General features: G+C 40.7%; 2 protein-coding genes across 2 annotated transcripts; one reads left to right on the forward strand and one right to left on the reverse strand.

Moving 5' to 3' along the window:
• Positions 1-1343: 1343 nt before the first annotated feature.
• Positions 1344-83967, forward strand: LOC306882194 (neuroendocrine convertase 2-like). Its single transcript, XM_079436672.1, has 12 exons — positions 1344-1693; positions 4933-5037; positions 15291-15404; positions 15788-15896; positions 16010-16047; positions 39783-39859; positions 47162-47250; positions 49256-49431; positions 54824-55039; positions 57605-57705; positions 66979-67206; positions 82666-83967. Exons 1-12 carry the CDS (start codon positions 1511-1513, stop codon positions 83153-83155), a joined length of 1926 nt encoding a protein of 641 aa, XP_079292798.1. The 5' UTR covers positions 1344-1510; the 3' UTR covers positions 83156-83967.
• Positions 83968-86939: 2972 nt separating this feature from the next.
• LOC306882903 (filensin-like) lies at positions 86940-105376 on the reverse strand (the record flags this gene model as incomplete). The annotated part of the gene is made up of 8 exons (XM_079437897.1): positions 86940-87871; positions 93621-93712; positions 94192-94412; positions 95248-95361; positions 98359-98445; positions 102059-102154; positions 103474-103534; positions 104988-105376. The coding sequence occupies 8 exons, from the start codon at positions 105374-105376 to the stop codon at positions 86940-86942; spliced, it is 1992 nt and encodes a 663-aa protein (XP_079294023.1).
• Positions 105377-144160: the final 38784 nt, after the last annotated feature.

Here is a 144160-nt window from a genome sequence, read left to right on the forward strand (position 1 = left end):
ATATCCCACTCTGCATAAAGGATTTCCAGGAGATTAAATGTAGTGTAGTGTGATGAAATAATAGGAAATCTGAAATCTTAGTTAATAGGTTAACTTACATTTAACCATTTAACAGGTTTGTACTGTTGCATTTTTACAGTCTTTTACCATTAAATTCATGGTCATTTTTTTACAGTGTGGGATTTCTGGGAGAGGTGGGATGTCTGTTACCCTCAGATCAAATATAGCACATTATCAGGGTACACATGAGATCCAGTGACATTTGATGTCCTTGCTGCAACATAAGCAATCTAGGCTACAAAGGCTAATTGATCTGAGTGCTTAAGTGGTGGGAATGATTAACGAAATCACGTGGCTTCAGAGTATTTTAAAGGAGTCATTCATTGATCTTTTGACAAATAACAGGTGAATTTGCTATAAAAAACATCATGTAAGTTTCAGAACTCAAAACGTTCTGGTGAGTTCAAAAACAGCTTTTATTGAAACCTTATGACGTCATAGTGCGACGAAAGACTGCCTCTGCTGAAGAAGATCAACGCCTACTTCTACAGCGCTGCCACTTTAGCCCCAATAATAAAGCCAATAATAATAATAATTATTATTATTATAAAAATGCAGTTCATGACACCTTTAAAATGTATTATTATTTTTATTTTATTTTATTTAATTATTTTATTTTATTTTATTATAATTATTTTTATTTTTGCAGCTTACAAATATGTCCCCATTCATTTAATACATGGGAAACAGATGCTGGGTCTCAGCTAACAGGGAATGTGCTCATAACGTTCTGGCAAATGTTTCTCAAAGCTATGGTCTTTAATAAAGTTATCAAAATGTTAGCCCAAAATCATTAATTATACACTGTTCTTGGATTTTTTTTTTTTTTTTCTGAAACATTTTAGTTGGATGTAAGCCCAATGCTTCTCAAATTTTATGTATGGTTTCAAATGGTTCTGTTTCATTAGTCTGGAATCACACCCCTAAATGGTCGATTTACAGCTCAAAAACACACTTTTGTACTGTGAAATTAGCTAATAAGCGCTTCAACAAAATTACGAGCTGCATTTATTTTAAAGCCCTGTTAACAAACTGAGGAACGAGTCGAAATTATCGAGCGCATTTGAACTGGTCTGGATTCCCTGCGAATCCGAGCCGGGTAAACTATAGCCGGAGCGGATGGAGGAATTCTCCAGGGTGCTGAAGTGCACTACTTCATGCACACTACCGAGGGAGGGAGAGAGGCGATCAGCCACACCCGCGTCAGCTTATTGGGCATCTTTCCGTGGAACGTCACATGCAAAAGAGCCACACGTTTATGCCGATGAATTATAGATTAAAGGGAGGCAGAACATGCAGATTGGGTCCCACACACAAACACGGTCCGGCTGCCCTCGCCTCATCCACCGATGACTGAGGAGATGCGCCCTGACGAGCCCTGCTGAAGAGCTCCAGCGTTCCTCTGCGTTTGACAGCGTTCACTCACTAACAGCACGGCGAAGACAGCACGATGCTGGGATTCTGTCGAGATGGGACAGCGCTGGCTCTCATCCTGCTCAATGCTCTGGTGTTCATAGCTGCAGCGGACGAGGAGCTCATCTTTAGTGATCATTTTCTGGTCCAGCTGCACGAGGGGACGAACGAAGATGCTCATCAACTTGCCTTGGAGCACGGCTTCGGGAGCGCAAGGAAGGTAAGTAGCAGTATGCGCACCAGAACGCCTTCCAAACTGCCACTTTGATGCATGCATGTTTGTTTTTAGACATTTATAATTATGCAATCACATATAGCTATCAATCATGAAAATCTGAGTACAAGGTGTTCTCTTGTGGACAACACAAACAAAGCAACTGGAATGAAGTGCTACATTCTTTCAGCAGAAGTTGAAAGGCTGGTGAATAAAATTGCTCTAATGTTAATCAATTTACAAGCCATGCCTAATTTATTGTTGTTTAATGGTCATATGGTTTAGGCTTTCCTACAGAAATTTTAAAGGAGAGTGTACAGGATTCCTACTGGAGCGGCCAAATCCTAATAAGAACACTTAAAAATAAAATCCTCCTTATTATAATAATAAATCTGAAAACAGGAGTGTCAGTTTATCCAGTGGGAATTTTTGCACATTTTGATCTCATAAGAGTCCATAGGATTGGTTCCAAATTATGATTTCATTAAAAATCCTGTAAAAATCCCATTGTTGTAAAATCATTTGACTATAGTGTGGAACTAGGAGATTGGAGATCTACAGATATTCTGGTAATTATGAAAACAGCATCATTAGGATGTGGATTTTTAAAATTCAACACAAATGAATGACAGTTTCTTGTTTGGAGTACAATAGAAATATAAAAACAAAACATTAACCCTTCAGACCTGCAGAAAATAGCATGGTTTATGCTAATATTATTCTTTTCGGTTGCATATTATGAGCAGTAAGAAAATGACTGAGTGTAAATAGTAAACAAGTTTTCATCTGACATCGCAGTGTTTATTTATTCCATCTCATGAAGGGCCGTTTATCACCGAACAGAGGACTTGATTAGCCTGACAAATCAGCCTTGTCAAATGTCAAAGCATGTCTGCTGCAGATCTCACTGGAGTGGAACAGAGCTTCACGTGTGGCCGAGCTTAGGAATAACACCTGACCCGTTATCATGTGTATGGCTTATTGTTTTTGACCTGGTTTTGTTTGTTTGTTTGTTTTTGAGACGGATTTTGTCCTCCTAATTCACACTCGCTCTGTCTGAGCCAGTAGAAGCTCCCCTTGAATTATATAATTCTCTGCTTTCTTTGCTCAAGAAAGATGCACCTTAATAAACACTGAGCTCTGTTAACTTTGCTGGAGGAGAGTCTGCAGCTTTTCACTCACATTATTTGACTTCACTTCCTCAATCAGAATTCACTTTCAGTGCCTTTTTTTCATGGATTCTTCTTTTCTTTAACATTGCAAGACTCAGATAGAACAGGAGTTTAATTTACAAGGACAGCCTGGTGGTGAAATGACTTTGAAGTAGAGGAACGATTAGGACTACATAAAAATAAATAAAATCAATTGCACCAAAAGGTAAATAAAATAAGAGCTAATATTTCATAGAAACTACAAAATTATAGTTTAATCTACAGCATGACAGCAGAGTTAAAATGAAAAAATATAATACAGCTGCCAAAATATAGTTTATATGTAATGTTTTCAGTCATTCAGAAGGATGTAACTGGATGATTTGTGGCCGAGTGACATTTTGGTATATTCTGCACTCAAACTGCACTATATTTCTACTTCAATATTTCAAGTTAACTGTAATGAATATAGTGTAGTACAATATCTGCCATCTTAATCTTGGAGTATAACATGACCTATTTTTTTTTTAATTTGAATACCATGTATTGTATTTAGTTGGTGTCAGACTAGATTTTGTAGAGCCAATGAAGTTCTTGTCTAATATTCAAACAGTGTCAGTAATATAATGCACATCAAAACGATCATTTCTGGGGAATATTAGTGGCAAATTTTGACACCATAAATACTTTAATCTTAATCTAAAAACTTTAATTTTATATTACACTTTAAGATTTGCACACCAGTATTAATTTTGGCAGGCATTTTTGATTTAGTCTTAGTCTTTATCTTGAGACGAAAATGCTTAATAGTCTTAGTCACATTTTAGTCATTTGAGTCTTTCATAGTTTTAGTCTAGTTTTAGTCGACGAAAAGTCATTGCATTTTTGTCAACTTTTAGTCATTACTTTTAGTCAAACTGCAGTTACCAACATTTATTTTGGAAGCTATTTTATATGTAGTATTCAAACAAAAATAGTCATCAATTCTTCTCTCTTTAGACCAAATCAATTAAGCTTAGTTATGAGAAATTTGAATCAAGGATTGAATTTGGAAAAAATTTTAGTAGAGATACAGATTAAACTAATTTTTCAGATACAGCAGGTTTACTTAACAAGTATACATTTATTTAACATCTTTTGTTGTTTAACGTTGATGACACAGATAATTAGGACGGAAAGTATTCATGTAATACTGACACATTCAGTTCTCACTCACTTAAGCCATACCCGACTGTATTTACGTGAGATACTCTGACTCTACACGAGAGACATTTGGACAGCTGTGTGTGTATTTGAGCACTGAGAACTGATCGCGCGCTGAGACTGAAGAAGTGGAGCATGCGTAAGAGAGAGCACTTCTATCGGCCGATTCCACCTATAGCACCTTCACTAACTTTAAGTTAATCGACAATGAATTGTGACTCCCGGGAAAAACGGGACATCTGGTCACCCACTCCCTAACCCTTCGGGTGCTGAGGCCATTGTTTCAGATCGCTAGTTCGCGTTTTGGTAGGCTATCCGTCCACTGCGGCTGCCATACTGAGACTAGATATGCAAACGCACCTTATCCAATGACAGAGACGCATATTTTGAAAGACAAGACAGTTAATATAGCCTATATGATGTATTTTAAATGTCAGGTAGTCCTCAAATAACATTTTAGTCCCGTCTTGACTTATTAACGAAGACGCGGCATAAATTTCACCATAGTTTTTATCAACAGATAGTAGTTTTAGCTCGTCAACGTCTCATCTTAGTCACAGAAAAAAGGTTGATGAATATTTTTTGTCATCGTCTTCGTCGACAAAATTAACATTGTTGCACACTGCAAATGCTGCACGCACAAATAATTTCAGCATGTTTTTTAGGCACATTTCACATTTTTATGCTGAGAGTTTCCTTAAGTTTATGAATTCACAGTGGGATAAAATATTTACATATAGCCAGACACTCTGGATTTTCACCTTTAAAAACATTATCAGTCATACTTGGGGAAAACATGCATCTGTTGGGTTTCCATAATCATATTCCACACTTCTTAAGAGGCCAAACTCTCTCTTTCAGCTCTTCTAATACAGGTGTGTTTAATTGCAGCTTCCTTTTGGCGAGGGACTATTTCATTTCTACCCGCGGGAAATCCCTAAAACCCGGAGGAAACGCAGCCTGCAGCAGCACCGGCGCCTGGCGAAGGATCACCGGGTAAGACCAGAACCCCATCGTGTGTTCGTTCCCATAGAAACTAACCCAGGCGCATCTGATGCCAGAGCCGTTGCTTGTAAAAGTTAAAGGCTAACATGTCAATCACCGAATCACTCTGTTTTGGCTCGTATCTTGGCTGGACGTCTGAGTGGTATTTTATCAGGTGTTATGACACTATGCAGTTTGAATGAGGCTGCATTATTATTTTTGAAAATGCTTAGTTGCTGATGGTGCCCTAATTGTGTGAAAATATACAATATAGTAACAGCTATGATGCAAAACAGCTGTTACATTATTGTGCAGCACTCTTTGAGGCCAACTATTGATATTAGTACACATGACAAGGACAATATCTTCATGCAGAAGGTGAAAAGAACATATTCATTGCCATTAAAGTGAAATTACTGAACCTACACATAGGAGCCTGATAAAAATATCATTTTAGAATTTTTTTTTTTCAAATGACACTTAGAGGCTTTTGCATCTGAATTATTCATGTATATATATATCACATACAGCATGGCCTCTTTTACATTATTAAATGTACAACATAAGATTTGCTAAATGTATGTATTCACATCAGATGAATAGGACTCAAAAGTTTTTAATTTTGGGATATAAAATCAGGTCCTGCATATTCTGACTAACAGTCTCTGACAGGAGGAGATGTGTTTGCCTTGTTTTCATGTTATGATGTGAACAAACTGAAAAAAAAAAAATGTGTGGAGACTCAATCCAATAAGTGCTGGTTATTTCACAGACACAAAAAGTGAAATATTTTTGCTCCTGGAAGTCACCCACTACAGTTAAAGCGGTTATATGATGCTGATTTTAAAGATCATTATTTTGTGTATTTGGTATAACAGAATATGTTGACATGCTCTAATAGGTCCTCTATGCCCCGCCTCTCTCAAACGCCTCATTTTCTACAAAGCCCCTCCTTCCGACAAGCACAGTCTGCTCTGATTGGCCAGTTGGCACAGTGCATTGTGATTGGTCGAACACCACAAGCTCTGGTCGGAAATGTAACGCCCCTTTCCATAATCGTGAGCTTCAGCTTTCAAAATGAAAGTAAAGACAGTTAATCATGTCCTTAGTTTAACCATCAGTTCAAGCCCGAGAGGGGAACAGAGTCGCGTGACAGACACAGTGATGATGCTCGTATGTATTTGCAAACAAGCCGCGGTTAAGATATGACCCTCTCTCTCTCTCTCTCTCTCTCACACACACACATTCGCCCACACACACACACACGCACGTGCAAAACTCCGCATTTGAACAGTCAATAGCAAATACTTAAACTAATAACAAAACATACAGTCGCTGATTCAGAAGCGCCAGATTGTCAGAGCAAAGTCAGAATTACCTCCTCTCTCCAAGGTTCACAAAACTGTCGTCCATAAAATGTGTTGCTGTTCTGTTGTAAGTAATCTTAATGATTCCTAAATGCATCTGCTTTCAGAAGGCCAAATAAAGTGCTTTCGCATAGAAACACACAGCGTCTCCCTGTCCCTGGCTGCATCAACACTACTGCGGTTACTGAAACCACGCCTTCTTTCTTTGCGTGAACATTTGGGCGGCATAACGCAAATATTTCCACATCGTGACGTAGACATGTGGGGGTGTGTTTGAATGAGCCGTTTTAGGGGGTGTGGCAGAGTCTTAACTTTGATAAAGAATATCTCTTTGGTTTTGAGACTTTAGTCTTTGCAACTTCAGGGATCTTATCTATGCAAAATCAGCTTGTAACACTCCAAAGAGAAAGGAAAAGTTGAAATCGCATCATATGACTCCTTTAAACACAGTTTTGGTTTCCAATCTGTCTGGAGCTCAGACTACTTGTTCATAAAAATAAATGAACCGTAGATGGATTTTTGAGACTGAAAATGGGAAGATTTCAGTCTGTAAGATTTAAGCCTATAATCAACCTCCAGAATCCTGTGAGTGGCTACAACAGCGATTTGCACTCACATGAGAGGATCTGTTCACTTTCTGCACTTTTATTAACGAAACAGCTATTAATGTTCAATTGTGGTCTTCAGTCTGGCTTGAAAAGCTGAATTATTTATTAGTCCGTTCATCAGGGCCGAGTGTGTTAATTCATCCAGTGGCACAGAATGTTTCCAAACCATCAAAGCACTCTTTCATCGACATATTGAGCATCATTTGCACAAAACATCAGGATGCATTAAATTTGTTGTGATGGCCACTCTGGCTAGTTAACTGATTCACATAAACGTAGTCATTTTAAAACAAGTCCGTCAGAGGGCCCAATGTAATGTGTTGATATGAAGGAATTTTCTTACATGTGTTTTACTTGTATTATGAATTATGCATTGCATTATGTTGTGTTTTAGAATTAAAGGAAATTTCTGTAAACTTTACAGATTGAAAATTACCAGAACCTTTTACAATGTGTATACGGCCTCCAGCCACCTGACTAATGCCCACTCTTCAATATCTGCTAATTTCCTGATGGATAAAATCAAGTCCGGCCCTGCATTATCATCTCCCAAAATACATCACATGACAGGAGCGGAATGTCATAAAATCAGTGTTCACCAAGAAAGAAAATGGTCTCCAATAGCTAATGCCCCTGAAATTTTACAAGAAATTTTAAAAATCTCATTATTCCATCTATTGTACGGATGATGTCTGATAACTTCCCCGATCTGAGTTTGGATTCAATTAAAGGCTGGTCCAGCGACCAGGGTAATAAATTCAGAAGTGTCAGATCTATCACATTCAATTCATTCATCATCTTGACAAACGACACGAGCGTCTCATTAACAGACAGTGATGTGCTTCAGCTCGGCAGTTCTCACTGACAGCCCAAAACCTTAAAATGGACATCAGATCATGGACAACAGCGAAAAACCACTGCAAATGCAAATAATAGTAAAGTATAACTCACCGTGTGTCCATTCACACAGAAATTTGACTCAAAAACTTTGCCAAAAAGACAGACTCGTACTCATCTGTACTCAGCCATGAACAAAACCACACAAAGAACAGGAAAATATGACCCAAACTATTCAGTACAGGTTCAAATACAAAGGAAGAAAACACTTGTGTAGGTTTGTACGTGGAATGTGATTTGCTTTAAATGCAAGAGATGCTTAGAAAGTCAAATGGACCGCTTTGTTGCATCAATTTTTAAGCCTATGCATTTCAATGTAATTCCAGTGTTTGACTTTAAGGACATTTTTGTTTCACTTTGAGCAAAGTTGGGTTGCCACTTATTGTCCTGGAGAAGTGGAAGCAGTGCTTTAGCCGTCTGTGATGGATTTATCTCATCAGCTTTAGACGCTCGTTCCTATTCACACAAACAGCCTTCGGTTTGTCCCTGGAAGACCCTTCAGAATCAGTGCTTATGGGGAGGTTTCTCCATCGCCACAATCATCTCAGCTCAAGTGTTGTCACAGAGCGTGGTGTATTGATTGGTTTCTTGTTTTTGTGCTCTGCTCATTCACACGCTCCTCTCTGGCTGTTTACACTGAGGCTCTGCTAATGTTTGCTTTGCTCTTCATTTGGACAGTCTCTCCCTTTCTGTCTCGTTCAGATGTTGCGTAAGAGCGTTCTTCATTATGCTGCTGAACATCTCCCTGAAGTCAACAGGACTGTCCACGATCCGTTTTACTCACGATCCGTATTTCTGAATCAAGTTATCACATTTTAATGAAGGACTACGCAGATGATGCACTACTGAACTGTGCACAATAAGAGCAGAAATGTGTGTTGAGGGTCATTTTTAATGTCATAACATATTCTTCAATCTCATTTAGAAGTAAGCCATTTGCTCTTCACTTTGCTCAGTATTTTGGTTCAATACACAAGTATTACACAAATCATCTTTAAAGGCACTTTAAATAACACTTAAGAATGTGCTTTATTTCCTTTATGCAATGTAAATCTGGTACTTAATTTCTTCAACTTTTATTGTCACACACATAATTTATAGTAAATACTATAGTGCTTTTGAACCATGCTATAATAAAGTGTATTATTCTGTATATATTATAGTATTTACAACACTGTTAATGAATGCTACAGCATACTGTAGTATAAACTATTGTGAACTGATAAACTGTAATAAATACTGTAGCATACTTTAGTTATTACTACAGTAAACTGTAGTATATTGGAGTAGTATATACCCTGTAGTTGTAGAAAACAGTATTGGGTAAAGTAATTTGTTTATATTACTATAGTTGTTATATTATCACAGCAACTATAGAATTACCACAACAAATTAATTCAAGTACTTTACTATAGTATGGTTCAAAAACACTATAGTATTTACTATAAATTACTATAGTATTTTTTTCATGTGGGTATTCTCATTTGAAACTTTGGATAAAAAAAAATGACACAATGAAGATCTGGCTGCAAAGCAAAAGGAAAGAACTCATGCTGATGCACGCATGAAGTGTGCGGTGCCATTTTGAGCATCATCTGAGTCATGAGAGGGCTGCTCTGAAACACCAGATCTTGAGTATACAGGGTAAACCAGCATATGTCTGCTCTCTCAATCAGGAAACATCAGAAATCAATGTAAAATTTGATGTTTTTTGGGCTCACCGTTGGTAAAACACAATGCGACTGACTGCTAAATGATAGGTAATGTGTCCTTCAGTACTGATATATGGTAGTGTAGAAATGGTTCTGCAAATGATGTGAATCTTTGCAATAGACATAACCGACCCATAAACCCACGAAGCCAATTTAATCCAGGGAACAGCACTTGTACCTGTCACTTTCCCTCCTTTCAGCTCAAATTCTTACAACTCAATTATCATGTCCTTGAACCCAGTGCTTGGCAGAGCTGGATTTCCCTCTTTTGCAGAAAGAAGCACATGCTCTGATTCAGATAGACGTTTGCACAATGACCAGAATCTCATATCACATGTGAGTCATTTTTTATCACAGCAATATATATCAGGATATATGCAGTGCCCTCCATAAGTATTGGAACAGTAAAAACAAAATCGCTCTGTTGGCTGTGGAGTCAAGACATTTGCAAATATGATTAAAAGATGAATATGAGACACAACTACAGAATGTCACATTTTATTATTGGGTGATTCAACACATACATGTTTTATCAAATAAAAAGAACAGCACTTTTAGAGTTCATCCACTCATTGATGTGAGCATAAGTATTGGGACAGTTGAACATAAGGCAGATATATAAGATTAAAAGCTATTATTTAGTTGCAGATCCACAATCACAGCAGTGAATCTGTGACCCATAGACATCACCAGACTCTTGCTCTCATCCTTTGAAATGCTTTTCTTAGCCTTTAATGCAGCCAATTCCAATTGTTGCTTGTTTTGGGGAGTTTCAGCCTTTACTCTCCTCTTCAGCTGGTGAAATTCATGTTCAATCTGATTTAAATCTGCAGATTGACTTGGGCAATCTAAGACTTTCCATTTCTTTGCCCTTATAAACTCCTTGAGTGAACTGGCAGGGTGTTTTGGGTCATTGTCCTGATGCAATATGAAGCACTTCCCAATGAATCTGGTGGCATTTTCTTGAATATTGGTAGGCAAGATGGTTTTGTACCCTTCCAAATTCATTCTGCTACTGTCATCATACATTAAGTCATCAGTAAAGTTGAGAGGGCCTGTTCCAGAGACAGCCATGCATGCCCATGCCATGACACCACCTCCACCATGCTTTACAGATGAGGCTGTATGCTTGGGATCATTGCAGTTCCCTTTTTTTCTCCACATTTTTCCTTTCCCATCACTTAGATAAAGTTTCATCTTTGTCTCATCGGTCCATAAACACAGTTCCAAAACTCTTCTGGCTCACCTTTGTGCTTTTTTGCAAATTCTAATCTTGTCTTTCTCTAATCTTATTTCTGGTGCTGGTCAGAGGTTTGCATCTTGCTGTGTAGCATCTGTAATTCTGTGTCAAAGTCTCCTGAGGACAGTAGATTGTCAGAGCATCACCCCAGCTTTCTGGAAGTTGTTGGTGATTTTACAGACACGTCTTTTAGGGTTCATTTTCACAGCTTTTATGATTTGTCTGTCATCAACTACTGTTGTTTTCTCAGCCGATCAGGTCGTTGTTGGTTGCTGGTGTCTCTGGTGGTTTCCAAACTCTTGATTTCTCCATGCCCTTTGTTTTTGCTAGAGCTCTAACTGACTTCCTCTTTTTTTTTAGCATCCAAATCACTTGGTTTTCTCTCAAAGTCAGCTCCCTCATCTTCATCCTGGTTTGTGTGTCATCATCGAATGCAAGATTCAGAATGCAGAAGTAATGGATATAACTGATACGACACATTCCCTGCTTTTAATATCTGAAGAATTAATGCAACAGGACACAGCTGATCACTTAGAAAGACCTGTGAGGCAACTGCTCCAATACTTATGCTCACATCAGATAGAGGGATGAAACTCTAAAAGTGCTGAACTTCTTAGCTGGTAAAACATCTATGAGTTGAATCACCCATTAATAAAATGTGACATTCTGTAGTTTTGTCTCATATTCATCTTTTAATCATATTTGTAAATGTCTGGACTCCACAGCCAACAAAGCAATTTTGTCTTTACTGTTCCAATACTTATGGAGGGCACTGTATATATAGATTGAAGAAAACTGTTTTATGCCAGGGTTATTAAAACCTACAAAACTAAAACTATTAAAAACTGTTTTGTTACTCAAAATAAATGTTAGCTGAAATATAATATAAAATACTTATTTCAGCTAGTTTCCAAGGCAACCTTTCTCATTTTTATGTATAGTTTAACTTGATGTGCTAAAATTTTAGGTTTTACAAACTTTCACAGAAAAAACGGTACTTCATTAACTAATATAATGTTAATATTACAATCTATTAAAGTACTAATATATGTTTAATTCACTGAAAACCATCAAAATCAGGTGGTAATGAGAAAGTCTGATGAATCAACGCTCATCACAAACAGCTCTTCCACAGGCTGAGAAAGTAATTACTAATATATAAAAGGTCATGGTGACACACATGATACTGAAATAATGCAATAAACATTAATTTAACAACATTAGATGTAAAATAAAACCCTCATGTACACAACTGTACACACAACTCAAATTTTCTGAAACTTGAAGGGCAGTTTTTTTTTCTAGGCTTGATTGTGTTTATGGGGTGCAGTCTAACATGTGTTCATGCTTGTTTTTTTGTTTGTTTTTTAAATCACATTATTTTTTACATAATTTACCTTTATTCTACAGTGCTCTGTCCCTTCTCATATAAACGCTCCGATGATTTCCTGGTTTTATGAAGCCCCTCCCTCAGAAATATGTGATGGGCTCTGATTGGTTAGCTGGCCCAGTGTGCTGTGATTCGCTAAACCGCCAGTGCACATTCAGAAACATCCCTCCCCTCACCTCAGTGGCATGTGCTCCGGTTGTATTGTAAACAATGGCGTTGTCAATATTGCTTATCAATTTGAGCCCAATTGAGATGCAGAGGATATTAATGATTTTTTTCCCCCCCTGTTAAAACATAACTGTGGTTGATCACACCTGAGTTCAGTTTCTCTAGCCACACCCAGGCCTGATTACTGCCACACCTGTTCGCAATCAAGAAATCACTTAAATAGGACCTGCCTGACAAAGTGAAGTAGACCAAAAGATCCTCAAAAGCTACACATCATGTTGAGATCCAAAGAAATTCAGGAACAAATGAGAAAGAAAGTAATTGAGATCTATCAGTCTGGAAAGGTTATAAAGCCATTTCTAAAGCTTTGGGACTCCAGCGAACCACAGTGAGAGCCATTATCCACAAATGGCAAAAACATGGAACAGTGGTGAACCTTCCCAGGAGTGGCCGGCCGACCAAAATTACCCCAAGAGCGCAGCGACGACTCATCCAAGAGGTCACAAAAGACCCCACAACAACATCTAAAGAACTGCAGGCCTCACTTGCCTCAGTTAAGGTCAGTGTTCATGACTCCACCATAAGAGTCATGAACACTGTTAACAAAAGAACATAAAGGCTCGTCTCAGTTTTGCCAGAAAACAGTTTTGCCTTGATGATCCCCAAGACTTTTGGGAAAATACTCTGTGGATTGACGAGACAAAAGTTTAACTTTTTGGAAGGTGTGTTACCCATTACATCTGGTGTAAAAGTAACACAGCATTTCAGAAAAAGAACATCATACCAACAGTAAAATATGGTGGTGGTAGTGTGATGGTCTGGGGCTGTTTTGCTGCTTCAGGACCTGGAAGACTTGCTGTGATAAATGAACCATGAATTCAGCTGTCTACCAAAAAATCCTGAAGGACAATGTCCGGCCATCTGTTCGTGATCTCAAGCTGAAGCGAACTTGGGTTCTGCAGCAGGACAATGATCCAAAACACACCAGCAAATCCACCTCTGAATGGCTGAAGGAAAACAAAATGAAGACTTCGGAGTGGCCTAGTCAAAGTCCTGACCTGAATCCTATTGAGATGCTGTGGCATGACCTTAAAAAGGCGGTTCATGCTAGAAAACCCTCCAATGTGGCTGAATTACAACAATTCTGCCAAGATGAGTGGGCCAAAATTCCTCCACAGCGCTGTAACGGACTCATTGCAAGTTATCGTAAACGCTTGATTGCAGTTGTTGCTGCTAAGGGTGGCCCAACCAGTTATTAGGTTTAGGGGGCAAACACTTGTTCACACAGGGCCATGTGGGTTTGGATTTTGTTTTCCCTTCATAATAAAAAACCTCATTCAAAAACTGCATGTTATGTTTGCTTGTGTTGTCTTTGATTAATATTTAAATTTGTTTGATCTGAAACATTAAAGTGTGACAAACATGCAAAAAAAAAAAAAAATCAGGAAGGGGGCCAACACCTTTTTCACACCACTGTATAAATTTGAACACACCTGGAATGCTGTATTGACCACTCAGAATGCAGGACCAGAACTATATGTTTCACAATAGACTCTCATCTAATGTCGGGAATCCCATCTGCTCACAGAAATAATCAAAGCCTCATCGGCTATCAGTGTTTTGAGCTATAAAATGTTCTCTAATCTGTTTACACTTGGCGATGCAACCAAGATCAAAATGTAAATGAACAATCAAAATGGCTGTGAAACTGAAAATGCTCATTTGATGGCAGTATTTTGGTTTGTGCCGCCATCAAAGCGCTCTTTGAATGCAGACTTTGATCTGTTATCTGCAGCGAGCGCACATGCTAATGTGAGAGCGTCATTGTCTGTGAGGAATGGCTAACGTCATGGTTACAGTGATGGGCTTCAGGGGCTTCTGCTGCTGCTGAAGTCAAAGGTCATGCTGTAAAGCTGCTTTAAAGGACAGCCATCCAGCCATGAGTAACCTGCACTCTGTGCTGTGCTCGGCTGATGAGACGTCATGGCTGATCACCAGCAGATGTTGTGTTTTGAATGCTGGTGTTCCCAGCAGGCTTTTCCACTAGACTGGGGTCTATAGGTCCTACTTAATGAATTTGCTAAAAAAAAAAAATTTTAATGCAAGAAAATACAGGTAAAAACATTGTTTTTTCATGCACTGGTCAGTTTTTAGAGTTTGGGCTGTTTAACGTGTTGTTCCAGTCTGGTGGAAAGAAAACATCCAGCTTTTAAGTGTTTATTTTATTGCACTTCTATTTGTGTGTGTAGATTTCAGTTACAATACATATCTTTAAAGGCTGTAAGTTTTTACCTTTCCTCCATTTCAGCAACACTTTCATACACCAAATTATACAGTTTTATTCATATCTATATTCCAAAGGTTTTTACAGAGTGGTTTGTTCAGATACCTTTCATCTAATTATATATATAACATTTTATTTATTCCCAAAAATATGGTGAACTTGTATCTTTTTTTGTCTCTTGACAGTATTTTCAGAATTATGTAGTGATGAAAAGAGAAATCCAAAATCCCCTGTGTAAAAACTTTTAATATGTCAACAAAATCAAACAAGAGTTATGAATCTGGCTTTGTCAAATGTTCAGATTTCTGTAATGCATGCAAATTAATGCATATTTAATTGGATAATGCTATATTTGGAATTCGTAATGTAAACAATCAACTGGAGAAGTATGATGACATTCATTAGTTTCAACTGCCTTAAACAAAATAGTGAAAAACCAATGAAAAAAGCCAGATGTGCACATATTTGTGCTATCTTCCAACTGTACTTTGCTGCATGCTTAGTACGGTATTTGTTGACTGAAATGTGGTATTAAAGCACATAAGTGTGGGTGTGCAAGGCTGAAATCCAATGAAAGTTGCCTTTACTTTGTTTTTCAGGTGAAAAATGTGTTTCCTCAGGAAGCTTTTGGCCGTCAAAAGAGGGGCTACAGAGAAATCAGTAACATTGACGTCAACACGAGTGACCCGCTTTTCACCAAGCAGTGGTATCTTGTAAGTAATTACAGCTGGTAATGTCTTCATTTGATTTGACCTTCAGCATTGGAAGCGATTAGCCGGGATCACTGATACTTTTCATTTAAACCATTTTCCTCATTAGCCGTCACTGTCAACACTGGTGTGTTAGCCAGCGTCAAAACACGCTGATATCTTCCTTATTTCTCCAGGGCTTATCGTGACAGGCATCCCTGTCTGTTTTGCCAGGGAGAACAGTCTTTAATTTAGTTTGTCAGTTATAAACACCGCACAGCAGGGCTTCAGCGAAGTGTAATATCTGCGTGACATTTATTTTCTCTCCCGCGCCACCTCCCTCATAACATCTCATTTTCCACGCGGTGGATGCTCAGCTCGAGTGACGTTTGGTGTTGTTTGATTAGATAAATACAGGCCAAGCGGACGGGACCCCAGGCTTGGATCTCAATGTGGCAGAAGCGTGGAGCATGGGCTTCACCGGCAAAGGTGTGACCATCGGCATCATGGACGATGGTGCGTGAAATCTGGCCGCGAGAGAGCAGTTATTAACACTTAAAGGCTTGATAATGTGCAATAATGTAAACATTAAACATCCAGTAATGTGTCCTTTTGCCATCACCTTGCAGGTATTGATTACCTACATCCAGACCTTGCCTCAAATTACGTAAGTGCTTTTTTTCTCCCTCATTTAATCCACATGTTTAATATGATTTGAAGTAACCTTGTTGGATGGATGTACAGATATCCAGTGCTAGAGCAGGAAGGTATAATGTCAATGCAGTGAATTACTTTTCAATCTGTGAATTATCCAAAAAATAGGCATTAACACATGGTTATGTTAGATAAACCATTTTATTGAATGTTCGGCAAAAATATCTGATTTTAATTGAATTAGAAGTTATTTGGGAATGTAGAAGTATGGTGGAATGTCTGGTTTGAAAATGGGACAAACACCAGTCCTTTGCTCTCTTTGATGCATCTTTTGGAAAGGATTCAAAGATTGGGTGTGAATTCAATTCAATTAAAAACAAGGAATGAAGCAGTGGTGTATTGTAACAAAGTAATAATATTTAAGTTTTTTCTGGGAGTCTGTACTTTACTTGAGTTTTTATATTTCAGCCAACTTTTACTTTTACTCCACTACATTTCCTAATTAAAATGTATTCTTTTTCTCTGATACATTTCCCTGAAGCATATTCATTACTTAGTGTTTGGAATAACGCATTACAAATGTAATGTATTACAGTAACGGATTACTTTTTGCTGTAACGCAGTATTGTAAGGTATTACTAATCAATTTTCAGTAACATTTTACTTGGTACATGTTCAGTAACACTTGCGTTACAACACACTTTTAGCCCAAAATATAATTGTTCAAAAAATAAAATAAAATACTTGCAAGACCACGAGACATTAAAGAATAAAAAATGCCGCAAGTAAGTTCTATTTCCTGTTCGTGGACAGTCAGTAGCCACATGTAGTGTCCAAGTTTGTAAATAAAGACTAAACAACGACAGCTTCTGATAGCCCACAGTTATTATGCTACACCATATCACCCTCTACTGGATGTAAAATGCTCTGCAGTACATTTTGACATTTTAGAATGATAAGTTCTACTTCTGTAGTTATTTTGGTGAAAGTAACTCAAAAGTAATACAGGAGTAATGTAACGCATTACAATTCTGAGACAGTAATATTGTAAGGAATTACTTTTAAATAACAGTAACAAGTAATCTATAATGTATTACAGTTTGGAAGTAACTTGCACAACACTGGTTACTTACTACAAAATAGTCAGAAGTCAGAAGAACACAGACTGCAGTAAAGCAGGTTTGATGAATCAGTGGTCTGGCGCTTGAAAGTTAGACTCCTAAAAACACCTTTGCTCATGTGCAAAGAAGTGCGCGCTGAACTGCGGATGATTCATTTTCCACTCAAGTTGAGTCTGGGGTGTGCGATATACAGTACGTCTTCTGCGATAATATGGTAAGTGTTGTTGTAATGATGTGCGATCTGACATTATCAAGTAGGCTATATCGCCAAATCACACACAGAGTGCACGCACGTTGATTTATTAGTCTATTAAAACTCAACATTCAAGGCATTCTAAATTGTAGACGGCAAAAATGCTTTTTATATTTATATAATTTAATATAGTTAACAATCTATATCACACAAAGAGTACCGTTTTTCTGCAGAAATCAGCATGATAACACATTTAATTATCATTTATACAAGTTCAGTAAAGCAATAAGTGGATCATTGTGGGAAGATGATCATCTCGGTGTTGCGGGCCAGGCTCCGTTACCTCGACAAAGGGGCGGAGCTCTGTTGCCTCTGCCTCGATCTGATTCTCGGTTTGGCTGCAGATAGACGAGGACTACTTCAGGCGGTGGCACGGGTGGTCTGAAGTTTACAGTGGTGGCAAACCATCCAGGGAACCAAACCTCGAGAGACCATCACTCCTCGTGCGCTCCCAAACCAGTTGAGCTGCCAGTGGAATATGCTGGGCCCTCTACAAGGGGCATACCAGCAGTATCCTTTGCGCTCCTCCCGACGACCAGATGTCGATCACTGCATCGGAGGGTGAGCCGGAACTTTTTGGGGAAGAAGATTCTGCTGCGCTGCTGCTCCGGCAGTAGCAATGCCTGAGTCGGATCCAGAAATGATGGCTATGCTTTTCCGGGCCGCTGAGACTGTAGGGCTCGAGTGGAGACCTCCACCGTGCCCCGGGCTCTCAAGGTTGGATGACTGGTTTCTCGGGGTAGCTTGCGCTAGTTCTCAGCACCCTGCCCTGGTGCCTCCTTCCCGGAGGTGCATGGGGAGCTTACCAGGTCGTGGATGGCACCTTTTACTGCCAGAAACCGACCTGCTAGCTCCTCCTCCCTCACCACCCTCAATGGTGGTGAAGCTAGGGGGTATACAGGGGTCCCACCGGTGGAGCGGTCAGTTGCGATGCAGTTGTGTCCTATTACTGCCTCCACCCGGCAGGGCAAACCGCGCCTCCTCTTCCGGGCCTGTAGGTACTCGTCTGGTCTGTCCGGCAATGCTTATGTGGCCTGTGGAGAAGCTGCCTCCACCTTACGCTAAGGCGTTATTGCAGGTTCTTCAGGCTAAAAGCACTGAGGGACATGCACGAGGGTGGTCACGATCCGAAAGTTCTGAAAGAGCTTCGTACCGCTACAGACCTTGCGCTACGAGCGACGAAGGTCACTGCGCGGTATAACGCAGGAACGTGCTTAGTCGGTGCTGAACTGCTTGAATACGTTCAAGAGCAGGACGGCGGTCCCACTGAAAAATTTCAGAGGCTCTTGGGGCATATGGCAGCTGCATCGGCAGTCACGCCGCTGGGGCTGCTTCATATGAGACCGCTTCAACACTGGCTCCATGGCCGAGTACCGAGGTGGGCATGGCAACGCGGCCCTCATCGGGTCCGAGTCACACCGCCCTGCCAGATGCATCTGAGGTCGCTTCGTGCCATTCACATTCCGGGCTTGCTCAACCGGGCGACCGATGAGCTGTCACGAGCTGCGCTCCCCGGAGAGTAGAGACTCCATCCCCAGACGGTCCAGCTGATTGGAGATGTTTCGGAACTAGACCTGTTTGCTTCTGTAGAGACCTCTCATTGCCAGTTGTTTTACTCCCCGCCCGAAAGAACACTCGGCACGGATGCATTGGCTCACAGCTGGCTGCGGGGCTTTCGCAAGTATGCGTTTCCCCCAGTGAGCCTTCTCGCACTGACTCTGTACAAGATCAGGGAGGACGAGGAGCAGGTCCTGCTCGTGGCACGGTACTGGCCCACTCGGACTTGGTTCCCAGAACTAATGCTCCTCGTAACAGCCCCTCCTTGGCAGATTCCTCTGAGGAAGGCTCTACTGACTCAGAGACGGGGTACCTTATGGTACCCGCGTCCAGACCTCTGGAAACTTCATGTCTGGTCCCTGGATGGGACGCGGAGGTTCTAGGTGACCTACCCCAAGAGGTAGTTGACACCATCACTTCGGTGAGAGCACCGTCTACGAGACATGCTTACGCCTTGAAGTGGAACCTGTTCGTCGAATGGTGCTCTTCTCACCGAAAAGACCCCCGGAAGTACCCGATCAGAGTCTTGCTGTCCTTTTTGCAGCAAGGGTTGGAGCGAAGGCTGTCTCCCTCCACCCTTAAAGTCTATGTTGGCTGCGATTGCTGCCAACCACGACCTCGTGGATGCTTTAATGTTCAAAAAATTATTTTTCAAAAACTGTACATTATTGTAGTTCCTCTCTGCCCCGCCTCTCTCAAACTGTCGTTTTCTACAAAGCCCCTCCTTCCAGCAAGTGCAGTCTGCTCTGATTGGCCAACTGACACAGTGCATTGTGACTGGCTGGACACCACAAGCACGTGTTGGAAATGTAACGTACATTAGCATAATCGCGAGCTTCAGCTTTCAAGTTAGTTTTACCATCAGTTCAAGCCCAAGATGGGAACAGAGTCACGTGACAGACACAGTGTGATGATGCTCCTATGTATTTGCAGTACACAAGCCGTGGTTAAGACGATTTCTGATGGACTTTACACTCCGCTGTGATGTGACCCTGTTCCCCTCACACACACATACACACGACGCGTTACTCACAAAACTCCGCATTTGAACAGTCAATAGCAAATGCTTGAACTAATAACAAAACATACTTACAGTCGCTGATTCAGAAGCATCAGATTGTCATAGCAAAGTCGTAATTTACCCTTTTTTTAATAAATAGCCTTCGTGCATAGCCAGCCTTGTACTCTGCTATGTTCACGAAACTGTCGTCCATAAAATGCGTTGCACAAATTCGAACATTTAGGTTGTGCTGTTGTGTTGTAAACAAATCTTAACCAATGATTCCTAATTGCATCTACTTTCAGAAGGCCAAATAAAGTGCTTTTGCTTTCGCATAGAAACACACAGCGTCTCCCTGTCCCTGGCTGCATCAACACTACTGCGGTTACTGAAACCACGCCTTCTTTCTTTGCGTGAACATTTGGGCGGCATTACGCAAATATTTCCACATCGTGACGTAGACATGTGGGGGCGTGTTTGAATGAGCCATTTTAGGGGGGTGTGGACGAGTCTTAACTTTTATAAATAATATCTTTTTGGGTTTGAAACTTTAGTCTTTGCAACTTTAGGGATCTCATCTATGCACGAACAGCTTGTAACACTCTAAAGAGAAAGGAAAATTTGAAATTGCCACATATGACCCCTTTAACTCATATGGGTCTTGAGTTGTCCTCTCACACATCTAGACTTGGCTAGTGGCAGATTTCCCAACTGGCTTTTTAATGTTGAGCACTAAGCAAGAGCAAAAGAAAGCACCATTTTGCGATTCACAACCTAATTAATGTTTAATGTTCATGTGGCTTATGAAGCAGTACAGCATGTACACAGTGGACTAAATCCAGAGTATGGCACTGATCCCAGTTCAAACAGGTCGCAAAGACAGGCTTTCTTTTGCTCAAACAGATTTGCATGCTGTGTGCGATTAAAAATGCAGCTAATGGTGGAGTTATCTTCTCCTCTTAGCCTCGGCAATCAAGAGATGCTGCCACACATCAAACCATACATACAGCAGATCTCTATTAATCTTTACTTCACCCTTTCTCTGAAAACATGCTTGTGTCAGTCAGCCCTGACTTTTTATTGATGTGGACATGCTAAAATACTCTTACAGCATTTCCTGCACTTATTTTGAGGGCAGTGTCATGGCAAAAGCAGCAATGTTTTAGTTATGATGTTTTGAGTTGTGAGCTTGTTAGTCTGAATTGACTGAGATGAGAAAGAGTGATTCTGTGCCACAAAGTCTATGAATAAATAATGCATGTTTCTTTTGTGTTGCCCTCAATGGTTGCACGCAACAACAAACATAGCACGACCAGTGTAGTCCAATTCATGAGCCACTAACTATTATGAAGTGGCTTTTTTTAAATTAATCCTAAAAAAACCTCTAAAATTATGCATGAGTTATCAGTTAATAGATACCCAAAAGTTCAGTCATAATTTACTCGCCCTCATATCATCCCAAGCCAATAAAACTTTTAAACATGAAACACAAATTAAGGTATTTTTAATGAAACCCAACAGATTTCTGTTCTTCCATTGAAAGTCCATGCAATCATGCTTTGATGTTTCAAAAAGTTAATAAAGAGATCTGAAAAAAGTAATCTATATGAATCAAGCGGTTTAATCTAAGCCTTCTGAAGAGATGTGTGTTGACAGATTGGGTTGGCGATTTCCAGCCCCAAAGCTCTCCAAAACCTGGTCAAAAAATTCACAACCAACAGCATCTGATATAAATCTAATGCCATATGAACCAAGGCCGACACTGACAAAATAAAGTCATAAAAATGAATCAGTTCCCTCTCGAGCTTTCACGGGACATCACGGAGAATTCTCCGTTATGGGAACTCCTTCCCTTCAACCCTTCCTGAAGTCTTATTGGCTCACGCCAGTCAAATGACTGGCCAATTGTCGCGAATCAAGCAACCGCGTGAACATACTGACGAGCTCGAGAGGCAGTATAAAAGCGGCGCCCACGACAATTACGTCAGAATCTTCTACTTCACCTGTCGAATTCATCATGGCTAAAGTTTGCAAGATCTGCGCGGGACCAATAGAACCGCCAGATCAACACGATCACTGCGTCGCCTGCCTGGGCCTGGCCCACGCTGAGGCGGCGCTGGACGAGTCCACCTGCGGACATTGCGCGGACCTGCCAGCCCGAGTGCTCCGGACCCGCCGCGATATGGCTCGCGGTCTATTCGGGGTCAGGCCGCTGGTGGGCCCCCCCTCTCCTGGTGGCGGGAGCATCATCTTGCTGCTCCGCCAGACCCAGCGGTCGCCCCATTCCCCGGTTTCCTTCCCCAAGGACTGCTTCCGCCCTCCTTCCAACATCGAGGAGTTTGTGTCCTTTGGCCAGGAGGAGGTGGACGACTCGATGTCCATTTCGGCCTCGGAGAGGGAGGACTGGGCGGGATCGGAGCCCGATCAGACGGACAGCATGGGGCCCCCAGACCTCCAAGTGGAGCTCATGAGGGTTCTGTCGAAGGCTGTCCAGGAGTTGGAGCTTACCTGGAGTCCTCCGGAAGAGCCTACCAGGAGTAAGCTCGACTCCTGGTATTTCAGGTCCACAAGGAAGGCTGACTCGAGGGCGTCCGTCCTCTTCTTCCCCGACGTTCACGAGCAGCTGGTGAAAACATGGTCTGCGCCCCAATCGGCGCGCGTCCACTCTGCCACACAGGCCATTTTTTCCCACGTGGATGGGGCGGAGGCCCACGGGTACGTGCGCTCTCCCCCCGTCGAGGAGACCGTCGCTGCGCATCTGTGTCCTGCAGCAGCCAAGACCCTAGGCTCGGACATCAGCCTTCCCTCGAAGCCATGCAGGAGCAATGCCCACCTCGCTAATAAAGCGTATGCCTCGGATGGCGAGGCGGCTTCCGCGCTGCATGCCATGGCGGTGCTGCAGGTTTTTCAGGCGAAGCTCCTGCAGGCGGCGGAGGGCGGAGCTCTTACTGCAGAGGCTGTAAAGGATCTGCGCGCAGCGACGGACTTCGCGCTGATGGCGACGAAGCGAGCGGCCCAGGCCGTGGGTAAGGCCATGGGTTTTATGGTCGTCCTTCAGAGGCACCTATGGCTAAACCTGGCTGACCTCAAGGATGCGGACCGTAAGGCGCTGCTGAACGCTCCTGTGACTCCCTCCGGTCTCTTTGGTGACGCCGTGGAGTCCATTATTGAGCGCTTCGCGGAGGCTCAAAAGCGCGCCAAAGCCATGAGTCACGTCATGCCTAGGCGTGCTTTCCAACAGCAGACAGCGAGATCCAGGTCCTCGTCAGCACCTGGCTCTTCCCAACGGAGGGATAACCCCAGACCACCGGCAGCGGCGGCGACTGCTACTGTCCCTCGCCAGGAGCCGGATGTCCGGAGGAAGGCGTGGGGTCCTGGGAGGAAGCGTCATGGCCAGCGGAGGAGCCCGCGACGTGACTCTCGTCCGCCGCCGGCTGCTAAGCCATCGTCCTGACGGTCTGAAGAGAAGAGGAGAGTGCGCGAGCGGCCCAGGTCCCAAGCGCCAAAAGTTCATGTGTCCAAATGTTTGTGGGTTGGTTGTTCATTCAATAAAAATACAAACATTCTCACAAACAGAGCTCTTTCCTCCTCACTCAGTCAGAGCAATACGGCTCGCCCCGCCTCAGAGCAGTGCGGAGCCACCACCCACACAGGTTATAGTCGCGCATCACTCGCCGACGCATCCATCGACCAAGCTGTTAAAACCGCTATGTCAGTTTCTAGACGCGTGGGAAGTTATTCCGGGGATCTCGCGCTGGCTACTCGGCGTGATAAAGTGCGGGTATACCCTTCAATTCAGACGCAGACCACCCCGTTTCAATGGCGTGCTGCAGTCTCTAACATTGCCTCGAAACGCGCTAGTTCTGAGACAAGAGGTAAGCAGTCTGCTCGTAAAAGGAGCGATAGAGAAAGTCCCTACGAGTGAGCTGGAGTGCGGGTTTTACAGCCGCTATTTCGTGGTACCCAAGAGAGACGGGGGGATCCGCCCGATTCTAGATCTCAGACCCATCAACAGAGCGCTTTGCAAGCGTCCGTTCAGGATGTTAACGCTGAAACAGATCCTGGCGCAAATTCGCCCCGGGGACTGGTTTGCGTCCGTGGATTTAAAGGACGCGTACTTTCACATTCAGATAGCACCGCATCACAGACGCTTTCTGAGGTTTGCTTTCGAGGGCACGGCGTACCAATACTCTGTTCTCCCGTTCGGGCTGGCTTGGGCCCCACGCACCTTTTCGAAGTGCATGGATGCAGCGCTTTCCCCCCTCAGAGTGAGCGGGATGCGCGTTCTCAACTATCTGGACGATTGGCTGATTTTGGCTCAGTCCCGGGACACGCTAATCAGCCATATAGACGCGCTGCTTCATCACTTAGAGTCTCTAGGGCTATGTGTCAACATGCAGAAGAGCATTCTCGTCCCGAATCAGTCTATAACATATCTGGGAGTGTGCTTCAACTCAGTGGAGATGCGAGCTTGCCTCTCTCGGGAGCGCTCGGCGGCCATTTTGTCTTCCCTACGCCATTTCAGACTAGGCAGCTCTGTTCACTTGAAGGAATTTCAGAGGCTGCTGGGACTCATGGCTTCGGCGGTATGTCATCTGGGCTTACTACACATGCGCCCGCTGCAGCTATGGCTGAAATCTCGAGTCCCATGGACGGCGTGGACTTCGGGCCGTCTGAGCATCACGGTCTCCCGCGACTGCATCGAAGCTCTGAGGCCGTGGCACAACCCAGATCTCTTCAGCCGGGGAGTTCCCCTGGGCTTAGTAACATCGCGCGTTGTGGTCACAACGGACGCATCGACTCGCGGCTGGGGAGCAGTGTGCGAGGGCATGTTGGCTTCGGGGCTGTGGTCCGAACCTCAGAGCCGTTGGCACATAAACCGCTTGGAGCTGGAAGCAGTGTTCTTGGCTCTAAAGGATTTTCGGCAGCAGCATGTACTGATTCGCACCGACAACACGTTTGTGGTCTCGTACATAAATCACTAAGGCGGCGTACGCTCCAGGGATCTGTGCAAGCAGGCAGCGAATCTTCTGCTATGGGCGGACTGTCACTTTCTCTCCATCAGAGCAGCGCACATCCCCGGTCTCCTAAACCGCGGGGTGGACATGCTTTCGAGGAAGGGGATTCCTCAAGGAGAGTGGAGGTTGCACCCCGAGTCGGTTCAGATGATTTGGACCCGCTTCGGGAGAGCGGAGGTGGATCTGTTCGCCACGAGCGAGAATGCGCACTGCCCGCTTTTCTTCTCCCTGTCTCACTCCCCGCTGGAAGGGGACGCACTGACATCGTGCTGGCCAGCAGCCAAGCTGTATGCGTTTCCCCCGATCAAGATATTGCCACTGCTGTTATGCAAGATCAGGGAGGAGCGAGCTTTGGTGATACTCATCGCCCCGAACTGGCCGAACCAGCCTTGGTTCCCGGACCTGACGGAACTGCTGGTAGCACCGCCCTGGCAGATCCCCATCAGGAAGGTGGACGGCTCGGTGTGGCACCTGAGCCCGGAGTTGTGGAGCCTTCATGTGTGGATGCTTCGGGGATATCGGAGGAGCTGAGCGCCTTAGATTCTCGTTTGCGGGACACGCTCTCGGAGGCGCGGGCACCCTCTACGAGGCGTTTGTATGCCTTTAAATGGGGAGTGTTTGTGAAATGGTGCTGTCATGTTAATATTGACCTGACTATTTGCACCGTGTCGGATGTTCTACGTTATCTCTGTGCAGCTCCTTACAGTACTGTTGTCGCTCCTGTTCTGCCCTGTTCTCAGTGCAGGCCACGTTATTACTGACCAGATATGCAAATTTCGTATACCTGGGGTTTAGACGCTCATTGGCTTATCTCCACCTATCAGCTGTGAGCCCGCCTAACGAGGGTCGCTATTGGTGGGAATTTTGCGTGTGTTCTATCTTCACTGAGGGTGTAACTTGTACAGGCTGCTTGTAGCCTTTTCACGGCGGGATTGAATATCGTTCCCATAACGGAGAATTCTCCGTGATGTCTCGTGAAAGCTCGAGAGGGAACGTCTCCGGTTACTATCGTAACCTCGGTTCCCTGAGAGCGGGAACGAGACATCACGGAGGTCGCCGTGATGTCTCGTTCCCGCTCTCAGGGAACCGAGGTTACGATAGTAACCGGAGACGTTTTCCAGACAGGAGAACAATACCACGGTAAAACAGATCAAACATATTAAATACAGTAAAAGAAAATTAGCAGTTATATATAAAAAAAATCTACCCATATGGGTATAAACTTAAAGTATGTCAAAGAGTATGGGAAAACTAGGTTGCTGTTGGAAGAGGTGTTAGTGAGACCAGCAGGGGGTGCTCACCCTGCAGTCTGTGTGGGTCCTAACGCCCCAGTGTAGTGAGGGGGACACTATACTGTAAAAAAACACTGTCCTTCGGATGAGACGTTAAACCGAGGTCCTGACTCTCTGTGGTCATTAAAAATCCCATGTCCTTCAAAAAAGAGTAGGGGTGTAACCCTGGCATCCTGGCCAAATTTCCCCATTGGCCTCTGACCATCATGGCCTCCTAATCATCCCCATACACTGATTGGCTTCATCACTCTATCTCCTCTCCTCCAATAAGCTGGTGTGTGGTGGGCATTCTGGCGCAGTATGGCTGCCGTCACATCATCCAGGTGGATGCTGCACATTGGTGGTGGTTGAGGAGGTCCCCCCCTTCTATGTAAAGCGCTTTGAGTGCCCAGAAAAGTGCTATATAAATGGAACAAATTATTAATTATTATTATTCAACAAGCTAACTTTTTGGGTTGACACTGAAACACTCATGCACACACCATAACAACCAAAAATGTGTCATTTGTGTTTAAAAATTAATAACAATAATGTGCTTAGCTTTGTGCTGAGCTCTAACCTCAGAACAATTCATGGTTTGATTCACTCTCCCGCTCTTTACTGCAGCTACATCTTATATTTATGATACTTTGGCGTAGCAATCACTGGAATATACAACTACGAGTTTAAAAATGGATCCCTTATTGTGCTAAAATATGTCACTCATAAAGTATCAAGTCTGTGTTTTATTGCTCTTGATTGACTAAAAGTGCGGCTCGTTTAACCAACACCAGCTGCACATGATGGCTGACTAGATGGAGTACAGTACATGCAACTTTGCCAAACTGCTCCTAAACCAGCCCAAACTTTGTCCACCCGCACAAACCCATTTTGAACCGCACAATCAAATTCAAACCCGGCAACACTGACTCAGCCAACAGTGTGAGATTGGCTGCGACTATGTGTTTGCCTGACCAGTGAAAGATAGGGAGAGTGTTTAAAAACATTACTTTTGCAGTTTTATTTATGTAACAATAAGCATGTTGTTTCTGTGTCGATTTCTTGTATATACAGTATTTGCTGAGGAGGGCCTTCCAAACCACTGATAGAAATCACGATGGAATCGAAAAAAGAGTCGGAAGCAGAATTGCATCCTTACAGAATATTTCACAAATGAAATGCGCTAGATATCTGCCAGTGAAATAGAGCCATTATTGTTTTGAGACCCGCTGAGCTCTTTGAGCCGCAGGAGCACCACAGATGAGTTTTAACCCAAAAATAACCTGGCTTCGGCTGGGGTGGGGGATGAGGCTGACGTCTCCAGCCGGGCCCAGAAGAGGCAGTAACTCAGCATGTCCTCCCCTGTTTTATTTAGCACCAATTCCTCCCAGACTTTCCTCGCCAGAACCGCTGTTTTTTTAGCAAAACTGTGCTCGCCGAAAGATGGCATGTAAACGTTTGTTTTTAGCGTTTGCATGTGGCTGAAGTGTGTGGGGTTAAAAATAGATTCAGGATAATTTGCCTAATAAGGACTAATGTGGGATGAGGAGTGAATTAGCATAATCGTTTGAAGGATTTTTTTGACAGGGGACTGGATTTAATTCATCGCTTGCTAACTGCAGTCTCCAGGCAGCAGCCAAATGGAGACTTGCCAAAGAACAGAGTGCTACTTCTTTCAACATACGACTGCTTTCCTCGATGGTTTCCAGTTTCCATGGTGATTAAAATGCTGTCATACACACATGAGGTCCTCAGAGCGGTTTAAACTTTGACCCCACAGATATTTACCATGCTACAGGAGGTTTTAGGCCCTCCACTTCCCTTTAACGGTTAATAAACTTCTTGAGAGTGATATAAGAATCAATTTATTGGGTATAATTTTGCAGTAATGACTGGCTGAGTGCAGATGATATTTTTCAGCCAAATAACCGCTGAAGATACATGTATGTAAACATTGCAGATTCAGAATATCGGTATCTTTGATGGCGTTTGGAGGCATTGGTGCGGTTTCATGTTTTGGTCTTGCTCTCCATTAATGAACTCTCTTAGTTCTCTTAGCAATAGAGAACAGATGAACGGCTGGATGTGAATGTCGTGATTGCATTGGGATGGATTATGGAGAAAGACGCGCTGCTGTAAAGCGCAGCAAACCGATGTGTCATTAGTTCCTGTGCTCTGGCTGTGTACAAGGGCTCCGGGGGCCGTTCGCTCAGGGACCGCTGGCCATTATCATGCTCTACTTTCTCTCAGCGCAGACTCACAGAAGGAATTGGCTTCTCTTTTTTTGGATTCTGTGGCAGTGGCATTGCTGGCAGAGCTCTAAAGTCTTGTGTTTTTCATTGAACAGGTCTCACGAACATAACAATTCATATTTTAAACCTATTCAGCATTCTTTTTTCTATGGAACACTGAAGCAGAAACACTGGAAAAAAATCTGAAAATTAAAATAAATAATATTAATAAAAAGCACGATTAGCATCCCAATGAAATGGAAGTGGTGACAGATCTCTTCTTCTGTATTGTGACCTACATCCGAGCAAAACTGATTATTAAAAAAAATGTAGGGTGGGACTTGATTCTGTATATCAGTCGTTGATCGGATGGAGGCAGATCTGAAAACGAGCTTGCATTGGACTGTAAGAGAGCGGCGAAGTTTAAACAGACTAAATTATAGGAGAAATCTGGCTAGGTGTGCGAAATGTATCATAATTGCTGTTTTACTGATGTGAAAGCTAACATTTTCAAGCATGTTGCTCACTTTGTAAAACAACAACAAAAAACATGCCTTGACTTGATTTGACCCTGTAGAACATAGTTAGAATTAAATTCAATGTATGGGGCCCCAAAAAAAAATCCCTATTTGAGTTTTTGTCTTATTTTTATATATATGGAAGGCTATTCCGGACTATTTTCAAAATGAATTGTAAAATTTTATTTTCAAATTGTATTTTAAATTGCTTTTTCCATATGTGGACACATAAATTGTGACATAATCCAATTGTAAATCTTGCGTTTTTGCAATATGAAATACCACGTCTGCTATTTCACTCGTCACATCCCAATACAAACACACCCCATAGTATAGTCCAACCCCTGACACTGATTGACAGGTTTCTGTGTAAGGCATCAGACATTCAAATGCTAAAGGAATTGTAATTCCATTTGAGAGAGTGAAAAAGCAGACATGGTAATATTGCTATGCTATTGACTTTGTTTTTCTGTTTGAAATTTGGCAGTCACTGTGCATTCGCAAAAGCAAAAATGCAAACTCAAACAGTAATGCAAGATTTGCAATTGCTAATTTTACGTTTACTAGGATGAGAGTTGCTGAAATCGCGTTTGGTCTCGTACTGTATCGTGTATCTTGTCAGTGTGTGCACTTGCTTGGCCATTTGTAGTTGATAAACAGGAAAGTGGGTCCAGCTGAATTGAAATGATCATTTGTTAGATTGGTATAATGAAGGTTATTATACCGCGGCAGCGGTCGCGGCAGTCGTCGTGTGAAGCCCTCTTAGTGTGAAGACCAAAGAGTGTAAAGACCATCGACTCTACCGTGCGACTCCACCGGGCAGGGACACCGGCAAGGGATAGTAGTAGCTTTTTATTTAATTTTTTCATTGATATGTTTATTATTGAAATGTTGTTGTTATATGCATGTGTTAATTTTATTTAATTTCTTTATTTTCTTAAATATGTGGGTAGATAGTATTTATAGAGTTGTAACTTTTTAGTTTTAGTTACTTTTTCTTATTTGTAAGTCGCTTTGGACAAAAGCGTCTGCTAAATGACAAAAGTAAAAGTAAAAGTAAGTAAATTGCGTGTCCACATAGGGAAACCACAATTGAAAATACAATTTGAAATTCCTTTTGAAAATTGTGCAGAATATTCTTCCATATGATAGAGCAATGATGAGCAAGGGTTTTTTTGTGAAATGTCAGCACAATTACAAATGTGATGGATTATACAACACATGAATAAACAAGAAGTTATTATTGTGAATTACATTTTAAATGCAATATTGTCTGGTTTTGCCATCAAAAAATAGTACCAAACAAATCCACGGTTTTTGATCGACCACTTCAAACATTCTAGTTACTTTAAGTAACTTTTCAACTATATGTCAATTAGCAGCCATTAGAGCAGGGGTGTCAGACTCAGTTCCTGGAGGGCCGCAGCCCTGCAGAGTTTAGCTCCAACCCTGCTCCAACACACAAACCATGTAGTTCCTCTTCAGGAACTCGAGCTGCATCAGGAGACGCTTTGGGAAACGCCTACAGCGTAACCGGCTCTGAATACCAATGAAATCTGTCCAATTGATGGGAGGGACGTCACGGGCGAGGTGACGTAATGACCAGCTGGTATAAAAGCATGTGCGGTGAAACCGGCGTCAGCTTTCTGTCATTTAGCAAGCGCTCTGTGTTTCTGTCAGTCTTCTTTACTGTTGTCTGTCTTTAGCTATGGCTAAGAAAAGCCAATTTAAAGCTTGTAATATGGGAGAAGCGCAATACGAGCTGTGTGTTCCTCCCTGCAGATGTTTTTTTGTGTATGCGGGGGATACACACAGCTTGTGTGTGTTGGCGTTCCCCGCGGCGCTGCCCCGCTTCCGCTGAGGCGGAGCGGAGGCGGCACTCGTGGGGTTCGCTGCGGGGTCTGATGGAGGGATCGGAGACGAGCGAGTCTCTATTTCCATCCTCACCTGTCAGATCCCATGACCGCTCCTCGAGTTCGGAAGCCCGCCTCGCGGTTACTTCTCCTCGGGCAGCGGCGTCGGCGTTGGCGTTTCTCATGTCTTCCTCCGAGGAGGTTGACATGGGAAGCGTCGAGCATGTTGCACCCACTCTGTCACCCCAATATGAGGAGCTTGTGGAGTGGCAGGTCGGGTTGGCTTATGTCTGCACGCCATGGTGGTGTTGCGGGCATGCCAGGCTGACCTGCTCAAGGAGTTGGATGAGGGCGGGGGTCTCTCCCTCGCCGCTCTCTAGCTCACGGGGCTGCTGGGCGAGAGCAGCCCCTGCCGCGTGCTGGCTCCTTGTATAGGCAAGCTCGCCCCCGCTGGAGCGGGTCGGGCGGTAAGAAGGGCGCGCGGTCAAGGACCTCCCAGCCAAGCAAAAAGGCGAAGAGGGCTTCGGCCAAGAAGCCCTGATGTGAGTGGGATCAGGGCTTATGAGGGTAGCCCCGCTGGGGTAGAGCACGATTCACCACAGTGTACGGTGCTCGTATTCCCCCAGTGCCCTCAGGAGATCGTTCTGCCAACCCTACCACCTATGGTGCTTCAGGGCGCAGCGGTCTCCAGCGAGCGCACATCTCAGTCTCTTCCACCCGGTACCGTAGCGGAGCTGAGATGCTCGCCACCCATTCGGGGGTCTCTAGAGCAGCTAGTCCGGTCGTTCCCTGCCGGTGCGCCTCTTCAGGGCACCGAACTAGCCGCTCCGGTTACACCAGAGGCCAGTCTCGAGAGACTGGTTCCCTTAGTAGACTATTTCGCAGCGTGGAAACTACTGCCAAATGTGTCTCGATGGGTTCTGCGCACTGTAGAGAGAGGCTACAGAATCCAGTTCGATTCTCGTAAGCCTCAATTCAACGGGGTGAATTCCACGTTAGTGGGCCCCGAGCAGGCTCTGGTAATGGAACAAGAGGTAGATACTCTCTTAAGGAAGGAAGCCATCAAGGTGGGTCCTCCTTACGAAGAGAGTCCGGGTTCTACAGCCGGTACTTCATAGTTTCAAGGAGGATGGAGGATTGCGTCCCATTTTAGATCTGCATCATTTGAACCGCTCAGTCTGCAAGACTGAAGATCAAGATGCTCAGGTAAGTATCTCAGATCAAGTCCGAGGACTGGTTTGATACGTAGATCTAAAGGACGCATACTTCCATGTCTCCATCCTTCCCCCTCACAGGAAGTTCCTGAGGTTTGCTTTCAGGGGCAAAGCTTACCAATATCGGGTACTTCCCTTCGGCCTAGCAGTCTCACCCCGCACTTTTACGAGTGTGTGGGCGCCGCGTTAGCTCCGCTGAGGCTACGGGGCATCCGCATACTCAATTACATCGAATATTGGTTGATTCTCGCTCAATCAGAGCGGAGGGCGGCTCAACATTGAGATGTTGTTCTTGCTCGCTTAAAAGTGTTGGGGTTAAGACTGAACCCCAAGAAAAGTGTGCTTTCTCCATTACAGAGAACCACTTATCTGGGGGTGGTGGGGATTCGACCACGGTGCAGGCACGTATGTCTCCTGCTCGGATCGAGTCAATCCTCACGAGAGTAAGGAGGGTGAAAGAAGGCCAGTCACTCACTGTCAAGCAGTTTCAGAGACTGCTGGGTCTGGTGGCAGCTGCGTCCAACGTGTTACCTATTGGCCTGCTGTACATGAGACCCCTACAGTGGTGGCGCAAGACCAAGGGGTTCTCCCCGAGGGGGAACCCACTTCGCATGATCAAGGTCACACGGCGGTGCCTACGTGCCTTGGACATGTGGAGACAACCTTGGTTCTTGTCCCTGGGCCTGGTGTTGGGAGCTCCGTGTCGCCGCATATGCTAGCGACGGACGCATCCTTCACCGGTCGGGGAGCGGTCATGAGTGGCCACCCTGCCCACGGTCTGTGGAGGGGTCATCATCTCGCTTGGTTAAACAGGTTCGAGATGCTGGCCGTGTTTCAGGCTCTGAAATACTTTCTCCCAGACCGAAGAGGTTGCCATGTGTTAGTTCGCACCGACAACATATCGGTGGTCTCTTATAGCAACCACCAAGGAGGTCATGAGGTTTGCGCCCCCTGTACAGGCTGGCGCACCAGATCCCTGTGTGGGCTATGAGGCTGAGCTCTCCTGGTTGGTTGAGCTGGCATTGTTCCCCTCAACTTAGAGGGTCACCTTGAGCATGCCGCTCCCTTCTGAGCGTCTGGGTTAGCAATGTGGGAGCAGACACCCTGTCGAGGCAGGGGCTGTTATCCGCAGCTCGTAGCTTCCGGCCCCTCAACCGAGGTTGTTGAGACCATTCTCCAATCCAGAGCTCCCTCTACGAGGAGACTGTACGCCCTGAAGTGGAGACTCTTCACTTCATGGTGCGGAGATCGCCAGCTCGACCCAGTTAACTGCCCGGTTGGTACAGTGCTGGAGTTCCTGCAGGCTCGACTTTCCGCAGGGTTAGTCTACTCCACCATGAAGGTCTATGTGGCGGCAATCTCGGCTTACCACACCCCTCTTGGTGGACTGACAGTGGGCAGACAACCCCTAGTTATACGTTTCCTCCGTGGTGCACTGAGGCAGTCGGTTCGTGGATGCCACTCAGATGGCCTATGAGTCTTCTGACCTCCTCTCGCCATGGGAGTCAGAGCTCATTCCATGAGGAGTGTGGCAGCCTCCAAGGCCTTTTTCGCAGGTGTCCCTTTCCAGGACATCTGCAACGCTGCGGGATGGTCTACGCCCCTGACCTTGTCAGGTGTTATGGCCTAGACATACGAGCCACTCCAGGTTTTTCCGTTCTCTCACCCTAGCTGTGCTCCGTTGGATACACACAGGGCAGGGACTTGGAAGTCTGGTGCCGTGGGTATCTCGTTCCCCAAAGCGTCTCTTGACGCAGCTCGAGTTCCTGAAGAGGAACGTCTTAGGTTAAGTATGTAACGGCAGTTCCTCAAAGGAACGAGACGGTGCGTCGCGAGGCCACACTTCCGGCACCCCTGCCAGCGCTTGCTTCATTCTAGAAGCTGACGCCGGTTTCACCACACATGCTTTTATACCAGCTGGTCATTACGTCACCTCGCCCGTGACGTCCCTCCCATCCATTGGACAGATTTCATTGGTATTCAGAGCCGGTTACGCTGTAGGCGTTCCCCAAAGCGTCTCCTGACGCAGCGTCTCGTTCCATCGAGGAACTGGGGTTACAGACGTTTTCAATTGAGCCTGAACGACTTGATAAGCTGGATCAGGTGTGTTTAATTAGGGTTGGAGCTAAACTCTGCAGGGCTGTGGCCCTCCAGGAATTGAGTTCGACACCCTTGCATTAGAGTATTAGTGGACTGTTAGGTTTTAGGGTTACAAAAACACACTGAGCAGCCCCCTTAACTGGCTAACTGATTTGAAGAAAATCACAGAAAATATTATAGATAGTTTGTCATTATCGCACACTCCTAAGTCTGACATGTCAACAGAGAGAAGCATGACCCGACAGTTCTGAAGATGCTTCATGTTCTTGGCAGCCAGTGATTAAAAGCACTGAACATTTGTGGCTGGATACTGTAGGTCATCATCACCTACCAGATTGTTCATTGCATACATTTAGCTTTTCCTAATAGTTAACATTGAGCTGATGCTCAGAACAATAACTCCTTGAAGAAATTCTTGTCACCTTGTCATAAACACATTACTCATCAATGGCTCTACTGGAAGACTGATTTTGGAGCAGTGGATCTCATTTTTGAGGGTCCAGCATTCATGATCGGTATCGTCTGTAGACCGGTGGTATGAAATTCTCCCCTGAGCCATTCTGTCCTCCCAGTTACCTGTTCCAAACTTGTCATTAAGCCAGGCCTCGGGAGCGAAAGGCCTTCCTTTTGTCTCCCACTGAGTCATCGTGGTAAATGCCAGACTGCATCCTCATCAGCCTGGAGCCACTGACTACCAGACTGCCATCTTTTCAACTCTGGCCTAACGAAAGCCACGCTCGGGTCTCTCCGGGTAATGAATGCTCCAGATAATGAAAGAGCATATGGTGGCCCGGACCGTGCTGAGAAAAGCTGTTAAGACCAGAGCGACAGAGTGAGCGGCCACTGATGAGTGAGAGTGGGGAAGGTTCTCCGGAGGTTTCTGCTGGATCCGCTCTTAAGATGATTTCACTGGCTGAGTTTATGAGAGATGTTTACGGCTCCTGCGTCTTTCCTCGATTTAGGACTAGGTTTTATATTCTGTGTGACAGTAGATAGAGAGATTTCAGATCTTTTATACGGTGGTAAATATATCTAAACAGCCATCAGGACATATACATTTTCACACAAATGTGATGAAGAAACAGAAATGCTAAGTTTTTGCACTGATGCCATACTTAAAGGCCATATATGCTGTTCAAAAATGCTGTTGAAAAGTTTGGGATCAGTAAGATTTTTTATGTATTTTAAATAGGTTTCTTATGTTAAAAAACAGTCATATTTTGAAATGTAAAAATAACGCAATGTGTATATATACTTTGAAATATAATTAATTTCTTTGATGCAAAGCTGAATTTTCAGCTTCATTTCTCCAGCCTTCAGTGTCACATGCTCCTTCAGAAATCATTCTGATTGCTGATTTATTATCAGTGTTGGAAACAGTTGTGCTACTTCATTTTTTTAGGAAGCTGTGATGCACTTATTTTCCAGCGATATCATCAACTTGATTTTCATAATATTAAGTCTAAAATGTGATTTAATGTCACTTTTGATGAGGATTGTATGATCTTTGAATAATATCAGACTTTAAATGCAAAATAATTTGTGTACCTGAAGTATACTTGCAATAGTTCCACTTTAGCACAATAAAATCTACTAAGTATGTCTTTAATTGGCCTTTAGCCATGTACATGACAATGTTAATATGTTTGGTCTTGGCGGAATAGACCTGCAACGCTGCTGATGCTGCGGCAGAGCAAGTCCGAGAATTGCTACTGACAATACATCCACAACATGCTGCTATAACCCCATATAGCATACATGAATCACCTCGTAGCAGATCTGTACAGGTGGAGCTGGGGAAGGTAGAGGGTTTCTGAAGTGCGCTGCCAAACTGCAACAGCAAACGAAAGCCAGGTATTTGAATACTGAGCAGTGAGCTCATTGGCTACTGATACAGGAGAAAACCAATCAGCTGAGCCATATTATAATGATGTCATTAGGTCAGCTTGAGTAGGACCTATCGGACGGTGCCAACTTAGAGTTTCATGCCAGAACTCTGTATTTGTTCCAATTTAGCAGACTAAGTATACCAGTTTAGTATACTAAAAGTACAATTGCAGGATATTTTATTATAAGTACATAAATATAAAAATGTATTTAGAATACTTTGCATGAAATAAATGTATTTCAAATACATTTGAGTATATTTATTTTAAACTAGGGTTAATAATTTTCCTATTTAACACTGTGAAACTGCTTTGACGCAATCTGTATTGTTAAAAGTGTTATATAAATATAGGTGACTTGACTTGACTTGATACTTTTTTCATTATTCTTTGATGAACAGAAAGTTAAAAAGAACAGCATTTATTCACAATAGATATATTTTGTAACAATACTACCGTTCTAAAGTTTGGAGTGAGTAATTTTTTCTTTTCTTTTTCGAAACAAATACTTTTAAATTGATAGAAAGTGATAGTAGAGATTCTTATATATATATTAGGGGTGGCACGGTACACAGATGTCACGGTTCGGTACGTACCTCGGTTCGGGAGTCACGGTTTGATACGATTTCGGTACAGCAGGAAAAAAACAACAAATCTACTATGCTTGGTTTCTTTTAATTTGTTTTGAACAGAGAGTAGTAGTACAGTAGTAATACTAAATATTATATTACATTATATATATATAATCTGCAGTACATATATACATACAAGGAATAAATTCTTGAAATATATTTGATTTAGTTAACAGATAAACAAGGGGAAAAACTGTGCGAAGCGTAACGTAGCCTATATATGCTGAGTTTCAGTTCATTTTTGTGACAGGCTTAATTTGTTCACAGAAAGGAAACTCAAATGGTTTTGTTTTCATTGTGAGTGTACACAAATAAAAGCAGTCCTTTATACAGTGATGCATTATTAAGACGATAAGTGTTTAAAGTTGATTCTGCTGTTATAGGGAAACAATTGAAGTGATCGCGTCACACACACACATACACAAAACACATCAGTTCCAGCATTGCTAAAGTTGGTACTTTAGCACAATAAAATACAAAAATCAGTGCACCCGCTTCTGTGTCCCCGTTGGAACATGACTGAAGTACAAAGCCTATAATTTACATAAATAATAGTTTAGCATTCAGATACGTTACATTGCAAATATGGAAATATTATGGAATATTTGGATTGTGCCGAATGAGAGAGGTAGGATACACGAGCACAAAGCTCCATTTCGCAAACAGTTGAGTGCACAAGCCTTTAAAGTATACTCCTTTATCAGTCTATGTGAGAGACGCGTTCAGAATCAGCACACGGTCACTGTTTAGTGGGCTTTTTTTTCAAGGACGCAACTCACGGCATTCGCTGTGCTTTTTGCTGGCGGTTATCAAACAGCGTTGCATTACTGAGGGCACCCCCTTCTGGATTGGGGTTGAATTGCCTGTATTCGTTGTAAGGCCTCATGCACCGAACCAAGATGCCCATACAGTGACGGTTCGGTACGAATACATGTACCGTGCCACCCCAAATATATATATATATATATACATATACAGTATCTCACAGAAGGGAGTACACCCCTCACATTTTTGTAAATATTTTATTATATCTTTTCATGTGACAACACTGAAGAAATGACACTTTGCTACAATGTAAAGTAGTGAGTGTACAGCTTGTATAATAGTGTAAATTTGCAGTCCCCTCAAAATAACTCAACACACAGCCATTGATGTATAAACCGCTGGCCACAAAAGTGAGTACACCCCTAAGTGAAAATGTCCAAATTGGGCCCAATTAGCCATTTTCTCTCCCTGGTGTCATGTGACTCATTAGTGTTACAAGGTCTCAGGTGTGAATGGGGGAGCAGGTGTGTTAAATTTGGTGTTATCGCTTTCACTCTCTCATACTGGTCACTGGAAGTTCAACATGGCACCTCATGGCAAAGAACTGAAAAAAATAATTGTTGCTCTACAAAAAAATGGCGTAGGCTATAAGAAGATTGCTAAGACCCTTAAAATGAGCTGCAGCACAGTGGCCAAGACCATACAGCGGTTTAATAGGACAGGTTCCACTCAGAACAGGCCTCGCCATGGTCGAGCAAAGAAGTTGAGTGCACAAGCTCAGCGTCATATCCAGAGGTTGTGTTTGGGAAATAGACGTATGAGTGGTGCCAGTATTGCTGCAGAAGTTGAAGGGGTGGGGGGGTCAGCCTGTCAGTGCTCAGGCCATACGCCGCACACACTGCATCAAATTGGTTTGCATGGCTGTCATCCCAGAAGAAAGCCTTTTCTAAAAATGATGCACACAAAAGCCCACAAACAGTTTGCTGAAGACAAGCAGACTAAGGACATGGATTACTGGAAGCATGTCCTGTGGTCTGATGAGACCAAGATAAACTTATTTGGTTCAGAAGGTGTCAAGCGTGTGTGGCGGCAATCAGGTGAGGAGTACAAAGACAAGTGTGTCTTGCCTACAGTGAAGCATAGTGGTGGGGGTGTCATGGTCTGGGGCTGCATGAGTGCAGCCGGCACTGGGGAGCTAAAGTTCATTGAGGGAACCATGAATGCCAACATGTACTGTGACATACTTAAGTAGAGACTTGGCCGCAGGGCAGTATTCCAACATGATAACGACCTCAAACACGCCTCCAAGATGACCACTGCTTTGCTAAAGAAGCTGAGGGTAAAGGTGATGAACTGGCCAAGCATGTCTCCATACCTAAACCCTATTGAGCATCTGTGGGGCATCCTCAAATGGAAGGTGGAGGAGCACAAGGTCTCTAACATCCACCAGCTCCGTGATGTTGTCATGGAGGAGTGGGAGAGGACTCCAGTGGCAACCTGTGAATCTCTGGTGAACTTCATGCCCAAGAGGGTTAAGGCATTGCTGGAAAATAATGGTGGCCACACAAAATATTGACACTTTGGGCCCAATTTGGACATTTTCACTTAGGGGTGTACTCACATTTGTGGCCAGCGGTTTAGACATTAATGGCGAGTTAATTCAGAGTTATTTTGAGGGGACAGCAAATTTACACTATTATACAAGCTGTACACTCACTACTTTACATTGTAGCAAAGTGTCATTTCTTCAGTGTTGTCACATGAAATATAATAAAATATTTACAAAAATGTGAGGGGTGTACTCAGTTCTGTGAGATACTGTATATACTATACATGAACAATATGGTCTTGTAGTATACTTAAAATAGGATTAAACATTTTTTATTTACTGGATTACATACAAATAAGCCTTAATATGTATTCATTGAATTTTCATGCACATCTTTATACACACCATTACTGTGACACAATGACTCATACAGTGTCATTAGATTTTGTCATCACCTTTTTTTGTATCTCACCTCTCTGCCAGACCAGAATAAAGTTCCTCAGATAATTTAGGTCTCAGTGTGTGTTTCCCCGCCGTGCTCAAATATATTACCTCTGAGAGTGGCTGGATGGTTAATTAAGGAATAGCTAGACGAATGCTTAATGAGCGGCAATGGAAACACACAGGGGTGTGAGCACAGTGGAAATTCCAGAGTTGGTTTCAAAATAATGAATGACTAATTATTGAAATGGGCTCATTGTTTGTTTTGACATAATTGGCACTAATTCGTAAGTCTGCGACGTGTGATGACGGATGCTGTATTTCTTGTTGATGTTTCAGAACGCAGAAGCCAGCTTTGACTTCAGTAGCAACGACCCGTACCCATACCCACGCTACACAGACGACTGGTTCAACAGGTGAGGAGCTCAGCTCTGGAGCTGGACTGTGTGACTGAATTCTGATGTGCCGCATGTGTTTGACTGATATCAGTGGCCACGACTTTGTGATCTTCATGTGAAAGTAGCAAGACACATGTAGTCATTTAAACAAATATGGAGTGGGCACAAAGCAAAGCTTCTGCAATTGTTTGTATATTTACTATTTTACAGCTTTGAATATGACCCATCCAGCTGGAATTTAAAATCAAAATTAGTCTCTTTTAAAGTTGTGTCGCATATTGTGAAGCCTTTTTTAACGCTTTCAACTTCCAAATGAAAAATATAAACTAATCAACACATGACTTTCTATATTCATTATATTCACAATATCCTTATTTATTATTTATTGCACACTAGCATTGAATTTTGGGTCAGTAAGATTTTTAAATGATTTTGAAAAAGTATTTTACAAGTCCCTACGTGTTCACACTTGGCGTCTTTTTTGAAAAGAAAAAGTTGACGAGTGCTTTTTTAGTAAAAAAAAAAAAAAAAAAGAAAGCTGGCAGCGTTTTGGTTACAAATAGCAGACGAGGGCGTCTTTTGTTGCTATAACAACAGCTGCAACAGGAGCCTTGTGTGTGCTGCAGAAATGTCGAAAAATTGGTTCTTGTGTTGGCTTTTGAAGTTAATGGGGAGGAGAATGTACAAAACTACCAAATTTTGCTATACGTTTTATCGCAACGTATAATCATTGCTGTTAATAGTGTTCACTGTGTGTTTGATTACATGACATTAACTAACTGCTTGATTTATACCGTACATTTCTGCCATATGGACATCAACTTGAGAGCCACCACTGATAAGCTATTACTAAATATAATGTAGAAACTTGAATTTTCTGTAAAGCTGATTTGCAACAATTTGCATCGTGAAAAGCACTATACAAATGAACTTAAATTGAATAAACTTGAATTGAATGTCAGTTCACAATGACATTTATGGGTGCGCAACATTATACAGGGAAGGAAACAGTATGGTGCTTATAACAATTTAGTCCAGGAGCTCCAGTTGGATGATGCACCGTTTGCAGCATATTATAGACTAGATAGAGTTTTGTGCTCTTATCATACAACTCCTTGTGCTCCGAAACTAGTACGATCTGTCTACCGGCTATCTTCTCTATTTTTTCTTGTTGTTTTTTTTGTCATGGAAACGACTCGCTTGTCATTGGTCAGCTGTCAAAAAAGCGCTTGACGTAACTTGAAAAGACACTCTGAGCTACAGATGAAAAAGCGCTCAGGACTTTTTTTTAAAACAGTTTACTCCATATGATTATAATGTAAAACAAATGCTGGCAGTTTGAAAAAAGACGCCAAGTGTGAACATAGCCTAAGGCTGTTTTATCTGATCAAAACTACAGTAAAAACAGTAATTGTGTGAAAAAAATTACAATTTAAAATGACAATTTTCTATGTGAATATCTGTTAAAATGTGATATATATATATATTGAGCATTGCTGTGATCCAAGCTGAATTTTCAGCATCGTTACTCCAGCCTTCAGAGTCACCTGATACTTCAGAAATCATTCTGATATTCTGATTAGCTGCTCAAGAAACATTTCTGATTATTATCAAAGTTGAAAACAGTTGTGCTGCCCAATATGTTGTGGAAACCTTGATAAATTGATTTTTTCAGGATTCACAGATGAACAGAACGTTCAAAAGAGCAGCATTTATTTGAAATAGAAATGTTTTGTAAGATTTTAAATGTCTTTAGTTACTTTTGATCAAAATAATTTTAGTACTTTTATTACTATATATTTTAAAGTATAAAAAGAGAGAGAATCTTACTGAGCCCAAACATTGAAATACTAGTGTACACTACATGTCTCATAAGATGTAAGATTACTCAGAGCGAGCTGAAGGATATAGCCGGGAGTGGGCAGGCAGTTCATTGACCTGCAACTGTGTTTCTCAGTTGTGGTTGGTTGAAGGACTCCTTGCCTCTCTGTATTGATTTTCCTTACACGTAGCCCCATTAAGTCATCTCTGACTGGCTCTCAGCCCAGCTGCATTAAGACAGTGCACCGAGCCTTTCCTTCTGCGCTCTTATCAGAGCAGCCTGACCAAAACCCTTCACCCAGAGGTGAAGATTAAGACCAAAACTGTGCCATCATTTCATGTCGCGTTTCTAAACCAGAACCACTGCTAACTCTGATGAAGGACTCAGTAATCAGGAGATTCTGATTCACAATAAACCTTAATCAATGCTCTGTGTGATGCAAATAATTTTAATAGTTAAATCAATGCTTTCCTCCACTTCTCTGAATAAATCATTTGATCGTCCGCTCTGCTGCACATGCTGAAACTGAACAAATCAGAGATGTTTATGTGAGTGAGGGAGTGTGGACAAGAAAGAAACAAAAATCTCACCATAAAATATGGCCCAGTTGAACATACTCTGGCCCTCGCTGCTCAAGAGTGGGATAGATTCTCTTTAAATGTCTGAGCCAAGCTGGATGTGTTATTATTCAGGTAGCTAAGCATAAACATGTCGACAGTTTAAAGAAATAGTTCACCCCAAAAATAAAATTCAGCTGAAAATGTGCTCAACCATTAGATCAGCCAAAATGTAGATGAGTTTGTCTCTTCATCAGATTTGGAGAAATGTGTCACTGCATGAATGTAACAGCAATGGATGCTCTGCAGTGAATGGGTGCCGTCAGAATGAGAGTCCAAACAGCTGATAAAAACATCACAATAATCCACACCACTCCAGTCCATCAGTTAACATCTGGAGAAGACCAAAACTGTGTGTTTGTAAGAAACAAATGCATCATTAAGATTAAAAACATTATTGTGATGTTTTTATCAGCAGTTTGCAGAGCATCCATTGCTGAGACAGTGATGCATTGCTACATTTCTCCAAATCTGAGGAAGAAACAAACTCATCTACATCTTGGATGGCATTAATTGGACACATATATAGTACCACCCCAAATTCATGCCATTGCTTGATCCAGTGTTTCTGATACTCAACAATAATACTTATGTAGTGATGCAGAGCCAAAACAGTTATACTTTTGGATGGTTTGTAGTTCTCTCTCTATATTAAGAAATTAGAAATGAGACTGGAAAATGTCATTGAACCAATTTAAATTCACATCACCTGAGCACAATCTCTCCTGCTCCTGTAAAATCATATATCGTGCTATATTCACCACACTAGCCTGATTAAACCTAATTAAAAAGCAATATTCACTCGAGAGAGACAGAATTCCCAGTTATGAACCTGTTAAAAAAACTGAAATATATCCAAAAGCACAGGGTAGATGTTTTCTTGGCTTGGCTGCAGAGCTATTTATTGTGGAGGTTTGTGCAGCAGGCAGATATTTCTTCTGTGTATGCACAGTATGTATGTTGGGCAGAAGGTGCCCTACGGGAGGAAGGTCAATGAAAATTGGCAAGCCTTCTGTCAGCATGCCGCACTGCTCAAACAGCATGCCATCACACCTTCAGAGATGCTCCCTGTGCCAAACACACATGGACACAAATGCTAAGAGTTGCTCTGCTTTTATGGGGAATTCTTACAGTAGTAGTTAAATGACAGTACATGTTTTGTTTTGTGATGCAAGACAAAAAAAGAAAAGGAAAGTGAGATTGAAGTCAGGTGATCAGCCTTTTTATACAAGGCTTTCTTAGTAGATTGTGAAAATAGCAGCACGCATCCCTATTTACCACAAAAATGACGCAAACCGCATTGATTTCCGAGGACAAATCTGAATACAGTATTTTGAAGAAAGATACTACAGATAACCCTTGGCATAATTGATATTTTGAACACTACACATCAAGGACAGACAGAATCTAATAGAAGGAAGACAAGTGGCTCTTGTGTTTTTCCAGCCTCGGTTGCGGGTGTGAAGCATGCTGGGGCGTGTGCTGAGAGCAGCAGTAATATCATCTGAGCTGCAGACTCACAGCATAATCAGACGCTTATATATAAATAGAAACGCTGTCTGTCTGAGTGCAGGGGAGGAGGATGCGTTGATGTGGCTCTTCTTGAGGAGTCTCTTTTCTTCAGCAGCTCGTCTTGTGCATTTGAGGCTTGTTATCTAAGTAGGGCAAGAGTCAGAATCAATAACTTCATTTATATACAAATGAATTCAGATTAATATCAGAATATAGTCAAGTGTCGTGAATGTATTTACCCCATTACTATTCCCCAGTTAAGCCAATATTCCAGTTTCATTTAGAAATCTAAAAGGTAAACATCTTATTGCCATTGTAATGGAATATTCAATTAGATGTCCATGCAAAAGCCTTTTTTGGATGCTACATGATACAGACAATTTCTGATGGACAGATTCTGAATATTAAGTAAATATATTTTGCAATGGGGCAAGTAAGCAAAATTATCCGAATAATGGCCTTAATTAACCTTAATATACATTTTGTTTTGATGAGGAACAGAATGAAGTGAAGTGAAGTACTGCCAAGTATGGTGACCCATACTCGGAATTCGTTCTCTGCATTTAACCCATCCAACGTGCACACACACAGCAGTGAACACACACACACACACACACACAGCAGTGAACACACACACACTGTGAACACACACCCGGAGCAGTGGGAAGCTATTTATGCTGTGGCGCCCGGGGAGCAGTTGTGGGTTCGGTGCCTTGCTCAAGGGCACCTCAGTCGTGGTATTGAGGGTGGAGAGAGCGCTGGACATTCACTCCCCCCACCTACAATCCCTGCCGGCCGGGGACTCGAACCTGCAACCTTTGGATTACGAGTCCGACTCTCTAACCATTAGGCCACGACTTCCCCATCGTGGCCTAATGGATGAAACTGGTTATTTGCTGAAAGTGAATAACCAGTTTCTGGTTGAATTTAAACTGGTTATTTGCTGAAAGTTTTGCCTTCAATTGTAGTTTTCAGTTCTCATACATAGATTCCCAGATAGTAAGAGAGCAGGTGAAAACCATAGAATCAATGTTAAAAATAGTTGATTTGTCAAGGTTAATGGCATTGAATTAATATCACTTTTACACCCGCAAGTAACGTTGAAAAAATGCTGAAATTTCAACAAGTGTAAACAAAAAAAAGCCTCTTACCATTTCCAGTTTTAGTTCTTTCGGCATCCCTCCTCCTCCCCATCTCCCCCATTATCCTTCTGTCTATTGAGTTTTCAGTCCCGTGACCGGCTCGAAGACTTGGAGGGCAAAACATCCATAGAACTGCTGCACAAGCGTGCCAGTTTTTCATCTGTTTCCCAGCTGCAAATATTTAGATCACCTCTCAAAAGAATAAACAAAGGTATTTCTGAACAAAATGCAAGTTTTGGCCAAGTTTTGCAATCCATATTAAGCACCCGGGAGAATATTTAAATCATAAACAGTGTGACAAAATGTTGTAAAAACACTTAAAGTGCCTTAATATATTTAAAATGGTAATATTAAAAGATCAAATTCAGTAATCACCACATTAATGATGTATAATTTACACAGGCAAGCAGATGAGGCCGGGAACATGAACGCAATCCGCTTAACGGTTCAGTGTTTTCTTTCTAATGGTTTTCTATGGAAAGCCATTTAATGTGAAACTTTGCACATTGCATTTATATTCTGGCTTCATCTTCTTGCCTGTACAAAATATACATCATCAATAAGGTGTCCACTGAATCTCGCCTTTTAATATCTGCATTTTACTACATTATTACTTGATGCAATCTGCGTAAAAATAGCTGGCGGTCAGTGGAGCAAAGCTTCGTTTCGCCTGCCAGGTGGGCGTTCCTGACGTCATGTGAAAACTCAATTGGGGGGCTATCGGAGCTAGAGTAGAATAGTCTCTCTGAGCCTTCCACTGCAGACATCAAACCAAATCCATTTACCACTATTGCTAAGATTATATGGGCACACAAACTCGTGAAACCACCATTATTGTGATCAGTGTTTGCTTTAGTTGACACTTGTTTTTCAATAACTTAATTCTCTTTCAGTGTTTACAATAGTGTTTCAATGTAAATACTTATGCATTAATAAAGAAATAGATGTTTTAAAGTTAAGTTGGAGTATAGATTACTTTTTGTGATGGGCATCAAGATGTAAAAAAGTTGAGAAATTGTACAAAAAATCTTTGAAGTTGATCTTTCATTATTCATGTAAATGTTCTGTTGCACAAATGCAAAGATGCCGTGGCAAAATATACAGAAAGATTTAGACATCAACTCCTCAATAATCATACAAACCTCAACACTGGTGACAATCATCAAACTAATTCAGAAAAACAGATCAACTGCAATGCATTTCAGCATAAAATGTTCTATTGTTGATTGTCACCATTGTTGAGTTTCATACAGATTCAGCAGTTTGAGTTTTCTTTTGTGGAAGTATTTCCATAGAAGTATGATAGCCATACCACTGCTTCGATCTCTGTAGTTTCACACATAAATGACACAACATACCTGTGAGCAGTTATTTAAATAACCTCACAGTGATTACAGTCACCACCACCTGAGCCCAATGGATCTTAGTTTTCATTGCCTCAACAAATGCATTTTAACACATTCGTTAAATTTGTTAGCCTAGCCTATTTGTTATGTAGTTGATTTAAAAATCCTCATAACACATTTGAAGAAGTTAAAAGTTAAGAAAAAATGGAATTAGTCTGTAGTCTATAGATAGGCCTATAGGCTTATATATATAGGCTAATTCCATTTTTTAACTTTTATTAGACTGCAGATTGAAATAAAAGTATTCTTGATAATCTTTAAAATGAGAGAAATTACTGAAATAATTTAGGCTATACTTTCTTCGACTGCAGGAAAAAACAAACACCCCCCCCCCCCCCCCTGAAAACGTTTAATTTGCAGTGTTAACTTGTGAAATAAAAGAAAGACAAGAAATAAATCACAACAAGAACAATCAAGATTTTTCTTGTAATCAAGAAAATGAATACAAAATGATTGCTGAATGATGTTTTGCAATGAATGCATCTTACAGTGAATGCATACAATTGCTGGCGTCAGTTGCAAATATTAAACATGTTTAAAAAACTCTTTGTGGAAATTGCTGGCAACGACTGATTCTTAAATTCAAAGACTATAATCTTTAGACATCACAAACTATGTGACTGCAAACAGCGACTGAGGCCGTGTCCAACTGGGCACAATACGTCCTCAAGACCAAACACCATTCATAATCGGCCTGACAGTCTGTAGTGTGTTCTCGGCTTTCGGGATGTTTATATTTAGCTTGTTCTATATTTCTATTTACATCAATTGTGAAATGTGAAATAATGGTGAAATATGTGATGTGTTACTGGTGTTTTCAGTCATGGCACCAGGTGTGCTGGAGAGGTGTCTGCGGTTTCAAACAACAACATCTGTGGGGTGGGCGTGGCCTACAACTCCAAGGTAGCAGGTACGTCTCTGATAGGCTCTGACAGTGATGATCTCATAATAACATTAACATCTCAGATGAGATGTCAAGCGAATCATCTTGAAAGTAGAGGAGAGTAGGCGTCGCTATCAGGAAAGGAACCAGAAAAGAGCTGTCAAGCCAGACAATAGGCACTTTCCATAGTATACCAGCTTAGAAGTTTTCAGTGGATGCAACTGAAATACTGCTGCTTTTAAGCGAAGATGAATTTAGAAGTAATCCAGTGTCCTTTTTATTTAATTTCCCCCCAAAAATAATCTGTTTCCTCCATTTTTAGATATATATCCTACACTGAGTGTTCACATATATTATTCACTCATATATATTACTGATATTAAGTGTTTTACTTTCTGGCTATTGGATTGTGAGGCTTGCTGGTGTCATCACATCACAACAACTGCTTCTGAGCAAAAGCTGCTTCTCAAACAACCCTAATAATACCAAGAACATACATTTGGTTGCAGAGAAATGTCCAAATTCAGCATGCAATTAAATTTGATTATTTGTACAGCGCTTTTTAAATGCAGTTTTACAGAAAATGCATGTTTCAAATGTTACAACCAAGAAGCAGAAACAATATTCACATTAACGTGTTTGAATGCTATCAAGACAGTGTTCTGTGCAGTCAATAATGATGAGCGACTTGTCTCCGTTTGAGACATTGCTTTGTTTCTTAGCCTAATGGAATATCAGCTCAATTGATAATTTCTACCCTTCCCCTCTTTCACAACATCCAGCAGCCAGCACCAACAGCAGCATCAATAAAAACATCATTTACGCTCTGCGGCACATTGATTTTTTTTCTTTTCAAAAGGCCACAAAAGAAAAGGCGAGTAACTAATAGCCAGTGAAGGTCTTTTGTCCCTCACAAAGGGACACATGCATGACTCTAGGCTTCAGCTCTTCAGTTTACAGAAGGTTTTCCTCCAGGAAGAGGTCAGTATGAGGACTCTCAGTCAGTCTGACAGCCGCTGATGTTCCTGTAGTGCCTTCATACATGGATTTAAGCTTTAACATGTGCAGTATACTGATAGATGTATATAGAACACTGTATACAGATTTGAAGTATATTTAGTACAGTCCTTTGTTCAGGAGTACAATTATACTCGCAGTTTAAAAACTATTCAACTTATATTAGAGTTTTCTTCACAGTGTACATTCATAGACAAAAAAAGAAATAAATAAAATAAAAAATGGGTTAGAAGTACAGTATATATATATATATATATATATATATTGTTAATTAACTAGTTAATTAACAGTGTACCAATAAGTTTACTTAAACTTTCAGGAGTGAAGAAAAAGTTAGATGTTAACTAGTTACTCAAAGTTTACTACTGTTACACTTAAAATGATACTTTTATAAACTTTATAATGGGCCAATTTATTTATAAGAAATATTGAAATAGTACACATACACTTATACTACTTATGAACTGATATTAGTATGCCTACTACTACTATAATGTGCTTAGTGTATTTTAGTGTTTATACGTTTCTAGTGTATAAGTGCATAGTAGTGTATCATTTGGGATGCGGCTTTGAACTTTGTTTTTTAAATAAAAGTATACTTAAAATACTTAATTATACTTTTCTTAAGTATATCTCAATCAAAAGATTAAGTATAGGCCAAGTGTGCTTAGACTGTATACTTGCTAGAATTAAGGCAAGTATACTTTGAAGAGTATACTTTTATAAACTAAAAAGTAAGCCAGTTGAGTCCCATGTATTGACATATACATACAAGTATCCTCAATGATATTAGTACATTTACTAAATAAAGTTTACTTGGAAGACTTGAACTTTACTTAAGTTTAGTAATATGATGAACTTGCAGTATACACTTTTGTTCACCTAAGAACCTAAGCCATTATCTTCTGTGAATCTCAATCCCTCTCACACCTGCACTCATCACCGCAGAGCATCAATAGAGTAACATCAAGGGTTTTCCTGCTGTTCCCATGTTCTCAATCCTGCCGTTTCGCAGGCATTCGTATGCTGGACCAGCCCTTCATGACGGACATCATCGAGGCCTCGTCCATCAGCCACATGCCACAGGTCATTGACATCTACAGCGCCAGCTGGGGTCCCACCGACGATGGCAAGACGGTGGACGGCCCGCGAGAGCTCACCCTGCAGGCCATGGCCGATGGAGTCAACAAGGTACCTCACGCTTAAAAACCACAGAGCTTTCTCACAGGATAAGCGTAGCTAAATTAATTCCCTTGTGAATCACCTGAGAGAAAAAGAATTGTAACATCTGGTCCAGTCAGAGTCTTCCTGGTCTCTCTGCCACTTTAGATCAACTTTAACACCAGACACCTGGACAAATAATGCTGTACTGAATGAGTGTATTTAGAGATTCAAATTCAAAATAAAACCAGTTTTACTCATATAACTAGAATTAGCATTTCTCAAAATAAATGTCTCTATATATTCTCAATATCCCACAGGAAAATCACAGTTTAGTATGCAGATAATATGATAATGTTATCATTATTGGCTATCTTTTGAATTGCAAATAGCAGTGTAATCAGTGTAGATGAGAATTTCTCTAATTTTAATCTTTGTAAATATAAGTAATTGTCTAAAGCAAAAGCTGCAAATTCATTAATTTCAAATGCTACGTTGATTAATGTCCTACTCCACATTTCCAAACCATTTTCATGATGCTAAAGTGCTCCTGTAATATGAAACAGTCCTGAACAAATAGTCCTACACTATTTAAAAAAAAAGTAAGAAAAAAAGACAGCATTAACCAAGCAACCACCTTAAAAACATGTAGTGACTAGAAAGCCACATGTTGAATCAAACCTTAACACAAGTTGAGGTGAATATTAATATACTGAAGGTGCACATAATAATGTACATAATCCTAATGTACATAATAAAAACAAAAATAATCTTATTGCTCGCCACTGATATATAGGGAACATACCATTAGCTAATTAACAGATTTTTACAATGTAATTTTTTACAGTCTTGTACTAATACAGTTTTATATAATTTTTTATTCAGACCACAAGCATTTAAAGGCATCTATGTGTTGCATCCATGTAGCGTTATTACAAAATAGCTCTGACTCCTGAAGACTCTCTAGGAGTTCTCCCACATATGTCAACCTTGCAAAGTCTCCTCGCGTCACACTAAACATGTCATTTAGATGCACATTCCCTGTGCGTGACTGCTGCCTTCACAAATTGCCTCAGCTAATGGGTATAAATGGCGCCGAGCGCTCCTTTGCTGAGCAGGATTTATGAGAACGCTCTACTTCAAGGCATCGCACAAAGTAATCACTGTGTGTTTTGAGCAGCCCTTTGCAATTGAAATCAGATTGGACAAGAATAGCAGTGATGGGTGAAGACCGTCTGTCCCTCAGGCTTCCTCACTGCAGTTGGATAGGACTGAGATCAGTGGCGGCGGGGAGGGGGGTGTTTAATAATTAAAAACTGCGTCATCAGAGTTTGTATGTGGCTTTATTAGACACTTGCATTTAACATTTTATGAAAATCAAGCTCAAATGGAGTTTTTTGAGCAGCAAATGACGGAGATCTGTGTTTTGTCTGTCAACAGCCACATCTGAGGCAGCAAATGCATCGCATTACATGCTAACGTTACGCTTTCATCAACATACTGGTTATAACTTTTATTGTTGCTGTATGGGCACTTAGTTTTTCTTGTCATTTAATACACTTGCCCAAAATCTCATGATATAAACGATGAAGCACTAAATGCACAGCATATATAAAATGTAGTAATTTATAGCCTATACAAGTCTGCAAAAGCTAAGACTCTTCTCCACTCTTCAAACACACAAAAAACATTAGCCTTTATAGACATAGTGTTTGAGTAAAGAAAACGCTGTACTTGTTACCCTTGCATTGCGAACAAGCGGAGCTCTGTGTCCAGGCTGTGTGCGCTGCGCGGCGCTTCATTCTGAGTGGAGGCGGGGTGAAGTTACAAGTTTTTGCTGACAGTTTGAGGATCCAATAGCGTTACAAAGTTTAGTGACAAGCTCTTTTGAATGCTTTTCATATAACGAAGACCAATAGCAGTGATTTAAAATAATAATAACTAAATATAATAGAGAGTTCGGATAATTTTCCACAGCACACCTGACAGAGCTAGGATATGGCGACTGCCATACTCTGCCATACGGAAACGCCACCCCTGACTGAGATTGAGCCTGGGAGGAATACTGAGCGCTGTTTAATCATTACGAGGGTCAGATAGCAAACATTTCTCGTACGCTTCATTTATTTATTTCTAGGATGCCACACAGAGTGCTAATGAAACGCCAGATACAGTTGAGCATTGCGGTTTGGCTGCTGGTGACAGCATGTTTGGCATAATGTCAGTTACCACAAAAAATCATCTCGACTTGTCAGTCAAAATTTGTGGTCACTGTACAGCAATGGAAACACATGGGGCATTACAGCAGACATATAAAGATATCTCCAATCTTTCAACCTCACTGTGATATCCTTGTAACACTGTATGATTATGCGCAAAATACACACAATGATAAAAGAAAGAGGAGAAAACTCTAGAATTGATTTTAGTGGACCTAACCATAGTGCAGTCTTCACATTTCTGCTTCAAACCCTGTGGAACGATGGCTTTGTGGAAGAAATCTGGGATCAGTCCCAATGATTTTCTGGTAATAAAATTGCCACAAATGCTGTTAATAGACTAAATAAAGCAAGAACGTTCCTTTAACCAGCTAACTTTTGAGCTTTTTCTGTTTTGCTGTTGGACTGGTCCACCAGCTAGACAAGCAAAAATATCAAATAATAAAATATACAACCAGAAATACACATTTTGTGTCTATTTTATTTAATTCCAACAAGAAAGGAGATATAGGTAATCCAAGTGTGCAAGACAGAGTGCGATGCACAAACAATACCGGAGTTACAGAGTAAATTAAACACAGGAAAAACGAGGGAAATATTGACAAAACACCTGTGCTTATTAAATGAATCACCATGACATCTAATATGTGGCGGGAAACTAAACAAAAGAAGACAGGAACTAATGAATACAAACTAAAAGTCCATGAAAACAGAAACTAAGATAAAATAGCTGAAAGTCAGAACTTTTCAGACTTTTGACCGACCTCAAATCATGCATGTGACTGAGGAGAAGTGTGCTTTTACTGTTCCTAGCAATCAGGCCTGGCAGTTGGAAAAAAAGTTGGTGAATAATCCCACAAACTTGTGTTGAAGGAGGACCCTGAGTCATTCTTGGGAACAGATTATCACAGGGACTTTGGGCACTATAAGAAATCATGTGTACTGTAGCAAACTACTCATTATCCATACTGAAGTCAATGTCATGACACTGCATTGTGTGAATAGCTACACAGACGCTTCTGTTCCTGCTCTTTGACCAATTGTTCCTTCAGTCGTCTGGAAGATATTTTCTGCCTCCCACACTAAACAAAGCTTGTTACAAAACCAGCAGTGCTTAAAGTGCAACCGTTTGTTTTAGCTAATTGTTCCAGAGTTCAGCTGATGGGTCTCCATTCATTAACAGCAAGAGAGAAAGAAAACAAGGGAGAGATATGACACCAGTTGAAGTTGTTTCTGTAATATTGGATCTTTTCTTTTACAGAAACCAGAATATTAATTTAATCAGTCAAGCGAAATGTAAAAAGGGTTGGATCATGGTCTAGGCTAATGGGGCCAGTACCCTGAGAGGTCTGACACTCAGAAACAAGGCAGTACAAATGAAAAAAATTATATTGATAGACAAAAACACTCGAATAGGTACCTCTAAATGTGGGCACAATGTGAAATAAACTAAGAAATGCAACATAGGTTCATCTGAAAACACACTTCTACCTTCATTTTTGCAAAACTTAAAAAACATACCTATATATACAATTCACAGAAATTTCCAGCAGAAATGGAAAGTAAAATACTTGATGATTTTACAAAAATGACCAGCCTACAAAAAAAAATAGCTCATAGATTTCTTGTTATGCCTTACTTGAAAGAAAACAAGTTGATGAAAATATTGACTCTAATATTTGGTGATAAAACAGCATAACAAGAAACTAATAAGCATTTTTTTTATATATAGGCTGGTCATTTTGACTGGGAACACCAAAAAACATTCCCAAAAAAGTGTAACTCAGTAAGTTAACATTAACACTTTCGGGAAAAATACATTTCTTTCCGGGTCAAAATGAGGGTTAAAAACCTGCAATCTCAAAACACTTACTGAAGTGCATAATTTGTTAACTAATATTGATGTTTGCATCATATAATCAGCTCCATATATATGGCTTTTCCTATGAAGTAAACTTGCTTGGTAGCTCACCCGGTAGAGCACTGCTCTTGCATTGTGGATTCCCGTAAATCACAAGTCACGACTCTCGATAACCGAGATCAAAGACTAGTCAAAGCAAGATAAAATTTTGTGGTTGCTTCAGCAAATGTGTTTTTTAATCTAACAATTGCTTTTGTTAACACTATCACTTAGGTTTATTGTAGCTGGTACAAATGCAATAAAGCTTTAACTTCTTAGTGGATCTGAACTGCTGCGATACGTACAAATACCAATGTAATAAAACTTTGCCAGATTAACATTCATCTGTTTCTGATAAACTCTATACACTTTTAGCACCACTCACTGGAGATCAAAATGTGTTGCAAAACTCACAAGAAACAACGTCGTATCATTTTGCAGAAATGACGCTACAGGCATGTTTTTCCAGTGAGACAGGGTTGAAGAAATGAGATGTGTTTTTGGTCTCTAGCACTTCCCCGGCTCTAATAATGCCTTCTGAACACCTTAGCATAGCTTCGAGGTCGATGAAGTCCAAATTTAAATGTATTAACCACGTGGTGTGTAATTGTGTCTCTATTGTATTACACCGTTGAGATTTTATTTCTCATATTAGCAAACAAGTTTTATTAGCCCCCCGACAAGTCACATTTGCTAAACATAAGATTGGTGTTATTAGATGCTGAATGAGTCATTTTGATATAAAATCTAAATTATGAGAAGTCATAAGGTTTCTGTAGCGATTGCAGAATGTGAAGACACTATCTTATTTTCTTATTTGTTTACTCCAAAGAGGCTGATGCCCAGGGGTCTGGAAGCACCGTAATCGCTCCTCAATGTGTTAGCATGGTAAATCACCACGTACTTTTCAAATATCAATAATCAAGCACCCTTTTAAGATCACAATTGCACTGTACAAATTTCCTCTTGTCAGGTGCCTGCCACTGTAAAGCACAAAGCCTAAAGAAAAGAGAGCTCTTGCATTCAGCTAAAAGCATCAAAATTATATGTTCAGACGAGAACCTTAAACACAATGCCTGTGCCTGAATCATCGACACTCAGAGGAGAGTTGTAGTCTTTAAAAGGTCTCGAAACGCCTCTCTGATGTCTTGTTGAATTACTATGCAAGTGTAATTTGTATAATAAATGGAGTAAATCTGGAAGGCTCTTGAAGAGAAATATCAAAGAGTTTGGACTGCTCCTTATTGAGCTGTTGCAGGCGTGAGTGCTGCTTGTAATCGTGCCGTTCTTGTGTGTCCGACAGGGCCGAGGTGGGAGAGGCAGCATCTATGTGTGGGCCTCCGGAGACGGTGGTAGCTATGACGACTGTAATTGCGACGGATACGCCTCCAGCATGTGGACCATCTCTATTAACTCAGCCATCAATGACGGACGCACTGCACTCTACGATGAAAGCTGCTCCTCCACCCTCGCCTCCACCTTCAGCAACGGCCGTAAACGAAACCCTGAAGCAGGCGTGGTGAGTGAGTGTGTGTGTGTGTGTGTGTGTATGTGTATGTGTATCGGTGTTTCCTACAGATTTTGTTTGTTTGAAGTGGGGGTCACTGACAAAAAATCAATTACTTGCAAAACACAAACAAAGCCATGTTCCATCCAAAATTATGTTTTAATAATTACTATTTTTAAAAGCACAATGTTGTATATATAATTTTTATTATAGCATCTATTACAACATTATTACAATGGTAATACCATTTATTACTGCTATTACTACTTTTATACATTGTTTTTATATAATGTTTGTATATATATTTTTTATAATGTATTGATAGAGATAGATTTATTATTAATATTCCACTATAATTTCACACATATTATTATGAAATTTATTTAATTTAATTATAATGCCCTTTATACAACATTGTTACAACATCACCATTTATTATTTTATTCTTATTATTTTATTAGACATTATTATTTTAATATTATTTCTTATATCCACTTTTATATTTTAAATCATCATCTTATATTTTACTCTTCTTATTTTTATCACAAAAATAAATGATAAGGATGTTGTGAAAGGCAATCATCTGTGGGATATATCTTTCTGAGGTGAAATCAGGTTCAGGACGGTTCCAGTTGTGTGCTATTGAGTGTGGAAATTTGTACACCAATATTCAATTTGGAACGCCAAAGTCATAGGTGCTTTAAAAAATGCTTTTGAAACACAATCCCTTTTTCCGCAGCATGACAATACAGAGTATGACAGTGATAAAATGACAGGGAGTTAATCGTTTCTTCCATTTTGTGTCTGAACAATGATTCTCAGATGGAGTCGGAGGGATGCATTCAGCTAGGAACTTAATCAGAGCGTATCTCCAGACTCAAAGAAAGCGTCTGAGATGAAGACTGTGGTTAGTCTGTCAGAGATCGTCCTGTCAGAGGAAAGGCAGGAATTGCCTCGTGTCAGTCCGGATTCTCTTAGGGTGATCAGGGCTGCTTCGGTCTGGTGTTGTGAGCCGCGAGTTTATCGCTTTTCTCTGATTGAGCACTGAACAGTAGAAATGAAACTAAAAGAAATGGCAAATGATTACATTATTTTTTTTTCTTTTTAATTAGAAAGGGGAAGATTATCAGTGAATAATAAACTTCATCACACAACAGTTCATCACACAAAACTTTAGAAGACACAGTTAAAAGAAATGTAAAAATTAACTGTTTTTATGTTAATCCCATGGTGTCTATTTGGGACTTGAGAGAATTTTAATAATTTCCATAATATCTATAATACAAAATATAGAAGACAGGTTTGGAACAACATGAAAGTGAATAAATTATGAAAGCATTTTCATTTTTGGATGAACGATTTCTTTAAAGACAGAAAATAAGATAAAATGTCTTGCTGTTAATGTTTAGTGTTAAGGTCATTGCACATTGAGTTCGAAATTTTCGCCTGCTTTTCCCGGGTTTTTTTTTCGTATTCCTCATCCTTTCCTATCAAAATGCATGCTACGGATGCGAAAACCAAAAAATCAAACCTGATCCGAATTTTTTTTATGACGGACAAAAGTTTTGGAGGCAGTGTGTAAACATGATTGACACAACGTGAGGTCGTATTTTATTTTTTTTAACATGCGAAAATTTCTGATGATTCAGTGTGCAATGACCTTTAGTGTTTTACTCAGGTGATTTTTCATACTTGTGTGGATTCGGTGAATACATTTTGAGGCAAATAAATTGATACACTGCATCTGGATTTTTTATTTTATAATATCAGCTTTTGGAAAAATATACACAAGATTTATTGTGCAACCGAACCAGTGCTTCATTACAAATTCTGTTAATGATCAACATAGTTCATCATTTAAGAATTGACTTCCATTCCACTGATGAACTGGAATGTGAATGGGCCACAACAAACAGGACAGGAAGGGACAAATCCAACACAGTCACACAACAGCAGAATTTCTTTGGTCCAACACAACAACAAAATGAGCAAGAACAAATCATTTTTATTTAGCTGTTTCCGCCTTGTACTCTAGGTGAAACAATTTTCACTCAGAAATTTCTAGTAAATTTAACAATTACAAAGATAAAGCAAGAAGCACAATGAATTAAATGAAAAGTAGTGTTTTTAAATTGTATTTAATATTTTGAAAAATCACTTTTTACAGTGTATGGTTGCTTCATGTTGGTTTGACTCCTTGAGGTTATTTCACTATAGTCAAAAAAATATTAATTTATTACAATTAAATAAATTTGAGATTGCTCACAAATTTCTATATATTTCATACATTGATCTAATGTTTTTGGAAATACCCCATATGCTGTGTGTATGATAAAATGGTCATGGACAATTCATCTAATCTAATTAAACTTTCTTAGAACAGCAACTAATCTCTGAATTTCATATATTCTTACATTTTAAATTTAACCTAGATTTCTGTGTCCTGTTTGCTCCCTCTTAAGTCAGTTCAAAACAGAATTAGACAGCATTTTTGACCTGTTGTTTACTGAAGTTTAATCAGGATATCATTGCACTAATGTTTAATTAGGCTTTCTCTTTGTCTGCATCTGTCTCCAGGCCACCACGGATCTGTATGGAAACTGCACACTGCGTCATTCAGGCACATCTGCTGCCGCCCCTGAGGCCGCTGGCGTGTTTGCCCTGGCGTTGGAGGCCAAGTATGTACACTTTTGCTTTCAAGCGCACAGCTCTGATGAGTAGCGAGCCTCTATCAAAGATTTATGAAACAATAGGGCAGCGTTGCTGGCAGACGGCAGCTGAAATCGTAGCACCGCAAGCACAACTTCTGCTCTCAAACCTCCCTCATGTATGATTGATACCCTTTAACATGGAAACCGTGCTGATGCCAGAGCCGAAGCTGCGTTCCCGGTGATTAGAGAGTTGAATGATGATGTTACCGCATGCCATGCCAACAAATAAACACGCTCCTTTACTTATAATTCAAGCATTGTCATTCAAGATTCAAGATTTTTATTCGTCACATACACAAATAAAAATCTTGAATCTTGAATGCTGCTCCAGCTACTTTTTCTGTCTCGGTACTTATTTACTGACTGTGATAGACTGGCCATCTGTTCAGGGAGTTTAGAGAATGAATGGATGGCTGAATGTTGCAACAAAAGCTGCTTATTAAGGAATGAAGATGCAAAATTAAATGACACTTTGGGTGGAATATAAGTGTTCAAATCGAGTAGTAAGACTTATAAGTAAAGGAGCGTGTTTATTTGTTGGCATGTCATGCGGTAACATCATCATTCAACTAAACTCCCTGAACAGATGGCCAGTCTATCACAGTCAATAAATAAGTACCGGGACAGAAAAAGTAGCTGGAGCAGCATGATAAATGTGTGAATCAGGGCTGAGATTGTGCTCAGGACAGCAGCAGCGTTACCCTGCTGGAGGAAAGGAGGGTATCACTGTTCATTTCTGAGACCCTGGGGTGAGACGCTTCATATCCACTTACTTTCAGCCATTCATGAGGAATCAAATTGTTGCTGATCCCCTCATGAAAAGGAAATTGAAAGTCACTTTTGGTTCAAGCCAACAATTACCCATGTTTCTCTGAATGCCAGAAAACAAATCATATTTGGCTGCATCTGGCAATTTAGACTCATTAGAAGAGTGTGAAGCTCAAGACTCAATATTTCATGTCAAGAGGAACCACACTGACTGAAATCAACTACAAAGGGTTATGACTAGTGCTGTCAATTGGTTAAAAAACAAACAAACTAATCACACATTTTTTCTGAAATTAATTGAGATTAATCCCACCTAACATTCAAGTTTTTAAATACACTTTTATATTGAATTAATTTCACATTCAATCTCCAAATTAATGTAGATGCAACACAAAGACAGTATTTTAATATTTGTTCAATGGCATCTTTTTTATTACTGAAACCGAGTATCGCTAATACTAATACTACTGATGTTTCTAGGATTTTTTTCCTAATATTTAACCATTGATTATAGCCATTCAACATAACAGTATAATTGAGAGCTATCAATTTGAACAATTATTAGACTTTAAAAAATAACAATCTTCACATAATCCCATTATAATAAATGTCATATTTATCTGTGCCCTTTCAGCAAGTAGGAAGTATACAGACATTTAATAAAGTTATGAAACACTAAAGTCTAAATTAAATATAGATGAATCCCAAAATTTACAAAAAATATTGATTTCCTCTTTTTTTTGTTGAAAAAAGAACAGACATCACAGCAGCTAATTATTAGAGTATTTGACTGCTATTACTTTAAGAGCTGCCGCTACTGAACATGACGCAGATCTGACATGCATCGCATTTTCTCACAGCATGCACGGCCGTATTTTTGTGTACAATTGAAGAGCACATGCTATGAGCACAGTATAATGGCTGACAGGTGTAATGGATAATCTGATCCGGATACATGAGAGGGATGAATGGAAGACGGCGTTTGTGACACCTACCGGCCATTATGAGCATTTGGTCATGCGCTATGGACTCGTAAACGCCCCCTCCGAATTCCAGGACTTTATGCACGAGGTGCTCCTGGAGTTTCTCCATCGTTCAGTGATCATCTACATTGATGACATCCTGATTTACTCCCGGAGCCTGGCCGAACATCACCGTCACATTGCGGAGGTCCTACAACGACTCAGGGAGTATCATCTCTACCTCAAGGCTGAGAAATGCACCTTTCACCAATCCTCCGTGCAATTCCTGGGATATAACATCGATCACGAAGGTATCAGGATGGACGAGGGGAAGGTAGCAGCTATCACTTCCTGGCCAGAACCCACCACTATGTTCACATGTTCTACCAACATGTGAACTTTGCAACAAGGGGAAACAACACACTGGACTTTGTTTACACAACAGTAAAAAACCCTTACAAGGCTGTACCCAGCCCCCACCTCGTGTACTCGGACCATATCACTGTTATGCTAATCCCAGCATACAGACCACTTCTCAAACTCGCCAAACCGGTTCAAAAGCAGATCACAGTATGGCCAGACAATGCTACCTCAACACTACAGGACTGCTTTCAGTGCACAGACTGGTCATGTTTAAAGAGGCAGCCACCTACAACAACCACACAGATCTGCATGAGTACACTGAAACTGTGACTGCTTACATCAAAAAGTTCACTGATGATGTGACAGTCACCAAGACCATCACCACACGTGCAAACCAGAAGCCATGGATGACAGCAGAGGTTCGTGGGCTGCTAAAGACCAGAGATGAAGCATTCAGATCAGGAGATAAAGCAGCCCTCAAAACAGCAAGAGCCAATCTGTCCTGTGGCATTAAAAATGCAAAACGGTCATATGCTCAGAAAATCAACAATTACTTCACAGACAGCAGAGACACACGGAGCCTGTGGCAAGCCATTCAGACCATCACTGACTACAAGCCCCCGCCACAGGCCTGTGATGATGACGCATCCGTCCCCGATGCACCCAACCACTTTTATTCACGGTTTGAAATGCAGAATGACACATCAGCACAAAAACTGCCCACACCTCCCGACGACCGGGCACTCTGTCTGTCTCCAGCTGACGTAAGGAACACCCTATCTAGGATTAACCCACGCAAGGCTGTGGGTCCTGACAACATACCTGGCCGTGTTCTGAGAGACTGTGCTGCACAGCTGACAGATGTGCTTACAGATGTCTTCAACACCTCGCTGAGCCAGGCAGTCGTCCCCACATGTCTCAAATCTACAACAATCATACCGTTACCAAAGAAATCACCTGTGTCCTGTCTAAATGACTACCGTCCCATAGCACTGACTCCAATCATGATGAAGTGCTTTGAGAGGTTAGTCATGCACAACATTAAAATCAGCCTCCCAAACACACTCGATCCGCTCCAGTTTGCATTCCGTCCAAACCGCTCTACGGACGATGCAATTTTCCTCCACCTGGCTCTTACCAACCTAGAAAATAAAGACTCCTATGTTAGAATGCTGTTCATTGATTTCAGCTCGGCATTCAACACAATAATCCCACAACAGCTCATAAATAAACTAAACCTGCTGGGCCTTAACAATTCCCTGTGTAATTGGATCCTGGACTTCCTCAGTCAGTCTGTGTCGACCACAACACCTCGAGCACCACCACACTGAGCACAGGTGCCCCACAAGGCTGTGTGCTCAGCCTGCTGCTCTTCACGCTGCTGACCCACGACTGCACTGCCAAGTTCAGCTCCAACCACATCATCAAGTTTGCTGATGACACAACAGTGGTAGGTCTCATTAGCAACAATGATGAAACGCACTACAGAGAGGAAGTGGCACAGCTGGCTGAATGGTGTGGCACTAACAATCTGTCCCTCAATGTGGGGAAGACAAAGGAGGTTGTGATGGACTTCAGGAGAAACTCTGTTGACCACCCCCCACTGACCATCGACAGCTCAACTGTGGAGAGAGTCAGCAGCACTAAATTCCTGTGGGTGCACATCACAGAGGATCTTACCTGGACCACCAACACGACATTTCGTTCCACTGTATGTCCCCACATGTAGCGGAATGACAATAAAGCTCAACTTGTACTTGAACTTGAACTATCAAAGAGCTCCATAGATTCCTCGGATTTGCCAACTTCTATCGCCGCTTCATCCAAGATTACAGCAAGATTGTCAGCACATTAACCAACCTTCTACGTAATAAGCCCAAGTCTCTGTCCTGGTATCCATCAGCCTCTACCGCCTTTGATATGCTAAAGAAAGCCTTCACGAGCGCACCGCTCCTCATTCACCCTGACCCAGATCTGCCCTTCATAGTCGATTTCGATGCGTCTACCACTGGAGTTGGAGCGGTTTCGTCTCAGCAGCAGGGGAAACCAGCTCGTCTTCATCCATGTGCCTTCTATTCTCGGAAGGAGCCATTCACCCATTCACTGTGCTAACCGACCATAAGAACTTGCAATATCTTCGAGATGCCAAACGCCTCAACCCCAGACAAGCTAGATGGGCGCTCTTCTTCACCAGGTATAACTTCTCCATCTCTTATCATCCAGGCTCCAAGAATGTGAAGGCAGATGCTTTATCTTGTATTTTTAATCCATCTGAAAAGCAAGAGGAACCCGAAAGTTTCATTCCCTCCAAAATGATCCTCAGTCCCATCCAATAGACCACTCCTCCAGTTGCCACTGATGCAGCTCACAATAATCTGCCGGGCTGTCCACCAGGTCGTCAATATATACCACGGTCACAACGCACTCCTTTCATCCACTCCTCTCACACCTCTGTGGGCACTGGCCACCCAGGGGCCAACAACACCCTCTCGCTGCTACGAGAACGCTTCTGGTGGCCAAACATGGCAAGGGATGTGAGAAGGTTTGTCCAAGGATGTCCAGACTGCGCCATGTCCAAAAGCCCCCGCCATTTACCAACTGGCAAGCTTCTTCCATTACCCGTACCCGATCGCCCATGGTCACACCTAGGAGTGGACTTCATAACACCCTCTGGAGGTAACACATGCATTCTAGTGATTATAGAACGTTTTTCGAAGTTCTGTCGACTTCTACCCCTCAAGGGTCTGCCCACAGCACTGGAGACTGCTGAACTCTCTTCAATAATGGGTTCAGAATTTATGGCATCCCTGAGGACATTGTGTCAGATCGAGGTCCGCAGTTAATTTCTCGAGTCTGGCATGCATTCTTCAATCTCCTAGGTGTGACTGTAAGCCTCACCTCTGGTTACCATCCGCAGTCTAATGGGCAAACGGAGAGGAAGGTGCAGGAAGTAGGGCGCTTTCTACGAATCTTCTGCCATGGCCACCAGGATTCCTGGAACCAGTTCCTAGGCTGGGCTGAGTCCGCCCAGAATTCCCTGCGACATCCATCTACTGGTCTCACTCCCTTCCAGTGTGTGCTCGGTTACCAGCCTCCCCTGTTTCCCTGATCAGGGGAACCCTCCGATGTTCCTGCTGTCGATGACTGGTTCTGGGAAAGTGAGAGGGTCTGGGACGCAGCGCACCATAAGCTTCAACGGGTAGTGCGCAGGCAAAAGATGGCCGCAGACCTTCGACGAGCTGAAACAGCCACTTACCAGCCAGGCCAGAGGGTCTGGTTGTCCACCAGGGACACGAGGCTGTGCCTGCCCAGCAAAAAGCTCAGTCCCAGATTTGTTGGCCCTTCACCATCCTGGAACAGGTCAACCCGGTCACATTCCTCCTCAATATAAAATTCATCCCACGTCTCACTATTGAAGCCTCACCATGACCCTGTTTCCATTCCCACAGAGCCTGGCCAGACGGAGGAGCCCCTTCTTCCTCTGATCCTTGAAGAGGACACCGTCTACAAGGTCAAAGAGATCCTGGAATCTCGATGCCGTGGTGGTCAACTGGAATATCTGGTGGACTGGGAAGGTTATGGACCAGAGGAACATTCATGGGTACCTATAAATGACATCCTAGACCCTTCCCTAATGGAAGAATTCCACGCTGCTCATCCTGATCGTCCCGCACCCCGTGGCAGAGGTAGACCACCATGGCGTCGGGGGAATTCGGCCCTCAGGAGCGGGCCGTGGGGGGGGGTGTACTGTATCGGATCAGCCAGGCTCCACCACCACCCAATCACAGAGATCACTCTCACCTGAGTTCTGAGCACCTGCACCTGCCACACATCCAATTACCCAATCACGAGCCCAGTACATAGGCACACACCTCAGTCACCATCATTGTCTGGTCTCGTACCTACGAAGAGGACTCTCTGACTTAGTTCAGCATTCTATATCACTTACCTGTTTGACTTACCTCCTGTGTTCCCTCCTAGTGTTCTGTGCCTCCACGCTCTCTCCAGTCTCCGTGCTCCTGAGGTGTGTGCTCCGTCTCTGTGTCTCTTGTGATTTCAAGTTACTCTCTACACCAATCTCCAAGGAAGAATTCTAAGGACTGTAATACTCACCAGTGCATCACCCCACTACCCGTCATGACTCCTCTGTGCAAAATAAAGTATTTGTTTTTACTTACCATCCGTGTCATGCCACTTCTGTTACAACAGGACAGGAAAATTAATTTTTACTGACATAAAGCCTGACACCATCTCATCTGACCGCAGTTCACTGTTGTTCTACCGAAGCTCCTCGTCACCTGTGTCATTTCCGCGCTCGTTTGACTCGCTATGGAAAAAAAAAAAAAAAAAGCGCGTCTGAAAAGTATCTTGTTTGATGTGCTCTTAAAGATGCTCTGCATCTAAATAAACAATTCTTATCAAGAAAAAAAAATAAGCAGCAGTTGTGAGTGGGTTGGCCAATGCTAGTTCCACTCCTTTTAACTGCATAAAATATTTTAACGCTGATAAACTAGAAAAAAGAATCGCCTGCATTAACATGCTAATTTTGACATCACTAGCTATGACTGTTTCTTTCAAAGGGGTCATATTGTATTGTTTTCTTCTTATTACGTTATTATAAAATGTGCCACTTAAACACACACCAACATTAGCACCTTGTTGTAAATAATCTTGCCATGTGGTTTCCTAAGAAGCCTATGCAGGGATACAGTTTTCTGAAGCTGGGAGTAGTGCATTGATTGGCAAAATTATCTGACTTTCATTGATTTGTATTGTTATTTAAATACAAGCATGACAGGAAATGCAAGTCACAGAAATTTCCCTACAAACTCTCCATTATATTATCAGTTTTATAAATACATATAAGTTTGAACCTAAAATGTTGATGGAAAAGTCCATGTACATGTTATGTATCACTACCAAGTCAATACACTTAATGTAATAATGTAATACCAGTTTCAACTGAAAGTGACCATAAGATCAAACAAAAGAAAATACTTTTTTACTCTAGGCAAAATGCCAAAAAAAAAAAAAAAAAAAATTGATAGAAGCCCTAAATGAGGGCTTGAGCAAAACACAGACTGAGATTAGGAACAATTTACAAGTACAAATGAAGAAGGACAGTCACATAGTCAGAACAACCGTGTTCATTACACTTGATTGAGAAAGCTTTGTAAGGAGCAACTGGTGGGAAAAAGGTTGTTTTGCTACATCATTTCTGCCTTTGTTCACACATTTCAGTAGGACGTTACAGTGTCAGGACTGGTGTTAATAACTGTTGAGACGGCCTTCCCTGTGTAAAGTCTTTGTGTTTGCTCAGTGCTAAATAATGTTGTAGGTGGCAAGAGAACAGGCCTCTTTGTTCAGCCAAATGTAAATACACATTGTAAATGGCAGCTTATTTGCACGTGTTTGTATATTTCAGCAGTACTCAGAGGAGTGTAGTGCAGTATGGCTTAGGGCTGGACTGGAACAAAAAAACAGCCCTGTCATTTTCGGTCCAAGCGGCCCACTACGATCAGAAGTGGTCCAGTCATATTTATATGTGTGTATACAAGAGCAATTCTGATACCATCTGACATTTTTTTTTCTTTGATCAAAAGAGAAGAAAGACTGAAAGAGTACATGAACAAGATTTGCAGCCATTAGAAATTAGAGGCCACCACTGCATTTTAATCACAATCCAAACAAAGATGCATAAGCAGTTACTTTTTAGTTAAGTGATATTGTATCATTTCAAAATGGTCAAAGTATGCTAAAAATGGCAATTCACCCTCTGCCAGTAGGTGGCGCTTATGCAACAGTCACAAAACAGCGTTTCCTTGGTCATCGCTGTAAACAAAGCAGAGGTACGCTTATTAGCACTACATTAATATGTATTATATGGAGGTGAGATGAAAAGAAAACGCCATCAAAAAGACATTCTGCTGAAGACAGTCAATTCCCTTCAGAGATACATTCATATAAACTCCCACCCCCAATTTAGTATTTTCTTTGAATATTTCAAGCATCATGATAAGTAAGCTTGCTGTGCTTTCTCTGCTAGCGTGTCTATTCTCGTGCCCTGCCTCTGTCCTGTTTATAGACTTTGCAATACTTCCCAAAATTTCCAGGGTTGAAGCAATATAATACAACCCAAAGGGCAGCTGTCCCTGCATGATTGCCAGATTACCTGTCCAGCCCTGGTATGGCTGAGTTTAAAGTACACTGTAAGTACACAGTTAGTTACCAACAAATAATCCATTACCACACAGAAATCACTTAACCCAACAACTAGATGAAAACTGCAACAATAACACAACATTGAGTTAAATTAAGTCCATTGATGCTTGGTCAATTTTTTTTTTCATATCAAAATGTCATAACTGGATCTTCCAGAAATGACAGACTTCTCTTTAATGACACAACTTCAAGACTTCTCCAGTCATTTAGTGCTCTTAAACGCCGCCTCTGTTGTTGAGAGCCACACCCACATCTCAACATCCAATCAACAACCGATGCACAGAATCAAGTCCCCGCCTTGCATTTTTTAAAATCTTTTTTGATCATCTGTTACTCTCAGACTCTATGAAAGAAAAGAGCTGTCTCTGCTTCCGCGGCTTGATCCAGCTCTTCTCACTCTTCGTTTTAGTTGTCTTGATGTAACTGGAGACTTCTGTGATACTGTCTATGTGTCAGAGTTCACCATAAAAGCAATACTGAAGACCTCCAAGCCATTTTCCTACAATCGCTAAGGGTTCCAGTATTCCAGAGAGCTGTGTATTAATAAAACATAAACCTCATGCCTCATATGTGCTTAGTCTTACTGTCTTATCTCTAGGATTAATGGTCAGAGTATGGTCAAAAAAGACGTTATATAGTCAGCATCCGCTTCCTCTAGCGATCTGTGCAAATTGCTCTTCATCTTGAGTCAAGCACTCTTGAGAAACCATATGCAACTGTAAGGGTTCTGTTGTTATATTGCAATGTGCTCTTTGCAGGAAGTCATTCACTCAATAGAGCACATTTTATATTGAATAAATATGATAACTATTAGGATTGGGAGTTTGAAGGAGGCTTGAATGATTCAAGTTTATGAAACAGCAGTCCTGCTAGTGATTTTCTTTCCTGGGCTTGACTTTATTTTCTTTGTTGTGTTTGCCTGCAGTCCGAACCTGACATGGAGGGACCTGCAGCACCTGACGGTCCTCACCTCTAAGAGGAACAAGCTGCATGACGAGGTGCACCAGTGGAGGAGGAACGGTGTGGGCCTGGAGTTCAACCATCTGTTCGGATACGGCGTGCTGGATGCCGGAGGAATGGTCAAACTGGCCCGGGAGTGGAAGACTGTCCCAGAACGATTCCACTGTGTGGCTGGATTCGTGCAGGAGATACAGTGAGTACAGAAAACACGCCGGAAAAACAACCACTGCGACTGTACGGTAACGCTGCTGCAACCATTTCACTGCAGCAGTCCGACAGTAATATTTCCAAGTGAACAGGATGTTGGAGACAAATGTAGAGCGTGCTTTAATGGATCGTTAGATCCATCAGAAATTGACTCGTTTTTGCATTGGCTTAAGTGGCCACCGCAACTTCCAGTGCAGCGCAGTGTATAGAAATTGTAAGAATATAAAGTACAAAATTAAATCTTGAGGAAGTTTTACACAACGGGATAAAGCAATATGATCCACTTTCACATTAAGGGTATTTAAAGCTTCTGGAACTACTGAAAGTTTATGGTTTAAATATGACATGCTAAAATGTTAAGTTTACTGTGGCTAATGAAGTATACACTGTATTATATTTTGATTTAATTGAATTATTTTTGACAAACAGTTACATGACAGGGACAGTTTTTATTTTTTGCAGAAACACAAATGCAGTTGCGGTTCATAGAGTCAAGAATGAAGTCAAATGGTTGAAAAATAAAAGGTACTTGTGACGTCAACTGAAAAGAAAAACCATCGCAAGGTCACAAATTTAGAGCAAGTAATTACAATTAAAAAAGCGCTTATGGAGACAAACATTTTAAGAACACAATGTTATTCAGTTTAGTGAATTCTGACCTGTAAACCCTTGAAGCACAAAGATGTTTGATCAATCAAGGGTTGAGCTAAAATGAACATAAACTCCAAAAATGGTGCCTGATGGTTTGTAGGTTCTTAAACCTACACTTCCGGGGGAAGTCGTGGCCTAATGGTTAGAGAGTCGGACTAGTAATCGAAAGGTTGCGAGTTCGAGCCCCCGGCCGGCAGGAATTGTAGGTGGGGGGAGTGAGTGTCCAGCGCTCTCTCCACCCTCAATACCACGACTGAGGTGCCCTTGAGCAAGGCACCGAACCCCCAATTGCTCCCCGGGCGCTGCAGCATGGCTGCCCACTGCTCCGGGTGTGTGTTCACGGTGTGTGTGTGTGTGGATTTGTTCACTACTCACTGCTGTGTGTGTGCACTTGGATGGGTTAAACGCAGAGCACCAATTTCGAGTATGGGTCACCATACTTGACAATACGTCACAACTTAACTTAAATAAGAAAATAATTATTCAAAAAATAAGAACTGTGACATCATATAGTGTTGGCCATATTCATCGTGAGGTCATAATTGTACATTTTAGATACTATTGGTGGCATTGCCTGGTAATCATTATTATCCTACACTGTACATAGATGATTTTTGGAAGTTTTAAAGAACACAACTAAAAACTATTGTCGGAATACGTTTTACAAGAAAATACCATTTCAGTCTTTCTATTTCAGCAATTTCGTGTTTAGTTTGATGAAATAATCTAAACTTATTTCTAATTTTCTAAATTATTGTTGAATGATGTTTCTAATATAGTAACATACATTATAATATAATACTTTTCATCTGTGTTTACTCTTGTTTTGAAAACTGCTTTCTGTGCTAAAGCACCACCAATCTCGCTCATTTGTGCAACAGCAAAGTGATCTAAAGTTCAAATCGGTCCCACTTTATATTAAGTGGCCTTAACTACCATGTACTTGCATAAAAAATAAGTACAATGTACTTATTGTGTTCATATTGTATTACAAAGCACTTCTGCTGCTATTGAGGTTGGATTCGGGTAAGGTTAGGGACAGGGTTGGTGGCATGGGTCGGTTTAAAGGTGGGTTAAGGTGTAAAGGATGGCTCAACAGTGTAATTACAAATGTAATTATATAAATTAATTACCTGATGTAAATACATGCAGGTATTTTTTAAATAAGTACAATGTGCATTGTACCAAATGATTCATTTAAATGTAAGTACATAGTAGTTAAGGCCACTTAATTTAAAGTGGGACCATAACTGACATGCTGGTGAAAAAAAAAAAATCTTGCTTTGTTGCGCGGCGATTGATTGCTCCCGGTGTGAATGGCTCCATAGGGATCTATAGTTTTGATGCAAGAACGTCATTGCATCGTACATGCACATCACTAAACCTCACTCAGTGTGAAAGGCCCTGGAGTGCCTAAAACACAAGATACAGCCATCATACATACATGATGCATATCAAAACAGAGGGGAAACGTAATACAGCTTTGATTTCAGAATTCACCGTGGTGTTAAATATTATTTTCCCTCTGTTTTGATATGCATTACCTGTGTGTGATTGTGGTGTTATCCGTCCCCTCTGACCCCCTCTGTGCTCTGTGTGAAAGCATATTGCATGTGTCGCCCTCCTGACTCTCCACATTCTGCTGCTCTCGGCCGCTCGTTCTCACATCTGCTATAATTAGTGCTCTCCCACTCACTGCTGGGCACTGCATGCTATGGCAACAGCTGCAATTACATCGAGTGTGTGTGCACGTTCTTGTTTGTGTAGGTGTCTTTGTCAAAACCTCCATCGACAGTGTCAGTCCTCGTATCATACCTCACAGAGGATTGGTGGGAGTTCTGGCGAGGCACAATTCAAGAACTGCAATTAAGCAGTGGCACAGGAGAGATGTGAGTGAAGTGTAATGAGTGGAAGCTGTGAGATGAGACTCCTATCCACATTGACTAATGAATGCTTCCACACGCACATGAAACTAATTGCAGAACACATCGCAAGTGTCGCTATCGCCAGGAAACATCAGGGTTTAATTGATTTCAGAGGAATTCCCTGAATCTGTGACTGTCTGAGCCATTACAGGATTCAGCCCACCTTCTCACCTACATGTGATAACGATTCCACTATGTGGCTGGATCCGTGCAGGAGACACGGTGAGTACAGAAAACACGCCGGAAAAACAACCACTGCGACCGTACAGTCAAGTCAAGTCAAGTCATTATTATTTGTATAGCGCATTTAACAATGCAAATATAAGCCAATAGCGGTCTGCCTTTGACCATTGGCCAGTAGAAAGGATTGTCCTTCACTGGGTTGGTACTGCTCTTGGGGCCACAACTTGTTCCAAAAGGATCGCTGGATCAACGAGAAAGTGCTACCTGTGTCAACCATGGCAATGGCATACCTGCCCTGTAGAACTATGGGCAGGGTGATATTTCTATAGTCATGTTGCACGGATTTCTGGAGGGATTGCACTACTCGATTGCTTGCATGTGGTGATTTTCGTTGAGGTTCTTGAACTGTGGGGGCTTTCCTCTTCTGTTCTTCCACATTAGCCTGACTCCAATATCTTTTAGATTCATCAAAATCTCTTTCTATCTGGGTTCCCACCCGGACTAATTCTCTCACGTCTTTGATGGTCCCACGTAGCAAACTAGCAAGTCGTGGATTACAGTTTCTAAAGATTGCTTGAACCATTTCCTTCTCAAACATTTCTTTCCTCCACCGCAGGCACAAAGCTCGATAGTGAAATGCAAAATCTCTAATGCTTTCTTTGGCACCTTGTTTCCTCTCTAACAGTTTCTTTGCTGCAACATCATCATAGTCCTCACTTAGAAAAGAGTGCAGAAAACTCTCTTTAAACTGTCTCCAGTTGTACACATTCCTTTGTTCTGCCATCCACCAATCCTTCGCGGTGCCCTTGAGGACAGCAGTGAGTGAAGCGAGGATTTCCCCATCGCTAAGAGGTCGAACAGCAAAATATTCTTCGCAATGTTCAATAAATACCACAGGATCATCCTCTTGGGTACTACTAAAGGTTGGGAAATCTAATTTCACTGGGGGGTTATACTGTACTACAGATTGGCTACTCTGAGTTGGTAAGTGACTGGTCTGTACACTATAAGTTGCATTTCTTTGTTTAGAATGGGAAAAGGAAACTGTAGAATTAGGGACTGGGGCAATCGGGGTAGACGTAGATGGCAACAAAGACTGAAATCTGTGCTCCAGTTGATGATCTCTTCTCTTCAAGCAGTCTACAACAGATTGGCCCAGCTCCTGGACCAGCAATTCCACTTGATTCTTTACCTTTTCACACTCACGTTGTATCTGATATGACATTCTTTCCTCTCTTTTTGCATCGTTTTTCAAATTCATCATAGGGAACGTTTGTATTCACCCTCTGGCCAAAATCAGCTAGTTGGTCTTCGATAGCAGTGAACCGATCTGTCAGACGTTCAATCAAAGATGTAACTGAAGTGGACGGGTCGTTGATTGATTCATGATCAATCTCCAGTGGTGGTGGAGGAGGTGGAAAATAGGAGTCATCTGGAATCTCTGGTACCTTGTCCTCATTGTCCACACTTTCATCATCTGAATCAATATACAGCTCACTAAAAGTGTGGATTAAGTCTCTTAAAAGTTCCCTCCGTGTGGTGAACGGAGCAGATGCAAAGTCCCCATCAGGCATGGCCTCAGCCCCATCCAAAGCAGTCTGACTGACCCTACTGTATGACATGGATACCGGTAAAGGTAACAAATATATAGGCTTCAGGTCCCTGTTCGGGCGCCAATTATGTAACTGCTCCCCCTCTCCTTTCCAGAAAGAGCTGCTACAAAATATTTTGAGGGAGGGGCCTACCAACCTTTCTTAATATTACTACCTTAAATAAGAATTATCACGTTGACACAATATCCAAATTAACACACAGAACGAGATTTACTAAATCATTATTGTATGGTAGAAGTTAACATACACCAATACCACAGAAAAAAACAAGAAAATCAGCATGTCTCACATACTTTTATGAAATGTAAGTATTTGAGCTTACAAACAAACAAACAGCACCAGGAGTGGAATTCTGGATAAAAGGATAAATCTGAGCATTGTCCAATGATGAACACGAATGTCAATAAATGTCTATAGTACTTATCGTTGATGATATTGTAGATGAGATAATAATGATGTTAAAGAAGAAGTTCATTAGCATGATGAAGATGACAAAGTTCAAATGTGCATCCCATGGATCACCAAACAATCTCTACCATGTGCTCCCAAAACCACTTCAGTCCTTGAATGAGGAATTCCAAACTGACTGTAGGATCAGTAGTTGGACGCTCATTTTAGGAATATTTCCCAGATTTCAGATGAAGTGGTTATTAGTAGTAAGAAGAACTACCAATACAAAAGAGTCCTTATTGATTGAGCTTAAAACACAAACGTTTCTCAATCGGGATCCTAAGCGTTGAAGGTAGCATGAGAAGCCATGCTTCCTCCCAACCAAACAATGCCTCTCCCTCTACTACTACACCTGGGCTTAATATAGAGGAGGGGAACGGGTTAGAGCCCCTAGAGGGCTGTAGTAGTACTGCACTCTAATAAATCCATAGTATCAGCACTATGGGCTGTTACACAGTATTTAGAAGGGGAAATAGTTTGTAGAAATAGTGTCATTCTCCTCTGGCCAGACAAAATCAGCAGTTTAAATCTAGACTAAAGCAGAATCAGATCGTGCAAAGGACTCATCTGGTTCCTGTGGTCTTGTCCCGATGGCCGTCTTGGAGACAGAGTCTTCACTGGGGATGAGTCTCTGGGGCTCATCTAGGTGTCCTGGCTGTAGAGGCCATCTCTAGGTGCTGATCCACCATCTGATCTGGATACAGTCTGGATCTGAGTGGCTACGGTGATCTCGGAATAAGAATGAAACAGACTAATATTAGCGTAGATGCCATTCTTCTAACAATGTAACAAGTACATCAGGTGTTTTGGGACGTGTTCCCGGTTCCGTTTAACCTAATTAATGCAGCCTAACAATCCTTTAACGGATTTGAATTATAGAAATGAGATAGTGTATTATGTGTAAGCCAGGTTAAAGAGATGGGTTTTTAATCTTGATTTAAACTGTGTGTCTGCTTCCCGAACAGTGTTAGGTAGATTGTTCCAGAGTTTGGGCGCTAAATAGGAAAACGATCACCCGCCCGCTGTTGATTTTGATATTCTAGGTATTATCAAATGGCCAGAGTTTTGAGATCGCAGTGGATGTGAAGGACTATAATGCAATAAGAGCTCACTCAAATACTGAGGTGCCAAACCATTCAGGGCTTTATATGTAATTAGCAAGATCTTAAAATGTATACAATGTTTAATAGGGAGCCAGTGCAGTGTTGACAGAACCGGGTTAATGTGGTCATACTTCCTGATTCTAGTGAGAACTCTAGCTGCTGTATTTTGAACCAGCTGGAGATTGTTTATTAAGGAGCTATAACGTAGTAATACTGCTGCAGTCCGACAGTAATATTTCCAAGTGAACAGGATGTTGGAGACAAATGTAGAGCGTGCTTTAATGGATCGTTAGATCCATCAGAAATTTACTCGTTTTTGCATTCGCTTAAGTGGCCACCGCAACTTCCAGTGCAGCGCAGTGTATAGAAATTGTAAGAATATAAAGCACAAAATTAAATCTTGAGGAAGTTTTACACAACGGGATAAAGCAATATGATCCACTTTCACATTAAAGGTTTTTAAAGCTTCTGGAACTACTGAAAGTTTATGGTTTAAATATGACATGCTAAAATGTTAAGTTTACTGTGGCTAATGAAGTATACACTGTATTATATTTTGATTTAATTGAATTAGTTTTGACAAACAGTTACATGACAGGGACAGTTTTTATTTTTATTTTTAGCAGAAACACAAATGCAGTTGCCGTTCATAGAGTCAAGAATGAAGTCAAATGGTTGAAAAATAAAAGGTACTTGTGACGTCAACTGAAAAGAAAAACCATCGCAAGGTCACAAAGTCAGAGCAAGTAATTACAATTAAAAAAGCGCTTATGGAGACAAACATTATAAGAACACACAATGTTATTCAGTTTAGTGAATTCTGACCTGTAAACCCTTGAAGCACAAAGATGTTTGATCAATCAAGGGTTGAGCTAAAATGAACACAAACTCCAAAAATGGTTCAATGTTTTTCCATCGTGCTTTCTGTACTCACTGTATCTCCTGCACGGATCCAGCCACATAGTGGAATCGTTATCACATGTAGCTGAAAAGGTTGGCTCAGACAGTCACAGATTCAGGGAATTCCTGTTACATCAATTAAACCCTGATGTTTCCTGGAGTAACGTAATAAAAAAACAATATTAATATGTAATTTAAAGCAAATAGTTTAATTTAGCTCAAAGGGAATCATTTATGATTTTATAAGGAATTTGAACAGAATCACTGTTTCACGGATGATCACTGAGGCGGCAGCGATTCACTGACCAAGCCATATAACATCAACTCTGAAAACACTATTTAATAGCACAGTAACAAGATCGGCAGTTCAAGACATTAACTTGTGAGCACAAAACACAAGATACTTCTCTTTTCAATATAAATAATACTTTATTTATATAAGCCTAAGACATAAACTAATCTAACACATGAACACAAGCATTCACACGTTGCAGAAAGAGAAAGTGAGGAAAGGATGAGTTTAAGAGAATGGAAATGTGAAATCCCAAGTTTACAGCAATATGTGCTATTGCATAGACCTGAACAACCATCAATCACTTATTTAACCCTTGCTTTGAGTTTCTCAATGAGGCTAAAATTTATATTAAATACACCAATTCTATTAGAACCTGGAGGTGTTACTTGCTTGCTTTCCTAAGGGATTCCCTTTTGTCATCGTAGTCGTTGCAGGAAAGGGGTTCCCCGAAGTGTCTGATTGGCTGAGAGTTCAGTAGTCCTTGAAGTGACGTCTTGGGAAGCCTATGGTTGGGGTTGGCTGAGGATGCGGAGTTGAGGCTGGTAGAAGTTTTGAGGCAGTCACAGACTCCAGTTGAACTCGGAGACGAGGCAAAACTTAACTGAGTACACAAAACTCACAACGGAAAAGAAAATACATTAAAGTAAAAGAATAAAGGGATGTAAAGAGACTAGGTTGGTTTTCTTCTCATTTTGATAGCAGCTGGCACGTGGGCCAGAGCACGCTCAAAGAGCAGCTTCAACACGCGGTGGCGAAAGAAGAAGAGGAGAAGGGAGAGAGTTTGATGGTGTCCTGAGTTTGTAAACTCCCATCTGGATGTCTTGACCAATTAGATGCTGTCCTTGCTTGGGGTGTTGCTCTGTTCCTCCACCAAATCAATAAATCAACATGTTATCTGTTCAATCAGAGGTCCGAACTTTACAGGCTCTTGCAAAGTATACTTTTGAACATGATTGACAAAGAATTGATTGGAAGAAACATTTAAAGCATGATTTTTCAAACTCATACATACCAATCATACATCTGAATCCTTCAGCTATTCAATAATGATTAAAAAGACATACATAATATTTGATTAAAACTTGATAGTCTAATATGTGGGTTACAAACATAATATAGGTTATTTCTATTCAGAGAAATAATTCATAAGTCCTTTTAAGATGATTTTTAGTGCATATGAACATATTGTCTCTAGTGTGTAGTTCTATGGCGAATAAGAGGCATGTTCTGTGATGACCAGAGAGAGGTTAAAAGGTCTCCTAAGGAATTCCAGTCTGTCTTTGTCTTGTATGGGGGAAGACCTGCCCAAGAGATTCTGTAGCTCGTGATTTTCTATTACAGGTTTACATGTGACGGCAATCTCTTTGACCATCAGTCTTGATTACTTACCCAATTTGTCAGTCTCCTTCCTGAATTGGAATTATCAATAAGTGTTCTTTTGTCTCAAGGTTGTAAGCTGTTCTGTGAAAGAGGCTTGCTGGTTGGTTCGCTTGCGTCAGACTAGTTGGAGCTAGGAATCTGATTTACGACATTGTCCTGTTTTCTTGGGGCCTCTCTGAATTCCAGCTCCTCAGGTTTCAATGTTCTGTTGCATCTTAAATTTGTCTGATTCAGTCTCTGATATTCTATACTGGCGACAACGACACTTGCGATGTGTTCTGCAGTTAGTTTCATGTGCGTGTGGAAGCATTCATTAGTCAATGTGGATAGGAGTCTCATCTCACAGCTTCCACTCATTACACTTCACTCACATCTCTCCTGTGCCGCTGCTTAATTGCTGTTCCTGAATTGTGCCTCACCAGAAAGATACAAGACGTTTCTGTACCTTTTCAATGACAGTACAATACTTTTTTAACTCTATAAGCTAAAAAAAAAAATTTCTTATGCTCATCAAGACTATATTTATTTGATCAAAAATACAGAAAAACCCTGTCATTTTGTGAAATATTATTGCTATTTAAAATAATAGTTTTAATTACTTTAAAATATAATTTGTTCCTGTGATCAAAGCTGGATTTTCAGCATCATTACTCCAGTCTTCAGTGTCACATGATCCTTCAGAAATCATTCTAATATGCTGATTTATCATCAACTTTGGAAACAGTTGTGCTGCTTCATATTTTTTTGGAACCTGTGATACATTTTTCAGGATTCTTTGATAATATATTGCAACACATATCTTGTGTTGCAATATATACTACCATTAATTCTTTCTTTCTTTTTTTGGAAGTAATGAATACTTTTATTCAGCAAGGATGTGTAAGGATGGAAAAAAGTGATAGTAAAGACTTATTTCTTCTTTCTTTTTAATTTCTCATTCATCAAAGAATCCTAAAAAAAGTATCACAGGTTCTAAAAAATATATTAAGCAGCACAACAGTTTCCAGCATTGACAATAAATCAGCATATTAGAATGATTTCTGAAGGATCATGTGACACTGAAGACTGGAGTAATGATGCTGAAAATACAGCTGCAGATCACAGAAATAAATTAAATTTTAAAATATATGTATATAAATATATATATATATATATATTAGAAATTGAAATAATATTTCACAATTGTATTGTTTCTTCTTTTTTTTTTGATCAAATAAATACAGCCTTGATGAGCATAAGAAACTCATTAAACTCATTAAAAACATAAAAAAAATCTTACTGATCCCAAACCTTTGAATGGAAGTGTACCTTTCAGAACTTTTAGAGAGATGCTCTTGTCAATCTCAGGCACTTCTAAAATCATTTTAGATAGATATGAACTGTTGTTTTGTCGCAGAGTAGTTGTTGCAGAGCTCACACAAAGCTATACAGAAAAAACAAGCTATTCACAGGCGGCCAATGAAACCCAGTGGCCCACCTTTTGTTCCGAACCGTAATTAAAACGAAAGCATGAGCTCACTTTCCTCTCTATTTGCTATCAATAACAGCATTCATGAATTTCAGTCCCACTGTGTCAACTCTGTTTTCTTTATAACTCTCGCTGGCTCAGTTTGTCTCTCAGAGTTCCCTGTTCACTGATGTGTTATAAACGAAGCTGTTAATTACATTTGCATAATATCAGGTCGCTGCAGTTCAGGTACTCTTAATTTTCATAAGTCAATCCAGATTTGGTACTCACACACTATTTATATTTTTCCTTAGCTTCATAGACCTGTGTTTAATGTTTTGTCTTCATAAATTGTTACAGATAATAAACGTAACGTTGCATAAATTTGTTGCACGTAAATTATGAATTAAAACACAATGGTTTTCTGAATGATATTTTTTCTTCTTACATTTACAAATAACACCCATCACTATGGAGGCCATGGGATAAAAAATAAATGGTTTCACTTTATTTTGATGGTCCCTTAACACCATTATAAGCATCTACATATCTACTAACTCTCATTAGAGTGTTAGTAAAGTATTAGGTAGAGTTAAGGTTAGAATAAGTTACTTATAGTGAGTATCTGTTGGGACACCATCCCAATAAAGAGTTAGCAGATATTAATCAGACAGCCTACTAATACTCTAATGAGAGTTAGTTGACATGTAGGTGCAAAGTTAGTAATTGTCAACCGAATGCTCAAAAGGGACCATCAAAATAAAGTGTTACGAAATAAATAGGAAAGCTCATAATTCAGAGAAAAAATTTGAGATAAACACGGAATTGTGATAAAAAAAAAAAGAATCTCATAATTCTGAGTTTACATTTTGCAGTTCTGTTCCTGCTATTCATGGTTTCCATCACAAAAACAAACAAACAAACAAAAACAAGAAAGGTAATTTAGAAGAAAAGAAAAATGTCAGAATTGTGAGATAAAAAGTTCCAGTTACGTTTTTTGATTTTGCCAAAAACCTGGTTAACATGAAAGTCTATTCTTTTGACATTTATGTGCTAAGTAGGCCAACAGATCTTACGTTTTCTTCGACGTTTCGCATGGCTCTTTTAATAGCTGTTGTTCTCATCACATCCACACCCTTGTGTCCTCTTGTGTGGCCTTTGGATATTTCTATCAACTAGTTTCCCAGGAAACACTAGCCTCTCAAGACTGACACGCACACAAACACACCCACTAATCTGAGAGCGTAATGGACCAGGCTGGAAGACCTGCCTCTGATAATGCCATTACATCCACTTTACACTCACTCACTCCAGTCCTGCGCCGTTATCATCGCAGCAGCACAAAACAGACCGTCAGCAGCAGTGGGCCACAACAAAGCAGCCTTACAGAGGGGAAAAACCCATCATCTGGTCAAAGCAATTGTTGGCAGCAGGATGGTGTGCCATTGAAAATAGAGGAATATGTAATCTTTTAAAACCCAGTTTTGCTGCTTGTTTTGAAATGGCAGTAGCTCAGAATGGCAGAAGTGTAGGGTTGTTTCTGAAATGAAAACGCAAGTTTTGCATTGGAGCTCCAGCTTTTGCACACATGCTCATTTTGGTAATTATTTATTTGACATTTCTGTAGTTGTAGTGAAGCACATTTGTCTGAGCCTGACGCCTGTACATTATGGTCAGAGAGCTCTTCACATTCATACCGGTTTATTAGCTAATGTCACTGAATTAATATGAACTCTGTAAATGTCACTGGGAACAGATTCATCTCATCTAATGGTCGAGCTCACATAGACTTTTTTTTCTGCACTGATTTAAGTCTCCAGAAGGGTTTAAAATCAGTGTGAAATATTAATTGACACTATATCTTTCTTAACCCTTGTGGAAAAAGTACACTTTAGCATCCTTATAAAAAGAGTATTTACTACAGAAATGATATTTATGTGTGAACTGCATGTCATTTACAATTAAATGAAAATGTATTGTAGTTTAAATTGACATTAAATGCTATTAGAGTGCTTTTTTGACCCACTTAGGACTTTAGTACATTTTTATGATTACAAGAACAATTACTTCTATTGTTTTTGACATATGTAACCCTGGACCACAAAACCAGTCTTAATTCGCTAGGGTATATTTGTAGCAATAGCCAAAAATACATTGTATGGGTCAAAATTATTGATTTTTCTTTTATGCCAAAAATCATTAGGATATTAAGTAAAAATCATGGTCCATGAAGATATTTTGTAAATGTCTTACTATAAATATATCAAAACTTCATTTTTGATTAGTAATATGCATTGCTAAGAACTTAATTTGGACAACTTTAAAGGCGATTTTCGCAATATTTTGACTTTTATTATCTCGGCCAAATATTGTCTGATCCTAACAAACCATACATCAATGGAAAGCTTATTTATTCAGCTTTAAAATTATGTATAAATCTTAATTTCGAAAAATTGACACTTAAGACTGGTTTTGTGGTCCAGGGTCACATATGGTTAAAATGCACTGCTAAATGCACTGACGAGCATTAATGATAAATTAATATATATTTAAATACATGACATACTGTAAGTTTCAATAGAAATGACATTATATAAGAATATTTACAGTATAATTGCCCATTGGTGATCAAGTTAGAGTAGGTTAGGTCTTTATTGTCATTGCATGTTTATACATTGAAATTATGTTTCAATCTGATTTGCAGCATTAAAAAAGAAAATAAAGATAATTTTTACATTTTACATTAATATACAGTATCTCACAGAAGTGAGTACACCCCTCACATTTTTGTAAATATTTTATTATATATTTTCATGTGACAACACTGAAGAAATGAAACTTTGCTACAATGTAAGGTAGTGAGTGTACAGCTTGTATAACAGTGTAAATTTGCTGTCCCCTCAAAATAACTCAACACAGCCATTAATGTCTAAACCGCTGGCCACAAAGGTGCGTACACCCCTAAGTGAAAATGTCCAAATTGGGTCCAATTAGCCATTTTCTCTCCCCGGTGTCAAGTGACCTGTTAGTGTTACAAGGTCTCAGGTGTGAATGTGGAGCAAGTGTGTTAAATTTGGTGTTATCGCTTTCACTCTCTCATACTGGTCACTGGAAGTTCAACATGGCACCTCATGGCAAAAAACTGAAAAAAATAATTGTTGCTCTACATAAAAATGTATGTGTGTGTGTGTGGCGGCAACCAGGTGAGGAGTACAAAGACAAGTGTGTCTTGCCTACAGTCAAGCATGGTGGTGGGAGTGTCATGGCCTGGGGCTGCATGAGTGCTGCCGGCACTGGGGAGCTACAGTTCATTGAGGGAACCATGAATGCCAACATGTACTGTGACATACTGAAGCAGAGACTGGGCCGCAGGGCAGTATTCCAACATGATAACGACCCCAAAAACACCTCCAAGACGACCACTGCCTTGCTAAAGAAGCTGAGGGTCAAGGTGATGGACTGGCCAAGCATGTCTCCAGACCTAAACCCTATTGAGCATCTGTCGGGCATCCTCAAATGGAAGGTGGAGGAGCGCAAGGTCTCTAAAATCCACCAGCTCCGTGATGTTGTCATGGAGGAGTGGGAGAGGACTCCAGTGGCAACCTGTGAAGCTCTGGTGAACTCCATGCCCAAGAGGGTTAAGGCAGTGCTGGAAAATAATGGTGGCCACACAAAATTTTGACACTTTGGGCCCAATTTGGACATTTTCACTTAGGGTGTACTCACATTTGTGGCCAGTGGTTTAGACATTAATGGCTGTGTGTCGAGTTATTTTGAGGGGACAGCAAATTTACACTGTTATACAAGATGTCAACTCACTTACTTTACATTGTAGCAAAGTGTAATTTCTTCGGTGTTGTCACATGAAAAGATATAATAAAATATTTACAAAAATGTGAGGTGTGTACTCACTTCTATGAGATACTATACATTTGACCTATAATATAAATAAATACTAAAAATATTAAAAAAAGTTAAATATTATAAATATGGGAGGGCAATGAAAAGCAAAAACGATTGCATAATGCAGTTGAAATTTAGTAAATTTAAACCATATACATTTTTTATGTAATATCAAAAATATATCAAAATAAGTGTACTTTAAATTATTAAAACATGATAAAAATGATTTAATATTTAAACTTTGAAGTAAATCTTTAATTTGACATTATTACAAAGTGCACACGTGTGTTAAGAAACATTAAGTACACTTAAGTGGCCTTTTATTTAATATTATCTGCAACTAAAGCATTTTAAAATGTAATTTTAAAATTTGAAGTATTCCAAGTACACATTTAGTACAACTAAACATACTTCTGTCCTGGGAATGCATGTTTCTTTTGTTATTGTAAACAGTCTATTTAAAATGTCTGTCTTTGCATTGTTTTTATGCAACAGATTTCCTCTCCTTGTTAAACACTCTTTATTTCTGTATGATACAAACAAGTCCTATCCCACGTTTTCACTCATTCTGTATCCATTTACACTCTGAAATATGTCCGTTTCGCATTTCACTGAGCGCTGAGAGTGCTGTACTCTTACTGATAGCTGAAAGCATCGAATCAAAACTAGATCTTTTTATATATAAAATACATAAATATTGAAATGGAGACATTTGTGAAAGATTGCTGTTTGATTCCTTCAAAAAAAAACACTCGCCTGAGGCTCATCCGTGGTTGTTTAGCATTAACATACAGTGCACCTGATAAAATGTAATATGTTGTCTATGTGACCATGACCAAACCAGGCATACGGGTAATTTTTTTTTTATTGAGATTCATACGTCACATGAAAGCTGGAAAAATAAGCTTTCCATTGATGTATGGGTTGTTAGCATAGGACAATATTTGGCCGAGAGACAACTATTTGAAAATCTGGAATCTGAGGGTGCAAAAAAATCTAAATATTAAGAAAAAGCTGTCCAAATCAAGGTCTTAGCAATGCATATTACTAATCAAAAATGAAGTTTTAGTAAATTTTCAAAATATCTTCATTGAACATGATCTTTACTTAATATCCTAATGATTTTTGGCATGAAAGGAAAATGGATCATTTTGACCCATGCAATGTATGTTTGCTATTGCTATAAATACCCGTGTACGGTGGCCGAGCAAGCTCAACGTGCTGCAACTTCAGAAAACACATGCAAATAGAAAAAGCACCAGCAAATCAAGAAAACATCTTCATCAGTTTTGAAAGCAGGTGCTACAAATGCTCACAACACAACAAAATAAAAAAATGTATTTGCAGTGCGTTTCTTTATATGTTTGTGTTGTGAGCATTTGCAGTGTGTGTGTTGTCAAATTGACAAAGTTGTTTTCCTAATTTGCAGGTGTTTTTGCTCTTTGCAGCGCGTTGAGGCCACAGTACACATGCTACTTAAGACTGGTTTTGTGCTCCAGGGTCACATATCAGCCAGTTAGACATCGTTGGTCGTTTTTTTTTTCAGCAGTATTACATGCAAGTTTTACAATATCTCACTCTCTTTCTTTGCGCAGCAAAATACAGTCGGGCAGCAAACTGGTGCTGAGCGTCACAACTGATGCCTGCCAGGGCAAAGACAACTTTGTGCGCTATCTGGAGCATGTGCAGGCCGTCATCACCGTCAATGCCAGCCGCCGCGGTGACCTCAACATCAACATGACTTCACCAATGGGGACCAAGTCCATCCTGCTGAGCCGCCGACCCCGGGACGACGATGCCAAGGTGGGCTTTGACAAGTGGCCCTTCATGACCACCCACACATGGGGCGAGGACCCTCGAGGAACCTGGCTGCTGGAGGTGGGTTTCCAGGGCGAAGCCCCGCAGAGCGGCGTGCTGAAGGAGTGGACCCTCATGCTGCACGGAACACAAAGTGCCCCTTACATAGACCAAGTGGTGCGAGACTACCAGTCCAAACTGGCCATGTCCAAAAAAGAAGAGCTTGAGGAGGAGTTAGACGAAGCTGTGGAGAGAAGCTTGAAAAGCCTTTTGAGTAAAAGTAACTAGCCACGTGCATGATAATATCCTCTCTGTATTAGCATATATTCCTTGCCCGTTTTCTCTCGGCTTTCTCTTTTTTCTTGTGATTATTTGATGAATGTCTGACGTGAGTCTCTCCTATTAAAGTGTATTCTCTGAATGATTCAGCGGCCGCGGAAACCATTTCGACACTTAAGACGCACTTGGAAACGTTTGAACATCATTGTGCCAAATATCAAAGCAAGTGGCATTTAAAGACAGCACAAGCACACTTTATAAGCAAACACTTCACTAAAAAACCATTGACAGGTTTCAATACAGTTCATACATATACAAAAAGTCATCTGGACAGTAGCTGGTAGAGTCATTGCAGCAGTACTTCAGAAAGTTAGTTCTGAGAATACTACTAGCATCATTTGTATATATTTTGTTTTTAAATGCAGTGACATTCTGACTAAAATGTGACTTGAGTGTCCAAATGCGTTTTTTTTGCACCGCTGTATGTCCCAGCTAGAAAATATCTTCGATGTTCCTTTTTTACTCTTTACAGAAATGTATATAAACCAAATATATCAATACTTTATGATGTTCTTGCTTACCCTGCTGCACCCCACAGTTTGTGACTGTAAATCATTTTGTGTGATTCTCCTTTAAAGTTTAGTATCTTGCAAACAAAGCAGTGATATTTCTTTGTTTTTTCTTTTTTGTGAGGAGAAGATTTTTTATTTTATTTTATGAAGAGATGAAATGTACATCATTCTACTGCTTATGGCAAAACAAAGCATATTTCATAGCATTGTCTATATATATAATAAATCTATTTAGCTGTTTGTTAAAGCACCTGAGTGATTAAGACAGTAATTTCCCAGCGGGTTGGGTGATGTAGGGTACAGTGATTGAAAGTTGGTAACCGTAAATCAATTTATTATAGCAAATCATTTCCAAGAAGCTTAGCAGCTAGCAATTTTACAGTTTTGAACACAGCTCATCCAATCAGAATGATAAGTACATTAGGTACACATAACCAGGTACATTTATTGTTAATAATAATCAACATAAACACAATTCCTCTCCTAAGTAATATATTTCATTATCTTTACTCTAGGCTGTTTTGGTTGCCAATCAATGTAGCAACTTGCTGTACTGTGTACATTTATTATGTATATATAAATGCATACACATACATATATATTTAAAAAAATATTTACATGTATATATTTATATTGATATAATTTATATTATATATAAATATATTTAAAATATAAAAATAACTTATTTTTCTTAAATATATACATGCATGTGTGTGCATTTATATATTCATAATAAATATACACAGTACACACACACATATTATGTAAACAAAACTTTTATTTTGGATGAGATTAATTGTGATAAATCGTTTGACAGCACTAGTTTATAGGCATTTTAAGACTTGACGTTGTACCTTGCTTATCTCAATTTAAAGCTATCTGTTTTTTTTTTTTTTTTTTTAATTGGTATGAATCATCTCTGGCAAAAAAAAAGAAGCCATTGTGCCAAAGTCAGAGTCCTCTACTGAATTCTGAATGTGATATTTCAGTATTTTCTCTTTGCCTTGGACCTTGCATAGAAAACTATGCAAAGGTCACATCTGTATCCCACAAGGTCAGTTTCATGAAACATTTATGAGTTTCTTTTTGCAACTGGCTCATGCAGAAAAGTGAAAGATTTTTTGCTTGATGGTTGAACTAACTGAACTCCAAGGGGCTGTTAGTAGTATACTTAAGTGATAAGTAAGGTTCTTATTTAACATATTTTTTAAAAGCTGCATTGTCATTTTTACTGCCCTTTAGTAATCTTTATAATCAATCAATACAGTAGTTGTCTTGGACTTTATACTGTCACCTATTGTTGTGGATGCTCCACCACACAAAGTTATCAATGACACTGTCTAAAGTAGAGGGTTTACTGAGTTACCGATAGTGAGTAGAATGCAGCTGGTCATGTGATCTCAACACGGCAGCCGCCATGAACCCCGGCTTTCCTTAGAACGCCCATCTCTTGAAAGAGTCAACAACATTTTAATCATTTCTCTCTTTGTTTCTGCTTGCTTCCATCAGGGGTCGCCACAGTGGAATAATCAGCCTAACCAATTTAGCATGCTTTACACTGGATGGCCTTCCTGCCACAACCCAGCACTGAGAATGCACTAATCATGCATTCCCACTGCTAGGGCACATTCACTCACACTTACAGCACATATGGTGCATGTCTTTGGGCTGTGGGGAAACCAGAGGACCCAGAGGAAGCCCATGCAAAGATAGGGAAAACACTCAAGAAACACAGAACGGCTTCCTGGCTGAGAAAAAATCCAGTTGTTTCTAAAACAAGCACTGATTGTAAAACGAGTGACAGATAGTCAGGGCTTAATTGACATTAAAGTAATCATCGTGAAATAACCATAAAATAAAATTATTTACAGCAAAGAAACGATTTTATAGATTAAATAAAACAGACACAAACCTATATTTTACCCAAGAAATTCTAGTCGACGGCACTAAGAACTACTCTCATCTGAAGAGGATGCAAAATATACACACTTATTACAACCGCTGGGTTGTTGCAACTGTCCTGTCCCAGGAGTTGTGTTGCACAAAACTACCCAAACTCACACACACACACACACAAAATGTTTGGGTTGAAAAAAAAAAGAGTATATGTGCACACTATAAAAGCAACTGATGCAAGCTGGCAATCACTTAAGTTGGTCCACCAATGTGATTGCGCAAATGCTCCGTTAAATCTCCCTCCTCTGATCACTTGCTGGATCGGTCACCTCGCTTTGTTCTGGGACATCGCAATTTACAAATTAAGCACTATAGATTACATCACACAGACAACACAAATTGAGATTTTTTGGTTCGATGTTTATTTGAGTCGCAGTTACACATCAAGACTGTGGTGGGCAATGCTGTTGTCTTAAATTTAACAAAATAATAGCAAATAAATCTAAACATTTGCTTTGGTTTGACCTGAGGGTAAGGGCAAGAGAGGGTGATACTGTACATGTTAACTGGGGTGGCTGTATGGCTCTATTCCACAACCTAGGAAACTGATCTACCTAGGCAGCATTTTAAGGCATCATAGGCATAATCCCGATGATAAGGCTGTTCCAAAAGGTAGGCAGCTTTTGATTCAATGCCTCCTACGATACCGAGACGTGGAAAAATTCTAAGGCAGCATTGCAAGTATCTTTTGCAGAGGAGACAATCCCAGAGTAAAAATATCCATCCAAGGTGGCAGACGAAGCAAGAGAAAATGCAGAATATAAAATATAAAACTGAAAATGTACCATTTATGCTCTCTGTTTTTATGATTATAAATTTATGACCATACCTCGTCAGCATAGCAACATTGTAACACCAAACTCTTTTGAAACCATTTGTTGAACAGAGATTGCCCTGTGCACTTTGTAAGTAGCTCTTGGTAGAACGTTCCAAATCAATCGCTTAAGAAGTTTCGTTTCAGTAAAGATGGTGCCTAGAAGGCTCACTAGGTTGTGGAATAGAGCCTGTGAACCCATTAAAACTGGCAGTTAACATTTTCTGTGTCAAGGTTCTCAGTTAACAATTGTATTTTTGTGTGAGGGGGATATGGGGCGTATCTTTTTTGGCTGCCCAAGTTTTCAGACAGTAAAGGCCAAAGGCAATGGTGCAATGGTGCAAGAAGTTAACAGTGCAGTACTAGAAATCTCGTCAACAGCAGGAAGGAGGCAATACTGGAGCAGGTCCGAGGCAGGAATGGATAGAACGTGCAAAATGTTTGAGTAGTTTCAAGAAGATCTATCGGCATGTTTCTTTCTGCTGGTCTTCTCGATCATGGTCTCCACCACTGTGGTTGTCTCTTTATAGCCCTTCACTTTTTTGTCAGGTGAGAGCTTCTCCACCGACTCCACTACTTCTACCTTCTCGTAAGTCATGGAGTCAGGGGGGATGGAACTGGGCGATGGCATGGGTGGAAGGCCTTGGAAGCTGCAGGGATCGTCCGAGGTCTTGCCGTTGCTACCAGGTTGGGGTGAGGGCTGCCTGGGGCCTGGAGGAGGGCTGGGGCCTTTGTCGTCATGAGGGCCTGGCGGTGGACTGGGGCTCGGTTCTTGTTGTTTCGTCTTTGGATGAGGCTGTCCATTATTGGACTTTCCCCTCTCCCCATTTCCACCCTCCTTCCTACCTCCATCGTCTTTTCCCTTTTCTGGTTCTGAAGGTGTGGAAGGGGTTAAGGGTGTTGGTCCAGATGGGGGGCTCGGGACAGGTGAGGGTGTAACTCTCCGGTGCGGATCATAAGGCATCATGCCATCTTGGATTGTGACATAGACGTGACTGGCAGAAGGGGTGGTCGAAAAAAAGCCGGGGTCCAGGTAGCTAGAGTCACCCGTCACTAAAACGTAGCGTCCCTTGGTGAAGAAGTCAGCGATCGGCTCTGGTTTCTGTACCCGCCTCTTGCGGTTGCGTATGATGTTACAGAGCGTGTCGAAGGCTTTGCTGATCTGGGCGCCATCAGGCACATCCTCACGAGGAACATGCTCCTCATTTCCCACCCCTTGATCCTCCATCAGTCTTTTCTCATCCTCTTCAAATTCTTCTGCTGGCTTCTTCTCAAGTCCGCTAGCTCCTTTGGATATGATCTCTTTCTTTTTAAATACTTTCTTAGCCAAGTACTTCTGACGAGGTTTTATGTTGGTGATGTCTTGGATGACTTGGGTGAGATCTAAAAAGCAGATAACAGACATGTTTTTAAAGAAATTTGGGTATAATCTTGGGGTCAGGCAAAATGACTATGGTTGTGTTGTAAATAAGGAAAATATTTAAGTAAATGCATGTGGAAGACTTTCTAAAATATGCTCTGGCCAAGGCATGAAACATACTCTAAAATGATTGTAGCTACACTTCATATTTTTGCAGCGTCAAAGCATGCAATTTATTCTCAGCTGCTTAAGTGTGCAACTCTAGTGGGCATTCATGTAAACTTCTAATGCCAATTTTTGGCACAAATATTTGTAGTTAATTCTGTAGGTTTGTTACCACTGCAGCACAGAGTGTTCGCAAGTATGCTCATGTGCTTGCAATGCACTGATGAAATGTAATTTCCTGGAACTGGCTTTTGTGGGTTAAGGGGTGTTCACAGCCTCAGATATCACGCCCATGTACCTCCCACTCTCTTATCACTGAACGTTGGGCCCTGTCCCAAATGGCACACTTCATGTAAATTTGCAGTCTTGTGAACTTACAATGGCCACCATGTACGTATATGCATGAAGGATAGGGTGACCCATTCATCATTTTAGAGTTCAGAAGTGTGTTCGGGAGTGCCCCCTTTGCGACTGGCTGCTATGCACCCTTGATGTGCACTTCTGCCGAAATTGCAGTGAGGCAAGCTTGCAGCAGACTTCTACCCAACAGTCAAAGCAGCACTACATCACGACAGTGCAGACTCAGAGGAAGACTGCAAGGGTTTGGGGTGCCATTTGGGACAGGGCCTCAGATGAATAAATCAACAGAACTTTAAATCAAACTGGCTGACTTCTACGGGTCCTCCAGGAACCTACTGTGCGGCAAACTTTACGATCCAGCAGGAAACAAAAGCTGTGTTTACAAGTTCCAGGACTGCAGCAATGAGAGCAACTAAATGCTGCATTTAAAAAAAAAAAAACGGAAACTCTTTAAAAAACATTGAAATGTTTTGTTTGAGGTACTACATTTAAATTTAAAAGCCGTGTTTACATTTACCCAAGGTATACTGTAAAATGATATTTTTTCAAGCTTGGCAGACCCTTTGGATTCCAAAGTAATTTAATTTGACTAGTCCTCTCACATCTATAATGGAAGATCAGGTGAAGTATCTCATTGAGAAGTGAATATCTTCAGCATATGCAGGTAAACAAGAAAGTACTAACATTCTAAATAGCATGCCAGTCTATAATTTTATTTATTTTTTTACCCTGCTTTGTGGCAACAGACAACAGTCTGGCTACATTAGACCTTTACAGTGAACTAACCGGATGGAAATTGATATTGATGACATAGGGAAAATCTATACTTCATTACCAAAATGTACATAACATCTTTTGTTTTACAAATTTCATTAGAGGAAGAAAACATGTTAGAAACATATGGAATATTTCTAAATTAACTTGCTTTTTTTTTCTATTTCAGAATGTTAAAAATAACTCTGGGACATTGCATCAATGTCTGCTAAAGCCAAATTACTTCAGCCTTATTTACATTCTTATGTTCACTTAGTTAATACCCAGCTAAAAAAAACAAAAACAATAGAAGCCCAATAGAAACCATCACAGAAATTCCAATGGTTTCCATTAAAATACCATTATAAACCATTAGCTTTTTCCAGTAAAACCATTACAAAATTCATTTTTGTAGTGTGTTTTGGGCATTTTTCCACTAGGATTTGACATTCCACCAATAGAATCCATCACATACCAGTAGACCCCATTATAGTTTCCATTAAAACCAATACAATTCCCATTATAACCATTAAATCCATTACATTTCCTATTGTGTTTTGGGCAGGGTTCTATTGATTTTTTTCAGCAAGGTATTTAGGGAGGATGTGATGTTATAATCTATAAAGACTATAATTTGCGGGGTGGTGATGGCGCAGTGGATAAGACACATGCCTTTGGTGTGAGAGACCCGGGTTCGAATCCACTGTGAGACACCAATGTGTCCCTGAGCAAGACACTTAACCCCTAGTTGCTCCAGAGGCGTGCGACCTCTGACATATATAGCAATTGTATGTCGCTTTGGATAAAAGCGTCAGCTAAATGAATAAATGTAAATGTAATTTGAGCCAATATAAAATTACAGATGTACTGGACAAACCTAAACCATTTTCTTTCTTCTTAAGAAATGTTTTGTGGTTCTCAACAAACAGCAGTTACTCACTATTAGAGCCCTGCATTTCGGGCCGGGCCCGATGGGCCCCAACTTTTTTACGCCTCTAGGGCTGGGCTTCTGGCCAATTTCCACGTCATAGTTCAGATGCGGGCCGGGCCTCGGGCCTGTTTTGGGTTTCTCCTTTTTTTATATTGTAGACATCTATCGATTAGTGATAAAAAAATTGACGCGCTGGTGGAAACAACAAGAGACCATGCTGCCGCGACTGAGAGCAGCTCGATGATGTTTAGTGTCCCGCAGCAGCAGCAGGTGCGCAAGTGACCAGCCCAGCTCAATAGTTCTGCGTTCAAATGCACAATAGTAAGGAGATATTTAAATTATTTACTAATAAACAAATGTTTTCTGAGTCTGTGTCGCAAGGATGAAGTTGCTGATCCTGACTCGCCGTCTCCTCATTAGACGTGCCTTTAGAGAGAAATCTTTATTATGATTAAGATTATAATAAAAGAGTTTTTGTTTTCAATTGTTTTATTTCGTTAAGTGATAATTTAAAAGTTTCTATAGATATATTTATCATCTCTGTGAGGCATATATTCGCTCAACTCCTGTTCAAGATGGCAGAAAGTGCATCGTGTTTGTTCCCCTTCAGGAACTCGAGCTGCGTCTGAAATGCTTTGGGAATGTCTTCAGCGTGACCGTGCTCTGACTTATCTGTACAATCAGTCTAATGGAAGGGCGTGGGGTCACGGGCGGGTGACGTCACGACCAGGAAGCTTTAAAAGCACATGAGGTGGAGCCGGCTTCAGCTTTCTGTCATTCAGCAAGCGCTCTGTGTGTCTGTCAGTCCGATATTTGTTTTGTCAGGCTTATTTGGTGTTGTTTGTCAAAATAAAGCACTATGTTCAAGGCCACAAGTAAATCAAAGCATAAGGGCGATCTCGGATCACGCTTCAAGCTGTGTCTTCCTCCCTGCTCTCGCTACAATCACGAGCGGGGATACACACAGTTTGTGTGTGGACTGCCTGGGTGTGAAGCATGCGGAGTCGGCTCTCAAGGGATGCCGACTGCTCACACTGTGAGCGGCTTCCGCTTCGCTCCCGGAGAGCTCTCTTCGAGAAGGGAGCCTTTACGAGTGTTCCTCACGGTGCTGGCCCTACGGCTGCCGAGGCAGAGCAGCGGCTGCACTCGTGGGACTCGCACATGGATCAGGTGGAGGGGATGAAGACAGGCGAGCCCCAATCTTCTTCCTTTCCCATCCGATCCAGCGCCCGCTCTCTGTGTTCAAAAGCCCGCCCCGTGGTTTCTTCCCCCAGAAAGAGGGCTCGACGCTCCGCTTGTCTTCCTCCGAGGAGGTGGACGTGAAAGACGTTGATGAGCTTTGTAAAGCTGCAGTGTTTGCACAAGCATATTATGAATGACGACATCATTATATCCGCGCTGTCAGCTGATCATGAGTGGTCACCCTGTCCGCGGTCTGTGGAGTGGCCGGCATCTGACATGACATATCAATTGGCTGGAGATGCTGCCGTGTTTCGAGCACTCAAACACTTCCTCCCAGACCTAAGAGACCACCACGTGTTGGTGCGCACCGACAGCACATTGGTGGTCTCGCACATAAACCACCAGGGAAGTCTACGGTCGCGACCCTTGTACAAGCTGGCGCACCAGATCCTTGTGTGGTCCCAGGGCAAACTCCTCTCATTAAGAGCAGTGCACATTCCTGGGCATCTCAATGTGGGAGCAGACATTCTGTCGAGACAGGGGCCGAGGCCCGGGGAATGATCAGATATGAAGAGTGTTTGGCCAGGCACAAGTGGACCTGTCTCTAAAGAGAATTGGTGATCTATAGGCCCTTTCAGTGGCCCCTGCCTTTCTTGACTTTGTGCCCGGTTTGGCCAACGTTTTTCTCTACCCCCGAGCGGGGTATGTACCCAAGTTCCCTCTGTGATTCCACAGCCCGTCATACTTCAGGCCTTCTGTCCTCCTCCCTTCAGGGAGCCCGAACAGCAGAAGCTTGGATAGTGGATGCTATTAATATTGCCTATGAGTCCTCTCAGCTCCCCTCGCCGATGGGAATCAGAGCTCACTCAACCCGAGGTGTGGCGGCCTCCAAGGCCTTCCTAGCAGGTGTGTTTATGCAGGACATCTGCAACGCTGCTGGGTGGTCCACGCCCCTCACTTTTGTAAAGTTTTATGACCTCGACATTCAAGCCGCTCCGGGCTCTTCTGTCCTCTCGTCCTAGTACACACTAGGCAGGGACTTGTCAGTCTGGTGGCGTGGGTATCTCGTTCCCAAAGCGTTTCAGATGCAGCTCGAGTTCCTGAAGGGGAACGTCTCAGGTTACGCATGTAACCATAGTTCCCCGAAGGGAACGAGATGCTGCGTCTCGAGGCCATTCCTCCGGCATCCCTGTCAGTGCTTGCTTCATTCTTAGAAGCTGAAGCCGGCTCCACCTCGTGTGCTTTTAAAGCTTCCTGGTCGTGACGTCACCCGCCCGTGACGCCTCACCCTTCCATTGGATTGATTGTACAGGTAATTCAGAGCACGGTCACGCTGAAGGCGTTCCCAAAGTGTTTCAGACGCAGTGTCTCGTTCCCTTCGGGGAACCATGGTTACATGCGTAACCTGAGACGTTTTCTTTGTTTTATAAAATAACTACCTTTTGTTGGTATTGTGAGTGCACACAAATACAAGTAGACCCTTTACAGGTCCGAATGATGTATTACTCTTACCTTTATCAAAAAAAATAAAATAAAATAAATGACCGTGTAGGCTATTTTAATTTGTTTCCACTGAAATAAATGCAAGTGTTTGCTGGTGCCTCCATGTCCTGCAGAGCATGCTTTAGCTTTCACTCTCCGCACAAACTTAGATATAGGCTAGCGCACATTATTATTATAGCGCATGTTTAACGTTTAAATATTGTTATATACTTGAACTGTTTTAGTATATCTATAGATTTTATTTTAGGCAAGTCGTGATGATATGAGAAGGGTAAATTGATCAAACATAGGCTATGATCAGCTCATGCAGCTGGCCGCTTGGTCGTTACAAAACCTTATAGGCTATTTAACGAACAAAAACGGTCCAAACATTTTTCTAAATTAACTTAATAAAAAAACAAAACGAAATATAATAATTTTGCCATTACACACAAAACTGAACTATTTTAATAGCCGAAACAGTAGTAAAAAAAAAAGACAGGCTTGGGTCGGACTCGGGCCAGAAATTCTGATAAGCTGTCGGACGTGGGCCAGGCTAGGGCCTGAGCGTCTCGGGCCAGGGCCGGGCTAGGGCCCAAATTTGAGGCCCGTGCAGGGCTCTACTCGCTATGGTTCCATGAGTGCAGACATAAAAGTCATGGTCAATTATCATTGTTAACAGGGCCAATGCAAGGATCTTAAAGGCAATTTTATTATGTTTCTACATTCAAGTAGCTGGAGAGGGACTGAGCGAGACAGAGTTGGCATGATTGACAGCTGAGTGGGCGTAAATCTTCATTCTGGCCAGCAGCTGCTGGCTGCTGATTTGTTGCCTGTTAAGACTATCACAATGATGCAGTCATGTTACATAACACCCCACCCCCAGGCCAGACGCTCACCTTTTCCTTTCCTGGTCATGGTAGGACTATGGCTGCATTTATAATTGGTTGTGAGCAAAGTAATGGGTTTCCCAATTATTGCTGAGTTTAATCTGTGACAGAGAGAGGGAGAAAGAAAACGAAGCAGCCATATTAAAGAAAGATTTCAGAGAAAAAAATGTCAAATATTATTAATGTAAAAAGTTTTTGTGTAAATGAATAATGTTGGAATACAATATCAATATCTGTAAAGGATTTAATTACTGTAAATAAAGTAGAAATTGTCCAGAAAACTAAGAAACAAAAAAACAAGCTGGGTTTATTGGGTAAGACGACAATGTAGTTATACTGCCACTGTGTGGCAGCATGAGTCCTAAACCAAATATAAATTACATTATTTTAATACATATTAATTTATATATATATATATATATACTTTGTCCAGAACAGTGAAGATAAACAGGGGAACTTCATTGTCATATAAAATAAAGTCACAGTATTACAAATAAAATGCAGATTTAATATATATAGAGAGAGAAAGGCCACATATAAAACTGTGGAGCATGACATACCACTCGTCCCATTGTCTCACCTGTTGTCTTCGTTCTCGATGATTCTCTTGTACCGCTCCAGCTCGTTCTCCAGAGAGGTCTGGTACATGGCCATCTGTCGACAGTCATTGGTGTATTTCTCCAGTGACCTCTCAGCCTCTTCGATCTCCTTCCTGAGGGTCTCGATATGTTCGTTGTACAGCTGGATCTCATCGTCGTAGCTCTCTTGTGTGGTCCTGATGGTTTGTTCCAACACAGAGGTCTAGAAATGTTGAAATGTTAAAATGTAATGTATGCATTGATCAAAGCTGTATTTTCAGCATCATTACTCCAGTCTTCAGTGTCACATGATCCTTCAGAAATCATTCTAATATGCTGATTTGCTGCTCAAGAAACATTTCTGATTATTATCAATATTGAAAACAGTTGTGTTGCTTCAAACTGTGAAAACTGATACATTTCTTTTTTTTCAGGATTCTTTGATGAATATAAAGTTCAGAAGAACAGTGTTTATATGTAATAGAAATCTTTTGTAACATTTTGTAAATGCTTTTACTGTCAATTTTGATCAATATAATGCATTCTTCAAGTATAAAAGTAGGCTATTAATTTCTTGAAATAATAGTTACTGACTTACAAACATGCATAGCCTACATGTTTAACAATGTTGGTAACAGTAGACAATACCATTGAATGTTTTTGTCACCTGTTACAGAGGTAACTATCTATTGTATATGTTAATAATTGCATATTGTCTGGCCTAAGCCATTAGTAGTAATATTAACAAATCTTGATGTAACATTGTAATGTAAGAACATTTTTGGTTACTTTTTTATGCAGCTGTATAGTGTTGGGTCTCCATTTATGAGTTACAACCTGGGTTATGAAGCAAAGCCATCTTATTTGCTCTCATCTGTGTTTGAAAATGAAATCCAGGGTTTCAATTTCTGTACATCATTAATTGGGTCATTTGGGCTATCATATGACAGTCCAGTGACCTAAGCTTTGCATCTCTGTCATGCTCAGAAGATTCTGAACTGCTGGTATTATTGATCTATGTCTGAGTGTGAGAGATGATCCAGCTCTTGGTGGCTCACCTCAGTCTGCAGCCGCTGTTTCTGCGCCTGGAGCTGGCAGATGGCGCTCTTGTACTCCTCCAGCTGACTGCGCAGTGCTGGCATGCGCCTCTGAGCGATCAGCCTCTCCTGATCCTGTGAGAAACCAGCAGTTATGATCAAAGATCTGATTACACTGAGGTTGAACATGTTTCACTTTGACTCACGTTACTGTACACCTTTCAAATCCAGGCAATTACTTTTCTAAAAGGGCTGCGACGCTGAAGGTCAAACATGCCCGGAGTCATAAAGGCATCCATATGCAAGACTAGGACTCAATTATCAATGTATCGATTAAAAATAAAAAGCTAAAAGGGTAATGTTTTAAAACTGAGAAATAAAACTACAGTACATATTTAATTGTTTAAAATGTGGTAAATTTTGAAATCTTTTTGCATAAAAGTATATAAATGTATAAAAATATCTGTTATTCAATGTGATTGCTGTGCCATCAACTAACTAAAGTTCAAGTGTTACTATGCTTAAAACAGTCCAAAATAAATTAGACTCATTTTTTTCTGGCTCAATCTTTTTAGGCTACTAAAACACAGAGATAGGCTAAATCACAAGTAGCCTGATGAACCTGCAGAATTCAGATTTAATTTTTCTTCTAAAGCTATCACAGTTTTATTGGTTGTGCCTGTTCATTAAAAGCAAATAAAATGTCATGGACATGAAAGAAAGATTGAATGTGATATTTGTCACCCAGTCATAGCTAATTACCACATGGACAATTAGCTTGATTAAATGTTATATTTTTAAGTGCTAGTAATTTTGAACAAACACCCAAAGATAATATTAATGCCCAAAGTATAATAAACTACATAAAATATAGTTTTAAAAATCGTTCTAACTGTAAGAGGATAGCACAGACCACACCATGGATTATAATGATAACGACACAGAGGAACGATATTGTTGGAATCACTTGGAATCACCCCCAGCTGATTAATGATAAAAATTAATAATAAAAAAACATTGATAACCAATCTGAATCTTTCCTGTTTTAATGAGATTAAGTATTTTAAAGCGGCAGAGACAAAACTGCAGCGTGCCTATAATCAACAGAATGTTATCATGTTGTTGTGGATGCTAATATAGTTATCATATTTAATAAATCACTCAACACCATTTGTGCAACAGATGTGAATGAATGATACCTCAAAATGTCTTTTTTTTCTTCTAAGGAGACTCTGACTTCAGGGTATGAAACGAGCAAAATAATTCCACAGATTTACGAACAAAGAGGGACCTTTTGACATGGGCCAGTAAGCAACCATTCATAAACCATAGCAGCCGCACATCAACGCACTAAAAACCACTCAAACACCTTAGAAACCACATAGCAGGGCTTTGGCAACCCATTTTAGCAATGTACTTTTGAGCTTCACATGCGCCACTCACACTTTCCTCAGAAAATTTCACCATGTACACTGTGTATTCTTTATATACTAATACAAGACAGTATAATCGCTTGGTTTGCTAGCATGTTTCTGATGGTTGCTAATACGGTACATGGTTGCTAGCAAATTTATCAATTTTTCTTTTATGCCAAAAATCATTAGGATATTAAGTAAAGATAATGTTCCATGAAGATATTTTGTAAATTTCTTACTATAAATATATCAAAACTTCATTTTTGATTAGTAATATGCATTACTAAAAACTTAATTTGAACAACTTTAAAGGTGATTTTCTCAATATTTAGATTTTCTTTTGCACCCTCAGATTCCAGATTTTCAAATAGTTATATCTCGGCCAAATATTGTCCAATCCTAACAAACCATACATCAATGGTAAGCTTATTTATTCAGCTTTTAGATGATGTATATTTCCAATTTCGAAAAATGTACACTTAAGACTAGTTTTGTGGTGCAGGGTCACATATAAGAAGTAATTGTGCTATAAAAACATCCGGTTAATTTCAGAACTCAAATCTTTCTCGTTAGTCTAAAAACATCTTATATTGAAGCCAGTCTGAAAAAACTACAGCTTGAGGAATGTGCCACTCTATGATATAATAGTGTGGATAAGCACCGCCTCCTCACAGATTGCTGCCTGTTTAGCCCCGCCCACCAATTTGTGCATGTAGTGATTATAAGAGAGGTGAATTCAAGTCTACACAGGAACCAAATGATAATGATGTTCCGACAACAAGATGCTGTGCAGTGCCAAACTGTGGAAAAAATGTCTTTGCATTGCCTTCCTTCTGATCCCAACGTTAGGAAAGATTGAATGAACTTGATTTTTAATTAAGATGCACACTGCATGAGTAAGAATTTGGTCCTTTGTTCACTTCATTTTACCTCAGATTCGTTTACAAACAAGGCACAATTAGACACGGGATTGAGATGATGCTATATTGGATCCGACAGTAATGTCGCAACACACAAGTGTGAGTAACTGTTATCATTACATGCTCACTATTGCTTTGTCTATTAAACTGATCGTTTGATATTTACTGAGTATTTATGCATTTTTTTACCTAAATCACTGCAGCCTCCATCTGTGAAGGAAGTAGGCTGTCAAACATACACAACTATTAGCCAATCACAGCAGTGGGTGTTTACTTCAGAGCCTACAATCCGCCACGCCTATTCAAACAGAGCGTTCTGATGAGGAGGTTAAAAACATGACAGAGAATAGCCTATTACTTCTAAATTATGATGTTTTTTTGATGCAAAAATCTTGATAACATTATAAGTGGTCAGTGCAAAAAAAAAAAAAAAACTTGCAAAATAAAGAACAGTACAAAATAAAAAACAAAGGCAGTTCATGACCCCTTTAAAATATGAACAAACACAACAAATTACATAAAAACACATCCCCAAAAGCAAAGCACACATGAACGCAGTGATCTTTCCTCCAGGTTCCTGCAGTACAGACGTGAGACATGCACTCATACAGTGTGTCTGTGAGGAAGCGTGTGAGAAGCAGGAAAATAAAGGGTGTCATCGCTCAGGGAGACTGATCACTCCGGGCACATTCAGAGCGCCGCATTAATTTCACTGGCACTGCCGCCACACAATTCTTATTGCATGTGACACCCAGAGAGAGAGGCCCAACGCGCTGTGAGCCACCAGGTCACCCTACCTCTGAGACGGACGTGCTCTCCATGAGGTGAATAGTCTGGTTGATCTGGTGCAGGATGTTTAGATACGTCTGGATTTCGGCCAGGTTCTGTGGAGAAAACAAACACAAGAGACAGGAATCAGTGGAGGTGGACGTGATGAGCGCCAGAGACTGTTGAAAGGTCAATTTCATTATAAAGGAGACCTGCACACCAGGAGTTTACAAGGAGGCTTTCCTTGCTTCACTGCGATTGTGGGAGTAATAAAAAGTAAAATGTTGTGCCCTAATAGTGAAGTGAGGTGACATACTGCCAAGTATGGTGACCCATACTCGGAATTCGTGCTCTGCATTTAACCCATCCAACGTACACACACACCGTGAACACACACCCGGAGCAGTTATATATAGATAATAGATGGTTATCAATTACAATTTGCATGTAATCTACTTGCCTGTCCTCATGTAGTAAAAAAGTACTGCAGCAGATCCCAACCACATTTCTGGAGTCCCAACACTACACATTTTTCTTGTCTCCTTAATCAAACTCACCTGATTCAACCCATCAACTCACTGGGACTCCAAGAGCAGACACTAGTGTGTCAGACATGCAAAATGTGCAGCGTTGGTGTGCCTCCAGGAACAGGGTTGGGAAACACTGCTTTAAGGTCCCAATAGGCACCCTTTAGGGGGTTAATAATGTATAAGGTGTATCTGTCGAAACAGTATCACTCTAGTGACAGTTTTTGTACCTTTTATTCCAGAGAGTGTATGATTAAAGTTGAATATTTTGCAGTGGATTTGTTTGAACGTTCAGATCAGAAGTAGTTGTCATCGGGAATGCAACACACATATAACGGCACACAAAGCTTGCAATATTGTCAGGATCTGCATCCAAACACAGTGGCACATTTCACTCACTCTTTCCTCATATATGTGATATTCGCGTGCTGTAAACAGTGATTGATTAACCGAGCCAGCGCCTTTAGACAGTATATGCATGACTGCGTAAAAAGCATCTGTTCTCTCAAGCGCCTCATGAGATGTCATGGTAGACGTGAGAAGAGAAACAGCTTCAGTTTTCTGTCCTCTCTTTCAGAGAGGCTTACAGCACATCATTACTACTGCAACAGATAGATAAGCTGAATATTAACAACATCGATGACTACATATCTGAACAGTCTGTTTAAAAGGCAAATTAAAGACCCCATCAGTGTTGTCAATATCTGGTAGCTTTGTGTGGCTTTTATTCTCTTTAAGCATTGAGGCTGAGATAGTGTAGTAGTGTTTAAGTAGAAATACAGTACTTCCAACTAGCATTAGCACTATGTTCCTCCCAAACTTCTTGTTTCATTCCAATTCCCTGTTGAAAAAAACAGCATATGCTGGTTAGGTATGTTTTGAAGCATGGCTGCTGGTTTGAGCTGGTCATGTGCTGGTCATAAGCTTGTTCTTAGCTGGTCATGTGCTGGTCATAAACTGGTCCTGAGCAGGAGCTAGATGCTTAGGACCAGCTACGAACCAGCTTAAACCAGCTCAAACCAGCAGCCATGCTTCAAAACATAATTAACCAGCAAATGTGGTTATTTTTATTATTATTATTTTTTCAACAGGGTTGTTAAGCTGTAACGCAAGGAATGCTACATTTCTCCCAATCTGATGAAGAAACAAACTAATCTACATCTTGGATTGCCTGAGGGGTAATCTTCTTTTGTTTTATTTTTTGTTTAATTTTATGTGAACTACAGTACTCTTTTAAGTGTGTCTTAAGTGTCTAAATATTATTTGGAGCCATTGAAAAGCATTAGTGGCAAAGATGCTGTTGTTCCTACTGAATTATGCTTTTGTATTAAACAGTAATACCTGTAAGACATCAATCTTAAAATGTAAATGCCAAAGCAATATTATGGCTGCTGTGTCTTATATCTATGTGTATTTTGGAGAGAGTGTGTTTTTGTGCTTCCGGCTGCTGTTCTAGCTTCTGAAATAATGTACATGTTGATGAGAAACTTCTGGCATTGAGGCTCTGAATGTGATGTACAGCAGTGCTGATTAAACATAATGCGGGAGCACACAATGGCCTGCCACCGTACGGCTCAGAAAAACACTGCTGACATCACACTTAAAAGATGGTCCAGTGCTAAATTCTGTCATCTGGGTGAACAAATGTAAGCTCAGCACAAAAACATACCTCTCAACAACATCCCTAGTACACTGTTTTTTCTGAGACTATATGAGAAAATGAGGAATATGAGGATATTCAATGAGAAAACAAAGGGTCCCACTTTTTAAAACTAACTAATAACTATGACTTCTGCCTCAAAATCCTAATTTGCTGTTTATTCATTGTTAGTTATTAAGTTTAGGTAGTTTAGGTTATTAAGGGATGTATGGTCATGCAGGATGAGGCATTAATATGTGCTTTATAAGTACTAATACACAGCCAATATGCTAGTAATCAGTGGTTGTATGTGATATTTATTTATTATATTTATGAAAAGTATATATTTTTTTTAATATTAAACATATTGAAAGTAAAAGTACAAGTAAATGCAAAATGGAAAAGGAGCAAATAAAGACAAAACATTACAAAATGTTATAAATGCATAAATAATGCTTTGTTTTAAACATAAAACACTGAATCCTGATATTTGAAATGATTTAAAACATTAAATGAGGGAGTCAATGAAATTCAACCGATTCATTCAAACGGCTGATTTATTCAATAAGTAAAGACTGTCCGTTTCCGATTTTCGTTGGCAAAATTGAGCAAAAACAGGCAATATTGTGTCTAAAATCTAAGTAATTAATGCCAACTTTATTAAAGTTGAATAAAATGATTATTACATTTGTTATCATGCTTATATGTGGAGAAAAAATGGCACTCTTTGTGTGATATAGATTATCTACACTGTTAAAAATTTATTGTAATTTTACAGGAAATTCCTGGCAACTAACAAATAATATATATATATATATATATATATATATATATATATATATATATATATATATATATATATTAAATTATATAAATAAATAAAAAAACATAAAGAGGCATTTTTACCATCTACAATTTAGAATGCCTTGAATTTTAAGTGTTCTTCTGACTTTATTTTGCAGTGAGTAATTAATATGCTTCGGGGAATTGTATCGGAGTAAAAGTATACATTTTAATTAGGAAATGTAGCTATACTGGAGTAAAAGGGAAAGTTGACAGAAATATAAAAACTCAATTAAAGTACAGCTACTCCCAAAAATACTTGTAATGAAGAATTCTTACTTTGTTACATTACACATTAATATGCATGCTAATAAGCAACTACTGTAGTTAAAAGTGCGAATTGGACCCTAAACTAAAGTGTTACTAAAAATGTAAATTAACTGCTGCAATGAATAGTTAGCAATAAGAACAAAACATGCAGTAAAAGTTAAATAGGGCCATTTTTACCATTCAAGTTTGCAAGGGAGATGGTGTGATCTTTTGTAAAAGTGTCATTGCTGTCCGTTTCGATTCTTTTTCAATTTTTCAATTCCTACATGAGAAACATCCGTGCACAAGTGTACACTTTTAAACATCATTTGTGTCAAATGCTTTCAGTAAGAGGATTTACCATGGTTTGTCATTCAGTGCACACTTCTGCTACCAGATGACAATTTTGCAGAAGAGCTTTTGCGAAGCTACTCAAAAAGATGGAAAATAGGAGTTGTGTTTGCCTCCTACCTTTTTGTGCCTCTCTTTGGTGGCGTTGGCGTCATCTTGCAGGAACTGCAGCTGGATTTGATACTCACGGTTTCTCAATAGAACCGTGTCGGCTTCCTGTAAACACAAGAGCAAATGGACTCATAATCGTGTTGCTGTGAGAGACTTTCTCTGGAAAAATGAACAGCAGAGGTACATTTTCCTTTCTCAGACTCCCGTTAGCCCTGTTACATTGCACTCGAGCAGATAAACAGTAGTGGATTTTTAAAGCAATGAAGCACTCCATAGTATGCATTAGAGACTTCACCACAAGTAAGGGTTGATTTTAAACCAGAAACATACAGTACGTGACTCAAACGCAGATGCCTGCAAGCAACATAAGTGTTTATGCATTTGTGATCATGCTAGCAATCCCCAAAACTCAAGAGAGTGACAGAGTTACCTTTAAATATCTGTTGTTATGACCTCTAGGGGTTAGCCGTAACAGAAAAAGAAAACTGTTTTCACACCAGAGAAATGCTAAATAAAGAATTTTAATTTTCTATATCCGGGAATATCTTCAGGGACAGGCAAGGCCAAAACGATAAACAAAACAAACTTCTTTTTGATAACGAAATAAGCTCAATGAAAATAAAGAAAACAAAATACAGACCAACCTCCCTACCTCCCTCAACCATAAACAAAGTGAAAAATATACATAAATAAATGGCGCCTAGCCCCCTGCATCCCTTACTTTGGAAAAAGTGTAGAATATTTACAAAGTCTCAGGGCATACACAAAGCAGAATCAGAATCCAAGTCATAGTCAAAGCAGGCAATGTTCAGATAAACAGGAGATATAGAATTTGATCTCAGAACAACAAACACTCAACAGATTTACTACACTCAGAATATCTCTCTCTGGCACAACAATCCATAGGACAACAGTCAATCAGAATTCTAGCAAAACACGACGGCACAAAGTCAACGAGGCTCGAAGGCAGAAGACGAGAGTTTGGGGCGGTCCTTATATCTGGGAAAGGTACATTTTCACTTACTTGCTCAAAACATCCATTACAGTAGTTGACATGAAAAAAAAAAGACTGAAGACAACAATTTTTAAACAAATGTCTGCTATAGCAACTCTTGATTTTTCTGAGAATGCATAGTGTTGCAAAACAAACTGTACCAACACAGATTTAAGCTTTGGAAGAGCTAAAAGCATTTGAACGTGAAAGGACTTGCATAGACTACAGTATGTTTCTGGAAAAAGTAGCAGCTTAAAGTACAAAAGGCCTCGAGTAGCTTACAGTATTGCATTTATAAAAGAATGATAAGTCTTTGAGTCTGTGTTATGCTGATTTTAGGACTAGTTTGAGGCGGTGCATCTCTTGTGGATTATTGCTTTATAATCGCCTGAGAAATTGCAGGTCAGAGAAGGGCACAGTTTATTTGTACCTTATTGAGCTGTTCCAGCGTGTGCCGCAGCTGCTCTTGATATTCACATTCATTTCTGTATCTGTGGACAGCAGAGAGGGTTTATAACACAGTTCATCATGCATGTTCAAGGTTTTCATTTCAAGGCTGTTTGTAACCATTAGTTATTGCTCGGCTCTATGTTGCTTCGATCAGTGGAGTCTGCTGTGATTTCTTTTGACCATAGTTCAGTGGTTTCTTGGGTGTTTTAAAACACCTAAACCTGACCAATTCTCATTTACTACACCCTTGACCTGTGAAAAAGTTCATTACTAATTAGTAATTCAGCTTTCATCTGGACAATCGCACATAAAACCATAGATAACAGTTTATCTATGGCCATAAGCATTTATTTAAGATCTGTAACCTGGGTGCACTATTACATTCAACAAATCAAAACCCATGCACATGTTCCTCATGAAGCAGTTTGGAAACTGATGCTGCAAATAACCGAATAAAGCTCATTTGTAAAAATGCAGCCACTCCAGTTGTTCTGGATAGGACATTTTTCTAGTTGTTCCAACTGTTGATATTTACTGTCATTGATGATATACTGTCTTAAACTCTTAGTACCATTACCTACTCTATACTCAGAGACAAATTATAGGTTGTTAGGAATATTGTAAATCCCAGACCTCAATCCTTGCCAAACTCCTAATATTGGTTTGGGTGATAGGAATGTTTTTCTAGGACTAAAATAGTCATGCCATAACTTTGACATTTTCACCATGGGATAAAAAAATAAATAAGGTAGTTTGTGACATTCAATCTCATAATTCAGATTTTATCACAATTCTGAGGGGGAAAAGTAAAAATTGCCAAATATAAAGTCACAATTGTGAGATGTAAACTAAATGATTGAGTTTGTATTGTGTTCAATTCAATTGAGTGAGTTGATTGAATTGTGAGTTTATAACTCAAGACAATGCAATTATACAAAAAATGCAATTATAAAAACGTGCTACCTCAAGCCCACCGTCCATTTCTTGATGATCTGATGCATATTACACATACACTTTGAGTGCTCTGGCTGACTGACTCTGTTAGACTGAAGTTTTCTCACTGCATCACTGAGCACCTCCGAGGAAGAACTAATTACAGGATTTGCCAAAGTTTGCCAGGTTAGTGGCATCAAATCTTAAAAATTCAGTGTTTTAAAACAACTAGCAGCATGTAAACTACCACAAGCAGAAAAGTGTTACATTCTATGTCAGTTGTCTGTGAAATCAGCTGTGTTTTTGCTGCACCAGCTTTTTAATTTTTTTTTCTGTTGCCTGTTAATGTGGTATAATCTACAGCTCCTTAATGGTACTTCTTTACATCGATCTTCCTGTTTAAGTAGATGCTTGAATATTGTCTGCTATAATTAAATGTTCTAGTGTTTAATATATTTAATGACACTATGGCTATATGTTTGCATTATTTAGGCCACCCTGCTCTCTGGCTAAGACATTAGCGATTAACCTCAACCTCATACTTCTGTGCCGTTGTCTAACCTGTTGTTGTACTCATCCAGCATGCGTTCTGCGTCTTTAAGCTCCCTCTCCAGCTTGGCTCGGTCCAACAGCAGCTCCCGAATGCGCTGTCTGTTGACGCTGATCTGCTCGCTGAAGGCCTCCTCCAGGCCTGGCGCCTCCTCCATGCGCTGAAGAGTCTCCAGCTGTTTGCGGAACACAGCGTTGCGCTGCTCCAGCACTCGCGCTCGGTTGATGTAACGCGCGAGATAGCCGTTCAGCTCCTGGAGGCTCTCCCAGCCCTGGGCAGCCGCTGTCGAGGGCCCCCCGGCCGGAGCCGACTCCGTCTCTGGGCTGCTGGGCTCCTCGTAGACATCGGAGCGCTCATACTTCTGCTTGCGCACCTCACGCAGGTATCTGGTCTTGAACATACTGTGTGTACGATGGTTTCCACCTCTGCAATCTTCAGCTTAGTGCTTTAGTGCCCCTCAGCACCTTTAGTGTGTGAAAACTGGGGTGCTCACCCTCTGCTGTCTCTTGCTAAACTAAACTCTGCCCGCTCAGGCCTCGGGGACAAACAGCTAAAAAAACTTTTCATCCTGGTGTTTCACATGGTGTCCTCGATAGATTCTTCCAGTGGAGTCCTGCGCACAAGGCCACCATTGTCGAGGGCTTTGCTGTTTTGAATGATCTTTTGAGATCTGCTTTTGTTTCCAGCTCAGCAGCTCTGTGATCACAATGACGCGCTTCCACGGCCTTCTGTTCGACAATGAAAAATTGCAGGGCCTGCTGTTTCAGAGCACATGAAACAACAGCTAATTCTCGACTGCAGTCTGGTAATTAAACGCATCCACTGATGCACCTACTCTGTAAAAAATTGCTGTTAAAAAACGGCCAAAATCTGACAGTAACATACTGTTTTCCATTAAAACAGTAATGTACTGTAGAAAACAATGCATTCTGGGCAATATTTTGCTGTTTAAGAAATTGCTGTTAATTTACAGCTCATTTTTAACAGTACTCTACTGTATTTAAGGAATACGGTTTTTTACTGTTTGCAATGCATTGTGGGCTATGTTAAATACAGTACAATGCAGTATTTTTATTTTTTTAATTGAGTGTACAAGTTTGGTCAAAGTGCATTGCTGTTTTGTCAGTTTGGTTAATTTGCTATTTTCAAGCATCCGAAATCCTTTTCATTGAGGTACTTGTGATGACAATTTTTACAAACGTCATTTGTAAAGCACTTTTATTTCCCGAAGAGGAAACAAGTTTCTAAGGACATCTGCTTCACATCTCCATTCGCCATCCGATGTCCTTCAACGGCATTGACCTGCATCTGCACCTACAAGGTAACTAAAAGCATTTCTTATATTCCTCACCAGTATTTTATTCAGGTAATATTACCAAAAGTAATGTTATGACATCGATGCTCAGCAAACTGTCGAGCTAGTGAGTGTATGGTTTTAAAACGTCTCTTCACCGCTAAAATGTGTGAATAATTCAAACATATACACACATTTTACAGTCACCAGGTTTTATTAAGTTTGTTTTAGATTATCTATAAACTAAGACTGTTAGTCGTTGTTGAAAACAAGTCCTCGCCTGATTCTACTTGGTATACATTTCATTGATAGATGTATTACATTGCTATTTTTCTATGAATGTACAGATTTTTATGCAAGGTGAGATGAATGTTGCTATTACTTGGAAGTTTCAGGTGGAAAAGGGCAAGTCACTATTGGGCGCTGGATGATCACACTTGAGGGTCGTGTCATATCTGAAGGCATCACACCAACCTTTTTGACGGGACTTGCTGCTGTATTTGCAATCTACTACATGTTTAACCTCCAATATCAAGCAGCAGCCGCCTATACTCTGGAATTCATTCAGAGGTGAGACTGCTTGAATTTCCTTTTCCTCATTGTAGCTTTTCTGGTAGCACTTTATTTTACAGTACGTGTACTTCCCTGGTACATACATGGTAAATATCTTGTACCTACTGGCAAATGAGTGGTAATACAAAGTACTTACCTGAAGTGTATGTACATGGTAACAAATTAGAAACACGGCTGTACTTAACAGTCGTATATGCATTGTAATTAGTTTGTTACAGACAAGTGTAGGTAAGAACGGTCACTTACATGTAGTGCCCGTACATGGTAACTAATTAGATACTTTACTGTACTTACTAATGTATATACATGGTAAATATGTAGTACTTACGGACAAGTGGGTACAAACAGGCAGGTCCTTACAGTATCCCTATATGGCGACTAATAAGACATTACTGTACATACTAAAGATATGTACATGGTAAATATGTAGCACCTATGGAAAAATGTGCTATTATGTGGTAACAAACAAGACACATACGGTCCTTGGTATACACGTGGTAAATATGTAGTACTTACTAACAAGTGTGTGTTAATGTTAAATTGCTCTCCACAAAAGTGCTTGCAAAGTTTGAAGAATTGGTAATTCCTGTGTAATGTTTATGTAAAATGGTGCACTTTATTTTAGTCATATTTCCATATACTTACTATGTACCATCTACCATCAATTACTCAATAAGTACCGTGGTCCATGTTTATACCCCCAACTTGAGTACCGCATAACTTATTCTGTACATTAACTAATAGGTACATACACAAGTACTTACATAGTAAGTATATGGAAATAGGACTATAAAATAAAGTGCACCATTTTACATAAACATTACACAGGAATTACCAGTTCTTCAAACTTTATAAGCACTTGCTGATTTTCAAATCACACTGCATATAAGCTTGAATATAGGCATAATACTGTCTCCTGTGCATAGTAATACACTTGTAATTTTTAACAAGTAAATTACTTCCAAGTTGAATTCATTACTTCAGTGAATACACATGTCTCCACACTATTGAAGAACCTAATCGACTTTCAGTGGGACTTCATATAAAAATTAGTTGGCTTGAGACATGCAGGAAGCGTTTTGTTAGTCAACACTATCAGCAATCTCCTTGTTATCTGAGTTGTACTCTACATTGACAATTCTAGAGTTATTTTGATAAAATGTTTTGTTTGCTGATGTTTTACAGAGGTACCAGTTGGAATACCTCAGGAGACAACATGCAGCCAGGTCGTCATGGTTAAGTAGGTGTAAAATGACAAAGTCATTCACCTAGGACTAGAACTCTTTTAAAAGGTACACAAGCCTCCTCACTGGAATGTTTAAAGAAGTGCTGAAAAAACCCTGAACATTTTTTTTTTTTCACTAAAATGTTTCAAATTTAAATTTGTTGCATGTTCTGAGTATATCCAAAAATGATACAAAATGTAATTTTTTTTTTTTTAAATGTTTAATGACTTCAGGTTGTCATGTTTGTAACTTATATCATGTTTGTGTGTTTTTTTTTTTTGAATCCTTGTTAAATGTTGACTGTTCTTTTAAATAAAATTATTTTGGTTTATATTCATTGAGTGCTTGCTTGTTTAGATATTTCAATATAATGTATTTTAAAGTAGATGCGTGTAGCCCATAGAACAATGTTCGACTGTAAATCCAATTACAACATCAATGGTTACTTTAAATTCACTCTTTACAAAGGCATAAAATAACACTAGATTTAAAATAAATCTAAAAAAAAAAGTTAAATAAAATAATCTTCAATCCAATTACTTATATACATTTTATGCCTTTGTACAATAATGAGTGAATTTAAAGTAACCATAATGTTGTAAATTGAAATAATCACAGAAATGTTCTGCATTTAATTTTTACAGAAACAAGCTGTTAAATAATTCACAGTATGCATACTGTAGAATTACAGTAGATTGCTGGCGACTCTGTTGCCAGTATTTTACTGTAAAAAAAAACAAACAAACAGAATTATACTGTATTTCATTTTTACGGTAATAAACTGTAAAATAATTTCACAGTATGAATACTGTAAAATTACAGTAGATTGCTGGCGACTCTGCTGCCAGCACATTACCGTTATTTAACGGCACAATTTTTTACAGTGTACTGATATACCTCTTTATATAGCTATCATGGAATATAATTTTCTGTGCTTGGAAATAGGATTGTAATTCTACTCAAAAATGTTTTTTTTTTGAGAAATCTGTATGGTCTTACTTTTTTATTAGGTGACCTTTACTACTATGTACTAACATTAAACTGGATTTTGCTGCTAATGGATTGAGGTATGGTTAGGTTTAGGAGTAACGGTAGGGTAGCGGTAGGATTATAAGGGTTACAGGGTAAGGTTTGGGCTACAGTTAGTTGTGAAGTACCTGCATTAATTGTCAATAAAATGCAAGCACTTTAAATGTAATTGCAGTGTTCATAACAATTATATTGTATCAAAAATTAAGGACACCACATAAGGACATAAGTAGGCATGAGCAAGCTGCAGTGGTTTTAAGATATGTTGACAGACATCTCTGTACATGAATCATTCATTGGATTTTATCGGACTGACAGAACAGATGGCGAATCTCTGCCTCATCTTTTAAAGAATGTACTGACAAGTCTTAAGGTCATTGCACACTGAGTCCGAAATTTTCGCACGTTAAAAAAATAAATGCGACCTCATGTTGTGTCAATCATGTTTACACACTGCCTCCGAACTTTTCGTGCGTCATAAAAATATAGCTTGCGTGAGCAGCTATTCTTTCAATTCTGTTATTGAATCCATTACTCATTTCCGTCATTATGGACAGCTCGGTACAGCGTCACATACTGTGTTCAAGGAGAATGTACAGTTGAATGAGAGCTCCACTGGGCTAGGACACCGGCAAAGGATATAAGTATCGCTTTTTATTTTTATTTTATTGATTTTTTTTTTTTTTTCCTTTTTATGTTTACTATTGAAATGTTGTTGTATGCATTTGTCAATTTGATTTCATTTCTGTATTTTCTTAAATGGGTGTATAGATTATTTACAGAGTGTTAACTTTTAGTTTTAGTTACTTTTTCTTATTTGTAAGTCGCTTTGGATAAAAGCATCTGCTAAATGACTAAAAGTAAAAAGTAAAGAGTGTAAAGACCATCGACTCTACCGTGCGACTCCACCGGGCTAGGACCACTAGCCCGGTGGAGTATATCCTTTGCTCCACCGGGCAAAGGATATAAGTATCGCTTTTTATTTTTATTTTATTAATTTTTTTTTTTTCCCTTTTTTATGTTTACTATTGAAATGTTGTTGTATGCATTTGTCAATTTTATTTAATTTCTGTATTTTCTTAAATGGGTGTGTATAGAGTATTTACCGAGTGTTAATCCAGAAAAATCCAGAATGGCATCTGACAATAAGTTGATCCACTTCGTCTCGCAGCACAAAGCACCATAAAGATCCTTGCATACTGAGTACACAGAAATTGGTAGTCTTCTTTTTAATATGTGGCTCTAGTATTGCTCCAAGGAGGGGGGACTCTCCTTGGAGCAAATGTTTAATATAAATGATAAATGTTTCTTGCTTGTGCCGACTGAAAACATATATAAGAAACAGGAGCCAGGAGAGACTTTCAGACATTGCAGTACTTAACACTGAATGGGCGTTCATGTTTATGAAGATTTGGATAAGACAGCGAATCGCTTTGATGCCATATCTGGTGGACACCATTTAGACCTTGATAGATTGTTTTAATATGAATAATTTGCTGATGCTGATTGATGATTTTCTATTAAAAAAAATCCTGCCCAAAAAGCATAAAGACTGAATTACAATAAATTTTAAGTGCATATATTTCTTGCTTCAGCCTTCATCTTGGAAGGATTTTTTTTTTTTTTTTTTTTTTTTATTCACTATGCTTATTATAGTGAATCATTCCGAAGATAAAATATATTCCTTTGACCAGCATTTACATATATGGCTGAATTATTTATTATAAATCATCTGCAATATGCCCATGAAGTGTATACAATAGCATCATAGAACTTTATGAGCTATTCAATGCAACCCTATACACAAGCTTTCCATGTTGCTCTGTAGACATGCTACAAATACTCTGACTGTGTTTGTTCACTCTTTGAAAAATGTTTGTTTAGCTGTCATGTTTTGGAAAAGTTCTGTGTATCACTGTGAATGCTAACAGTAGCCAACACTAGAATATTCCGCATTGTGGAATATCGATTCCAAATGACAAAAACCCCATTGATCTCCCAGTGAGGATTCAATAGCCAGGCACACAGTATGCACAAGAAAGAGAATGAACACTCATCGAGCACAGTTCTGTTCACTCCACACCCTCATACACCATCCTCTCATTTGCTTCTAGCCAGTCACGTCTCTCACAATGTCAAAATAAAGCGTGTTCATTTGGAAAGCGTACTGTTTCCCCCGTAAAGTAAAGGAGAGGAGAGCTCTGCCTGCCTATGCTTTGAGCAATCACTTGAGGATGCTCCAGTGTGATAATAATTCATAATGACAGAGAGAAGCTCCATCTCCAATAAGAGCATGGCAGAGACCCCAAAGCCCTGATGTGGATGACTCAGCCATGCACTGCTTCCCCTGAGCAGAGCCACAGAGCCCCCAGTGTACCAGACACACAGCTGATTAGCTCCATACCACTCTCAACAAGTAAGTAATTTTATTTGTATAGCACTTTTCATACATAAAATGCAACTCAAAGTGCTTCACAAGCATAAAACAAATATTAAAAAAAAACGTCATCAAAAGCAAAATATAAACAAGTATAAGTAAATATAATACACACAAATATAATACACACACTTCACACACTATTATGATCATAAGCAACTGTAAAAGGTATGTCTTAACACGCTTTTTAAAAATATAAATACTGGTTGACTCTCTCACTTCATTTGGAAGACAGTTCCAAATTTTTGGAGCATAGTGACTAAAAGAAGTACCACCAGATCGCTTGAGATTTACTGTATAATATGCTAAAAGTCCAGCACTAGAGGATCGTAACGTTCGATTAGGAATATATCTTGACAAACAATCAGAAATATAAGAAGGTGTCAAGTTATGCAATGCTTTATACACTAATGTAAGAATCTTATAGTCAATCCTTTGATGCACAGGAAACCAATGTAATTCCATTAAAACCGGTGTAATATGTTCTCGTTTCTTCAATTTCATTAATACTCTGGCTGCTGCATTTTGTATCAATTGCAGCTTAACCATAGAACCCTTAGGTAGACCAGTATACACAGCATTACAGTAATCAAGTCGAGAGAAGATAAATACATGAATTAGTTTCTTAGCATCGTTAAAAGATAAAAAAGGACGAATCTTGGCAATATTTCTCAAATGATAAAAACATATTTTTGTAACTTGATTAATATGGGACTTAAAACTCAGATCACAGTCCAAAGTGACACCCAAGTTCTTTACCTCTTTCTTGGATTGTAAAGCTAAGGAACCCAATTCAGCTTCAATCCTCTCCCGCTCAGGTTTTTTACCCACAATAAGAATTTCGGTTTTATCTTTGTTTAGTTTTAAAAAAAGATTCTAAATTCTAAAAAAAGGTGTTTTTGGAATATATATATATATATATATATATATATATATATATATATACTAAAATACAGTAATAACAGTAATATTGTGAACTATTATTACATAATATATATATATATATATATATATATATATATATATATATATTTGCATATAATATAATATAATATATTTTAAAATGTCATTTATGCCTCTGTGTCACATTCTGCTTTGGTTTCTGATCCTGTTTTAATTCCCGAGTTTCCTTTGCTAGTTTTTTTCAATGGTTACTAATTAGTATCACATGTGTCTTGCTGAGTTTATCATTTACCTGCGTATTTATATGCTTTCAGTTTCATTATTTCCTGGTTTATTTCCTGCATGATTTGTTTAGTTTTGTTTGTTTAATAAAGTGAAAGTTGCTAAGAGATCCTCCTCACTTCTCCTTGCCTGCTTAGCTGTAGCAGAACAGCGGACCCAGAAATGACAATGGATCTAGCAGCCATCTGTCTCCTCTTCCTCACCCAGAATGATCTCTTGAACCAGATCACAGTATGATCACAAGAAACACAACAGAGACTATTTGTAACTTGCCCATCAGCCCCACTTTCCAGACCAGTTACACTGGACTCAATTCACACTTAAAAACCAAAATCCCTTTCCTCAGCGATACTCCCCAAGGAAAATGCATTGATTTAGTTAAGCTAGTGCTCATAACGAGTTGATCCTCTTTCACCAAGGACAAGGACTTTTGACTGCCAATCATGGACCTAGAGTCTGAGCCAATGCCGGCCATGGACCCAGAGCTAGAGCCCATGTTTGCCAAGGACCAGCTGCCTGTGAAAAGTTCTACCGTGGAGCTAGATACTGAAACTCCATTCATCCCGCAGCCTGAGCCTGATGCTACGTCTTTCCCAGAGCTGGAGTTAGCCCGCATGTCTGTCCTGGAAGAAGTACTAATCTAGCTCGACATCCTGGAGAGCAAGTCCCACCATGGTTTATTGGACTTCCTGGTTTTGAACTGTTTCCTGGCCCTTCTTGCTCCGCTGGTCCCACCTAATCTCCACGCTCCTTTGTCTCTGCTGAGTCCATCTAGCTCCTTGGCTCTACCCCTCCCCAGCTCCACCTCTGAGCAGCCCAGTCAGCAACCAATCCAGCTAATCACTGTCTTCAGGATTACTAGAAAACTACAAGCATGTGAGTTTTTATCAGGGTTGGAGTTAAACTATGAGCACAGTGGCCCTCCAGAGTTTGCCCATCCCTGGCCTACACGTCGGATTCCCTGCTCTACCTCAGGCCTCCAAGCCCAGGACTCCACCTCAGCCTGTTAACCCATTTTGGCTCCTCTCTTCCTCATCTACTCTGTGGCTCTGCCAGGCTCCCACGCCTCTGGCTCTGCCTTGGTCAGGCATCACCCTGGGTCCACCACAGGCTTCCAGGCTTTAAGCTGCACCTCAGACCTCCACTGCTTTGGCTCCACCGGGCTCCTCCTTTCCTCCAACTCCACCACTGTCCTCGCTCTGCATCGCAACTGGCTCCGCCTAAGCTCTGCTTTGGCCCTCCAGACCATTGGCATCACCCCGGGTCTTCAGCTCTGCCTGGGTCTTCACCTCAGTTGGTAGTCCCTTTGGTTCATCCCTTTCAGCTCCACTGTGGACTATTGGCTGCGGAAAATTCATCTTTGCATCACAGGAATAAATTGCATTTGGAAATATGTTTTAACCGAAAACAGTGAAAGAAAGTTCAGAATGATTCTAGCAATTCAAAGCTTCAATAATGTATTTGTTCAGATCATACAATTGTTATTACAGTATTATATCATAATAATTTATTTCAAAATATATTATAAACCATAAATTAAGCTGGTAACCACTAAAATGGAAAAAAAAACCTCCAGGATGCCTTTGTGTGTGGAATTTACATGTTGTGTATTCATTCAGGTGCTTTAGTTACTCCTACAGTCCAAAGACATGAATTAAATTGCCCGTAAGACAATAAATTGCATTCAGGAGGGAGCGTGTGTGTGTGTGTGTGAGAGAGTCTGTGATGGACTGTCCTGTTTTCCTGCCTATAGCCTGAGATGCTGGGATAGACCCTATGGCAAGTGTTTTGGAGAATGGATGGATTTGTTTCTTACCATAAACTGAGCTTCTATCAAAATAAATATTAAATAATTGCAATGCTTTGTTCATAGTTGAAATTAGGTATGATCATTTCTGATGGCATCAACAATATAGATAACTGCTTTTAAAATTTATGTCAGTCAGTAACTGGGGGAAACTATATAAATAAATGTAGCTCTGTAATTAAATTCTACAAAATTCTACTGTACAAAATATAACATTACAAAATATAATATTATTTTTCATAATGCACTCCAGATAAATGCAGTAACTTATTACATAGCAAGGCTTACCTGTACATCCATTCAAACTTCAAAATCCCTTTTAAAACTGCACAAGTATTCATAGTACAGAAAGTTGACTGTATATCATTCAGGCTTGAAACTTCTCTTCAAACCACATAAAGGAACATAAAACTGACCTTCAGACTATTTGAAACAATCAGACAAGACTTTGTCAAGCAAAAGTCTTGATAAACTTTGTTTTTCTTGCTGCTCATTGATTTCTTTATTTTTTGCTGATGCCATTTTAATAAAGCAATAAATCACAGAGTGTCACAGTGCACACATGAGGAGGATACAGGAACATGCAGACGAGGATGTAAACTCAAAATAACAGTCTTTAATCAAATCCAAACAAGGCAGGGCAAGACAAGGCAAGGCTGACACAGACAGGAACACCGGGGAGTAACGAGTAGACCAGACGACACAAAACTGAACAGGCAGGAACTTAAATATACAGGTTAATGACAGAAACACAGCTCAACAGAATAAACTGATAATCACATTAAACAAGGACAGGAAACAAACCTGTCACAAGAGGCGGAAAATATGGACACAAGAGGCGGAAACACATGACACACACGACAGAGGACTGACATCGATAAAGTTTGCAGACGTTTTTGGTCCGTGAACTAGATCTCGCTCAGGACACGTGCCAAATTTAACTTCTCCAAATTTGGCATTGTCATTGGCTCACAGCAGGATTTAATGTCTTCTAAACGAGTGACACTTTGCTCAATTACCTGTCCTATATCAGCAATATCTGTTTTTTTTTTTTTTTTTTTTTTTTTTGGAGAAGTAGTTATCTACATCAGTGTTTCTCAACTGGTGGGTCCGCGGAGTGTGCAAAAAATGTATTTCTAAATGTTTTTCTGATGTGAGACTTTTATTTTAAAAGATGTACATGAAAGCTGTTGACACTGCTGTCAGATGCAGTTTAAAGTAAAGAGTGCCTGAGAAAAACGCGCTGTCCCGATTCAGTATCCGTGGGTCGCAGCTTGATGACCATGGGAAAACGTGGGTCACAAGGCCAAACCAGTTGAGAACCACTGATCTAGATTATTGGGTTGGTTAGATATTTTGTTCAATCGATCATTTAGTTTTCTGTGATTGTCATACCAACAACGATAAACAAATGTGAAAAATAGATGTAGTCTTTTCCTATGCATTGCACTCTCTTACCCTTTCCCCCCATCGACGCCCCTGAGAGGGAGTCATTTCCTTTCTAAGTCAGTTTTCTCTTTTGACAGCAGTGTGTACTGATGTAGTCATTTCATCAATTCCTGACTATCACCGAATATGGATTTTACTGTACAAACCATCATAAGACTCAAATCAGTTGGATGACTAATCATTCACATGGGTCACTGGTGTTTGGAGCCTGCTGATTGCCGCTTACAGCTGTCTTTTTATCATTTATGTTGCTTATGATCTACTGCACTTTTAAGGCAGCAGCCAATGTAGGCATTAGACAGCAGGGCAGTTCAATAGGTCTTTGAACCCAGTCCTAAAGTGTCCATTTTGTCACAATGACAGCAGAAGATCAAATAAATATCTGTCTTTCTATGATATTACCCTGCAGATGCAGTTTCCTTTTCTGAAATGGCTTTCAGGACTGATAAATCCCTTTGTCTGTGAATTTTAATCGATTTGTTTTGACACCACCCCATTTTTTGCACAACTTAAACTACTTATTTCATAAAGAGCAATTGCTAATGTCATCATGACACATTAGGGCCTTTCATCCTGTTTAATTCTATTACTAGGACATAGACAACTCTCGCTGAAAATTAATAATGTCCTCTGGCTTTCTGACTTCACTTCCGGCTTTGCTACTGTTCGGACGCTCTTGCTTATTGCTCTCCGCTTTGCTCCCTATTTTTGCATTTTTCTCATATCTCTCCAAGATTTTAACTTCAGCAGATCAGCACAGTGCTCAGACAACACATTTTTTGGGGGTAAACTTAAGACTTTCTCCCAGCAGTTTACATTCCAGAGACGGAAAAACACAGCTGTCTACATTCAAACAGACAAGAGAAAATGCCTCTCGTGGAATCTACTTGCTGCATGAACTGCCACAAACTTCTACAAAGGATTGCGGTTCTTGAAACAAAGTTACTTACTGGACTTCCAAAACAGGCGGAACACACAGCAGACGGTCATCACGGACCCCCTCAGCATACAGCTGGTGAGTCCTCTGAATCTCAAAAGTTTATAGCCGAAACAGATCGACAGACAAATCGATGGCACAAACAGGGAGCGAGACCCAAAGGCAATGGAGACATCAGATTATCACGAGTATCTCGTATTGCTGCCGTAGCATCCTCTACCCCAGATACGGCTATGACAAGACTTGTAAACACTGGTATCTTACCACCCCCTTTACATCTTGAGAACAGATTTGAAGCATTAATGAATGTGGGTGAGAAATCCGCAAATGTGACTAAACACGGATCGAATCAGCCAGCAGCTAACATCGCTACTAACAGGCGCTCAAGGTCGAGCAGACAGCGGCTTTCAGCTCAGAGCGCAGCCGAGCCCAGGACTCTGATAGTGGGTGATGCTATTATCAGAAACATCAGTAGCAGGACTACAACTACATACTGCCTTCCTCAAGCAAATGTCTCTGATGTGAACAAAGAACTTCGGAACATTCTGATGAAGCACAAGACTGCAAATCGTGTCATCATCCATGTGGGGAAGAATGATATTCGGAAGGAGCAGTCAGAACTCCTTAAGAAGGATTTCAGTGAACTCTTTGAAACGCTTCAAAGTCTTGAAGTTCAGTCGTTCATCAGTGGACCACTCCCAGCAAGGGGAACTAACATGTTCTCACGGTTGCTTGGGCTGAATACATGGCTACAAAGAACCTGCAGTATAAAAGGAGTCAACTTCATCGACAACTTCAATCTTTTCTGGGGCCACAGACAACTGTTTAAACTAGATGGCCTCCACCCAAACAGACTCGGTGCAAGAGTGCTTAAGGACAATATATTTCTCCCTCCGTCATCCTTCAGCGGTGTGTGCCAATCTACTCGGCCTGAATGGCACACACACACCTGGACAGTATATGAGTGACCACAGGACTTCATGTCAGCTTCTGAGTCAACATGATAACACCACGCAGCCACAACAAGCACTGCTCATGGACATCCCAGCTGAGCCCTGCCCACAGAGCTCATCACATGCAGACTGTGACGTACTACAACAGCTCCAAGACTCAGCACCCAAGGACGACTTTCTGGAAAACAGCCAGGGAAGCCAGAACGACATCTCACAGCCAGCGGAAACACCAGAGCCAGAGCCCTGCTCACCAGATACACTTTCACTCTCCCCAGAATCTCCACTTCTAAGCTTCTCACAGAAAATGGAGGAACTGGTGTATGCTGGGACCAAACTCTCCCACTCTTTCGCTTCAAGTCCCCAGATATCAACTAAAAAACGGCGGGCCCCACAACCACCAAAGACTGCAGGCCCAGCTCACCCTCCTCCTCCTGCGAGAGCTCTCCGGCCGCTGCCACAACGTCAGGGCCCAAACCCCTCTCTATCTGGTGTAGGTGAACCAAAAACAACTGATAACAGCTCTCAGTGATATGTGTCGGGTCCCCGCTATATTAGCAGCAACATTCACAAATGTTTACAGAACAAGCGGGAACCCAGTGTGCCTGTAGCCTCCTCTATTTCTGTTTTATTAAGCAATAGAAAGTCTAAGGCCTTCTCAAGCCGTACGGCTGACCTATCTAACCTGCGGCCTATAATGCATCAATCTAAGATTGCTGTAGAGACAAAATGTAATTCCATCAAGTTAGCATTTTTAAACATTCGCTCACTTAAAAATAAATAATTTCTGATCAACGATTTAATAACCACAAACAATCTGGATTTTATGTTTTTAAATGAAACATGGTTAGAAGACAGCTGCAGTTCAACAGTCCTCACTGAAACAGCCCCTCCTAACTTTAATTTTATAAGTGTCTGCAGGACTGTTAGGAGAGGTGGAGGTGTAGCTGCTCTGTTTAAAGATGTTTATCAGTGCAAGCAAATGTCATTTGGTCAGTATTCATCTTTTGAACACCTAGGTATTGTGCTGAAAGGTGCTCCACGCACCCTGTTTATCATTATTTACAGGCCTCCAAAATATTCTCCAGCCTTTGTTGATGATTTCACTGAACTGTTATCAATGATTTCCTCAGAGTTTGACTGTTTTGCTATTGCAGGGGATTTTAATATTCACATAGATAATGCAGAAATCAAAACTACAAAATAAATTATAACTGTTCTAAACACTTTTGACCTGAGTCAGCATGTGCACGGACCCACACACAATCGTGGACACACTCTAGATTTACTCATCAGTAGAGGTCTAAACATCTCATCCATTGTAATTAAGGATGTAGCACTATCTGATCACTTCTGTATTTTCTTTGATATATTGATCTCGGTCACCACTGAATCTAGATCTGTCTCTATCAGAAAGAGATGCATTAACGAGAACACGAGTGCGCTATTTATGGAGGCAATATCATTAACACCAAGCATTTCTGCAGACCCTGTTGATCTTCTCCTGGAGTCATTTAACTCAAAAATTAAGAATGTTATTGATGTTATTGCCCCGATAAAGGTCAGCAAGAAGACGGGGAAACAGAAATCAATTTGGAGAAAATCAACAGCAGTTCAGAGCATGAAAAGACAATGCAGAAAAGCTGAGCGGATGTGGCGGAAGACGAAACTCGAAATTCACTATAGCATCTATAAAGACAGCCTTCATGCTTTCAATGTGGAACTAGCCACAGCTAGACAGACTTTCTTTTCAAACCTTATAAACAGTAACTTAAACAACACCCGCACTCTTTTTGTGACTGTTGAGAGACTGACAAACCCCCCAAGTCAGATTCCCAGTGAAATGCTCTCCGATAACAAATGCAATGAGTTTGCTTCCTTCTTTTCTGAGAAGATCAATAATATCAGAAAGGAGATTGGCACATCCTCAAGTTATGCAGAGGTCACACAGATTCGACCGCAATTTCAAAAAGAAGTGACTATGTGTGTTTTTAAAGAAATTGATAACAAAATTTTGGAAGAAATAGTACAGCACCTTAAATCTTCAACCTGCTATCTTGACACACTTCCCACATCCTTTTTCAAAAATGTGCTTAACTGTTTAGAAGCTGATCTCTTAGAAGTGGTGAACGCCTCACTTCTTTCTGGGACTTTTCCAAACTCCCTTAAAACTGCAGTTGTTAAGCCCCTTCTGAAAAAGCGCAATCTTGATAGCACCATGTTGAGCAACTATAGACCCATATCAAATCTTCCTTTCATAGGTAAGATAATTGAAAAGGTAGTTTCTAATCAGCTGAACAACTACTTAAAGTCAAATGGATACCTGGACAATTTTCAATCTGGTTTCCGAGCACATCACAGCACAGAGACAGCACTCGTTAAGATAATAAATGATATTCGCGTCAATTCTGATTCTGGCAAAATATCAGTGCTGGTACTACTAGATCTTAGTGCTGCGTTTGACACTGTCGATCATAACATACTTTTAGAGAGACTGGAAAACTGGGTCGGGCTTTCTGGGATGGCACTCAAATGGTTCAGGTCATACTTAGAAGGGAGAGGTTATTATGTGAGTATAGGAGAGCATAAGTCTAAGTGGACGGCCATGACATGTGGAGTCCCACAAGGCTCAATTCTTGCACCGCTCTTGTTTAACCTGTATATGCTCCCACTAAGTCAGATAATGAGGAAGAACCAAATTGCCTATCACAGCTATGCTGATGATACCCAGATTTACCTAGCCTTATCTCCAAATGACTACAGCCCCATTGACTCCCTCTGCCAATGAATTGCTGAAATTAACAGTTGGATGTGCCAGAACTTTCTTCAGTTAAACAAGGAGAAAACTGAAATCATTGCATTTGGAATCAAAGATGAAGTTCTCAAGGTGAATGCATACCTTGACTCTAGGGGTCAAACAACTAAAAATCAAGTCAGAAATCTTGGGGTGATTCTGGAGACAGACCTTAGTTTCAGTAGTCATGTCAAAGCAGTAACTAAATCAGCATACTATCATCTCAAAAACATTGCAAGAATTAGATGTTTTGTTTCCAGTCAAGACTTGGAGAAACTTGTTCATGCCTTTATCACCAGCAGGGTGGATTACTGTAATGGTCTCCTCACCGGCCTTCCCAAGAAGACCATTAGACAACTGCAGCTCATCCAGAACGCTGCTGCCAGGATCCTGACTAGAACCAGAAAATCTGAGCATATCACACCAGTCCTCAGGTCCTTACACTGGCTTCCAGTTACATTTAGGATTGATTTTAAAGTACTTTTACTCGTTTATAAGTCACTCAATGGCCTAGGACCTAAATATATTGCTGATATGCTCACTGAATATAAACCGAACAGACCACTCAGATCATTAGGATCGAGTCAGTTAGAAATACCAAGGGTTCACACAAAACAAGGGGAGTCTGCGTTTAGCTATTATGCAGCCCGCAGTTGGAACCAGCTTCCAGAAGAGATCAGATGTGCTAAAACATTAGCCACATTTAAATCAAGACTCAAAACTCATCTGTTTAACTGTGCATTTGTTGAATGAGCACTGTGCTATATGTCCGAACTGACTGCAATACATTTTATGTATAATCATTTTCTTTAAATTTATTTTAAATCATTTTTAAAATTCCTTGTTTTTATTATTTTTATTTCCATGTTTTTATTGATTTTAATGTCTATTTCACTTTATTTTATGTAAAGCACTTTGAATTACCACTGTGTATGAAATGTGCTATATAAATAAACTTGCCTTGCCTTGCCTTGCCTTGGCTTTGGCTCTGAATGCGTAAACGCCCCTAGACTACTACAGTTTTTTTACAGCATTAATCACAGGACTAGTCAGGCAGAATGATTAATCATTTTTAAAGGACTAATTCATTTTTAAATACAGTTTAAGCTCATGCAGCACATGTGGCATAATGTTGATTACCACAAAAAATCAATTCAACTTGACCCTACTTTAACAAAACAGGTGCTTACTAAATTACAATTACATTTGTTATCAACTACACATTCACAGGAGATTTATCACATTTACCATTTGCCAAAATGACTGGAAAGTTTGAAATGAAAACTCCAAAAACCTTTGTTTAAAAACTCAAGAAGGATAATTGGCAGGATACATCTACTGCTCAATACTCTTCAGAAGAGAAAGATCAATATAAACATATAAAATCAAAGCAAAACTAGCCTCTCCATGTTCACTTGCATCTCTGAAAATCACAAAGAACTTTAATGAACAGAACATCATACCTCAGAAATGGTTTGGATGCTACATGTGCGTGATCGCTACCTGACAAAACCTCACTTAATAGTCTGCAAAACTATTTGTTTTCAAAAGAATAAAGAATAAGAGTAAATATATTTTCTGTGGCTGAATAACCCGATTTTTTTTAAATAATCAACCTATATGTCTATAGCATTATTGTCTTTACATCTATTTGCAATGGTTTGCTCCAGCAACAACGACAGTCCTTTCCCCTGTCTTTCATTTGCTCAGTGCAGCTCACGTTGGCCTCTGAAGGTACTTGATCTGTGATCTGACCCTGTAAGAGTAATGCCTGCTGACATTCTAGCACTCACCCACTGGGTTACGGCGCTGCCATTTAGGACATGACGTCTACCTCAATCCACAAGACTGAAAACACAAACCACAGTCTGCAGGGCTTCCCACATACACACACACTCGGAAAGAGAGGAAAAGATTGTAGCACTGGTTTATTCCTGTTATGCAGTAACATTTTAACGCTGGAACTTTTCAAAAATAAATATTCATGCAAAAATATGTTCATGGTTAAGGAGAATTTTTTTTTAATTGTTGTTTGAGATTTCAGTTTAAAATGTGATTTTTTCTCCCACCTTTTTTTCACAATATTGTACAAAAAGACTAAATTCAACAATGAGTGCAAAAGCATAAATTGAAGAAAAATGTATGATTCTTTGGCGTGACTCCTGCACAATGGCTCTATGGAGTCTATTGATAGAATCCCATCGAACAGTCAGATGTAGCTGAGAGCATTGGGTCTAGAAGACCCTTCACAGCAGCATGACCATGAGACCAGTAGTGGAGAAGAGGTGGAGCTCAATGAACGCAGCGCAATGATAGGCCATCATGGACTATTAAAGTTAAAGCAAACCTGTGGCTACAATTTTATGATCATCGACTAATGGAGTACAAGTCTTTCTGCCAGAAATACTTATACTATATCTTTCTGCAAGAAATACTCTTATTCTCTGTTTCTCTGTTCTGTGTGTAATTTTATCAATCAGGATGAAAAGTCTTAGTGAGACACAAACCAACTAATAAAAAACGTTGGTAACACTTTATTTTGATAGTCCACTTTTGAACTTTGTGTCATAAATAGTCATAAATACAACTCAGTATTAGTTTACTGTCAGGGATTTGTCGCGTTGCGCCGCATCCAGTGTAGACTGCATTGCTGATTATAATGGATTCTATTTTAGTTTATCGCGCCGCGCTGCACCACTCGCGTCTGGTGCAGACATGGTTTAAATTCTTGCCGAGTCACAGGGCTCAAGTCCAAGTCAAGTCTTGAGTCATTGTTGTCAAAGTCTAAGTTGAGCCGCAAGTCTTCTTTGACTATGTCGAGTCAAGTCACAATTCCTCAAATCATGCTCGACCATTCTCTGAATCACATGTGTAATCAGTCCAATGGATGGGCGAGACATCACGGGTGGGGTGACGTAGCGACCAGGAAGCTTAAAAGCACGTGCGATGGAACCAGCATCAGCTTCTAGGTATGAAGCAAGAGCTCGCAGGGATGCCGGAAGTATGGCACTGAGAGCAGCGTCATGGTTTCATGCGTAACCTGGAGTTCCCCTTCAGGAACTCGAGCTGCATCGAAACGCTATGGAAACAAGTATGCCCATGCCGCCAGACTTGAAAATCCCTGTCTAGTGTGGAAGAGCACAGCTAGGGCGAGAGAACAGAAGAGCCTGGAGTGGCTCACATATCTAGGTCATAGAACCTGACGAATGTGAGGGACGTGGACCATCCCGGAGCGTTGCAGATGTCCTACATAGACATACCTGCTAGAAAGGACTTGGAGGCTGACACACTTCGGGTAGAGTGAGCCTTCACTCCCAGAGGTAAGGGAGATCAGAGAACTCATAAGCAATAGAACTTGCATCTACTATCCACCGACTGAGGGTCTGCTTTGTAGCAAGAAGACCTCTCTCAGGGGGACCATAGCACACAAGTAGTTGGTCCGCCTTTCTCCACAGGGCAGCTCTGTGGATGTATATGCCCAGTGCTTGCACTGGACACCTACAATTAAGCTTTTGCTGGTCGTGTCCCGGAAGGAATGAAGACCTAAGGCCTGCAGTGCAACAGGCAGCGGTGTAGAATAGGGGACCATAGGGACATAACTCGCTTGAGGGTAGAGAAACGCTTTGGCCATGCCGGGCGCAAAGTCTAAATAAGAAGGGACCACAGAGAGGGCCTGCAGATCCCCAACTTTCTTGAGAGAAGAAATCACCAGAAGGAAGGTAGTCTTAATAGTGATATGGCCTACAGAGAGCCTCTAACACCACAGCCAGGTCCCACCGAGGGAACACGAGATCGTACCGGAGGCCTCAGCCTCAGCGCACCACGGAGGAAACGTGTAACTAGGGGGTTCTTGCTCACTGACTGGTCAATGAGAGGGGCGTGGTAGGCACCAAGTGAAGTGAAGTGAAGTGAAGTGACATACTGCCAAGTATGGTGACCCATACTCGGAATTCGTGCTCTGCATTTAACCCATCCATCATACACACACACAGCAGTGAACACACACACACCGTGAACACACACCCGGAGCAGTGGGCAGCCATTTATGCTGCGGCGCCCGGGGAGCAGTTGGGGGTTCGGTGCCTTGCTCAAGGGCACCTCAGTCGTGGTATTGAGGGTGGAGAGAGCGCTGGACATTCACTCCCCCCACCTACAAACCCTGCCAGCCCGAGACTCGAACCCGCAACCTTTGGATTACGAGTCCGACTCTCTAACCATTAGGCCACGACTTCCCCTATGTTGTGACCCAGCTCAACTTAGACTCTCTAACCATTAGGCCACGACTTCCCCTATGTTGTGACCCAGCTCAACTTAGACTTTGACAACAATGACTCACCAATGGCCGCCACGTAGACCTTCAGGGTGGATTGGGTCAACCCTGCGGAGAATCGGGCCTGCAGGAACTCCAGCACGGTACCAACTGGACAGTTAAATGGGTCGAGCTGGTGGTCTCCGCACCATGAAATAATAAGCTTTCACTTCAGGGCATACGGTTTCCTCGTAGAGGGAGCTCTGGACTGGAGGATGGTCTCAACAACCTCGGTTGAGAGACCAGAGGCTATGAGCTGTGCCCCCTCAGATGCCACACTCACAGCTTCCACAGCTCCAGGCGAGGGTGGACGATAGTGCCCCCCACCTGTGAGAGGAGATCCCTCCTGACGGGAATCTCCCATGGAGAGTCGTCGAGAAGGGAAATCAGGTCCGAGAACCATACTCGGCCCGGCCACAACGGGGCTACTAGCAGTAGACGGACCCCATCTACTCTCTCCAGAACTCCGTACAGACGAAGCCTCGGCCAAGTCTGTACCATGACATCCAGCCCAGAGGAGCTGGATGAGTTAGAGAGAACCAGAGGGGACGGTGCAATGTCTCCTGAGTCGCAAACAGGTCGACCTGAGCCTGGCCAAACACTCTCCATATCTGCTTCACCACTCCATTCCCCGGGCCTCGGCCCCTGCCTCGACAGGATGTCTACTAAGGGAAATAGTCTCTCAAGACTGGCCTCTGGTGTACTTAGAGCCCACGGTAATGCACACTTGCCTTACATTACACTAGGAATTTTTTGCATGAACCCTCAAGAGCTGACTGTGCATGCTCTGCTTCAAACAAACCACACATAAATCGCGTGCATCCCCACCCCTTATCCTATTCTCGAGGGCAGGGAGAACAAGCGATCTAAAATGCAGTCTTTTCATATGTAAAACACATCAATCTCCTCGGAGAAAGATAGCTGCAGCAGCGGGCTCTTACTCAGAGCGAGGAGAGAGAGCACACAGAGAGAGCGCTAGATCTAGGGAAAAAAGGTGAGCCCATCTCCAACCCGTCCGCTAGATCCGTGTACTGCTCCCCTATTGAGATGCCCAGGAATGTGCACTGCTCTCAGTGAGAGGAGTTTGCCCTGGGACCACACAAGGATCTGGTGCGCCAGCTTGTACAAGGGGCTCAAACGCAGATCTCCCTGGTGATTGATGTAAGAGACCACCGCTGTGTTGTCTGTGCGCACCAATACATGGTGATCTCTTAGGTCCGGGAGGAAGTGTTTCAGTGTTTGAAACACAGCCAGCATTTCCAGGCAGTTAATGTGCCACGTGAGATGGCGACCGCTCCACAGACCGCGGGCAGGGTGGCCACTCATGACCGCACCCCAACTGGTGAGGGCTGCGTCCATTGCTAGCGTTACGCGGCGACAAGGAGCTCCCAGCACCGGGCCCTGAGACAAAAACCAAGGTTTCCTCCACATGTCTAAGGCACGTAGGCATCACCGCGTGACCTTGATCATGCGGAGTAGGTTTCCCCTCGGGGAGAACCCCTTGGTCTTGAGCCACCACTGTAGGGGTCTCATGTACAGCAGGCCAAAATTTATCACGTTGTACGCAGCTGCCATCAGACCCAGCAGTTTTTGCTTGACAGTGAGTGGCTGGCCTTCTCTCACTCTCGCGACTGCCATGAGGATCGACTCGATCCGAGCAGGAGACAGATGTGCCTGCATCGTGGTCGAATCACACACCACACCCAGATAAGTGGTTCTCTGTAGTGGAGAAAGCACACTTGTCTTGGCGTTTAGTCTTAACCCCAGTTCTTTCATGTGAGCGGGAACGACACCTCGATGCCGAACCGCCATCTGCTCTGATTGAGGTAATATCAACCAACCGTTCACACTTTGTGAAAGTGCGGGGAGAGAGTGCAAGGCCAAACGGAAGAACCTAATATTGATATTGTCACGGGGTGAGGAATCACACGACAGGGAAGGCAGGTTAAATGCCCCGGAGGGTGGCTTTATTTACAAGGGGAAGTGCAACAAAGGGGAAAAAAGTCCCTGTGGGTGCTCCGGTGCAGTGGGTGCTTTCTTCCTTCTTTCCCAGTGCAGTGAAAGTGCAATGCTGTGCTCCAGTGGGGCTGGTCGGTCACACGCTGCTGTCTGTGGGAGAAATGAGAGGGCGAGTTAGTGCTTGGTCTCATTGAGAAGTCTTCCTGTGTGTTGGGTTTGCGTGTCTTATGTAGCCGTCGTGTGATGAGCCGCAGCTGTGACCGATCAGCCTGTGATGAGGATGGGCAGGTGTTCCTCGCTCGTTTCCAGGGCGACGCTGATGAAGCTTCGGGACGCTCGTCACAATATGCTTCGCCCCCGAAAGCAAACCTCAGGAACTTCCTGTGTTGGGGAAGGATGGAGATGCTGGGCGCAATCCTCTATCCTTCTTTGGAACGATGAAATACCGGCTGTAGAACCTTGACTCTCTCTCGCGAGGAGGGACCACTTTGGTGGCCTCCTTCCTCAAGCGAGTCTTTACTTCTTGTTCCATTACCAGAGCCTGCTTGGGGCCCATGAGAATGGGAATGACCACGTTGAAACGGGGCGGTAAGAGCCGAACTGAATAATATAGTTTCTCTACAGTGTGCAGGACCCATTGAGACACATTTTGGCTGAAGTTTCCATGCTGCCAAATAGTCTACTAAGGGGATCGAGACTGACCTCTGGTGTACTTAGAGCTGCAAACTCAGTGCCCTGAAGCAGAGGACCGGCAGGAAGCGGCCGATCTAGCTGCTCTAGAGACCTACGAAGAGTGGCAAGCCTCTCAGTTCCGCTACGTTTTCAGCCCGGAAAAGACTGAGAGAAGCACTTGCTGGAGACCGCTGTGCCCTGAAGCACCGTAGGTGGCAGGGTTGGCAGACCGATCTCCTGAGGGCACTGAGAAGAGACGGGCACTGTATGAAGTGGTGTACACTGCTCTTCCCCAGTAGGGGCCACCCTCAAAAGTCCTGAGCCATGGACATCAGGACTTTTCCTTGGCCGAAGTCCCCTATTGAGAATGACGGTCCTCAGAACCGTCATCCCTTTGGAGGACTTAGACTGACACAACCCGAGCCTGCTTGGGGCAGGACCCAATAAGATACATTTGGCAGGCCCATACTGCCAGATGACCTACTAAGGGAAATAGTCTCTCAAGACTGGCCTCTGGTGTACTTAGAGCCCACGGTAATGCACACTTGCCTTACATTACACTAGGAATTTTTTGCATGAACCCTCAAGAGCTGACTGTGCATGCTCTGCTTCAAACAAACCACACATAAATCGTGTGCATCCCCACCCCTTATCCTATTCTCGAGGGCAGGGAGAACGAGCGATCTAAAATGCAGTCTTTTCATATGCAAAACACATCAATCTCCTCGGAGAAAGATAGCTGCAGCAGCGGGCTCTTACTCAGAGCGAGGAGAGAGAGCACACAGAGAGAGCGCTAGATCTAGGGAAAAAAGGTGAGCCCATCTCCAACCCGTCCACGATCCCCGCAATCTCAATCACCGCTGTGCCTCAACAGCAGCGGGACTGGAACTGCAAGATCACAAGCACGGACATACTCCTCGAAGCGTGCCTGGTGGAAGCGGAGCATTTGCATTGGGCAGAAGCCCAGTCAGCCCACTCGAGAGCTGACGGTGCGAACTCCGCTCCCAAGCAAACCACACATAAACTGTGTGTATCTCCATCCGTGATATAGTGAGGACAGGGAGGAACACACAGTCAATATCGTGTTTGCTCGCGCCCTTATGTCTGCTTATCTGACTCGCTTTTTGAAGATAATGTGAGCGCTTAGGACAGACAACAATAAATAAGACTGACACACACAGAGCGCTTGCTGAATGACAGAAAGCTGATGCCGGTTCCACCGCATGTGCTTTTAACCTGTTAACGTTTACCAGAGCGACGGCGCACTGAAGCGTTTTTTCCCCACTAGTTTAATGTTTATGAATGAATTTAATGTGAAAGAATATCATTAATCTTGGCAAACTATATATCATTCTGAAGGTCTAAGCCTCAAGCATCGACGACAGATCGCTGTTTTTCGATGGAAAGCTTATAAGGAATGTATTTGCTACATTTGTGTAAGCAGTACACATCAAAACAGGCAGAATAAAAAAGCTGTACGTACCTTTATCACTGTAATAACGAGCCACAAACGCGTCCACTGCTGAAATCCCAGTTTAGTTAGAGAGGTAAGGGTCCACAGAACAACATCCCAGCGAGCACTTTTAGTCCAGCGAAACAATAACGTTGTAATAAGGATGAATATTCCTTTGTTTACGTTTTATTTCTTCGGGAGAGTTATTGTTCGCGTCCGTTATGGAATAAATTACACTAAAAAACAGCGTCTTGGTTTTAAAAAAAACAACACGGTGTTGTAGCATACAGTTTTACAAACAGAATGAGACCGTCCACGGAAAAAAAAGTCTCAGAAAAGCAGAATATAGTTTATTTGAATTTGGCGCTCCCTCCTGAAAGCGTGACGCAGGCTATGACGCAGCTGTCATCTGAGCGGGGCGTAACTTAGCGATCTGCTTTTTACATAAAAAAATATGTTTTTTTTTTCTTCTACATTTTTTATATATGTGTGTGTGTGTATTGTGTGGGGAATGTGGCCGTATCTGCATGATTATAATATGTATGGCCGGACATCAGCGTGTTTATTACCGACTCTATGACGGCTATCATTGTGATTCAATGATCAGCTATTATTGATTATATGGCCCATCTGTATGATTATCATCTGAATGGAAGCACATCACCGTGTGATTACTGACTCTATGACCATGTCTGCCAATATCACTTCATGTCTGGCAATCAGAATACTTCAGTATACATTCTATATACAAAGCAATTTTTTTCTATTTTGTTTCCTTTTTTTATTACTCAAATAATTATTTTTGTATTTTTTAGTGCTCAAATAATTCTGTCTATTATTTTGTAATTGAAAAACTATGCAGGAATATGTATAATGACTAAAATAGTTTGTATAATTCTGCAATCCATTTGGTGGTTATTTTTCCTCAAACAGGGGGGTGGGAGGACTATAAATAGTTTCAGAAAAAATATTGCAGGAATCAAATTTTTCATGGTATCTTCTTCAAATTTGAAATATAAATTCATGAGACATGTGGCTTTCAATCCATTACTTTTCTGTATTGCTCCAGGACTTATTTCATGTATTTGTATATGAAATAAAAAAAACATTCAGTGTGGAAAAATATTTTCCAAGGCACGTCAATGTCTATAACTTTTTATCTTTTTGAGCATTATCAACTCTGGATGATAGATAGTAAAGCCTAGAGTGTCTTCTTTCCAAAGATATGTAATTTGTTTGTGTAGCACACTTTGTCAGGAACTGTTACCATTTTAATTTAGGTAGGTTATTTTCACCTGTGAGGCCCACAATGGGGGGGGGGGGGGGCGAAGGTTAACACGTTAAGCTTCCTGGTCGCTACATCACTGCGCCCATGACGTCTCGCCCATCCACTGGACTGATTACACATGTGATTCGGAGCATGATCACATTGAGGATGTTCCCATAGTGTTTTGACGCAGCTCGAGTTCTGCTCGTTCAGCCATCGTGCTCAGCCTCCTCGTGTGAAGACCAACGAGTGTAAAGACCGACGACTTTTTCCTGTGCTACTTTGACCGAGCAACGACACCGAGCACACACTTAAGTATCGTTTTTATCTTCCCTCACACTTTCCTATCCTCTATCCTTCCACGTCTATCAATTGTTTCCAAACCATTCCGGTTCTCTCTCAACCTCGCTCTAAAAACACACGCAGAAGGTTACGTAACCCTGCTAATCTGCGCCCTCTCTCTACATCCTCCACTGTACCTCTTTCTTTCTCTGTGGGTCTTTGGAATTGCCAGTCAGCTGTCAACAAAGCCGACTTCATTTCTGCTTTTTCCTTACATTCCACACTCAGCATCCTGGGCTTGACTGAGACCTGGATTAGTCCAGAAGACTCAGCAACCCCAGCTGCTCTCTCTCACAATTTCTCTTTCTCTCACACCCCTAGGCAAGTTGGCCGGGGTGGGGGCACTGGTCTGCTCATTTATAACAATTGGAAATACTCAACCCACTCTCCCCTAGGCAATCTCAACTCATTTGAATCTCATGCCATTACTGTAACAGCTCCTATAAGACTCCAGATTATCTACCGTCCCCCTGGCCCAATTCTAGCAACCTTCCTAGATGAGCTGGATGGACTGCTGTCCTCTTTCATGGAGGATGGCACTCCACTCTTAGTCTTCAGTGATTTCAACATTCCCCTAGACAGGCCTTATGCTACAGACTTCCAGTCACTCCTAGCTTCATTTGATCTCAAACGCCTCACCACTACTAGCACGCACAAATCAGGCAACCAGCTCGACTTAATTTACACACGCAATTGTACTACAGATAACATTCTGGTACAACCACTACATATCTTCATTACATTTACTTTACACTTTGCTACCCAGGTGTCGCCATCTCCCTTACCGGTTACTTTCAGACGCAACCTACGCTCCCTTTCCCCCTCCCTTCTTTCCTCTGTAGTATCCTTCTCTCTTCCCTCGCCTACCTATTTCTCTTCTCTGGATGTGAATGCAGTTACTGACACTTTATGCTCTACCTTAACCTCTTGTCTAGACGACATCTGTCCTCTCTCCTCCAGGCCAGAACAGGCTGCCCCTTCTAACCCCTGGTTATCCGATGTTCTTCGTGAGAATCGGACCAAACTCAGAGTGGCAGAGAGAAAATGGCGCAAATCAAACGATCCGTCGGACCTGAGTAGCTATCAGTCTTTGCTTTCATCTTTCTCTACTGAAGTCCACACTGCCAAATCCTCACATTTCCACAACAAGATCACCAGCGCTCCAGACATGCGTAATCTCTTCAGAACATTTAATTCTCTCCTCTGTCCCTCTCCTCAACCTCCCACCACTTTGATAACCGCTGAAGACTTTGCCACTTTTTTCACATACAAAACTAGAACAATCAGTAACCAGTTCTCAACTCCACAGGACCTCCAATCAACCACATCCACTGCTCTAACTCCCATCTCACCGAGGCAGAAGTATCTAAACTTCTCCTCTCCAGCCATCCTACAACATGTCCTCTCGACCCAATCCCCTCACACCTTCTCCAAACAATCTCTCCCACACTCTTACCGGCACTCACACACATTATCAACACATCTCTCCTCACAGGCATCTTCCCCACAAAAAAAACCCTTCATTAAACACTTCTCTTTTAGAAAACTACAGACCTGTCTCTCTTTTCAACCAGATGACCCAACGGTAGCTGCACGGATCTCAGGCTGCCTGGCGGACATCTCGGCATGGATGAAAGAGCATCACCTACAGCTCAACCTGGCAAAGACGGAACTTTTAGTGAAGTGAAGTGACATACTGCCAAGTATGGTGACCCATACTCAGAATTCGTGCTCTGCATTTAACCCATCCAACGTGCACACACACAGCAGTGAACACACACACACCGTGAACACACACCCGGAGCAGTGGGCAGCCATTTATGCTGCGGCGCCCGGGGAGCAGTTGGGGGTTCGGTGGCTTGCTCAAGGGCACCTCAGTCGTGGTATTGAGGGTGGAGAGAGCGCTGTACATTCACTCCCCCCACCTACAATCCCTGCCGGCCCGAGACTTGAACCCGCAACCTTTGGATTACGAGTCCGACTCTCTAACCATTAGGCCACGACTTCCCCCCAAAAAAAGGCCAAGAAGCGATGCCGCTATGACGCAGCGGGGAGGAGGCCGGAGACGGCCACGCCCATCCCGGCTGCGGTAAGTCACGGAGGCCTGAAACCTCTTGTCTTCCCTGCCACTCCGACTCTACAGCATGACTTCACGATTCAGTTAGTCTCATCAATGATTACCCCATCAACTTCGGTCAGAAATCTTGGTGTAATCTTTGATGACCAGCTGACCTTCAAAGAGCACATTGCAAAGACTGCTCGATGCTACAGGTTTGCACTACACAACATCAGAAAGATCAGGCCCTTTCTGACAAAGCATGCTGCACAACTTCTTGTCCAGGCCCTTGTCATTTCTAGACTAGACTACTGCAATGCTCTTCTGGCTGGTCTGCCATCAAACACAAATGATTCAGAATGCAGCGGCAAGACTGATTGTCAACGAGCCCAAAAGAGCGCATGTTACACCTCTTTTCATCTCCTTGCACTGGCCACCAGTCGCAGCTCGCATCAAGTTCAAGACACTGATGCTTGCATACAGAACTAACACAGGCTCAGCACCCTCCTACTTCCACTCACTATTACGAACCTACATCCCCTCCAGAAGTCTGAGATCTGCTAGTGAGCCTTGTGTGCTACCTTGTTGTACCATCACAGAGAGGCTCAAAATCACTGTCCAGAACATTCTCGTTCACCATTCCTGGCTGGTGGAATAATCTTCTCACCCCTATCCGGAATGCTGGATCCCTGTCAATCTTCAAGCAACAACTGAAAACTCATCTCTTTCGGCAGTACTTGACTTCATCCTAAACTCAAAAAAAACCTCACTTTTCCCTCTATCTTTCTCTCTCTCCCTTACTAGCTTGTACTAGTTTTGAGACTTGGTGTTACGAGCACTTCCTCTGTCTGATTGCCTCTTCAAGATGAATTACTTTTTGTATTCCCCAATTGTAAGTCGGTTTGGATAAAAGCGTCTGCCAAATGACTAAATGTAAATGTAAAATTACAATGGAAGTAAATAAACCCAATTTTTTGAGTGTTTAGAGGAGAAAAAATTTGAAGCTTATAATTAAAACAAATAAAAAACATTAATTTTGTTAAAACTTGTATACTGTCATTTTAAAGGGTATGCCATTTTTAAGGGCTCAGGAATGGGGGTTATTGTGGGAGTGCGTTGTTCCCCTTCCGTGCCTCCCACAATAAATGCAGAGCCACCGCATAAGCTTCAATGCTAAGCTGATGTAGAATTCTAACATCCAACTAGGGTCGCACATTATATGGCATTACAGCACTGAGCGGCTCAGTCCGCCTGATTTAAAGGGAACATATCATCAAAATCTGACTTTTTCCATGTTTAAGTGCTATAATCGGGTCCCCGGTGAATCTACCAACCCAGAAAACATGAAAAAGAACCCAGTAACTTTGGTTTGGTAAGCCTTCCTCTGCAATTTTGTGAAAAATTTAGCGCGTCAGATTTTGTTCCCCCATGAAGTGGTAAGGGATCTTATTATAATATTACCACCCCTTTATCTGCAAGTTTTTATCCACAGTGCCGCCATTGTGTTTTCACAAGCGGCAACGGTGTACCAGTTCTAACGCCATTGTGAAAGTTCGAGCAAAGCATGCTAACTGTTCTGTCTTTGGCTTCACTGACGAGCACAGAACACTGTTTAGAGTCCCAGCCTCAGGAGGTGACAGGAGAGCAGTGCATTTATTGACTTATTTACTGTATATTACGCTGCTGCCACACACATCCAATATAAACATGCAATTTATTTTCCAGCTGTTTACCTTCATAGACATAACTGCCTGCTTTTGTAACTCATTTGTGTTTTTAACAAACTTGTGTGTGTTTGACAGTTTAAGCGCAATAAGACATGAAAGAATGTTTAGTTTAGTACTCACATGCCATGTAACAGCTGCTTTCAGTGAGCATGCTTAGGATGTGTGAGCTCAGAAAACCCTATATCAGAAGTTTAAACTGATATGGTTTAAAACACGATTTCAGCATGATAGACATGATAATCAAAACCAAGCAGATGTAGTAGAGTATCTGAGTGACAAGCTATAAAAGAATAAGCATTTTATGATAGATATAATAACTGATCTGTGGGGTATTTTGAGCTAAAACATCACACACACATTCTAGAACACCTGCGACTTATATTACATCATGTAAAAAGGGGGGCAATAATACTGTAGGTCTCCTTTAAGATCTGAGCAAAGCGTGGAATGCATCTAATCTGAAGAATGTTTGTCACAGTGTCATGTTTGAGGCACATAACTTTCTCTTATTCCCCATGACTCCAGCAAACAATCTATGCTGTTTTCATGTGCTCAGCTCTGTTAGTTTAAGTAAACTCCTAGCACAATGGTTGACGACTTATATTCATTGATGAAACAGATGAACACAACTGTCACAGAATAGGAGACTAATAAATGAGCCAAAATGCTTTACATCTTTTGAAATAATAAATTCTGAACATTTCAGTCTTTATTCTCCTGTTTCTCATGGTTTGCCAATAAAATTCATTAAAGTAATTAGTCTACATTGCTAATATCATAGAATAGCATAGTTTAACAATAGTGGGGCACATTGTGAAGCACTGTCACAATGTTCTCCATCTGTGTTACTGGAATTTAAAACAGATAATTTTTTTTTTACTTCAGCCATAAATTTACTTTTGCTATGGTTAAATAAATGTTAAGCGATCACTTTATAGTGTTGACATGGCAACTAGTAAGTAGGTTTTGTTATGCTAGCATGTGTGGAAATGTTATGAGCATAACCTCACAATTTACAATGGGGAACATATTCAGGCATTCATTTAATTGGACACTATTGACACGTTTACATTGAGTATCTTTATTGATTGATTGACTGAGTGATAGAAAATATGCAACCTAGTCTCATGGCATTTACGTACCTGGGTGTGAGACACGAAATGTGTACCAATAACTACATATTGCTGTAGTTTCAGTTTCCTAAAGAAACAAACACTAGAGGCAGTAAAACTCCGACACCTTTTACTCCTTTTCACAAAAATTTACAGAGTTTTGATTAATAAAGCGTATTTTTTCGCACAATTACTTTAAGAATATCATGTTACGACTTCAAAACAATATTAATATGCTGGGAGATTTGAAAACTGATGCTTTTGAATGTTAGCGTCGCACATATCCAGCTATGGGTTTTCATAGACGGAAAGTTTGTTCAGTAGCTCATGGAGTACGGAGCCGTACTTAGAAGGCGAGGAGCTCCGGTCCGAATCCCGTGTAACTACTGTTTGATAAAACATTTCAAATCTGCATAAAAGGAAGTTGAAATGGCACGGTTGCATCAACAAATACGTTTTTATACCAGTTTTCCATTTGTCAACACTATCGGGTAGGTTTAGGGTTGGGTTTGGTGTAGGGCATATTTCCAACACAATAGAGCATTAACTTTTAGCTACTGACCCCAGATATTTAAATTCTGAACCGCCACAGTACGTACCTGTAGCAACATAATAAAAATGTGTTCACGTATTTAACCTGTGTTTTAGCGCCACTCAGTGGACATTTCTCTTTGAAACTGCGGCGAAACGTGCAGTAAGGTACGTAAAATGGTGTCGCACAGAAAGTGCACAGAGGTACGTATTTTTATGAGACCAAGATGGTTTATCCCGCTGGCTATATTTTGTCTTGAATCAGTGGCTTCACCTGTATCTCAATCTTCCTAGACCAAAAATTCAAACGTCTGAAAATGCATCAACAGAATTTGCTTCTAACAGCAGGAAGTCGACGTGGCTCCAGAAACAGCAGATGGCTGCTCTCTAACAGTGTAAATGAGATAATGAAAGAATGATGTGGTGGTGATATTCACAGATCAATTCTTCATTACCAGGAAGAACATCTTCAGTCCCTCTAGCCATTAGACAGTCCACTGTCTTAACGGCTGATGGATGGACTGCTGCCTCACACACAGCGTTGGGGTTAATTCCTGTGATTTCAAAGCTGAATTTTTAGATAAAAAAAAAACAATTTATTATTATTATTATTATTATTATGTTGAAAACAGTAGAGTAGAATTTTTTTCCAGTTTCTTTGATGAATAGAAGGTTCAGAAGAACAGCATTTATCCTGAAATAGAAATATTTTGTAACATTATAAATGTCTTTTAATCTATTTAAATCATCCTTAGTTGAATGTATTAAGTTCTATAATACCCCCCCCCCCCCCCCCCCCCCCCCAAAAAAAAACATTTTTATCTTTGTGTTCATTAAAAGAATCTTGGGGAAAAAAAAAAAAAAAAAACACTGTTTCGAATATTTATAATAATAATAATTATATAAAAAAAAAATGTTTTTGAGCAGCAAATAAGTATATTAGAATGATTTCTGAAGGATCATGTGACACTGAAGACTGGAGTAATGATGCTCAAAATTTAGCTTTGATCACAGAAATAAATTACATTTGAAAATATATTCAAATAAAGCAGTTATTTTAAATAGTAGACATATTTCACAATATTACTGCTTTTGCTGCTTTTTGGATCAAATAAATGCATGCTTGGTGAGCAGAAGAGAATTCTTTAAAAACATTAAAAATCTTACTGTTCAAACACTTTTGACTGGTAATGTACACTTTATTTTTTCTCTTTTGTTCTAAACTAAACTATACAGGGAACCCTATTGTTATAGTTAAAGTAACAATTGGTTTGTATGCAAGTTCATATTAGACCATTTTTTTAATAACATTATATCTATTCATTTTTATTAATTATAATAAAAAAAGAGCAAGTATTAGTAATATTTAAATGTATGTTTTGCAAAATTCTCTCTATTTTTCTCACAAGTTTATGGACACTGGGTGGATTTTCTGTTTTCTAGCTGCTATCTTTCCGTGGTTGAAACATTCATTGAGTGATTACATGAGACTAGGGCAGTGCACAGGGGCAGGGCCGTTGCTAGTGGGGTGAAAGGTGGGGACAATTCTAGGGGCCCCCACCGCCCAGGGGGCCCCACAAAATCCAGGAATTATACTATAAAGGCCCATGTTCTGTGAATAATTCTAATATTTTAGTAGTTGTATAACTAAGATATTATGAAAACCACAAAAAAGCATGCAATTTGGTTAAAGAAATTGTCTACCCTCTATCCTCCTGAAAAATGGTTTAGTCTGATACGAAGTATTCTCAGAAGTCCCACCCCATATAGTAAACAAGACGACCAATCAGAGTTGAGACCGGTGGGCCGCTGTACAATGTGGACCGGCCCTTTGCGTAATATATATAAAAAATTGGATTGTAGTAAATGTACGTACAGTCAGGTCCATAAATATTGGGACAACGACACACTTCTAACATTTTTGGCTCTATACACCACCACAATGGATTTCAAATGAAACGAACAAGATGTGCTTTAACTGCAGACTGTCAGCTTTAATTTGAGGGTATTTACATCCAAATCAGGTGAACGGTGTAGGAATTACAACAGTTTGCATATGTGCCTCCCACTTGTTAAGGGACCAAAAGTAATGGGACAGAATAATAATCATAAATCAAACTTTCACTTTTTAATACTTGGTTGCAAATCCTTTGCAGTCAATTACAGCCTGAAATCTGGAACGCATAGACATCACCAGACGCTGGGTTTTCATCCCTGGTGATGCTCTGCCAGGCCTCTACTGCAACCGTCTTCAGTTCCTGCTTGTTCAGTTTTGTCTTCAGCAAGTGAAATGCATGCTCAATCGGATTCAGGTCAGGTGATTGACTTGGCCATTGCATAACAGTCCACTTCTTTCCCTTCAAAAACTCTTTGGTTGCTTTTGCAGTATGCTTTGGGTCATTGTCCATCTGCACTGTGAAGCGCTGTCCAGTGAGTTCTGAAGCATTTGGCTGAATATGAGCAGATAATATTGCCCGAAGCACTTCAGAATTCATCCTGCTGCTTTTGTCAGCAGTCACATCATCAATAAATACAAGAGAAGCAGTTCCACTGGCAGCCATACATGCCCACGCCATGACACTACCACCACCATGCTTCACTGATGAGGTGGTATACTTAGGATCATGAGCAGTTCCTTTCCTTCTCCATACCCTTCTCTTCCCATCACTCTGGTACAAGTTGATCTTGGTCTCATCTGTCCATAGGATGTTGTTCCAGAACTGTGAAGGCTTTTTTAGATGTCGTTTGGCAAACTCTAATCTGGCCTTCCTGTTTTTGAGGCTCACCAATGGTTTACATCTTGTGGTGAACCCTCTGTATTCACTCTGGTGAAGTCTTCTCTTGATTGTTGACTTTGACACACATACACCTACCTCCTGGAGAGTGTTCTTGATCTGGCCAACTGTTGTGAAGGGTGTTTTCTTCACCAGGGAAAGAATTCTTCGGTCATCCACCACAGTTGTTTTCCGTGGTCTTTTGGTGTTGCTGAGCTCACCGGTGCGTTCCTTCTTTTTAAGAATGTTCCAAACTGTTGTTTTGGCCACGCCTAATGTTTTTGCTATCTCTCTGATGGGTTTGTTTAGTTTTTTCAGCCTAATGATGGCTTGCTTCACTGATAGTGACAGCTCTTTGGATCTCATCTTGACAGTTGACAGCAACAGATTCCAAATGCAAATAGCACACTTGAAATGAACTCTGGACCTTTTATCTGCTCATTGTAATTGGGATAATGAGGGAGTAACACACACCTGGCCATGGAACAGCTGAGAAGCCAATTGTCCCATTACTTTTGGTCCCTTAACAAGTGGGAGGCACATATGCAAATTGTTGTAATTCCTACACCGTTCACCTGATTTGGATGTAAATACCCTCAAATTAAAGCTGACAGTATACACCACCACAATGGATTTCAAATGAAACAAACAAGATGTGCTTTAACTGCAGACAGCCAAAAATGTTAGAATTGTGTCGATGTCCCAATATTTATGGACCTGACTGTATATCCTTCCATGGGTCCAGACGAATGGCCCAGGGCATTCTAATTAATTCTAATTAATTTAGCATGCTCCAGCACAGTGCAGCGGCTCAAAAGCGCTCGTCAATGTCAAAATGTTTCAAACAGCCAATCAAAGTGTAGAAGGCGGGATTTACTGTTCACAGATGCTGAGCTGCGCGCGACTTGAATGCCAGCTGAGGTAAGATGTAAGCAGTTAAACATGACAAGACAATTCAGCAATATTTGCCAACCGTTTAGTTAAATAACAGACATTAATTTTTAGGAATGCAAACTATTACTGGCCTTTTCAAATGTCTCATATTTTAATGCCATTATTTGAATTGTCACTATGTAGGCTATAATGCAGTTTTCAGTCGACACGAGATAAGAGTTCTTGCAAATCTGCTTTGTTCCGTGATTTTACGTGTCTAAGAAAATTTTTAAATATCTATAAAAATCATTCTCAATCTTACTCTAGAACACTGTAAATCTGAAGACTTTTGCTTTCGAGTGCTGTGCATAGGAAAGTGATTTATATTATAGGCCTAATAAAAATATAATTTGCTTAATAATTCACACCCATTAGCATATTTTATATACACACTGGTAGTTAAAAGTTTGAAATAATTACGTTTTTTATTTTTTTATTTAGTTATTTGAAAGAATATTGAATTTATTTGATCAACAATACAGTAAAACAATAGCCAAATATAATGAATTATTACACTTAAAATAGTGGTTTTCTGTTTAAGATGTTTTAAATGTAATTTATTGCTGTGATCAAAGTTGAATTTTCAGCATCATCCAGTCTTCAGTGTCCCTTCAGAAATAATTCTAATGATGCCTAATTTGCGGTTTAATTATCAGTTATTAATAATGGTTTTATTATTGGTATAATGGTTCTCAGTTAAAGAACCGCATTTATTTGAAATATAAGTACTTTGTAATAAGTGTAAATATATTTACTGTCGCTTAAATCAATTTAAATTAAAGTCCCTTTTTGTATTCTATAATCTTTGATTTAATGCAACATTGTTGAAGAAAAATATTAATTTATATTTTTAATCTTACCCAAGACTGAATGGTATCACATTTTCCACAAAAATATGAAGCAGCACAATAGTTTTCAACATTGATAATAATCAGAAATGTTTGTTGATCAGTAAATCAGTATATTAGAATGATTTCTGAAGATCATGTGACACTGAAGACTGGAGCAATGATGCTGAAAATTTAGCTGCAGATCACAGCAGTCAACTATATTTTACTATGTATTTGCATAGAAGACAGCTGTTTTAAATTGTAACATTATATATTTCACAGTACTGTTTAGTGTATTTTTCATCATCAAAATAATTAGTATACTCTTCTCCACAATTGGAGCTCTATTACTTATAATGATAGATGTCAAGCTCCTGCAAAAGGACAAATACTGTATATGACCAATAGAAAGGCCTATTAAAACAGTCCACATTCTGCACTATTTAAGTCTTCTGGACGATACCAGAGCATTGTGTCATTTGGACTGATAATATTGGTATTTAACTTTAGTGATATTAAACTGTCCCTTGCAAAAATTCTTTAAAATTCTTTACTATTTGCCATATACACCAGAAAAGACAAATTATAATGTCAAGATTATGCCACTCATTTATGGTGTGGTGTGTTGTGGACGGGGTTTGGTGGGTCGCTCTGTGCCAAAAAGTCCAGGACCACTTTTTGGCCCCAGTCCGCCCCTGTATACATCTGTATGTATTGATGTGGGGGTCAACATCAATATTTTTTCAGGGGGCCCCCAATCCTCTAGCTACGGCCCTGCACAGGGGGGTGGCCCGGTGGCTAGAGCCACTGCCCCTTTGCCCCTCTCACCAATCCCCCCATCATCCCAGCTCAAAGCGGTCTGTTACCGCTCTGCTAATGATCCGCCGATTTCGCTAATCCGTTCCGTGTTTTCCCAACCACGATCTGTGTGCCACTCTGTGGAGTGGAGAGGAGAGTGGAGTTGCATTAACAGGTAGATGCATTACAATCCACATTACAGTCAGTGGATGATTCGCTGAATTAGTAATTTGGTTTTTGTATTTCTGTCAGTAATGATTTGCTAAAATCTTCTAAAAGTGATAACAAAATAACCACGTTCTTAGAATTAGAATGTCTAATCAAATTATTGTACCCGATCAGATCTAATATAAATAACACAAAGTTTGCTGTTATTGGCACACTTTGTAGACAAAAAAAAAAAGCCTTCACAAAAAAAGAAGACAGAGAGAGAAAGAGTGATTCAAAGCTCTAGCAAGCCAGCAGTTAAATAATCATATAGCCTAGAATATTTAGCAGTTTGTCACACTTTAATTCTTGTAATATTTCACATTATAATCACTTGTCTTGATACTAGTAATCTATAACGCATATTTTATTAAAATCATATTAATAGTAGGCCTATAAATAGTAAAAAAAAAAAGTGTTCTAAATGAGTTGTGTATTAGCATATAATATAGATTCATGCTGTAAAATATTAAATTAAATGTCTTATAGGGGAGAGTGGGCTAAGATTAGCCATTTTTTACTTATGTTGTCCCCAAGATAAGTTAAAGTGATGCAGAAGTGCAATGAAAGTATATGTCCTATCCTATCCTAATGAAAGTATTTCTATCATTTTAAATGATCAGAATGTGTCAATGACAAAGGGTTCTAAAAATATGACTTCTTATAAAAAGTGTTCCCATGGCTCAGTTTGCCCCGGTTAGGGGTAAGTTGACCCAAGTCGAGTCAGTGGTTAAGATGCACCATCTGGGTGTAAAATCTGATTAAAACCCATGTGAAATAATAATTTAAAAACTAATTTAATAATTTAACAACATAAAACCAACCAAATGATGTTTAAATTTAAATATTTAATTGTTTGCATTTCTGAAACAATGTTGAACACCAAAGTTGTAGCCTTCCTAAAAACAGACTAAGTTTGTTGGCCATTAGGGACTACAGGTAGAAGGATACACTCACCTAAAGGATTATTAGGAACAACATACTAATACTGTGTTTGACCCCCTTTCGCCTTCAGAACTGCCTTAATTCTACGTGGCATTGATTCAACAAGGTGCTGAAAGCATTCTTTAGAAATGTTGGCCCATATTGATAGGCTAGCATCTTGCAGTTGATGGAGATTTGTGGGATGCACATCCAGGGCACGAAGCTCCCGTTCCACCACATCCCAAAGATGCTCTATTGGGTTGAGATCTGGTGACTGTGGGGCCATTTTAGTACAGTGAACTCATTGTCATGTTCAAGAAACCAATTTGAAATGATTCGAGCTTTGTGACGGTGCATTATCCTGCTGGAAGTAGCCATCAGAGGATGGGTACATGGTGGTCATAAAGGGATGGACATGGTCAGAAACAATGCTCAGGTAGGCCGTGGCATTTAAACGATGCCCAATTGGCACTAAGGGGCCTAAAGTGTGCCAAGAAAACATCCCCCACACCATTACACCACCACCACCAGCCTGCACAGTGGTAACAAGGCATGATGGATCCATGTTCTCATTCTGTTTACGCCAAATTCTGACTCTACCATCTGAATGTCTCAACAGAAATCGAGACTCATCAGACCAGGCAACATTTTTCCAGTCTTCAACCGTCCAATTTTGGTGAGCTCGTGCAAATTGTAGCCTCTTTTTCCTATTGGTAGTGGAGATGAGTGGTACCCGGTGGGGTCTTCTGCTGTTGTAGCCCATCCGCCTCAAGGTTGTGCGTGTTGTGGCTTCACAAATGCTTTGCTGCATACCTCGGTTGTAACGAGTGGTTATTTCAGTCAAAGTTGCTCTTCTATCAGCTTGAATCATTCGGCCCATTCTCCTCTGACCTCTAGCATCAACAAGGCATTTTCGCCCACAGGACTGCCGCATACTGGATGTTTTCCCTTTTCACACCATTCTTTGTAAACCCTAGAAATGGCTGTGCATGAAAATCCCAGTAACTGAGCAGATTGTGAAATACTCAGACTGGCCCGTCTGGCACCAACAACCATGCCACGCTCAAAATTGCTTAAATCACCTTTCTTTCCCATTCTGACATTCAGTTTGGAGTTCAGGAGATTGTCTTGACCAGGACCACACCCCTAAATGCATTGAAGCAACTGCCATGTGATTGGTTTATTAGATAATTGCATTAATGAGAAATTGAACAGGTGTTCCTAATAATCCTTTAGGTGAGTGTATATCTGATTATAATGTAATGAAATTTGTAAACTACAAATATGTATATATGATAAACTAAACCAAACCACTAATATCACATCTGCCTTATGGTGGGGTTAATATGCGGACTCAATTTACCCCACAACATTTGGCTCACTTTACCCCATAACTGCCAATTCATTACATCTGTTATGCTAAAATTTTACTTTGACAAGCCAAAAATAGTTTTTAAAGTAAATGGGTGCTTTTATCATTCCTAATAAAACGAACAGAATTTGAATGCTGAGACTTTGTTTCATGTTATTATAAGTGACCTGTTCTGTCAGCTCGTTGTCTATGTCCTCTCTGCTCTGCGATGTTTTTCACTCCGTAAATAAATGTGTG

This window comes from Barbus barbus (assembly GCF_936440315.1).
Source record: "Barbus barbus genome assembly, chromosome: 16".
NCBI lineage: Eukaryota > Metazoa > Chordata > Actinopteri > Cypriniformes > Cyprinidae > Barbus > Barbus barbus.

Bases quoted from the DNA above. Each gene is read 5' to 3' on its own strand.
- LOC306882194 (XM_079436672.1), top strand. From the start codon at position 1,511: ATGCTGGGATTCTGTCGAGATGGGACAGCGCTGGCTCTCATCCTGCTC. The intron at 5,038-15,290 runs GTAAGACCAGAA...TTTGTTTTTCAG, and splicing joins GCCTGGCGAAGGATCACCGG to GTGAAAAATGTGTTTCCTCA. The intron at 67,207-82,665 runs GTGAGTACAGAA...TTCTTTGCGCAG, and splicing joins GGATTCGTGCAGGAGATACA to CAAAATACAGTCGGGCAGCA.